Here is a 121,896-nt window from a genome sequence, read left to right on the forward strand (position 1 = left end):
AGACCTACAAAGAAAAATTCCATGCCAGATGCCATTGATTACATCTGTCAAGCGGACAGTCTTGGTTTGTTTGCTAAGGGAGAAGGAATATTGGGCATAATGTGAGATCATCTTCTAAGGCCCTCCTTCGTGTGCCTTCTCCTTGAGAGGTCCGGAGGGTGGCAACACGAGAACGGGCCTTCTCTGCAGTGACTCACTGTCTGTGGAATGCTCTCCCCAGGGAAGTTCACCTGGCACCTTCATTATACACCTTTAGGCACCAGGCAAAAACGTTCTTCTTTAACCAGGCCTTTCCTTTGTTTGATCTGATTGACATCCTATGCCCTTTAAAAACGTGGCTCCTTTTTTGGAGGGGTGTTATTGGGTTGTTTTTATTTTGATTATATATATTGTGATTTTTATATTGATCTTTTCTTTGAACCACCTTGAGACCTCCAGGTATAGGGCGGTATTTAAATTCAATTAATAATGACGATGATGATGATGCTTGAGGAGCTTTATTTCAATGAAATTTGCAGAGGATAACCTTGTGATCAGCTGCATACTTCCAGTGAGACTTCCACCACATGCAATCTTAATTTGCTCAGAGACTTACATTTGCATGTGTACATTTAAAACTGCATATGCAAATTGTTATTATTATTATTATTATTATTATTATTATTATTATTATTAAAATTGGTGTACCACCCTTCATCTGTAGTTCTTAGAGCAGTTCACAACATAAAATTACAAAATAATTGTGTCATGGCCTGTGTCCTGCATCTTTTATTTCCCTAGCAATGTTCCTGATGAAGTGTTTGGAGGAGAGAGGCTTAGAGAAAGAGCTGGGATACTTGTAGGTAGGGACTAGATATATATATTTTTACCATGAACCCCAGCAAATTTGCTAAGCATGTATGCAATTATTGATAGTTTCCCTAACAACTTAATCTTTTTGCCTTCCTAAATGAGCACAGTACACATTTTACACCTCGTTTTCCCATATTGAACCATATGGGTATTTGTACATGTGCATATGCACATACAAAAGTAATTATTTTTAACAGACATTTATAGCCACTTGGGCTGTAATCCAGAGAACAAGATGGAAACTATTTAGTTAATGACTTGGGTATTTTTGGTTTTGGTTTTCAAAATCATCCTCATAGTCTAAACTCTCATGATGGCTTCCCCAACATATTGAGAGTTAAGATGCACAGTTTATTGTTTCAAATTATATGAGAGATGTGATGAATCCCCAAATACAGCACTGGTCACTTTTGAGCCAAGAAATGGTTCCAGGATACATTTTGTGGATGCTCGTGGATTTTCAATGCCCGCAGTCCAGTAGGTTTTTAATTACCAGTTTAAAATTGTGGATGGCAAAGGATGCAGGAAATATATATATTTGTGCACATATGGGACTTTTATTTTTTTATGTGTGTAATTTTGCATTTGGTAAAGAATGAAAATAAAGGACGTAAAGCCTGTTTATAGTGGCTAGCATCCAATCCAAGGGTAGCTTTGAATAAACAATTTTGAACATCAGTTCTCCTTATCATATCACTCATTTTTAAAGCATCTTTCCATTTCCAAAATGGTTTTCATAAAGAATGAGGGCCTGCTTTTCCAAAAAAAGTAAGGGTTTTTTTAATGGCATTGAGCATTTGCAACTAAATCTACAGTTCTTTGGATCCTGAAGTTAATTTTCTTTTTAAATGAGCAACACCCAAAAGTTAATTTAGCAGTGAGAAGGCCTCTGACTATCGGATTCTTTTCTTTTTAAATAGAAAATAAAGTTCAAGTAGCGTCGGGCATGGGCCTACCCATATGTATTTGGAAGGAGGTGATAAATTATATAGTGTTGTGACTTGGGTTGTGTGCGGACTCTACTGGAAGATCACAATGTTGAATTAGCCTGTCACGGTCCAGTTTAATGGGCTATCAAAGTCCTGGCAGGGGACGTCAGGACCGGGGGTGGGAGCAGGAACGGGAGTCCAGAAGCCAGGAGTCAGGAAGCCAAGAATCCGAGGGTCAGAGAGCCGGGAGTCAAGAAGCCAAGGGTTTGAGAGTCAGGAAGCAAGGAGGCACGAAGTCAAGGGTCCGAGGATCAAGAAGCAAGGAGTCACAAGGGCAGGGGTCCAAGGATCAAGAAGCAAGGGGTCAAGAGTCAAAGGTCCGAGGAACAAGGGGTCAAGGAACAAAATGCAGCAAGGCAGGGAACGTGTTGCTTTGGCAAAGAGCTGAAGGGAAATGATGACCTTATATCCCTTCCCTGCTCTTGCCACCAGGTGCTGTGAGTTACCAATTGGCCTCACCTGTGAGGCTGTGCCTTGCCTCTTCAGAACAAACTTAGGAAGGCCCCAGTCCTGGTCACAGGGCTTGGCTCCTGCACGCAAACCTGACATAGCCAGGCAAGGACCATAATGGCCTTAAGTATGGGTCATCAGTATAAGAAAGGATGTGGCTCTATGCCAGAGGGCAAATGGGTGGGCTGGTAGTTAGTAGGACAAAAGCCAGAGTTGGGTGTGTGAGAGAGAGCTGGGCTAATAAGCAAGCAGAAGCCTGAGAATGAGAGCCATGCTTGATTTCTGCTTGATGCCAAGGCTGTGGCTATGGGAGAAGAAGGCCGTCCGGGGTGTCAATGCTGTGAAGCCCTTCATCATAGGCCCAGATTGTAAATATTGTGGGATATAATATCACTGAAGCAGTCAAATACAACATTTCCTGTTTGCCCAGAGTGGACACACAGGAGAATGTTGCTCCAGCCAGGAGAACTTCCTGTCACACCTGGTCTGGAACATCCTCCCCCTGCATGTGACCAGGTAGATAGGCATGACCCTAGCAGAGCCTATAAAGGGGCTAGTCATGCAGCCATCTTCCTCTTGACTCTCTTGATCCCATCTCTTCTTGATGCCTTTTGCTGTCTGCTCTCAGCCAGCATCACATGTGCTCATCCCTCACAGAGGTTGAATCCACACTTTTCTCTGTAACTACAAGCTAAAGCTGCATTCAGGACCATACTTCGAACTGAATGTAGGTAAACCTTATCATTACTTTTAAAAGAAGACTGTTGTGTCATTATTGTTTTTAAAAGGGGATTTACCAGGAACAATCCAATCTCGACAAGCCAAACTGGCTTGGTTAACTCGAATGGTTCTAATGAATCCAGCAACTAGCTTCCAGCAACGTGCAAGGGAATGTGCTCTGTTACTAGCTCACTAGCTTGAGTGAGGAAGGATAATATTTAATCAATATATCGTCTCCTACTATCCTCAACATTCCCACAAATATATGTAAATAAACCATATATCCTAAGGACACCACAGTCTCTGCTGTGCCTCATTCCAAGGATCCAAACCCTGGGTAAGTATTGAAACCTATGGAATCTTGCACTGCTCAGAGACTGGGATGGTGTGCAACAATATGTAGGCTCCATTCATATTTCATGCAGCCTGTATATATTTGGTACTTGGACATACTACTAAAAATAGAATGAGAACCAGACCTAAGCCTTTCTTAAAACAGCTGTTTTAATATTTGGAAAGAAGAAGAAGAAGAAGAGTTTGGATTTGATATCCCGCCTTTCACTCCCTTTAAGGAGTCTCAAAGCGGCTAACATTCTCCTTTCCCTTCCTCCCCCACAACAAACACTCTGTGAGGTGAGTGGGGCTGAGAGATTTCAAAGAAGTATGACTGGCCCAAGGTCACCCAGCAGCTGCATGTGGAGGAGCGGAGACGCGAACCCGGTTCCCCAGATTACGAGACTACCACTCTTAACCACTACACCACACTGAACTTGTTCAAATTCAGATCTCTGCACAATATGCATTCCTGACACTATCTTAGAGACATTCCCCATTTCTAATGCAGATAGTAAGAAAAAAGAAAAGGGTGTGTTAGGGATGTTTAGAAGATGAGTAGGAGATCCAGATGTTGGGTTCAAGCCAACTTTGTCTGCATTTAGCCTTACTTCCCTGCGTATATCGCTTTTCATTCTCCATTGCTGAACTGTAGCTGTCTTCCTAGCTGCTGATTTTATTGAGATCATTTTGAATCCTGGTTTGTCAAATTTATTAGCTATCCCCAGGCCATTCCACAGAATGAGGTCGTAATGTACATGATGGCTCCAGAATCTTCAGTTGCTAGCTTCTGCATTCTCTCTCTCTCTCCCCCCACCCCCCTTAAATCTCTTTGCAAGCTATAAAGGAGGTAAGAACAGGCAAAAGGAGTGGGGAAATGAAAAGGGAAGACTTTACAGCTACCACAGGCATCATGTGATATGTACCCTCCAGTTGTTGATGGACTCCATCTCACATCAGGCTCAGTCAACAAGGCCAATGGCCAGGGATGGTTGGAGTTGTAATCCAACAACATCTGGGAGGAACCAGCATCCCTGCTATCCCTGACCACCAAAAGGAGGGCATGGAAGGAAAGGTAAGGAGTATTTGATCCAGGAAAGAAGTAGCCTCCATACTGTGCAAATCTAATAGTGTCAAAGAACTTTCACAAAGAAAATGCTTGCAGTTTTTGGGTAGAGAATTCTACTCCTGCCAAGCCCCAGAATATAAACTAATCAATAATGCACAGTCATTCTAATACAGGAACTATACAAAGAGAACCTTTTTGGGAAATTACTTTATAAATGAGCAGGAGTATTGATTGCATGTCTGCACTGCATCATGGAGACAGCCCCGAAGTTGCAGACACAGTTAATATTTAATATCCACCTATCCAAGGGATCTCATTTTGACCCACAATGTTAAAAAGCAAAGCTGGAGAAGTATTCACTGGTGACCTTCTGCATTTGCAAACATGACAGGAAAGAGATCAGTGTATGGAATTTTGATTTTGAAACAGTCAGTTCAGACTTGGAAGGCCTCCTGTTTGTTATTACATCCCATGGGACCACAGTGCATCCATCATACTAGCCAGCTTGGAAGATTCATGGCTAACTCAAGCATGTCCAGAATGATTAGGAATCTGGAGTCTGCCCCAAAGCCAATATTCACCTTTAGAAAGTATTGCAATTATCAGTAATTTATTGATAGGAAGTATCTAATAAGAAATTTTCCTTCACAATCCCACAATAAATTCTGTTTTGAAGTGGAGGAGCTGATAATGGGAACAAATTCTCCAAGAATGCGTAGCATGTTAAATAGCTGAATTAGAGAACACTCTTGTGCAGTACCACTGAATTCAATGTGACTCACTCACAGTTAAGTGTGTACGGGGCGGTGGGGGTGGAATAGCCACAGCCCAAAAGTGGCTCATCAAACCACTTCAAGTGGCCGGCCAACCCTTTACAAAACTGAGCACTTCATCTTTCATGGTGCTACAGCTAAAAAGACTTAGCACTTAGAAAACTCCTTTGTGTTAAAACCTCCTAAAATGGCACTTCAGAAGAGGGGAAAGAGGCACGTTTACAAGGCAAGTATCATAGGTGCCTGCTCTAGGGGGCCCTTGGTGCCAGGGCACTCACAAAATTTAATATGGGAACCCCGAGGCGACCTCCCAGATGACGTCCAAGGCCCCTGTGAACCTTGGAACACAACTTCCGGTTTCTATTGGAAGTCGCGTCAGAGGTGTCACGAGGCCTCGGATGTGACCTCCGAGACCCCGCGAGGCCTCAGAAAGTGCTGCTGTGCCACCGCCTCAATGTGATGTCACAACATCATGATGTCACATTACGTCACGGGCGCCATTGGGCACCCAGAACCAGGGGCCCAAGTTAGCACCTCTGGCAAGTAGAGGGCTGCCCTCTCCATCTCAGGGCTGGGCTAGGAAGAAATATTCTCCTCCTCCTGGCCCAGTGCTGCAATGAAAACTATCCACGTGGCATGAGTGTGGATGTTGTCAGTCTGGTAGTTTCATCTAAGTTTATGTGAACTCACCTGAATTTCTCCTCCATCCCTAGTCATGATATGACTCTGGTGCAACAGTGCAAAGCTGAGCAGAGGCATTTTGCTGCCTTAAGCAAAGGACAAGGTGGTGGTGCCCCACTCCATTTACAGACAGAAGCTGACTGAACTAGCAGCTGAACATTGCTGCAACATTGGTGATAGGTCAGTATCCTCCACTGCACCTGAGGGCAGCAGGCTTAGCAGATTAGTTAAGGAGATGCAAGGGCGGGTGATGTCCTCCAGCATTTTGCCACCACTCTCTCAGCATCTGTTGCCTGAGGCAGCTGTCTCTCTTTATCTAATGGGAGGCTCAGACTTGCAACAGGGGTGCAATGCTGGCATAAGTCCTCTCTGCCAGCATACTAGCCCCTCATTATATGGTTCGACACTGAAGGTACTAGGCTTTCTCATAGCAGAAGAGAAATTCACATTGATTGTACATGATCTTTAGTTTAATTTGTCCCCTATCAGTTTTAGCTGATTATACATCGGAACTTAAATCATGCATCTTGCGATTGGAATTAAAGAAATCAATTGATAATTTATTTTTTAGTAGGTGTTAGATGCTTAAGGGCATTTTTTTCTCCCTTAATTGGGCTATTTAAACACTGCCCCAGATTTTCTGGCAGAGAAGTTTTATGCTATAAAAAATCAATCCTTTAATTACTGGGAGGGGGGTTGCTTGTGTGTGGGTTTTTTCTTTTTCTTTTTTTATTATTATTACTTTTCCAACACTCTGAATCTAAAGATGTATGTTGCAATTATATGCCAATTATTCCTTTCATCTCTACTGGCTGAAACACTGCCAGTTTTTAACCTTTTAAAGTGTTTTATCACACTGCAAGTCAAAAAGTGCAACTTAAACTACGGTATATGGAGAAACTCACACTTGGTGATTAGCAAGTTCTGCAGCTTGTACCTGCTAAAATGCATTAGGATCCAGCCTATATTTCCATTCAGGATTAGACCACAGCCAAGTAGACATAAGGCTCATCTACTTGGCATCAATCAGAATAAGGAAGGCCTCAGATAATGGCTTAGAACCTAATTTAGGTGGGAGTATCCTGTCAGTGGAATTCTGCTAATGAGGTTATCCCACCAGCAGAAACAGGGTGACACTTTTGTATGACTCTCTCTTTCCCTTTGTAGCCCCATCACCAGTTGGAGGGCATGAACTCTCTCACATACACATTCAATGAACAAAGAAAAGGGAGTAGGGGCCAGGAGACATGGTATGAGAGCCAGTAGTCAGAATCAAAGGACAAATCAGGAAGTGCAGGCAAGGAACAAACCAGAAGTCAGGTCTGTTGGCCAAGTCTAGGCCAAAAGACAAACAAGGATCAAGGATCAGGGCCAAAGTCTCATCAAAATGGGAGCACACAGGGTCAACGATACAGGAAATCAGGGCCAAAGGCTAATCCTGTCCTGAGCACAATGGGTCATATTTCTGAGGAGGATTGCATCCTTAGCACCTACAGGCTGCTTCTGGCAAGTAGCAACTAATATGCATGCAAAATCCACTAACAACACAAAGGAAAGCAATGGCCCTTCTGTTAAAACAGCAATAGTGAATATGTAAATAGCCAAGTGATTTGCCCTTATATTTACAAATAATGTGTGCATATTTTTTTAACTTTCATGGCACAGAACTAAGGTGAGAAGCATCCATAGCAAAAGCCCATTCCGTGATAGGGGTCAAATGGGAGGACAAAAAGAAATCTGCTTGAGAGTCCATTTTCAATGGAGTCCTCTGACATCCTGAGTGCAGATATGGTCCCCATGTAGATGTGATGCCATGGAAGCAAGCAGCATACTTGCTTGATTAAGCTGTATATGGCTCTGTAAGCTCTGGTTTCTTTTGCAGTTGCGTCCTTACTTGTTCCATACCTCATGCAGCATACAATGTCAGGTGTGGGGCAGGAGGTGTTGTCTGGGCAAAGTGGGATCCATGTTGAGCCTCCTCAGGTCCATAGGCCAGAGGTTTCCCACCTCTGTTGTAAAGTATCCTGTGGTGATAACTGAGGGTCAGAAAAGGGTACAAATCTGCAAGGCGCATTTCTTTGCTCATTGGGTGTGGTTGTGAGCAGCCATATGCAGTTCTTCTGCAGATTTATCAAATATGTAACATTAGGAGTTGTGCTGGATTCATAATAATGCGCAGCCCAGTATTACATGGCTCATGTGCATTTCAGGCATTTCTGAAGGGCAATTCTTAAAGCCCACACAAAGTTCTCTTTTTCCTTTCCCCTTGTTGCTCCGTCACCTTTCTGTATTTTTACAGGTGCATTGGGCTTTTGCATTGATATATTAAGCCCCCAAGTATCAATACACACAGACATTAGCAGCACCCAACCGCAGCCACACCTGCACCAATCTACAATGCTCTCCATTGAAGGCGTTTTACAACTCTTTTAAACAGCCAGCATTGAACATGGAGAATGCTATAAATGCGGATTATTAAAATGTTGCTGTTGGATGGTTGTTTTACAGCTACACTTGGCAGTGGCTTGGGAAAGGAGTCCTAACTAGTTTATTGCTGTGGTTTTCCACGTCTTAAAAGCCACATTATTAATGGGTTGTGAGAAAAAAACAACAACCCAACAACAACTACTAGAAGATGTGCATTGTGCTTTTCGTTTTAATTTTACTGTTTGCACGCAATTTTGGATGTAATTTGTGATGTCTCAGCGGCTTTTTGCATAGCCAAGTATGTTGTGAATTGCACTGCATGCTGTTTTCCTTTGCAGATTTTGCGATATGAAAACTACCCCACCCTCGCCTCAGTTCTTTGGCACTCGTCTTCGTAGTGAACATGTGCCAGCCCTTAGCGAGCCAGCTCCACAGATGAATCTTCTGCTGCTAACACCTCTAGCCATTCTTTTATGTCAATACATACCTAGAAGGCTGCACATTCTGGGCATGATCCAGAGAAATGTTGGCACAGTGAACACCCATTACATTTGGATCTGAAGGACACCTCAGTGATGCTCCCGCTTCATCTATTGTTGTTAATTTGCTGAAAAGTCCACAGAGAAGTTAATGCCACTAAAAAGAGCTCCACTGGATCAGAGCAAAGGCCTGTCTGGTCCAGCATCCTTTTTCTCACTGCGATCAAGCAGATGTCCCTGGAAAGCCCCCAAGCAAGACATGAGCACAACAGCCCTCTCCCAGTGACTGGTGTTCCAAGGCATGTGGCATGTTATCCTGGAGGTAGTATATAGTTGCCATAACTATGAGAGTCTTATCCTCCATGAATTTGCCTTTCACAGAACATCTATGTAATTCCACCTCTATTTTTTAAAAAAAACACCAAGCCTTTCAAAATCCACTTTGAGTTCGTGGTTTGTTGCTTACTGTGCAACATGTCTGGTCGAAAACAAGCCCTACTTAGTTCCAGGGGTGCCAACTTGAACAAAACAATTGGGGAGGGCAGGTAAACCCCACTCCACATAATCCATCATATGACATGGTGCAAGCATACAATCTGAATGGCAATGCCCATCAACTTTGTGGGGGCCTGGCCCCCTCAATTATTTTATGAGGGGCAAAGACCCTTCGGCCCCTAGGAGTTGACTCCTATGCTTAGTTTAATGTTCCCAGTTAAGTAGATGTAGGATAGGGTTGCCATATTTCAAAAAGTAAAAACCAGGACACCCCCAAAATTGTTGAGCTTTTCTGGTGAAACCAGACATATGGCAGTTGTAGTATAGGCTATCATAGGGTGAGAGGAGATTCAGTGGAGGTTGTTCCAACACATCCAAGACCTGGCAGCTCACAGTGGACAGGGAGGGAAGTAACACTGATTTCTCTTCTCTCTCTTTTTAGCCATTTCTGGTTCCTCCTTCCCAACACCAACACCCTCCCATGGCCCATAATGGGAGTGAAATTAACAGGGACATGCCCTGCTGTCAGTGAAATCCGTGAATCCTGGGATATGAATAAAATTTGTAGGATTATGCCTGGTTGTGACAGCCCTCTAACAGAACAGCTACTCTATTCTTAATGGTGGAAGCGTTTCACAGTGTTAACCTATTGCATGCCATTTTGCACTATTATGCTACTTTAGAATGCTAAAGTAGGGAGTCAAGAGATAAAAGGAACAACTGGCAAGTTTGGCCTTGGAGTTCAAAATGAAGCAGGGCAAAGGGTAATAGAGTTCTGTCAAGAGAACAAGCTGGTCATCACAAACACTCTTTTCCAACAAAACAAGAGATGACTCTACACATGGACATCACCAAATGGGCAGCATCAAAATCAGATTGATTATATTCTCTGCAGCGAAAGATGGAGAAGCTCTATACAGTCAGCAAAAACAAGACCTGGAGCTGACTGTGGCTCAGATCATCAGCTTCTTATAGCAAAATTCCAGGTTAAACTGAAGAAAGTAGGAAAAACCACTGGGCCGGTAAGACACAATCTAAATCCAATCCCTTATGAATACACAGTGGAAGTGAGGGACAGGTTTAAGGATTTAGATTTGGTGGACAGAGTGCCTGAAGAACTATGGATGGAGTCTTGTAACATTATACAGGAGGCAGCAAGGAAAACCGTCCCAATGAAAAGAAATGCAAGAAGGCAAAGTGGCTGTCCAATGAGGCCTTACAAATAGCGGGGGAGAGAAGGCAAGCAAAATGCGAAGGAGATAGTGAAAGATACAGGAAATTGAATGCAGATTTCCAAAAAATAGCAAGGAGAGACAAGAGGGCCTTCTTAAACAAGCAATGCAAAGAAATAGAAGAAAACAACAGAATGGGAAAACCTAGAGATCTATTCAAGAAATGGAGGCAGTGAGAAATTTTACTTTCTTGGGTTCCATGATCACTGCAGATGGTGACAGCAGTCACAAAATTAAAAGATGCCTGCTTCTTGGGAGAAAAGCAATGACAAACCTAGACAGCATCTTAAAAAGCCAAGACATCACCTTGCAGACAAAGGTCCATATAGTTAAAGCTATGGTTTTCACAGTAGTGATGTATGGAAGTGAGAGCTGGACCATAAAGAAGGCTGATTGCCGAAGAATTGATGCTTTTGAATTATGGTGCAATAGAAAATGGCTTACTCAAGAACTGTCCTTCCCTGAAGGAGTGTCTCCATCTCCATCAAACAGGCCAAAAACTTAGGTCCAGCTCCAAGGGTCTTTTGGTAGTTCCCCCACTGCAAGAAGTGAAGTTGCAGGGAACTAGGCAGAGGGCTTTCTAGGTAGTGAAGCAGATAAATAAGTATACAACATTCCAAAGATATCCGAAGGCAGCCCTGTATCAGGAAGTTTTTAATGTTTGATGTTTTGCTGTGTTTTTATTATGTTGGAAGCTGCCCAGAGTAGCTGCCTCATCAGTGGCAGAGCTTCATGCTCTGGCACCGGGGGGCGGAGAACGGGCGGCGATGGGGCTGGCGTGTGTCCCGGGGGCGTGGTGCCCGTCCTGGGGCAGCCCCGATGGCACCCTACCGGGATTGCGCTGCCAGGGGCGGTGCGCTCCCCTTGCACTCCTCTTCCTCCGCCAGTGTGCCTCATTAAGTTCCCTCCAGTCTTTTGTAATTTAGTTTGTAAACTCCTTGTGCTAGGGACCAGACATATTTTTGCTTTCGCTGATGTTACTTTGTGAAGCTCCATAATCAAAGAGAGAAAATGTTACGTTGTGATACTGAGACATGGCGGCATAATCACCAGGCAGGGTCAATGTTTTAAAATCAATTCAGTCTGATTTTAACATGCAAAGAGTGGTTGCAGAAACTGAGCCTTGCCTTAAGAGTGGCCTGGAACAGGCCTGAGGTTACAGCTTCCCTAAAACCTAATGTGAAACGTATAACACAGCAGTCTGATTAGAAGTTGTGCTTACAGGGTAGTCGTGGACTTTGGGGATATATGGCGTCTAAGGTCAGCTCCAAATAAGAACAAAAGCTGAAGGTGGCTTAAATCCCAACACCACACGCAAGGCATTCTGAAGCCATCTCTTATTGCAGCCTGGCCAGTGCCTGCAAGTCAGTTGCCCAGAAGAGGCCAGCCTTGATTCCTTGTCAAATATCGCCACCAGGTGGCTTAATAATAGAAGAGGTCTTACTGGTGAAAAGAAATAAGAAAGCCTTTTGGCACTTGTAAAAACCATTAAAAACAGTTCTCCACAAAGCTATTAAGCAAATATGTGGTTTGGAATAGAGGATTAGCCTACATCAAAGCCATTTTATCTAGCTCTTCAAAAGCTTAAATCAACACAATTAACTTTTCCTCCTTGATAGGTATATTCAATTATCCAGTCATGTGATGTATTATTTCTCTCTCTCTCTCTCTCTCTCTCTCTCTCTCTCTCAAATCAAGAGAACAAAAGAGGAAAATTACCTCCAAAAATAACAGATACTTCAGGTTATGATGTGGACACTAAATTATTTTTTTATTTGTTGCCTTTACATGCCAACTTTTTCTCCAAAGAGCAGAAGGTGACATACATGGTTCTCCCCCATCTCATTTAATCCCCACAACAACCCTCTGAGGTAGGCTAGGCTGAGAGACAGTGACTGGCTCAAGGTCACCCAGTGAGCTTCATGGGCAAGGAGTATTTGAACCCTGGTCTCCCAGGTCCTAGTCTGACACTCAAACCACTACACCACACTGAGGGTGTTATGCATTTTGATAATAAGTTAGCATCCCTATCGTGACCTGCTATGGGGAAGAATGGTATGAAACTAAACTTAAATTTAAACCACATTCACCTCTCATTTCTGAGATACAGTTCATTTTGGTCATTCTTTGCCAGAGAACGGAAATTGAGGCAGAAGACTTTAGCTCTCTGAAGGTGTTATGAACTCAGCGTTTCTGACAGAGTGAGGATGTGTTTAACCACATCCACCTCACATTTCTGAGACACATAACATCCTGGTTATTCTCTTCCTCTGCTTTCCTCAGAGAACAGAAACTGAGGCACGACAAGAATGCCACAGCCACCAGTGAGCCAGACAGTTTTTGAAACACCAACAGTGTGTGTGTATGTGTAAGTATGCATATAATACCAGAATATCTGGTGAAGCAGCAAACTAGTAGAAATAGAAATAGTGTTCCTGTGCTTACCAGAAACTGACAGGAAATGGCAACAGAGTCAAGGGGTGTCTCAGTCAGCACCATGCAAGCACATGGTTGCTGACTGGCATGACTCAAATTGGTTATCTTTGTTGTTGTATATATTTCAACAATCCCAAAGTTACAACTGATGTTGTGAAGGTGTGGTGATCTGTCATGGAACAACCCCTTTGAAGAAGAGTGCCCTCTCTGTGGAACACCCTCCCAGATGTCAAGGAGATAAAGGATTACACAACTTTTAGAAGACATCTGAAGGTGGCCCTGTACAGTGGTACCTCGGGTTACATATGCTTCAGGTTACATACGCTTCAGGTTACAGACTCTGCTAACACAGAAATTGTACCTCAGGTTAAGAACTTTGCTTCAGGATGAGAACAGTAATCATGCTCTGGTGGCACGGCAGCAGCAGGAGGCCCCATTAGCTAAAGTGGTGCTTCAGGTTAAGAACAGTTTCAGGTTAAGAACGGACCTCCGGAACGAATTAAGTACTTAACCTGAGGTACCACTGTATCAGGAAGCTTTTAATGTTTGACATTTTATTGTGTTTTTATATGTGTTGGAAGTGCCCAGAGTGGCTGGGGAAACCCAGCCAGATGGGCAGGGTCTAAATAATAAAATTGTTGTTGTTCTTACCCAGACTGTGTTGCTTATTGTGAAGGGGGGCCCATGACAGTTCAAGCTTCAGGGCCCAAAAAATGTAGGTCCACCACTGGTAAGGGGAAGCCTGGATAAAATAGATAAAAAGCATAGGCTGGCATTTTAATTATGACAATGTCACATAGACACTGGGGAATGGGGCTTAACTTTTGTGCATGAGAAGCCCTGAATCCAGGATAAACTCCCATCTGGAAATATCATACACACTTCATGGATGTATTTTCACACACACACACACACACACAGACATTTTCCTACTTTCCTACTGTCTCACCCAGCTGGAGACCACTGAAACTTGGCCCACAACACTGGCTCAGCAAATAAGTGCTTTAGCTAGGGAATTTAGAAATCCTTTGGGGTATTTCTATGTGAGCTAAATCTTCAGTTAGGGTAGGAAGTAAAAGCCTAGGATTCTTATTCATATTATTCTGATTGTTTTGTCAGTGCAGTCATCATGCTATTCTCATGTTCCACTCTTCATCTGTGTTATGTTCTAAGTTGCCATATTTCAAAATGGGAAAACTTTGCAGAGAGGTTTGGCATGTCTCCTAAAGTCTGGGCACTCGTAATGAATTCAGCATGTGGTTAATTTACAGTACAATGGTATACATGTCTACTTCGAAGTAAGTTTCTTTGCATTTAATGGGGCTTACTCCCAACTACAGGAGTAAGCCCCATGGGTAGAGAAAGGTTCCATGTTCACGCCAACCTGGGATTAAGCTTAGATGAACACCAGTGGAATGTATGCATCTGAATATACAACAGATTAAGACTGGTTGAAGTATTGACGCTGTACTGTAGGGACAGAAGAAGCATGTTCATTGCAATAGGAAGATGCATCACTCTGGCTAAAGGTAGCAAAAACTGATGTCCATCCTACAAGTGTTAAATTTCCTTTGGCAGCCATTTCATACCTCTTTCTGTATCTTCACAAGCTATGTGTGGCAGGTTGGACTGGTGGCTGGCTGCCCCAAGGCAGGAAGTGAGAAAAGTCAACAATGAGTTAAATCAGTTTAAAATGTGAAACTGCACCTTTTCAGAGCGTAGTTGCCAAACTGGTTTTTTGTTTTGTTCGCTGTAAAAAACAACAACCCAGATATGGTAGGCATCAATCAAAGCATGGGGGCGAAGATGCCTGGCATTGTATGTGTTTTGACTTCCAATGTCTCATCACCTCTCCCTATTTTAACCTGTCAATGGTATGACTATATTACAAATTATAGTAAGATAGCTGTTGAGGTAATCCAATATTATGTTGCTGTAGTTTTTACTCCGAGCATGCCAAGAATATAACAGGGGAATGGTGGGAAATGTTTGCTGTGTGCTTCACAGCTGAAGTGTTGTCATTCAATACCTTGCTGCATTTCAAGAGACTAGCTAAGTTAAATTGATTGTGCAGGGAAGATTGATTTCTCGTGAGGAGGGAGATATAGGGGTTCTTGGGGGGTGGGTTGTTGTTGCTGGTATAAACACTTAAATGGGTTGTTCCTGTTACATTCATTATTATATAATTATATTCCACCTCTCCTCCAAAGAGTTCAAGGTGAGGTGGGTGGTTTTCCCACTATTTGTTTTGTCCTCACAATAACCCCAAGAGGTAAGTTAAGCTAAGAGACAGTGACTGGCCTGAAGTCACCCAGTGAACTTCATGGCTAAGTTAGGATTTCAAATACTTTTTGCTCAAAAAGGAAAAGGAATTACAACATTTGTTGTTGCTGCTGCTGCAGCTGCGGCTGTCGCTGCTACTACTATCATTATGTAACTCCAACAAATGGATACACTGCTTGCTTTTTAAATCACCCAAGCATCAGCATCCAACGATTTTCTGTAAATCTATCAATCACTTTTAGTGGGATAGGAGAGCTGGGGGGGGGGGGGATCACATCTGGCAACCAATGGACCAGTTTGGTTTCAGATGGTACATGGGTAGCTGAGTCTAAAAAGCCCAGGACACAAATTTTCAGGGCCCTCTAGCAGCTATGGTAGCTCACTTGCCTGAAGTAATGTATTTAGAGTTAACTCTAGAAGTGTATACTTGATTCTGACAAAACTAAGCCTCTAGGAGAATTGAGTATACTGTACACTTCCATAGTTAACCCTAAATACATTACTTCCGGCAAATGAGCCAACATAGCTGCTTGAGGGCCATGAAAATTTATGTCCCAACTCCCGGGCTTTTTAGACTCATCTATGCATGTAATGCTACTAACATGAGTTTGACAAAACTCCAAGAGGCAGTGGAAGACAGGAGTGCCTGGCGTGCTCTGGTCCATGGGGTCACAAAGAGTCGGACATGACTAAATGACGAAACAACAACACCCATGTAATATCTGAAACCAAAGGGGTGCATTGGTTGCCAGACATGAAGTTTATTGGCATTATTTTCAGCTCTCCTACCCCATTATTTGGAGTCTCCACCCATCCATTCTCCATCTGAAATGCCATGGCTGGTCTTGCACTGAGTGTAGCATTCCCAACCTAAGATCAGCTGGTGGAGGACCTGCAGCAGCTTGACTTGTTTATAACTCACAATTTGCTGTGCATCTGATAAGATCTGATTCAGAGGTAAGATTGGATTTTCACAAAGCCCAGCTGCAGAACAACAAGAAAAGCTCTTGGGCCTGGGGGAGGGGGATTCATCAGCACACCATATAGTCAAGATATGGGTCAAGCAAAAGTGTGGATGAACCCTTAGACTACATTTTAATTCATTTTTATTTGAATTAGTTGTTATTAAACAATTTGAGGTAATAAATTAACAGAACAACTATGGTAGCAACTAATTAAAATATGTTTAAATTAATATGAGCTGTGCTTTAATGGAAATGTTTGTTTTTTTAAAAAAAACTGCTTTTGTTGTCAAAATCAATACTTACTAATTTAATGCAATGACATCAACTTAAGGACAATTCTCTGAATCACAGAAGGTAGGGAAGTGTTCTTGTTCTATTAGATCTGGGTCAGCTCTGCTTTCAGTCTTCAGCATGAATCTACATATGAGTAAGTCTCAATTTGATTGCTGTCGGAGTTGGCTGTCTATAAATAGTGCAAGTCATCAGCATTTAGCAGAGTCTCCTTTTTAACCTGCTGAAGCAGCTTTTCCTGTGGGACGGGGGAAGAATGCGTGTTTTAAGCTTCCTCTTTGCTCACATCTGTGAGTCTTGTAAATGGCAAAGAAAGAAGGCAGCCAGAGCGTTATTATTTCTGGTGGAAGGAACAGAATGCATATATCAGTGCAACTCTACTGTTAGACAGCATTAATACTGGTGCTTAGATAATGTCATCACTGTAGAGATTAAAATACATTCATTTATTTCTCTTTCTGCCTGTTTTTCTTCCTAAAAGTGAAGCATAGGGTCAACAAATTCATCTAGCCAGACTTCTATCCTACGCACAATAGCTTGACAGTAAAACCTCAGGAGCAGGTTACCTGAAAGACTACTTTTTCTTTCAGAGACCTTGAAATGCTTCTGACTGATGGGGTGGCCTAGGTGGGGCTGTGTTGCTTATCTGGCTTCCCAAGGGTACATGTAACTGCCAGTAACTCAGAGGAGGCAGGCAAGGCAGTGGTGAGCTTGCTGAAGCGCAGGCACAGTGGTGGAGCCAATCCATCAGTTCCGTGGCTGCATCCATACAGTGTCCATCTCCCTGCTGCCTGGCCCTGCCTCCTCTCAGTAACTATCATGCACTGTTGGGAAGCCAGGTTAGTAACGCAGCCCCATTCACACCACCCTGCCAACTTCTACTGACTATATGGTCACTTGGAGCATCTGGGGGAAATTGTGGTACTGCACCCTACAGAATTCATAGGGTGACGACCCAAAAATGGGCATTTCCCACTATTGCCGCTCTGTTGTGGAATGCCTTGCCCTCTGTCATATGTGAAGCAGCGACCAATGGTTGCTTCAGGCTTCTTCTAAGGACATATCTTCTTGCTTGGGTTTCCCTGAGCTATAAGATTGGACCCGGGTTTTGTCTGTAAGTATTCCCTAAATTTTTTAAAGTATGTTTTTATACTTCCGTTTTACGGGTTTCATGTTATATTATTGTATTATTATTAGTATTTGTTAAATTCCCTGAATTCCTTTTAAAAGTATGCTTTTATGCTTCCATTTTACTTATATTCTTATTATTATTATTATTGTTGTTGTTATTATTATTATTATTATTATTATTAAATTTTGTATACTGCCCTTCATCCGCAGATCTCAGGGTGGTTCACAGTGTAAAAATGCAACATAAAAACACTAAATACCTGATAAAAACATGAACAAAAAACAAATCAGTAACACACACACCCCAGTGCATTACTTTGATTAAAGACATTGAAGGGGGGGAAGCAGATAATAAATATTTTTAAATAAATGAATTAAGCAAATTTACTCAGCATTACTTATTTAAGATCAGGCTGCAACTTTGTTTTCACTTGTGCCAAATACTCACCCTTTCATGGGGTGATGCGGGTGTGAATTTTAATTTTTTTTATTTCCGTTAAATACAAGGTGTGACCCTCAACCATGTTTTACTTAGAGCAGACCTGCTGAAATCAGTGAATCTGACTTAGTCATGTTCATTCACTTCAGTTAGTCTGCTCTGAGTAAAACTTAGTTGAAGACCACCCAAGCTGGGGTTTTCTTTTTCCTCTTGACTTGTTTTTAAATCAAAACAAACCTTGCCACCCCTTTCAAGCAGCAGCTTGCTTGCTTGCTTGCTTTCAGCCTTCAGGCTTCACTCCTGGGCAGAATGCCCCATGAGCAGGGAAATTGATTTAATTTGCACCTGAACGCAAATGTCCCAAACTCAGTTTCAGTATCAATATACACACCTTGCCATTAAAATGTTCACTCCTAATTGTGCAATGCAGTTCTCCAGACAAAGAATGCTGGAGACAATTTTTGTGACAATTATATTAAAAAGTGCATACCAGCTGTATTTAAAAAATATTATAAATATATTAGGATAAATGTGCAGGGAAATGCATACAGAATTTCTTGTAGACTTTATTTTAATTGCAATGGACCAAGGCAAACTTGAGATTGGAAAACAAATAGAAATTAAGAGAGACGGGAATTTCCAGATATGTCCATCCCTATCCACAGGAATGACATTTGACCACCTTGCATTTAAAGGTAAGATGAAAATTTGTTTTTGTTACCTATTATCAAAACTCTAAATGTAAAAACAAAATTGTTTCATTAGCAGGTAATGCTATACTCATTAGTAATCTCCAGTTATCATTTTTGTTGTTCTATTCACATGTTTGGAAAAGATTGCCTGTGGAAGATCCGTTATCAGCTACATAACAGGAATGTTCTTTTTCCTACGTCTCAATTCCACAAGAAAGATTTCCTCCTCCTCCTCCTCTCTGCACCTGACACTCTCAGGCAGTTGACGCCTGTATCAGGTTAGTTATCAGCTGCCACTTAGGATTTTCCACCTCAGAGTTCCTGACATAATGCTTCCCTGGGGCTTTCGGGGAAATTAAAATGGCCCACTGTGTGGCTGGCACCACCTTAATATTCCTTAAATCAGTGCCCTGCAGTAGTTGCCACCAGGTAAAGAAGACTGATTGCCAAAAAATTGATGCTTTTGAATTATGGTGCTGGAGGAGACTCTTGAGAGTCCCATGGACTGCAAGAAGATCAAACCTCTCCATTCTTAAGGAAATCAGCCCTGAGTGCTCACTGGAAGGACAGATCCTGAAGCTGAGGCTCCAGTACTTTGGTCACCTCTTGAGAAGAGAAGACTCCCTGGAAAAGACCCTGATGTTGGGAAAGATGGAGGGCGCAAGGAGAAGGGGACGACAGAGGACGAGATGGTTGGACAGTGTTCTCGAAGCTACCAACATGAGTTGACCAAACTGCAGGAGGCAGTGGAAGACAGGAGTGCCTGGTGTGCTCTGGTCCATGGGGTCACGAAGAGTCGGACATGACTAAACGACTAAACAACAAGCTAATGGCTGGGGGTCCACCATCTTGGGAAGGAACCCACAGAGGGCATATATTCATGAGTGCCCTCTCAAACATGGAACCAGCCCTGCTTGTGCCCCACTTGGAACTCTCTAAAAGCAAGCTGGCAGTGTTAAGTGAATTATCAACCAAGCATGATGAAAACCTCACATGCTCTATTGCAGCGTTTCCCAACCTTGGGTCCCCAGCTGTTTTCGGACTACGATTCCCATTATCCCTGAACACTAGTTTTGCTAGCTAGGGATGATGGGAGTTGTAGTCCAAAAACAACTGTAGACCCAAGGTTGGGAAACACCTCTCTAGAGGACACAGACAAGGTAGCTATTCGACCCACCAGTGTTTTTCGTGAACCCATCCCTATCTATTCTGTAACAAGTTTACAGATCCCCACATCAGCCTCAGTTGAAAGCAGGCAGGAGGGGAAGACAGCAGGGTCATCTCCTGTACAAACCCTATTGAATGAACACAAGTCTACAGCTGTGAAGCTGCATAACTCCCTTTAATTTAAATATGGCTCATGTCAGACACATTCCGAGTGGATGGTACCAACTAACTCCTCAGTAAATGAGATCAGTGGATGTAACCCACATCCCATTGCAGTCAGCAGCAAAATGACCATTGATTGTAATAGATTTGGATTGCACACAGCTCCCTCCTACTGTTCTACCTGTAGAGAATAATCGAAAACTGCAAATAGAAATAAATTGCATGGAATCCAGTGTGGTTTCTAGGTACTCTCACAATAACTATAAAGGCAGCACCTGCCACATTCATTCAAAACTGACTTTCAGTTAGCAGGATGTGGGATTTGCTTAAAATTATATCTAAGTAATATTCTATTGAATGTGTCAGTTGTTGGCCTCCATTTCCATCTTTCAGACCACTTTATGGAATATATTGCTTTTTACCTAAGAACACAGGGGTTTTGTTCCTTTAAAAAGAAAGCCTTGATGCTTATAAATTCCTGCATGTGTATACTGTGTGTGTTCAATATATTTAAGGAAGCATTTATTTAATTAGATTTGCAGCCTTCCTTCAAATTAGAAGGAAGAACAAAATGAAGGCTTACGTACGTACAGCAGCATAAAACAAAAAGGGTTGAGAGGCATGCTAAACCTAAAAGGCTTTTTGCAAGATGCACCATGGGAGAAGGAATGATCTATGGACTGAACAGAAGGATAAAAGGAACCCAACTATTTCATGAAGGGTCAAAGTTGGTGACAGCAACAAAAACATGTTCAAGAAATAAGATCGTTATAATCCTTAACCTTTGTATTGCACTTCCAAGTGTTCAAAATGTGTCATCTGCATTATCTATGATCTGTGGTATAGTTACAGGTTACAGTGTCAGACTATGACGGGGGAGAACAGGGTTCAAATCCCTATTCGACTATGAAGCTCACTTGGTGACCTTGGACCAGTCACTTCCTCTCAGCCTAACCTTCCTCACAGCGACAAATACATCATAAAATGGACATGGCTTTAAAACCAAGAAAACCCCCTCAATATATCTTCACTTTGAAAAGATGCCATGAAAAAAATTGTACCTTTTTCTTTCTTTTTTTCATGTTCTTCCTCTTCTAATTTTCTCTAAGTGCAAGGATGGAATGATATCATTTCTTGTATCTCCTTCCAAGACTTGGCAACAAGACTGCTTTACTATTATTACTATAAGGGCACAGAAGGAAACTGTGAAGTGTGAGGCTTATTTTTTAGCCTAATACAATGAAAATCCAAAACAGGAAAAAGGAAGAGTATGAATTTATTGGCAGGAAAGTTACAAAGTACGCTCCAATGAAAGGCAAGGGAGGGTACCATGTGCTAACCTATATCTCCTGCCTGTGATTGATGCAGGAATTAGAGGAAACGTACTAGTTGTTCCATCATGCAAAAATAGCCAGTATTTTCTGAAGAAACAATTGTCTCTTAAGTGCTGATTCTACACATATTTGGGCATATGCTTCTCAAAACCCCAAGAAAGCAAAGGAAGAGGTAGAGCCTCCAAATATAAGGAATCAATCTTTATCAATATAGAATTTTTAAATGCCCAAAAGTGCAGTGTGCTTTGGTTGAAAACAACCTTCCTAAGATGCGCTAGAAAAAATACACATAAAAATAAATAAATGAGCCATAATACGGATAATTATAAACATAGAAGTGCATTTGGGCGTGGGGAAAAAGGTCAATTTCAGCCACAACAGGCGCTGTGATTCTCCAGTGGTTTGATTTCATCCTCAGAAGCGCACTTCATTCTCTCTCAAGACAGACAGGTGCCAACAACTTTCAAGTACCGTAATTTTGAACCCTTTGTGGTATTACCCTCTTGGAATTGAGGCTTGGACTGTTTTTTTCTGTCATCATACCCTCTAGACAAGAATAAGATAATTATACTTCTGTTTGCCTTATGTTTAGTAACTTATTTGGAGAGAGAAACATTCCCAAAGTCCTTCCAACTGAGAAAACTGCAATCAGGGCCTTGAAGCACTTTTGAAGTGATGACTTTTGGGTTGACATGTGGCTACCTCCTTCAGCAACTAATGCCATTGGCAGTATGAATGTTTGTCAATTCCTCATGGGGAACGTTTTTGGCAGTTATCATCTGAGGCAGGTCTTCGAAAATGGACCTTATCCTGGAAGGCTGTCATTGCCAATTGCTTAGAGCATTCTTCAATACAATGATTATTTTTGTGTATGGTTCTTTATAAGCCAGGATAAAATGTATGCTCTGAAACCACAATGGTGTTTTTTTCTACTTTATTGTAAACGTCTTATTAGCGATGCATTGCCGTTACAGTTGTTTGCCTTCCAGCACTTTTTGTAGTTGTTAAATAGAACTGTGTCTTTGTATGTGATTTAGGATTGCTCCCTTAGGCATGTCCATTAATTTCTGTGGATATACTCTGAGTAGGCGTAACATTGGATACAATCCATAGGCATTAAACACAATGGAGAAAACCTAATACCCCAAAAAGTACTTAGTCTTTTCCTTTACGCAATAACAGCAGCCGGAATAATTTATGCCCAAAGGTAGAAAGAAAAAAATAGTCCCGCAAGAGTAGACTTTCAGAAGAAGCTAATAGAATACGCAGAGCTAACAATGTTGACTGCAAAGATAAGAAACCAGGATGAGTCGGATATAAAAGAAGACTGGGAATACTTTGGCGAATATTTAAAGAAATATAACAATCAGATACAACTTCCAAGTGGGGTTAGATATATGAGCAGCAGTTAAAAATAAGCAGAAGAGGGATAGTAACTAAGGAGATGCAGCTTAACAAGACCCCCATGGAGGGATGTGTGTGGAAGTCAAAGAGTGTAAGATAAATGACGACAACTGTATAACTGATGTCATAAGATATGTAAAATGCATAATTATTATTTTTTAAACACACTATGGAGAAAACCTATGATGAGAACTGATTGTACCTTGGACACCCCCTACAATAATCATAGTGCAACCTAACATCACACAAAGCATACTTGGTTATACATGACAAAATATGATAAAATACCGTATGTTGAATAATTATATCACAATAAAACCTCTATTTAGCTCCTTGAAAAATATTATGCTATAAATCCTACATATGCATAGTTAAAATATATTGTGCTTGGTAACAAATACTTCTCTTGTGTGTTTCTGTTCCCCTAATATGTAATACCATGAAAGGGGCTATTATCATGTGACTTCTAAACTGAACCAGTAACTTTGTACCATCCATACAAATTGTCCTGAACCCCTGACCTCCCTGGCAGCGAGTCAGTATGTCAAGTGCATGGTCACTCCATGTGTCAAAAGTCCAAACCAATGCACAGTCCCACAGAGATCCTGGAGCACCCAAGCTAAGGCCCATCAATATGGATAGTTCAGCAGAATCTGGGCTTGATGAGGCAGGTGACCCTCACCTGTTCCAAGCCTACTCCAGCTGAGGGATCAAACCCCTCCTCCCAGAGTTAGTTAGCCCCACTTGGCCAGCTAGGGAGCTCGGCTGTGGGCCCTTGCCTGCCTCAACCTCCTGGAGTGTCCCACCTGCTGTTCCCTATGCCTCCAAGTCCACTGTGTTCATGGAGACAGGAGCCCCTCTGGCTCTGGTGGTGGGTCCTAGTGCTCTGGTTCCTGTGCACCGACCCCAATCCCCCATCATCATCCTCCATCACCTTGTGAGTACTTCCTAGACCAACCTTTCCTTCCCCATCCCTAGCTTGCCCCGGAGTGTCCCAGTCCTGGCTACACCCCTCGCCAGGATCCCCTTCCTCCTACCCATTGTACTGCCAGTTGATGGTACAAATGCTGGAGACGCATGTCACATCCACACCACATATTCAAAGCACAGTGCTTCCTCCAAAAGAATCATGGGAACTGTTGTTTACCCTCACACAGAGCTACACTCCCATTAACAAACTACAGTTTCCAATAATCTTAGGAGGGAGCCATGTGTATTGTGCAGATATGACCACAGTCAATCAGTTGGAGACTGGATCAGTAGCTTTGCTACATCAGGGATATCTATCCTGTAAAGGGACCCCTGACCATTAGGTCCAGTCATGGCTGACTCTGGGGTTGCGGCGCTCATCTTGCTTTATTGGCTGAGGGAGCCGGTGTTTGTCCACAGACAGCTTCCGGGTCATGTGGCCAGCATGACTAAGCCGCTTCTGGCGAACCAGAGCAGCGCACGGAAACACCGTTTACCTTCCCGCAGGAGCAGTACCTATTTATCTACTTGCGCTGGTGTGCGTTTGACCTGCTAGGTTGGCAGGAGCAGGGACTGAGCAATGGGAGCTCACCCTGTCGCGAGGATTCAAACCACCGACCTTCTGATCAGCAAGTCCTAGGCTCTATGGTTTAACCCACAGCGCCACCCGCTATAACCCCATGGGAGTTATAGCCCCACAACTTCTAGGAGGCCACAGGTTAGTTATGTGCCTTAAAAAAAAAAAGATAATGATTTCTCTCCCTGTTCCATGACAAAGAACACTAACACCACCATTTTATTTTATTTTAAACTGCAGAATCAGGTGCTTTATTTTTATTTAAACACCCAGCTCAGTACAAGCAAGTTTAATTTGGTTCTAAAATAAACTTCTACTTTCCCTTCTTCTACCCTTGTTCAGGCAATAATTTCTGGACTTTTAGTGGTGTGCTGTGAGTAATTAGAACTGACATGCAATTTCTTTCACTTCTGCAGTCCTTCTGTATCAATCTGCTCTGAAGAGAAAGAAGAGGAGCTGCTCAAAGTGAGGCTGCGAATGTCAGCTTGCAGAAGGCTCCCCCAAATGCATTTTCTCTCATCTTGGTCTCTGCCTTGACCTGTGCCGTCCAAATCATGGCTGCTGCTTTCTTTGTCACTGTGAAGCAGACTCGCCATAAAATTAGAAGTGTCATTTTATTTCAGTATTCTGTTCCTAAGATGGTTTCTCAGGGCCAGTCTTCAGTCTTAATTCACATTCATATCTATGACAGATTGGTGAGAGGTATGACTTCACTAGATTCTTGAAGCCATTTGCAAAATATCACCAGCAGTTCTTCGGTGTTTTCTGTGGGACATACTCTAAAATCAAAAGGGGATGAGCTACCCAAAAGCTGCTTTATGAGATTATGTTAAATTGATGTGCCTCTCTGGTTCCCCCAAAATTTACAGTACAATCCTATGCATGTCTGTTCAGATGCAAGCCCCACCGAGCTCATTAGGTAAAGGGGTATAAGACTGCAGCTGAGAAGTATATCTAATATTATTTCATTTATATCCCCCCTTCTAAGGAGCACACGGTGGTGTGCGTGGCTCTATTCCTTCCCATTTTATTCATGCAACAACCCTGTGAGGTGGGTTAGGCTGAAAGACAAGGCCACCCAGTCAGCTTCATGGCTAAGTGGAGATTTGAACCCTGGTCTCCCAGGTCCCAATCCAATACTCTAACCACTACACCATCAGCATCCACTTTGCAGGACAGCATATGTCTTTTAGGGCCCAGTGCAAGCGTAGTCAACATGATGTTCTGGGGATGTTGTGGACACCAACTCCCATTGTCCCTGACCATTGCTCATGCTGGCTGTGTTGTTGAGGGAGTGGGAGTCCACAATATCTGGAGGGCATGACATAGGCCACCCCTGGCCCACCAAAACATGGGATAGTTAGCACTAGTTTGGGTCCTCACCCTGCCGGGTATGTAGTGTGATGTACATTTGAAATGATTGGAACAGTTAAAAAACAAACAACCTGCTCATTAAACTGTATTAGATATACTTGTTCTGGTGCTTTTCGTTGTAATGCAACAACTCTTGCAATAAGGTACCTGAATTGATGGGGTGTGAGTGTGTGATATATCAGGAAATCCTTAGTGTTCCCCATGGGGAAATACTTGGTGTAATAAAAGCTTTCGTGTCCCTAAACAAAAATATAAGCAGTTGTTCCAAAAGAATGAATAAGACTGCAACTTTTCATACACTTGCCTGGGAGAAAGCCCAATTTAAATGAGTGGGGTTTTCTGCTCAATAGACATGTTTAACATTGTGCTGTAAGTCACACTATTTATTTTAAGTTTAGAGATTAAAGGGCTCAAATACCTTCCCACTTAGCTAGACATTGTTGTCCGCTTTTTCCTCAAATCATTCAAATGCAGTATTTGATTCCTGCCCCGTCTCCAAATCCTTGGAGATTTATTCATCAGGAAAGGTCATGAACAAGTACAATGCACACTTCCACAATTTTCTAAGGCAGAACCTTTCACCTAGAAACACACTTCAGCAGGAAGCATATGGATTTTCTCAGTCGATTTTCTACACACAATACCAAGTTGGTCAGATAACAGCAAAAACGGGTGGGGTGAGGAGCTTATGGAACACTTTGTTTCTGCCCATAACAAGATAAGTATATAATTTAAAACAAAATATCCTAGTTGGTGCCTATAAATGCTTATTTATCCGTCTGGTCGTATTTGTGAACAAAATTTCCTCTTGCAAGTTTGTGTGCACCCAGTGGAACTCCTATGGTAGGAGTCAATGGATTTGTTTGCATTTCTCTAAGATACAGTCTCACCAAGAGCTACTGCAGTAACCCAAAATGTTACTGAAAAACGGGGGGGGGGGGAGCCAGTTCATACCTATTCAATAAATAAGTATAATTGAACTCAATGGGGCTTACTTCTAGGTTAGTATGTATAGAATTATGGCCTAAGCAGCCAAACTCGGAGCAGCTGTTGCTCAACATGAAAAGTAATGTTAGCAAATGGTTCAGTACCTGGAAAATGACAACTTTCATGCTGAAAACGATGCACAAAGATTGGGCCTAGCTCTATTAGAAACCCACAGCAGCACCTATACAGCAGTCTGGAAATATAATATGAAGTATTTTCAGACGCGGTACACCACATCCCTTTTTTCTCTCCTTTACAGGTCTATTTTTCTCAGAAGATAAGAAAACAAGTGCTTTGTACTCAAGCGAAGGAAAAAGGCTTGGTCAGTCTGCCGCAGACCAAAGAACAGAAGCATTTCCTTGCTAGATCAATGATTGTTGTGACTCATTCAGTCCTGCACACGTTCACCTGGGACTTGCTACTGAACCTAGTGAGGGGTAGGGATCCAGAAGGTTGAGATGGAAGGAGTGAAGATCATGAGGAGCCTGGGGGTGGGTGATGTCACAGTCCTTTCTTCTTTTAACTTAGAGCAAAAGGTGCTTTGGATAATGAGAGGAAGGAAAACTATATACAGCTGGAAGAAGGTTTCCCTCACATTTTAAAAGAGTGTGTTTAGATTTTTTGGCAACCGATGAAATACATGAATTGAAAAACTCATGTTATGTGGTGTGGCTCAGTTTCTAAATAAGAGATATGGAGTCTGAAAATCAGATTTGGGTCCTCTTAAAGGGAAGCTCATTCCCTGTCCATAGATGTGCAGAGAATAATTGATTTTTATTTTTTTTTAGAGAAGACAATGGCACTCTGCAGATGTGTTATGGCACGCTTTCCTAAATAAGTGATGTACAAGTCCTACTGTGATGAAAACAGCAAGGTTAAAAATAGCAATCTGTAATGAGTATGGGTTGCTCGTGCGTAAGTTGCCACCTCTCCTGGCTATGTTGCCTTGTTAAACCTTTCTGTCTGGACAGCCCTTCACTTCGTGGCTGCCTCAGTCGCTAGCAGAATCCGTCAGTGGGCGTTTCTTAAACCTTTTCCAACATAAAAGTTGTTTGACGCCAAGTCTCCTCCTACTCTCCCTGCGCGGAAGCCTTCTGCGCAGGGAGGGCGTGGGTAGCGGAGGACCCGTGCTCTCCCCTCTGGTGTCCGGTGAAGAGTCCTGAAGCCCTCTCGCCGATTCCCCCATCTGCCCCCCTTTATCCCTGGTGTTGCGCTGATTTGCTTCCCCATCTGCTGAGCTGCCTCTCTCCCTGCTGGGCCCTTCTCCAGCAACATTTGAGAGCCTTCCCTCCGCCTCTAGCTCCGATGTCAGTTCCCTGACACAATCCTACCAAGTCAAAATGTTACCGGCCATCACTGCACATACGTATATTCTGAGATGTGCCCATCTTGGGCAAACATCTTTAAAACGGTTAAGAGTTACCCTTTCAGCATATCCTTAGATTGATGTCAAAGTCTGGTGCCTGCACTTCTTAGAAAATTCAAAATATTCTCACCTTCAAGCTGAATGTTATCACTCAATCTAGCAGCAGCAGCGATCACATTATTTCTGCTTCTTTAAGTGCAGGCATGAACCGAATAAAAAACTATTTTTCTCCCTCCTGCTGTGAAGGCTGAAGCTGCTAAAAGTTTCTGAACAGCCTCAGAGTTATCTAGCTCTGAAGTGCTCATCCGTCCTAAAGACAGTATTTTAACATGGTGATAGGATGAGCTCTTTCCGTGCAAAAATCCTTTAGAAACACATCTTTTGTATGATTGCCATTTGTTGCAAGTGGCAGAAGTGAGGCAATGAATATTTAAATTTGTGGGGAAATCTTCTGAAACTTGAAAATTGAATGTTTCAGCATCAATTTGATGGCTCACTTTGCTGCTTTAAAGCAAATAAATTGGAGATGCTCATTTTCCTGGCTACTGTCCTGTCTTGCAAACTTTCATCAGATCTAAGCATCCTAACTACCAGAACTGCAATCAGAGTCCTATTTTTCCCCTCAGGGGGGTGGAACTTCACTTTTTCTGACTGTTTTCATCAGCATCTTAAGAGTTCAATTCATTTACAGTAGTACCTCGGGTTACAGACACTTCAGGTTACAGACTCCGCTAACCCAGAAATAGTACCTTGGGTTAAGAACTTTGCTTCAGGATGAGAACAGAAATCGTGCTCTGGCAGCGCAGCCCCAGTGGGAGGCCCCCATTAGCTAAAGTGGTACCTCAGGTTAAGAACAGTTTCAGGTTAAGAACAGACTTCCAGAGCAAATTAAGTTCTTAACCCAAGGTACCACTGTATTATTGCAGAAGCCGTGGCCAAAATACATTAAAATAATATATATTTTTAAAATCCACCCACTCAAAGAGGCCACAGATGGTTAGTAAGAGGTCAAAGAGGTTAAAGAGGAAAGTTTTTGCCTAGTGCCTAAATATGTATAATGATATATAATGACTTGTGGGTGGGTGTAAAGCCAAAGTCACTGTCACCAAAACCCTATGTTCCCATGACATATTTATTTTACTTCTTAACAAGAATTAATTCTACATGCCCATTTAATATTTTCAATCTTTTACCTAGGTTGCAAGCTTCTTGGGACAGAGACATGCCCCCTTTTGTTGTTACACTAGAAAGCTTGAGGCACGTCGAGCGTGCTATACAAATAACAATAATAACTTGGCTTAGACTGCCTAAACATTGTAGCATCGCTACACGTCTGGAAACAAAGTTCCACCTGCAATAAATATAATATGTAAAAGGTGAGTGGCGGAGAAGGAGAATCAAACGAGAAGCCCACACTGGAAATGTCACCACAGATGAGGGATGAAGACCAGCAGAACAATTGAAAAGACAAAACAGCAACATATCATTCATATGACAAATATAATGACAATCATTTGTTATCTTTCAGCTGGAGAGGATAGTAACCTGGAGGAAATGCATTGTAGTCCTGTGACCTAGAATTCATCTTTCTTTCTTTCTTTCTTTCTTTCTTTCTTTCTTTCTTTCTTTCATTTAGCCTACATATATTTCTAAGCTACCTGGGGAAAAACTACTTTGCTTTACATTTAAAGTTGATTTTTATGTCATTGTTCATGCCGTAACCATTGATAATCAACTTGTTGGAAAAGTCCAGGAACTACAGTTCAGACATCTTATGAAAATAACTATTTCCTTTAGAAAAGAATGGCATGCAGCCATGTAGGATAAGGCTATCAGTGGCTGCTAGTCACATTGGCTGTGTTCTACTTCCACTGCCAGAGGCAGGAAGCCTCTGAATACCAGTTGCTGGTATGGTGATACCTTGGATGTTGAACGCAATCCATTCCGGAAGACCGCTTGACTTCTGAAACATTTGACAACAAGGCGCAATGGGCGGTTGGCAAATTCCATTGAGAAAATGGAGAAACGTACCTTGGAAGCTGTTCGACAATGGAAGCATTCACTTCCAGGTTTTGGCATTCAGCTTCTGAATCATTCAGCTTCTGAGACACTTGAAAACCAAGGTTCCGCTGTAATCACAAGTTGGGATAGGGCCATAGCTATCAACTTTCCCCTTTTCTTGCGAGGAATCCTATTCAGAATAAGGGAATGGCCCTTTAAAAAAGGGAAAAGTTAACAGCTATGGATAGGGCTCTTGCACTCAGGTCATGCTTGTTGGCGTCCCAAAGGCATCTAGTTGGCCTCTTCAAGATCAGCATGCTGGACCATGTGGGCCTTGGGCCTGATCTAGCGGGAGCTTTCTATTTGTAAACAGCACCAAAAGGTAGAGATTAGAGAGGTCCATTTTGCAGATGACACATTTCCTACACAGGGGAAAAAAAAGGAATGTGGTATCCAAGCAGCACATTCTCCCTCCTTCTGTCATAAACCCTGAGCAATCCCATACCCTCCATCATTTCTCTGATACAAATAGGGACGTCCCATTCCATAATGATAAGTTTATTATTTACAGTATATCCCACACATCTTATTGGGTTGCCTCAGCACTCTGGACAGCTTCCAACACATACAAAAACATAATAAAACATTAAACATTAAAAAGTATACCTTCCCTATACAGGATTGCCTTCAGACAGCTCAGGGGTTGGATAAATCCATACCCTCCAACATTTCTCCAATGAAAATAGAGACATCCTAAGTAAAAGCGGGACATTCCGGGATCAAATAAGAAACAGGGACGGCTTCTCTAAATCAGCGACGTCCCTGGAAAATAGGGACACTTGGAGAGACTGCAGTGTTCAAAGTGGGGCGGGGTGAGATGCCATCGTGGCTTCTTTTCAGGCAGACCTAAAACAATCCATCTTCTTTTCAGCAGTCACAGTCTAATTTGGCTTGATTTGAAGCATAACCAACCTATTTCCTTCCCCACAACTCCCATCTCAAATGCTGTGCCTAGGAGAGTTCACCAGGCAACACAGCATCATTGTGTTCTGAATCTTCCCGTTAACCATTGGCTAATTCTACTGGAAATAAAGCAATGTGACCAGGCTGTGTCACATGCTGAGTATTCCTAGATATTACAGCAAGGAGGGGGAGAACTCGCCATAGGGATGTCATTTCCAGAGGCATCTCCTTGGTTAATTTTAAATATGATGTGCCTCAAATCTCCGTACGGAGAGGAAAGTGGGAATCTATGAGCGTATATGAGAGTTTTACCTTTGAACATGTGATCAATGGGGTTTTTGTTTGTTTTGTCTTGTCAGCATTGGGGATCTAGAGAGAAGATGACTGAAATCAGATAACCTCTGCTCCAAATAATATTTTGACTATTTGATTAGAAAGGGTGCATAAGATTCCCTGCACCTGAACATCTTGGGAGGTTCAGGGCCTCATTTGGAAGAGGTTCTGCATGCAGGGTCTGCTGTGGTGAATGGATCACTCTTGTTGAATCAGAGCTAATCTCCTTAAAATCTTGTGTTTCCAAATATACACAAGCAGCAAGCGCATGATTGAACTTTGATGCACAAAATAGACTTCTGTGGCAAGAAGGTGCATGTAATAGAACACAGCTTTGTCTAGTGACAGACTTAAATTTACTGTCATGTTATTTGCTTGTACACATATTACTAAATAAGAATGTTTTGAATGAATATTAGTGAGGAACACTGACTAGCATATAGTAGATGTCATCTACCTGAAATGAAGAGAACAGTCTTTACGAATTAAAACTAATAGTCATTTAAGTGTATCATCAGGTCAAGAAAAGACTAGGATTTCTCTAGCTAATGCGGTTTTCTGGATGTCACTTCTCATAAGGCTTACTGAGAATGAGATAATTTCCCCCTGATTTCATCCTCTTTTAAAGCAGCGATCGTTGTCTTCAAACTCCCAGGTGAATAAACTTTAGTAGCAAGGTATCGTGCATCATGACTCCTGCTTTTAAGCCACTGTTTAATTCATGACATTGCTATTACTCTTTTAAATATACATTTCCTCAAAGCAACCTCTTTCATTAATAATAGAAAAATCCTTGCCCGTAATATACTTCATTTTTATGCAGCAAAGTTATCATGGTTGACATTCTCTGATGTCCTTTACCCAGATGTTTCTATTTACATATTCTGAGGTAGTGAAGCCTAACAGGCAAGATTTGCTGGACATTTTAAAAGGATACCATGAATTTAGAATGTGATCTCATAGAGGACATTTCGTTAAAAACAATCTTTGACCAATAGCGTGTCCTTTCCTAGTTGCCTTTTCATTTCCCCTATTTCTCAGTCTTCCATCGAAGGCTGTGTATACACTCCTGTTTATTCTGCATCCAGTGCCCTCCCATCACTGGTTTGAGAAGTGAAGTACACACAATATAGATACATCTAACTCCACTCTATAGCCACCCGGTAGAACCTTTTCTAAATCAAGCACTCTTTCGAAAGGTCCTAGATGGGGCTCCCCTAACATCATTACTGTATCATTATCATCACTACCATCATTATCATCATCATTATTTGCAAATTTCACCAAGAAAGGGCAAGGATGCTTGCTCCAAAATATAAATCTCAACGTGTATAGCAGTGGTAGGAAGCTGTAGCTCTCCACATGTTGTGGGACTCCAACTCCCATCGGTCAGGGATGATAAGAACTGTAGTCCTGCAACATCTCAAGGGTCACGCGTTCCTCACTCCTGCAGTTTTGCGTCATAAAATCCATCATTTAAGACAATTTTCAAGCAGCGTAAGTTTTACTCTTCTTTCCACTTCCCAGAAGACACTTGTTTGTACAAAATGTTATTGCCTCCCTCAGTAAGGATGTTCAAATCTGAAATGTCTCATTTCATTTCTTATGTATCATTTCCCCCCATCCAGTGAGTTACTGAGAATGAAATTTCAAACTGTGCAAGTGTCATGAGCGATAGACCCTTGGCTCAAAGTACACCTATTATGATATTACCAATTGTCACCTCATTGTCTTGCAGGGAGAGTGAGAAATGCAGGATGTGAATTTAATGCCTAAGGCTCCTTTTCTTCTTCATTTCCGTGAACAGGGAATTTGTATGACTCTTACACCATCTTCATGATTATTGCTCTTGGACACAGGAAGGGAGAAAAGACTGGTGTTTTACAAGATGGGACATAATCTGTCAACTATAAAAAGCTACCATTAACTATAAAGATATGCCTAAAAATGTTTCAATAATTGATATCTAGCTTCTTGAATTTATTAAAATGTCAGCACTTTTTTTTTTGTCAGGGCCAGTGAATTGTTGCAGATCAAAAACTATCTCCTCTAAATAAAAAAATCCTTCCAGTAGCACCTTTAAGACCAACTAAGTTAGTTCTTGGTATGAGCTTTCGTGTGCAAGCACACTTCTTCAGATACACGTGTATCTGAAGTATCTGAAGAAGTGTGCTTGCACACGAAAGCTCATACCAAGAACTAACTTAGTTGGTCTTAAAGGTGCTACTGGAAGGATTTTTTTATTTTGACTATGGCAGACCAACACGGCTACCTATCTGTAACTATCTCCTCTAAAACTGTCTAAATTTGCTACTTTTTGCTATTTGCTATTTCATTTATGTACTTGCCTTTGAAAGACCACGTCAGAGTGAAAGTTAGGAAACAATCTACAGTATACAACCAAATACAATTGGTATCGGTGGGATGTGGACTGCACCCTGATGTCACAATCCAGAGATCACTTCAGCAAAGTTGCTACTTCAGCCCACAGTCCTGAGAATCACCATCACCACTTTGGGCTAGCGTTCAAACAGTTTTCAGTTTGTGGGATACATGGCTGGAAAATGCTTATCTCCAGCTTTAGGGAGGGGGAACCAAAACCTGAAAGGCAACCGCCTGCAATTAGTTCCTTCGAAAATATCCCAATCTTTTTTGTAATTAGATGTATCATCTGCAATGTATAATGTTCTTTTCAAAAGCTTGTTTAAGTAGTGCTAGCAATTGTTTCTTAAATGCATGCAAGTGCTTGTGGCTTGAGAAACCAGGAATCCACTTTTATGATGAAATGAAGGTCATGCCCGCAACTTGAGTCTCTTTAAGATACATGATTCAACATTTCATTGTCTTAATCTCGTCTTAATCTATCCTGCACATTCTACTGCCATTTCCTCATTTTTTATCCTGAATGAATGCATGTGGGGTAGGGAGAGAACATGTGCAAAAATCTGTTTGGTACAAAGGCCAGAAGTCTGTATTTTTAGGACCAGAAATAGCAGAATGGTCACATGTGTATAGTGTAGTGTGATTAAACCAGTAGTCAAGGAATTGTGCTTACACCTTAGAGACTTCAGTAAGAATATTTTTCCACTTGAGCATTGAGAACACCAGGGACACAGCATATAACCAGGCTCTGTTTTCTTGGGATGAAGGTCATAGGAGAATTATGGTGAGATAAGGTTTATTTACATATGTGAAAAATAGGATGGGGGTTCACAGTGCTAATTCCAACAGATATTGCTCCCTAGCAGACTTCTTGGGGACCCCACCCCACCAAAAAAGGCCATAGCAGACATCAAGGCTCTACCTCTGTCAAATTTCATTCTAGGACTGTCAGACTATTGTTCTCTTTAACGCTGAGATACTTAAGTGATATCTCCCCAGCTAGGGGAGGAGGGAATGAAGGAAAGCATGTCCCTTTCCAGAAGGATTTCCAGTAGCTTCAATAGCAACAAATCACCTGCGTATGTCCATCTAGTTTGCAAAGCAGGGCTGTGGAGTCTCTCTCTCTCTCTCTCTCTCTCTCTCTCTCTCTCTCTCTCTCTCTCTCTCTCTTTTAACAACCAGAGACTGCAGGGATGGGGCAGGAAGCTGCTTGAGATATCTGTCAGGCCAATACCTCTAATATACAACAGTACCATTACCTTGGCCTCAACTTTCCATCTGTAAAGTGGGAATAGGGATGAGCCATCTTACAGGAATACTATAAGGATTAATAAGATGTGGAATTTTGTTCTTCAATAAGGAATAAGAATCAGGATAAAAGTATAAAAGTTTTACTACTATAATGAAGGGTGGGTGGAAGGAACAATATGAAGGCTCTTTCCATCTCTTTGGTTTCCTTTCCACTTTTCACCATGCGCCTCCAGCAGTGGGGTTTTGTTGGTTTGCTTTTTGTTTTTTTGATAACTACTCTACCACCCCTCCAAAGCAAAAGAATACGAATAGAGCTCAGCACCAGCTGCACTTGCCCCATGTAACAGTAACTGGAGACTCCAAATCTCTTCTAGGAAGTGGTCTGAAGTTCTCTACCTGATCCAGTTTTGGACCGTGCTTAACTTGCTCTTGCTGGCATTTCTTTCACAGCCATAAATGAAGAGTGAAGTGTTTTCGGAGTATCCCAATGCCACTTTTGTCATTTATACATAATGAACAGCAATACATAATGTGGTAATGTTTATATTTTCAAGGGATTTTATAACTTGCATAAGTATTTTGATAAAACACTGAATTCTGAATACGAATGGAAGGATGCAGTAGGCCCAAGCTGGCAAAGCCAGAAATCCAAGATGAAACATGAAGTATGTTTTTGGAATTGCAATTTAAATGTCAAGCGTAATTAATGTTATTTTTAAATGGTGAGACAGTTGCCTGCTATTAAAAGAATGTGCTGCCTCTGTGAGGTGCCAGTGAATTAGACACCATTTGAATCTCTCCTGTCTTTAATCAGTACAAAGGAATGTTGGGTCACAACACTTCGAAACAAAACACATTTGGCATCAGCTTTGTATCACAGCTCCCCATTTTGAGAAGACCTTCAGAAAGGGAGGAGGCGAGGGAGGGGAAAGCAAAAGGTTTGGGGCTTTTCAGCTGAGAGAAAAATTGAGCAAAAGGAAACATCATAGAGTTATATAAAACTATGCATGGCACGGAGAAAGTGGATAGATAAACAAGCTTCTCCCACTATCATAACATTAGAACTTGGGGACATTTATGAAGCTGGATGTTGGAAGATTCAGGACAGACAAATTACAGGACTTCTTCACACAGCACATAGACTATGGAATTCCCTCCCCAAAGAAGTGATGACCACCAATGAATGGCTTTAAAAAGGATTAGACAAATTCATGGAGGTTAAGGCTACCAATGGCTACTAAGGGCTAGCTGAACCATTGGCTGGATCCAGCAGGTTGTTCTTGCTTTTAAAGTTGAGAGAAGTGGTAGTTGCTGGAATTATCTGTGCAGAACTTCTCCGGGAGCAAAACATATCAAGCTGATACAAGTCCAAGATTGTTTAAGAAGCAGCATGTTTTGTTGTTTCCTCTCTAAAGAGCTCAGCTGCACTTCAGTAGAACAGAAAACAGTGATGAGTGAGACAAATACAGGGTGGCATGGGTAATGATGCCTTCTTACACCCATACTCTGGTCAATACAGTGGTACCTCGGGTTAATAACTTAATTCGTTCTGGAGGTCCGTTCTTAACCTGAAATTGTTCTTAACCTGAAGCACCACTTTAGCTAATGGGGCCTCCTGCTGCCGCTGAGCTGCCAGAGCACGATTTCTGTTCTCATCCTGAAGCAAAGTTCTTAACCTGAAGCACTATTTCTGGGTTAGCAGAGTCTGTAACCTGAAGCGTATGTAACCTAAGGTACCACTGTATGCCTCGTCTGGCTGCTTGCTCCTCTTTGGGGAACTTGTGTGTTCCTGGAAACACAGACGGGAACACTCTAACACAAATGGCTGTAGCCAGTCTGGCCTGTGAAAACACAACTTAATGTGGGAGATAGGAAGTGAGAGAGGTAGGATACAGCAAAACATGAAGGAATCTAAATGGAGGACCAAGCATTGTGTTGAACGAAAAAGCGGAACTGGGGAGTCGAGCTAGAGCTATGTTTAGATATTATGGAGAAAGAGGTCAAATGCTGCTGCTATTTGATGGATTTTTAAAGATGTGTACAATTTCAAACTTCATTCTTCGTTCACACTGCACTTTAGGAATTATTTTATACTGAAAAACACAAAATTGGGTATCAAATTAAAGAGAAAAATTGATGATGAAGAATGGCAAACGTAGCTGTTACATACCAAAAACAATCAACCAGTCTATCAGATACCATTATATATGCATGCATAGATGTGTGTAGGGTAGAAAGAGCTTTTTGCAAAAGTATAATAAATGTTCCCACATGTCTCTTTATTTTCTGTTAATTGCTGTAATTTGAATCGTTCACAGATTTTCTTCCCCCTCTAGGAAACATGCACCATCTGCCCCTTTAGTCTGTTTTCTTGATATCATGCCCATTTAAGCCTTCCCAGTTTCTGTCTATTTTAAGTAAAACACTCATTAAGGACAGTCACAGCTGCAACAGAGTGGCATTTGAAAGGAAGTATTCTCCTTTAACTTGTATGCCAAGAAAATAAGAATATCACCTTTGTCTGATAATTAAACTTCTCTTCTCTCCTGAATCTTATCTACCTTTATTTGTACTGCCCTGCATCCTACATAAGGTAAGCAACCACAAGTCCTTTAAAGCTTTTTTTTTTTAAAAAAAATGGCAATAACAAGAAGCACATAAGGTATAGCGGAGTATTTAAATGTTGTATATTAGCTTTAGAAGGCTGCAGATTTAAAAGCCCCTTTTCATTTCCAGAATCCTGATATGGGAATACGTATAGGTATTTCTGATTTATTTTTCCTTGCCAGTGCAAGCAAAGCTCTATATCATGGGTAGGCAAACTAAGGCCCGGGGGCCGGATCCAGCCCAATCGCCTTCTAAATCCGGCCTGCAGACCGTCCAGGGAATCAGCGTGTTTTTACATGAGTAGAATGTGTCTTTTTATTTAAAATGCATCTCTGGGTTATTTGTGGGGCATGGGAATTTGTTCATTCCCCCCCCCATCAAAAAATATAGTCTGGCCCTCCACAAAGTCTGAGGGACAGTGGACCGGCCCCTTGCTGGAAAAGTTTGCTGACCCCTGCTCTATACAGTACTATATCCCAAACTGCTTTTGACCCCCCCCCCCCCACTTTCAAAAGCAGTGTGTTATTTGACATGGGGGAAGACTTTTAAGAGAACTCTAAGGCAGATGGACCAAGCTACAGTTATTTGGATCCTAGCCAATGGACTTGTGCATACTTGTTGAAGTTAATACATGTATTTGTCATAATGCTAAGGAAATCATTTTATATTGTTTCAGTTTTCAAACAGCAGTATTCCAGCATAACCTACTTACCTGCATTTATTTTGCAAATTGCTGTGTTCATTGTATTTTTAGTGGTACATTCTCTTACTTTTCCAAAGTTCTCCCTGTAAAGTTTGTATTTAAAAGCTCATGGTATATTGTACCTTAAAATAGCATCTCATGAAGAATTCATTTCTTGCTATACAGTATTTTTACACTACCTGAATTGAGTCAAGCACTCTACATTATATATTGGAAGTCATGTGACAACAGCCATTTTGGATCTCTAGAGAACGGTAAATGGACCACAACTTAACTGTAACATAATTAATAACATCTCACAAGTGTTTAGTGCTTTGAAAGTTTAATGGCACCGTAGGGGTATGATTAAATATAATGGTATGTGCATTAATATTTTACACGCAACCAAAGGAAGAATCAAGAAAAACAAGCCTACAGGCAAATAATGCATCTTTGTAAATCAGAGTGGTTATATTGCTAACAATCAATGTATGGCTTAATAGGCAATATATTTTACTCATTCTAACGGCAGTTCTCAGAGCAGAATGTTTTTTTTTTATATATAAATTTTTATTGGTTTTACAAAATTTTTAAAACAATACAAACATATAAAAAGACATACAAACACGTATAGTTTCATGACCTTTTTTTCATAAACCTTCTTTCTCGGACTCCCCCATACCTCCCCTTTCTGCATCCCAATGTCCAAAATTTTCCAGCAACTTCTAAATAGTTCTGTCAAACATATGTCTTCTTAATCTTTCCTTCAGTCTAATCTTATATCGCTGTAACCCTTTCTTTCTCAAAACCTCGACATTCTAACATTCATCAAGTTTATAATAGTCCTTAAGATAGATTTTAAATTTCTTCCATTCTTCTTCCGCCGTCTCCTTCCCCTGGTCGCGGATTCTGCCAGTCATCTCAGCCAGTGTCATATAGTCCATCACTTTCATCTGCCATTCTTCCAGAGTGGGTAAGTCTTGTGTCTTCCAATACTTTGTGATGAGTATTCTTGCTGCTGTCGTAGCATACATAAAAAAGATTCTATCTTTCTTTGACACCAATTGGCCGACAATGCCCAAGAGAAAGGCTTCTGGTTTCTTCGGGAAAGTACATTTAAGTATCTTTTTCATTTCATTATATATCATTTCCCAGAAAGCCTTAATCTTCGGGCACGTCCACCAAAGGTGATAGAAAGTACCTTCAGTTTCTTTACACTTCCAACACTTATTATCAGGCAAATGATAGATTTTTGCTAGCTTGACTGGGGTCATGTACCACCTATAGATCATTTTCATAATATTTTCCTTTAAGGCATTACATGCCGTAAATTTTATACCGGTGTTCCACAACCATTCCCAGTCAGCAAACATAATGTTATGACCAATGTCCTGTGCCCACTTAATCATAGCCGATTTAACTGTTTCATCTTGTGTATTCCATTTCAGCAGCAAATTATACATTCTTGATAAATTCTTGGTATTGGGTTCTAACAATTCAGTTTCTAATTTTGATTTCTCCACCTGGAAGCCAATTTTCCTATCTTGTTTGTAGACCTCCATTATTTGATAATAATGGAGCCAGTCTCGTACTTTAGGTTTCAATTTCTCATGACTCTGTAATTTCAATTTGTCTCCATCTTGTTCCAAGATTTCCCAATACTTTGGCCATTCGGCCTCCATATTGAGTTTCTTCAATGCCTTAGCCTCCAAGGGTGACAACCATCTAGGGGTTTTGTTTTCTAACAAGTCTTTATATCTTATCCAAACATTAAATAACGCTTTTCTGACAATGTGATTTTTAAAGGCCCTATGCACTTTGATTTTATCATACCATAGATATGCATGCCAACCACATGTATTATTGAAACCTTCTAAATCCAAGATATCTGTGTTCTCGAGGAGCATCCACTCTTTCAGCCAGCAAAACGCTGCTGCTTCATAATACAGTTTTAAGTCCGGCAGGGCAAATCCCCCTCTTTCTTTTGCATCTGTAAGTACTTTAAATTTTATTCTGGGCTTTTTGCCCTGCCAGACAAATTTCGCAATATCTTTCTGCCACCTCTTGAAACAGTCCATCTTGTCAAGAATCTGCAAAGTTTGAAACAAAAATAACATTCTAGGCAATACATTCATCTTAATAACTGCAATTCGGCCTAACATTGACAATTTCAAATTTGACCATATTTCTAGATCTTTTTTAATTTCTGACCAACACTTTTCATAATTGTCTTTATACAAGTTCAAATTTTTAGATGTCAAGTGAACCCCTAGGTATTTCACCTTCTTAACCACTGTCAAACCTGTCTCTTCTTGAAATTTCTCCTTCTCCATGACTGTTAAATTTTTTTCTAAGACTTTAGTCTTCTGTTTGTTCAGTTTAAATCCGGCTACCTGGCCAAATTGTTGAATTATCTCCAACACCCTTTTCGTACTAGTGTCTGGCTCTTGTAAGGTCAATACTAAGTCATCTGCAAAGGCCCTTAACTTGTAATGTTTGGCTCCGACCTGTACACCTTTAACCTGCTGGTCATTTCTAATCATATTTAGCAACACCTCCAGAACAGAAATGAAAAGCAATGGGGAAATTGGGCACCCGTTCTCAGAGCAGAATGGGCAAACAAGCTTAGTGTTAGTGACCACTGCCCTCACTAAAAAAAACCCCAAAAATGAAAAATGAAAAGTAGGGAACACACACACATAGTGTGCATATATTATATTTTATATCTTATATATGTAGTGTGTGTGTTTGTGTGTGTGTGTGTAGTCTCATGTGGAAAGCCAATGTAGCATTACACATGGAGCATAAGTCTGCAACTTTTTAATTCATGCTCTGAGAAGAGATTTTATGTCACCGATAGATGTGTGTGTGTGTGTGTGTGTGTGTGTGTGCTTGTGATATGGGCATGGACACATACCAAGCCTGTATCAGCATTTAACAGTAGTTCCCCCAACACACCCATCTACCATATCCCCAAGTTATCTTTTACACTCTGCTGAATTTCAATGGTGTGGAGAAGAGCTGCTACAGGAAAAAGTATTGATGGGTGACAATGTCAGGTACCATTCTCATGGTCTTTTTGGTGCCAGGTGAAGAAGACATGTTTCTACGACCAAGCCTTTAAACTTCTGCTTTTCATCTTGGCCTCTCAATCTTATGTAAACATCAAAGTTTATGCCACTTCGTTTTGTATTGCATTTTAAATTTGTGCTTTTGGGGTATTCTACGTGACACCCATGGGTAACATGCTACCTTCAGATACCCTTTAGTGTTTGTTTGTTTGTTTTAACCTTGAGTGAAGGCATCAAGCAACCCCATTCCCCCCCTCACTTCTCCCAGAATGCCCCGGGGCTCTATGTAGGCTCAGTATTCTTCACTGGAAACAAAGAAGGCAGAAAAACTGGTGCATGGTCCTTGACATTCAGTTCCCTGCTGAAACCCTTCACAAAGGAAAATGGTTCCTGTTGCTGAATGGCAAGTTTGGAGGAGAGGAAGAGGGGGTACTTTGACTATTGGGAGAAGGAATTATTTTCCTGGATGTTTCTTTTTAGGATGTGCATTACCTGCTTTTTTGACTTTGCTGGTTTGGGTTGAGGGTAGCTTACCTTTTGTTTGTTTCGGGGCTGTTACGGACGTGTGTGTTTTGTGTTGCATGCTTTGGGGGGGGGGAGTGAGCATCACCAGTTTTCTTCTGTAAAACACACATTTTGTGGTATCCACAGTGGTTCCCAAACGTGCCCCTGGGCCCAGAAAAGCTTGGAGACCCCTGTTGCTATGTATTTTTTTTTACTTTTTGTGAACTACATTATTTTGTGTATATTATTGGGCTACCTTATATGTTATAGAGTGAACATTTTTGTTTAAAATTAGGTGGTGCTGGGTTTTTTGGAAAGAAAACTGCGGCTAGCCATTTAATATTTTACTTATTTAAAAATATTTGTTAAACTGTCTTTCATCATAACAGGCTCTGCTGTGTGAATCAATAAATCATATTCTACAACCAGGCTAAAGTTGGGAAGAAAGAGAGAAATGAGTTGTGTTGGTGCAAATTGGCTGATTGGAGAGGGGCAGGTGGCACTGGCAGTTCGCAGTTTGGACACATCGGTGGTCCTGCACCATGCTGACCTCCACATTACCTGGCTCCTCTCTTTTGCAGTAAGTGGCAGCAACATGACTGCCAGAAAGTTGCAGCTCCATCCTAGTGGGTGAGCCACTTCTGAACAACTCTATTAAGCCAAAGCAGATAATAACCAAAACAGTTTTAACAATGTTATGTACTGAAGTTCTCGCCCTGGGCCAGCAGGGGGATACTGTAGATAGTTCAGGTCCACATATGCAAATAAGGGATCGAAAGTGACGTTCAGTGATTGGATAGTTACAGAAAATGGTTACTATTGCATTCTAGTGGAGCTCTATATAAGCAGGCTGGCTGAACCCTTCAGTTCAGTTCTGTTCTGGCCTGTGAATAAACAAGAGCTGTTTGAAGAATCGCTGTGTCGTCTGATATGTTCACCCACAACTTAACAAACAAAGTGAAATGTTAAGGACCAGGGAAGACCTGGGGAAAATGGTGTACTTTAGGCATGTGCCGCAATGACATCACTGTGGCACCAATCTTGTCATTTGGGAGGTGATTCCATAAATGAGGTGCAAGAGCGGAAAAAATGACTTACTTGGTGCCACAAGATGTACCCTTTAGTAGACTGTGGCAGAACCAAGGGGGCCGGTGAATCAGTAAATAAATGTATCCACACTGTTGCCTGCCTGCCAATACCATACCTTTGCAGTTTACATCGAGTTTCTAAAATACATATTTTTTTATTCCTTTAAATTGCCTTAGGGGAAATGACTGAAAATGAAGGCAGACACAATAGCATCACCACTGTACTCAGAAAAAACACAGTATTCATTCAAATGCTGTATATGTAACGATACCCTCTTCTTTTTAATGTGTGAACTCTGTTGACACTGAAGAAACATAGTAAATGCCAACTTGTGTTGCATAATTTTTGCAGTGTAACCAGAATACTAGATGAATTTGAAATTTGCCAACCTACAAATTTTATTTGACTGATCCTCCTTCCTGCAAAATCCGCTACTGCTCTTATAAATTGACAGTTATTTTGTTTACTAAGCTGGGCAACAGTTAATCTATTGCGACATCTGTCATAAAATCTAACACTATCTAGGTCAGATAGCATCTAACACATCAAAAGGAGACAGGAAAGAAAGAAGCATGTTGCTGTATTGTGTCTGTCCAGCTTCTTCAGTTGCCCTTTCTTTTAGCACTACAGTTTGCATGTGTGAACACTGGCCCATGCTTTTCTTTATACAACTGTACTAGTTATGTACTTAGGAGGCGGAGTAGAAAAAAATAAACGTGTTTGAAGTCACAATATTTCCCTTGCAATGTTGAACATTACATGTAATGTTTCAAGGTGCTGTATATCAACAAAGCTAAAAGTACTCAGATTATGAGTCTACTGCGCCACTGGTGCAGAATAAACTGCATTTTTATCCATCTGCAAACACATACAGATAGAATTTTCAGAGTACAAATTTCATCCCCATGCTTGTACCAAAACAGTAATATGCCAGGCGTTTTCAACTCAGTACTTTTCCTCCATTCATGTAAAATTACAAATAAGCATCAACTTAACCCAAGTGGAGAAAAAAATTCATCTTCTAGGTACAGGAACAGGTTCTAGAGTGCTTCAGATTTGTGTCTCCCTCCACTATTTCTCAATTTTCTTTGTTCATGCCCAATTAACTTTTTGTTATACGAAGTCATAATTTAATCCTGAGTATAATGCAGATTTGTTATTCTTGTTAAGCTTTAACGTTTCCTATAAAATATTCTTTTCTTGTGCAATTATTCCAATAGACCAGAAGTCTAATCTCCCAACCCTGCCCTATTTTGAAGAGTTGCATGTTTGGCAGTTCTGTTTGCGGTTTTGGAATCATATTCCTCTTTCTTTATTTATCTGTACACAAAATATATTGAGGAAATGCCATTGCTTAGCAATGACAGGGTGCATCTGGAATGAAATACCACTTTCCACCCCAATTTGCTGATCATAAATATGCATTAAAAATACAAGGTGTGGCATTTGGAGTAGTTTCAGGCTATTCAGGCAAGAGTAGAGATAAAAGAAAAGAAAGCCTTTAAATACTTTCAGTCTGAAGATACATGAATGAAATAAGCATAATAAAACAGCTCCCAGTGCAAATCAACCTCAAGAATACTATTTGAGAGCACTAATTAAATCTAGTAAACAATAATGCTAGATAATAGCACAATGGCCATCTAAACTCCAATAAAGTTATTTATTCATGGATGTTGATGTATAACGATAGACTCGGAGGCACTTCAGACGATATCGGTTCGAATACTTGGAGTTGCTGTTGACTTTCCTAGCAGCAAAAAAACAGAAAACAAAACACAGTAAAAAAAGAATCTTGTGATATCTTTAAAAAAAAAAAAAAATTTGAAATCAACAACTGTGGGACGCAGTTTTGTGTATTGTAGTCTGCTTCATGCATCAATGTGCTGGCGGGCTCGACTCCATGCAAGCTGATGCCTACAAAGTATTTTCAGGCTGCATCTACTGCGGCCAGCAAGTTTAAAAGGGAGCAAACCCCTCTGAGCGCAATAGGAGTGAACTTCGGAATAGACGCGCGCAGAGGGTCGCGCAGCCGAGTCCCTCCGCCTCTTTCGCAAACGTGTGCTGAGTTCCGGGGCCGTCAAGGAGCCCTGGCAGCACTGCAATGTGTGTGTGTGTGTCATAAGGACAGGCACCACCCTCGGTCGCCCTCCTGGCACACAAGGCAGAGCGCGAGGGAAGAAGAGAGCGCTACCTTGCCGAGCCGCCTCTTTCCAAAGAGCCTTCGCTTGCGGAAAGCGGCCAGCACATTCACTGGAGGGACAGACGCGCATGCGCTTTCCGAAGAGGCGGCGGCGGCGGCCGTGAGGAGGGGGGAGTTAGCAGGTGGGGGGTAAAACGAGACGGCGACTACAGTGGCAGCTGAGGAACAAGGGAGGCGCTGCCGCCCCCCCCCCCGCCCACCGGGCGAGCGCGTGCGAAGCCGTTGAGGAAGGGACAAAACGCCGCGCCGGGTGTTTACCTCAGCGCACCAGGACTGACTGAGCGGGCGGCGAGGTCTTTGGGCGGGCGCTCCCATTGTTCCCATTCAGCGCCTCAAGAGGCGGCGGCGGCGGCTTTTCCTGAAGCTCCTCCCCGCCGAGGTAGAAGGAGGCCGTTGGTCCGTCGTCCGCCCCCCCCTCCCGCCGCCTCTCTCCCCCTCTGTCCCTTTGTCGCCTCCTCCCGGCCGCGCGCTGCCTCAGCAGCAGGGGCGGGGAAGGGGTGGGGCGAGCCGGAGCAGCATGATGGCGGCGGCCGAAGCGGGTGGCGAAGAGGGCGGCTCGGGAGCGGCCGGAGAGCCCAGCGGGCATTGCCCTCCCGCCGCTGCTGCTGCCGCCGCCGCCGCCTCTCGGAGCAACAAGAGCGCCGCCGCCGCCGCCGCCGCTTTCCTGGGCAGCTCGGGCCCAAGCGGCGCCTGCCCCGCGGCGTCGCTCCCCTCGGTGGGCTCCAGGCCTGCCCCTCCTGCGGAGATGTCCAAGGGCCTGTCTCCGCCAGCGGCGATCCCGCTCCTGGAGGGCGGCGGCGGAGGGGGTACCGCTGCCGGCGGGTTCCCTCCGCTGCCGCCGCCCCCGCAGCCGCCGCTTCCGGCCGGAGGGCTGAGCACAGTGGACGAAGGCGACTCGCTGGACGGGCCTGAGTACGAGGAGGAGGAGGTGGCCATCCCGCTGAACGCGCCCCCCACGAACCAGTGAGTAGCGCCTTCTTCTCCTTCTCCGCCTCTCTCTCTTTACCCCAACCCGATCCCCTCTCTCCTCCCCCCCCCCCAAATCCCAGGAATGGGGATCCGGCTGATTCAGCCCCGGCACCGCACCCAGTTGTGAAGTCGGCGTTGGTGCGTGTGTGTCAAACTCCGGGCAACTCCTGAAAGTTTCCCTGTTGCGCCCGCCTCTTTGCCTCCTCCCGCATCCCCTTCGAAGCAGCCTCCTCGGTTGGCTTAGTCAGCTGCCTGCTTTCTGATTGGAAAAACTGGGAACTTGGGACTAAAAAAACCCCTTTCCCTTCTCCCTAAAATAAATACTAATAATCGACTCGCCACCAAATATGGAGGCTGTCCTTCAGAGCGCTCGAAAGCAGTGCTTTTCTTCTTGAAAAAATGAAAAGGTGCCAGTACTCGCCATGAAGTTGTTACAGTAAGTGCCAGACTTCTAACCAGTGCTTTTTTTCTAGGAAAAAAAGGTGACTGTACTGTGTACCCATGAGTACTCCTAGAAAAAAGGCACTGCTCAAAAGTGCTCCTAAGTGCACATTTCCCAAAAGCGTAGCCATATTTTTCACAACCATTTTCTCTTGGTCTATTATCTTCATCCCCGCTCCCCATGCCGGACACATCTTTAATCTTGACCCTATTCTGTTTCTTTTTACCTTGCCAGGTACAGTGGTACCTTGGTACCTTGGTTCCGAAACGGCTTAGTTGTCAAACAAATCAGCTCCCGAACACCGCAAACCCGGAAGTGAGTGTTCCGGTTTGTGAACGTTTTTCGGTAGCCGAACCTACAGCCAATCGGAAGCCGTGCCTTGGTTTTCGAATGGTTTCGGGAGTCGAACCAAGGTACCACTGTGCTCCTTTATTTGCAGCTATAGAAAATATTTATACCCTGCTATCCTTTAGTACATAGGAAGGTGCTTCTGCTTAGGAGCAAGTTACCATGGCTTCCTGGCTTTCTAAGCCCTATGTGGAGATGCTAGCAATTGAATCCAGGACCTCCTGCACACAAAGCATTGTCATTGAGCTTCCTAGTTATGGCAGAGAGAGACTCTTTGCAGGTGCTAATATATGTTAGAAGAAGAAGTTGTAGCTATCAAAATTCCTAATTTGACATAACTGTCAGGGGTAAAGGAATGCTGTCATATTTTGTATCTCTGTGGTCACCCTTTTTGCTTTCTCTGAATGTCGTCCTTTTAAAAGGCATTACAAATAGTGCTGATGCCATTGGCACAGACTATCATGACACAGCCTGTCTTTTCAGACACTTTTTTACTCACATAAAAGCTGAAGTCCACAATATATACATGGGGGGGGGGGGTGTTTGAAAATAAATGAAAGGAAATATCAACATACAGTGGTACCTCGGGTTACAGATGCCTCAGGTTACAGACGCTTCAGGTTACAGACTCCGCTAACCCAGAAATAGTACCTCGGGTTAAGAACTTTGCTTCAGGATGAGAACAGAAATCGTGCAGTGGCAGGGCAGCGGGAGGCCCCATTAGCTAAAGTGGTGCTTCAGGTTAAGAACAGTTTCAGCTTAAGAATGGACCTCCAGAATGAATTCCGTTCTTAACCCGAGGTACCACTGTACTTCAAGAAATTCTAAATATGCACACTCAAGATAAATTTTGTATGGGTTAGTTTTAACACCCTACAATAGGTCTTTGACCAGTGCTTCGGAATCCACAGGTGGGTTGCAGCAAAGCTATTACTGCCATTTAACCCTCAGCCAAGCCTCCTCACATTGGCCTGGTCTGGTCCAGCATTGCTCCCACCTTCCCACTCCCTGCTGGGAACATGCTGTTTAGCTTGGAAGGCGGCTATTCATCTTATTTCTGTAATTTCACTGAATCGCAGAGATTTGTGAGAGCAGTGGCAGACTTTGAGCTTTAAAATTTCAGCAGTGCCCCATGTGATATGAAAATTTGGCACCACTCTCACGCACAGACACACACTCCAACACACAAACACTCCAGTGTGGAAAGGAATTCCTGTTTCTACAGTTTTATTGCTGGATTTCTTGAGGAATTTACTCTAGTAGTGAGGCTTCTTGGGTTCAACCATGGCAGGGCTTTTCTTTTTACTCCCATGTTAAAGTGCATGAATAGGGATTGTACTTTTGCCACTTGCAACCCAATTCTTCCAGTGCTCTTCTTTGGGAGTAGTTTTCCCTGGGTTCAGCCATGGACGGAGCTTTACTCTCAAATAAGTGTGCACAAGACTGCAGTTTAATATTCAGTGCTGATTTGGAATGCAATTTGTTTTTATTTAATTGCTTTTTTAAAGGAATTGTAAAATGCCAAGATTTTGCAAACTAAAAGGAATAAACTTTCTTTTTTTGGAAGTACAACTATATGTTACTTTAGTGTGGGAGAATCTGAAGAGTAGTTTCTTCAAACATCGTCATCCTACAAAGGGGCAACAGAAAACAGCTGCTGCCTCTATTGGGCTCTGGGGATAATGAATTTTTCCAAGAATTTTTGTTCATTTTTATTTCAGCAGGTTGACATTAGAAGGGGGCAAGAGCACAGAGGGGTGAATTAAAGTGTAGAGAAGGTGACACAAGCTGGAAGAAAGGGAGCAGAATGAAAAGGAATGTGAGATGAAGACAGAAAGGTATTACTAGCAAGTTAAAGTAGAATAAGGTGAGAAAAAGAATGGGTAGAAATGCAAGAAGGAAGGGAGAGAAAAGGGCAGCAGCGAGTCACAGAAACGGAAAGGAGGTGGTGAAAGTTATAGGAAGTGATAGAAAGGCATAGATGGTGATGATGACCTGCCCTCTTGCTCAGTTTCAACCACAAGCTTCACTGAAGAGAAAACCACTGGAAATCAAAGAGGACACAACTACTAAAAGAGTTCAAAAGTTTTACCAATAATACATGAAATAATGGTTCGCTTGTATTGAAAAAATAGCATTCCAATACTTTTTTTGTTGTATCTAATATATGGTGAGGCTCTAAAACTGTTAAGTTTAAATCAACAATGGGTCCCATGCTCCTGGTTGGGAATCGGACATAGGTCTCAGGCCTGGACTGGTTGGAGACCACTGCCTTACATTACTCAGAAGGATGTTTAAAATATGTAACAGTCATAGTAATACAGACTTACCGTAGAATTGAGATTTCAGTATGTTTTAGGCTGCAATCCTACTTATGTGGAAGGATGTCTCATTAAATTTGTTGGGATATGTTTCCGAGAAAAGATGCATAAGATCAGTCTGTACATGAATTATTTTAATGCCATCAGACAAGCATTTGATTTTATGAGTCTTCTTGCTCTTTCCAAGATTCACATGGTAAATTGATCTTCATATGTTTTTCTTCATAGAGTTGTAGCTATAGAAAAGGTTAGTGCTGGTATGCAAAATCTGACTTTTTTTTAAGGGGGAAAAATGGTTTGGAGCAAGTAGGAACCTTATCTACTCATGACCCTTGCCAAAAATTGTAGCTGCCAATTCATCCCTGTCTTCTTTCTCTTCTGGGATGATGGAGATTGCTCAACTGCAACCGTGGAAGCTCTGCCTTGCTATTGTAGAGGGTGGGGAAGAGAAGCAGTGAGCATTCTGGTTTCAGTAACTGCTTGCCGAAGTGCCTAAAGGCTCCACCATGGAGCAGTGACTGAAGATGCCTCACTACCTTTCTTTCAGCTGAAGAATGTATGCTTTAGCCCATGGATAGGCAAACTAAGGCCTGGGGGCCGGATTCGGCCCAATCGCCTTCTAAATGCAGCCCGCGGACGGTCTGGGAATCAGCGTGTTTTTACATGAGTAGAATGTGTCCTTTTATTTAAAATGCATCTCTGGGTTATTTGTGGGGAATAGGAATTCATTCCCCCCCCCAAAAAAAAATATAGTTCAGCCTCCCACAAGGTTTGAGGGACAGTGGACCGGCCCCCTGCTGAAAAAGTTTGCTAACCCCTGCTTTAGCCAGTGGTATGCTGCTGCATTTAGAGTGCTGACAAGCAGTAACTGAAGAACCTTCTGTTTCACTTTCCATGTGTCTGATGTCAGCACACCCTCCATGGCCCTGAACGCATTTTTGAGAGGGTGTGCGACCAGGCAGCCTCCCCACAGTCTACTTCATTGGAGCCTGGCTCGAGCCGAGCCACAGCTCTGCTCTCAGGCCAGTCTGACCCAGGGGCGGAGTGGAGGCAGCATAAGCTGTGTTGCCTCTCTCCTGTAAAGGGCTGTGCGTGTCCAGCCACAGCTCTGCTCCTGGGTCAGGTCTGACCTGAGAGAAGGAGGAGAGTCGCGGCAGCATTGCAGCCCCTTTCCTCGGCTGGGCAGTGCTGCACGAGGATGCTGCTGTGGTGCAAAAAATTGTCGGCCCCCGACCCCTTCATAGGGAATGTTGTGGGGGCTGGAGCACCCAGGGCCCGCCCACATCCAATGCCTATGGTAGTAGGTGATCCTGTGGCAATCAGGAGGGCAGTCTGGCTTGAGTAGGCTCTGGTGACATTTTTGCCTGTCCTTTTTGCTCTGTTTTACCAGTATATCCCATGGGGTGCTTAGTGGTAGTGGTAGATTGCCCTTTGTGGTGTGGGGGAAAACAATCTGCATTTTTCCGCAAAGAGAGAGGAGTGCAGTTCTATATACTGTACTGTCGTTTACTGCATAGAGGAAGTCTGCTAACTCCAATATTGTTCAGTTTTCTGTGTTCTTTTCCTGCTGTCACTTCTGGTAGCATTTTGCTACAATCTGTATATGTTATTTGCACCATGATGCATGCTAGATCAATGGATTGAAAGTGCTGGTATATAAAATTTATTTAATAAATTTCTAACCTTGTTAGGCAAAACTCTCAAAGCAGTTTACGAGGTTCTTGCAGAAGGGCCTTAGATGCTGACTTTAATGTCTGGGCACGTTCATGTGCGGGGAGGTGATCCTTTAGGTACTTGGTACCAAGATGTTTTAAAGAGATGCTTCATATGTTTTTTCTTTTCTTTTCCACAGTTTTGTAATGGTTTTAGAGTAATCCATACAAACTAGAATAAATATTTATGGAACTGTGTGATTTTGATTTAGAGTTGGTCCTTCAACCAGATATTTACCGTACTGGAATCTAATAAAACATATGAAGCAGGTATTTGAGATCTGTTAGGATTATGTTTTGAAGTTTTCTCTGTGCTAGAATTTTAGGACAGTGGGTGTTTGTAACATATTGTCTACTTTGGCCCCAGCAAAGTAAAACCCAACATGGTTTTACATGGGTAAACTCTAGTCTTTGAGTGCTCTGAACTAAACCGATTATACAGCTGCTTTTGTTGCTTCTTGACAGTGTCAGTTACCAGTAAGATATCATAGTTCGTACCCTTGAGTGGAATGAGATATTCAATCACAACAGCCCTAGAAAGAAAGAAAAAGAAATTATGGGAGGCAGATTAGCAATAGTCCTGTTGCCTTTGGGGATCATGCATGAAATAAAACTTTATACAAAACATGCATGGTGTTGTACTGCTTCTGAGTAGTCATTGCTTGGGGAATTAATATTATACCATATCCTTGGTTCATCTATGTAAATATTTGAACTGAGCCATAGAGATACTTCATCCAAACCATAGTTTGACCATCAAATCTGATCCTTGGACTTGCATGCTGATTCCTTCCCTCGCAAACTGCAGCTTGCCCACTTCGGATGTGGTAATAAACTGGCTGCCAAAGATCAGAAAGTTGGGAAGGGAATTAGCTTGTGAGTCTCTGCCCCCCTCCCTTGCACACTTTAGTTCCCTTTCCAGTACACTGAGCACAAGGACAAGAATATATCTGTTTGCAAAACAAATGGGAAGTAATTGGACAAACAAATATTTGAAAATAATATTTAAAGTGGTGTTTCAACTTCTTTGTTTAAATGCCCTTCCTCACCTGCCTAGGGCATGCCACTGCTTGCTAACATCCTTCAGAAGTAATTTAGTGAGGAAGAAATGAAGGCTGCTCAGCAAGAACTGAAGATTTTCAAATACTGTATGCACTGTTTACTTTTGTGAATACATTTTAACTTGATGGCTATTAATCTTTTTCTTTTCTTTTTTGAGATATTTAAATCTTTTGGTACCTTCTGAAAACTTACTTATTCTCCCAAGCCTTTGCTGTCAGTTAATACCAGTCTTTACTTAATTTGTTTGCTTTGGATTTTACTGTTTGTTTTTTTATTGCATAGGTGTTGATTTTACTGTAATTTTGGTGTACAGCACTTCAATTTTTAAGTGAAAAGTGGTATAAAAACATTTAAAAATAAACCTTTGATGTAAATTGACTATGCCCTTCCTCAGTAGTTGCTGTGTTTAAAATTATGGTGTTAAATGTAGAATGTTTTATTGCAGTACCAGGAGAAGGCAGCTGTAGGTTACTATATCAAACCTGCAGAACTCCTTCTGGCCCTTCCTGCATATTTCTTTCTCTCTTGTATATCCTGTTCTTGATGACCATTGGTTATGTTACTATATTATGAATTGGGAATCGTTACTGCTGACTCGGTAGTTCTTTCCCAGCCCTGCTTTCCAGAGCAACATGAGAAAAGAACAGTAGGCAAGCACATGTATGCTAATGAAACAGGAAATCTGCTGTAATTTCTGGACATTGGAAATACTGTAGGAAACCCTAAAAAATAGGAGTTTGTGTTTGGCTAACTAGTACTCAGAATAGAGCTTGAAACCAGTCAACTAGTTAGTCATGACTAACTCAAATCTATTGATTTCAGTGAGTCTACTCAGAGTATGACTTAATTGCATATAACTCAGAGCCTCTTTGTGTAAACAGTTTCCATAATTCCTAACCATTGGCTATGATGGCTGGGGCTTATTGGAATTATAGTTCAGAACAGCTGAAGGGCACCAGGTTTGTGAAAGCTGGTTAAGATTCTGTCTCTTCCCTCTCCCCCCCCCCCCCATTAGTTGTTGGATTCTTCTTCTGCAGAGGATTTGATTAATCATTACTACAAACCAAACAACATCTATTCAGTTATTGAACTTGCATATTCCTCATGTGCGTCCCCATCACATCTTTTTCTTCAAGCAGTGGAACTGCTAATAACTCTTGTGTCTGTCTGGTGTGTACTAGACTTGTCGCATAACAGGTCTAGCTAATTCAGATAGTGGGTGTGTTAGAATACCAACTATGTTGTAAATATTTAAAGGTAGTTGGAATATGATATAATCAAGACACTAATGATAGGCTTTTTAAAACAATCTACATAAAGGGATAATGGACATTTTCCCAATGGCTCTCATGTCATCCAAACTAATGACGCTGTGGGGCAGAGATTTCTTGATTCCAGGCAAAATGCCATGCTGCTGGGGACCTCTGGCCGACAACAGGAGACGCTGTACTGGCTTCCCATCTTCTACTGAACCCAGGATCAAGGTTCTTGTATTGATTTACAAAGCCTGGAACAGCATAGGTCCTGAACCCCTACGTTCCAGCTCAGTCACTGAGATAGTCTCCCAGGGTGTTGCTTGTCATCCCCTGAGTTGGCGAGGCTCATTTGACAACAATAAGGAACCTAGCCTTTAGTTTCATCAACCCATTAATGTGAAACACTCTGCTAACGGAGATTCAGCAGGTGCCTCCTGTTTCAATTTTTTAAACACCTGCTGAATACTTACCTATTCCATCAGGCTTATGCAGGCAATGAACAGTACATATTTACAGAATAGTTATCTGATTTCTAATTTTAACATTTTCATTGTATGGTTTTATGTACAGTTGTGAACCATGATATTTTCTTTATGAATTAGTGATATATAAGTATTTTTATAAATTAAAAAAGTTACAATATAGGAGTATTCTGGTTGATACATGTGCATACATGGGTACAGGCAATATACAAAACAAAAGTTAACTTTTTAGAAGGTGAGGTTGAAATACTGTTTCAATATAAAACCCAAAGCATTCATTAGAAGAATAAATGAAAAGTGTTTATACTTGGAACATGATGTAAATGTTTATCTTGGGAGCCAAAGCTAAGCATCTCAGAGAAAACTTTCAGGGCTTGTTGATCACATCACCAGAGTGATGCTTAGGGCACACATACAGAGTGTGTGTGTGTGTGTGTGTGTGTGCTTTTTTTTCTCCTCCAGAAGGAGAAGGTAAAGGTAGCAGAAAGTTATCCAGAAACCAGCAGGCGTATAACTACTTAAAGCAAGCTAACATGCTAGTGCAAGTCTGGGTTTATTGTGTAATGCCAGAGTCAGGAAAATTTATCTTAACTATTAACTTGATCAAAGCATATTAAGATGATTTTTATGTGCTATTTAAAGGTACATAAACGTTAGAGTGAAAATGTGCTGAGAAGGTTGAAGAAATATGCTACATATAGAATAAAACAGGTGTTATTTCTAAATACTGAAATAAATGTTGAAACTTTTTTAAAAAAAAAACACAGTAGTTTTATTGATACATTATTGATATTTTTACTCTTAATACTGCCATGTTGTTGTTATTTATTACATTTGTATACCGCCCTTCATCTGAAGAGCACAGGGCAATTAACAACATAAAAAATAAAAATAAAAACACAAAATATATAATAAAAGAAAAAGAAAGCAAAAACCCCACTACCACAAGCACATTAAAAAGGCAATAGAGTGGTTGAAGAGAAATATTTTCCCCAGGTGCCTAAAGATATGTAATGAAGGCTCCAAGCAAGCCTCCCTGGGGAGAGCATTGCATAAACAGGGAGCCACCATAGAAACGGCCCATTCTCGTGTTGCCATCCTCCAGACCTCTTGTGGAAGAGGCACACAAAGAAGGGCCTCAGATGATGATTGCAGGGTCCAGATTCTTGGGAGTTGTGGTCCTCGGCCTTTTAAAGCAGAGTTCAAAATTAGCCAGGCGCATTTTGCACTTGACTATTGTCCACTTGTGACCAAGTGAAGATGCCTGGGTGCCACGATGCGTTTGACATCCCCGCTCTCTGGAGGTGCATGCCTGGGGATCGTTGGATCTTGACTGTTTTCATACGCTAATACCACATCCTATAGAATTCTGTCAGTTGTATTTTATATTCACAATCAGAATGAATTTTAGGAACCAAAATGCTTTTTCTGTGCAGCCTGAGTAGGAGCAGTGAACAACGTTATAGTTAATTGTTGTTGCTTGTCTTCACCTACCCCCCCCCCCCACTGCCCTGCTCACAGCTGTGAAAAATTTTCTTCCATTATGAATGCTCTGTGTCACCATTAAGAAAAAGACGTAGGGATAGGCCAATATATATGTGGATTGTCCTTAGATAGTGACTTTTCTTATTTAAGGTCTCGGGGTTCTTAATTCTTAACCAAGCTCAAGGTTGTCTGAACTAGAATCATAGAGTTGGAAGAGACCACAAGGGCCATCGAGTCCAACCCCCTGCCAAGCAGGAAACACCATCAGAGCACTCCTGACATATGGTTGTCAAGCCTCTGCTTAAAGACCTCCAAAGAAGGAGACTCCACCACACTCCTTGGCAGCAAATTCCACTGTCGAACAGCTCTTGCTGTCAGGAAGTTCTTCCTAATGTTTAGGTGGAATCTTCTTTCTTGTAGTTTGGATCCATTGCTCCGTGTCCGCTTCTCTGGAGCAGCAGAAAACAACCTTTCTCCCTCCTCTATGTGACATCCTTTTATATATTTGAACATGGCTATCATATCACCCCTTAACCTCCTCTTCTCCAGGCTAAACATGCCCAGCTCCCTTAGCCGTTCCTCATAAGGCATCGTTTCCAGGCCTTTGACCATTTTGGTTGCCCTCCTCTGGACACCTTCCAGTTTGTCAGTGTCCTTCTTGAACTGTGGTGCCCAGAACTGGACACAATACTCCAGGTGAGGTCTGACCAGAGCAGAATACAGTGGCACTATTACTTCCCTTGATCTAGATGCTATACTCCTATTGATGCAGCCCAGAATTGCTTTGGCTTTTTTAGCTGCCGCATCACACTGTTGGCTCATGTCAAGTTTGTGGTCAACCAAGACTCCTAGATCCTTTTCACATGTACTGCTCTCAAGCCAGGTGTCACCCATCTTGTATTTGTGCCCCTCATTTTTTTTGCCCAAGTGCAATACTTTACATTTCTCCCTGTTAAAATTCATCTTGTTTGTTTTTGCCCAGTTCTCTAATCTGTCAAGGTCGCTTTGAAGTGTGATCCTGTCCTCTGGGGTGTTAGCCACCCCTCCCAGTTTGGTGTCATCTGCAAATTTGATCAGGATGCCCTTGAGTCCATCATCCAAGTCGTTGATAAAGATGTTGAATAAGACCGGGCCCAAGACAGAACCCTGTGGCACCCCACTAGTCACTCTTCTCCAGGATGAAGAGGAACCATTGATGAGCACCCTTTGGGTTCGGTCAGTCAGCCAGTTACAAATCCACTGAGTGGTAGCATAGTCAAGACCGCATTTTACCAGCTTCTTTACAAGAATATCATGGGGCACCTTGTCAAATGCCTTGCTGAAATCAAGGTAGGCTACATCCACTGCATTCCCTTCATCTACCAGGCTTGTAATTCTGTCAAAAAACGAGATCAGGTTAGTCTGACATGGCTTCTTTTTCAGAAATCCATGCTGACTATTGGTGCATTCCTTTCTAGGTGCTCACAGACTGTTTGCTTAATGATCTGCTCCAGAATCTTCCCTGGTATTGATGTCAGACTGACTGGGCGATAATTATTTGGGTCCTCTCTTTTCCCCTTTTTGAAAATAGGGACAACATTTGCCCTCCTCCAGTCTGCCGGGACTTCGCCTGTTCTCCAGGAATTCTCAAAGATGACTGCCAGTGGTTCTGAGATCACATCTGCCAGTTCTTTTAATACTCTTGGATGCAGTTCATCTGGCCCTGGAGACTTGAATACATCTAAACTAGCCAAGTATTCTTGTACTATCTCCTTAGTTATTCTGGGCTGTGTTTCCTCTGCTCAATCATTTGCTCCAAATTCTTCAGGTCGGGCATTGTTTTCTTTATCGGAGAAGACTGAGGCAAAGAAGGCATTGAGGAGTTCAGCCCTTTCTGTGTCCCCTGTTTGCATTTCACCATCTTCTCCTCTGAGTGACCCCACTGTTTCTTTGTTCTTCCTTTTGCTACGAACATACCCATAAAAGCCTTTTTTGTTGCTTTTAACCTCTCTAGCAAGCCTGAGTTCATTCTGTGCTTTAGCTTTTCTGACTTTGTGTCTACACGTGCTGGCTATTTGTTTGAATTCCTCTTCGGTGGTTTCCCCCCTTTTCCATTTTTTGTACACATCCTTTTTTAATCTTAACTCAGTTAAAAGTTCTTTAGATAGCCACCCTGGCTTCTTTAGGCACCTTCCATGTTTCCGTCTCATTGGTATTGCCTGAAGTTGTGCTTTTACTATCTCCTTCTTAACAAACTCCCAGCCATCATGAACTCCCTTTCCTTTTAGTATTACTGTCCATGGGATCTCACCCCGCACTTCCCTAAGTTTTATGAAGTCGGCTTTCTTAAAGTCAAGAAATTGAGTCCTAGTATGCTTGGCTGCTCCTTTCCGCTGTATAGTAAACTTCAGAAGAGCATGATCACTCGCGCCTAATGATCCTTCCACTTCTACCCCACTAACCAGGTCATCAACATTGGTTAGGACCAGATCTAAAATGGCTGTTTCTCTTGTTGCTTCTCCCACTTTCTGGACAGTGAAGTTGTCTGCAAGGCCAGTGAGGAATCTGTTTGACTAGCCAGGCGTTTAACTGATAATCAACCACAGTCAGTCTATCATTTGAAAAATATGACTTTAGAGCCGACTTGCCCCAAAATGGCAGCTAGACGTTCTGTTTTGTTGACTGTAACCTTGGTTTAAGAAGCCATTTGGCCCCTGGATTATATATTTGACTTTCTAACACTGTTTTTAAGACTTTATAGGTCAAAACCAGCACTTTGAATTGGGCCCCAAAACTAATTGGCAGCCAGGCCAGGGTTGGCCTTATATGCTCAAAGGGAGCATCTTTTCACCTCACTTTGTACCAGATTTTCTGTGAAAGAAAAAAGGGGTGCAAGTCTTCTCTGCTTCTTCAAAGCTCAGCATAAAATATGAGGTTGTAGCTTCCATCCCTCAAGTTATTTACATGGAGCTGAGACTGTGGGAAGGAGAATAGTTCTTAGCTACATGACGTAGTAAGAGAACTTCCAGAAAACTAATAGTGTCAGTCCAGAGTTGGGTTTTTCTATGCTAGGTTTCCATTGCGAACATCTACTGTATGTGGATTTCCCAGAAAAAATTTCTACAAAGTTGTTCTCTGCCCTTAAATTAAGATCTGTTGTAGCATGTTTATTTGACATATTTAATAATAAAAAGTATTCTATATTTTATGTGCCGTATATATTAAATAATTATTCTAACAGCCGGAAATAATTAAAATTGAAGTAGTGTGGTTTTTAATGATTTCAAAGTTTTATTTATAAATTACTTTTAACTTGTAACAAAATATTTATATCCAAATGACACATATTCAGATTCATAATCAAGCATCATGATGCCCCATGGTAAAAACTGGATTTCCTAAGAGGAAGAGTATTTCCTAAAATAAAAAGGTAAAGGTATGGTAGTACTAGTGGGATTTTTATTATTACCTACTATGAATTATGGATACAAAGATATGTGAATTTTTCTGTATATTCCCTAAACTCAAATGTTCGTTATATATTTACTAGTGGTACCAGTGCTTCCTGGAAAATTGCGGTGGGGGATACAGCAGTGAACATTTCCCATGCCATGTAGCGCTCTCTCTCTCTCTCTGTCTGTGTATGTGTGTATATTAATCAGATATATCTTTCTATCTTAATACTTTTATTGGATTCATATCTGGCTAGGATTGGGCTGATAGCTTGTGATCTAGTGTATATTTGCTTGGAAGGAAGTGCCATTGAAGGCAGGGGGACTTGTTTCTGAATAAAAGCATGTTTAGGATTATGTTTTAAGTTTTAGAAAAACTGTCACAAGTCCAGTCTTATTTTGTAGCTTTTCAGCACTGTTGTATTATTTTGATGTCTCAGAAATGAAGCTGCCCCTCACTTCCCTCACCCCCCCCAAAGAACTTTGCTTACCACAGAAAGTTTCAAAGGCTGGCATTTCAGTGTATATCCTGTTTTCTAGAGAAGTGTGTTATCTACAGGAGTTTCCTCAGGATATTTGCTAGAACAGTGTGCTGCCATGTTTGCAAAGTATAACCTACTTCCATGGTCTATTCTACTTTTCCAATGAATTTTTAGCCGAAATTATCCCAAGGCATGCTTGCATGAGTAATGTAAGAAAATAAAAATACAACAGGATTCTATTTTATTATATAGAGAATGTCTCAGGACCACAATATCTCAAGGACTGCCTCTCCCCATGTATACTGAGCTGGACCTTGCAGTCATCACCTGAGGCCCTTCCTCCATGAGAAGTCTGGAGGGTGGCAAAATGGGCCTTTTCTGCGGTGGCTCCTTGCTTGTGGAATGCTCTCCCCATCATTACATATCTTTACGCACCAGGCAAAAACATTCTTCTCCTCCCAGACCTTTTGCTAATTAAACAATCTATGGCTTTTTAAACTGTGTTGGTGGGGGTTATTGTTTTTCTTTGTCACTATGGTATGTACTTTTGTGTTTTTATATTGTAAACCACCCTGTGATTCTCGGATGAAGCGCAGTATAGGAAATAGAATAGAATAGAATAGAGAAATATAACACCTGGTGTTATTTTTCCAAACACATTGGTTAGTTTTCGTAACAACCCAATCATTAATAAATAAATTAAAAACTAGTGTGTAACATTTCTTGCCACATCATTTATAGCTTCTTCCATAGAGCATTAACAGCTTTATCAAGCAAAGGTGAATTGCTCGCAGAAACCATTTTTTTTACAACAGGGTTTGTTTCTAGAAGGGGGCTGCCTTGCACTAAATTAAATTATGCATGTTGTTTCCCCAGCTTGATCCTTGCCTATGTGACTGTGTCAGTTTTCCAGTTCAGTAATGTGAGTGTAATTCCCAAGATTCATAGATAGTATCACACTACCCTCCTACAGGTGATTAATGCTGGAAACTGGATGAAAGCATGAGTCTTCCCTTGGTATTACATTGCCCTATTTTATGAGGAAAATGCATTTCTAAAAAATCTGTACAAAGTGCCTGCAAAATGCATACAATTTAAAAGTGGGGTTTTTTCATTCTTTTTCAAAACAATTGGACAGAGCAGGTTTACGATTGGAATCAAAATTAGGTGGCTCATTCTGTCCCTGGGTTAAACTGTCAGACCCAATACAGTGGTACCTCCGGCTGTGGATGGGTTCCATTCCGGAGCTCCAGTCGGATCCCGGGGTTTCCGCAACCGGAGGGACTGCTTCTGCGCATGCACATGCACATGCACATGCAGCAAAATCCGGAAAAATACTTCCGGATTTGCTGCGTTCGCATCCTGAAGGATACACAACCGGAGGTGTGTGTATCCAGAGGTACCACTGTAGAGGTTTAACTTTAGCCATTAAACAGAAACAACTTTCCAGCATAGTAGCTCATTGGGTGATTCCTTCCTCGTCAAATGTTCTGAATTTATTTATTATTTATTTATATCTGACTAAACTTTAATTTATTGATAAATAAACCATTTATTATTTCTGTCTTTCTGTTGCCTCTACCAGGCTGCCTTGGGGCAACTGTGATTGCAGGAGGTACAGGCAAGAGATAATGCTAGACAGTGCAACAAGTGACAATATTTTCCTATTTAGTGCCACATTTCTACCCAAGTCGCTGTATGTTCCAGAAAGTGGGGTGGCTAGATGTGTGCAGCAGGTCAACCTTCATTCTTCCTGTGGCAGCACCATACCACATTTGATGACCTGTAATTTCTCCCCCTCCCTTTTTTATTGAGGATGGCTTCATGTTTGTTCCCTTAATTGACACCACCTTACATTTGCATTACTCTGTACTGATGTCTTCGGAGGGGAAAAATACTGTGTGGCCTTTCCTAGGGAAATCTGTTACACCGTTGGTCGATTACCTTGAGTAATCTCTAGAGTTAGAAGGTCATTCTCCTGTGCAGCATGGACTCGAGCATGGGAGGTTGCCTTTTGGTGTTTGAGGACATTTTCAAACTTTATCTTAGGTTTCTTGAGAAGATTCACCTTATGCTAGTGACCTCTCATCATATGAGATGATGGATGGAATCTAGTTGGTGGACTTGCATTTACAGAAGGTATTTCGTTTCAACAGAAGAAGAAGGGAGACAATCTCAGACCTCCATACCTGCAGCACCTCCTGAAAATCACTCGAGGGTTGGGGGACTTTCCAGAACAAGGTCGAAGGTGGTCTTGATGGGGTTTGTAGGGAAAAGTGACAAAACTCCCCCTCTCTTCCTCTTCCATTAGCAGAGGTGTCTGCTCGATCAAAAACCCTTTGGTGAGCACAAGAACACCAATTGGATTCCACCCAATGGAGGAAGTCTGTTCCATAGCCTCTGGGTCATTTCTTCATTGAACGCTCTGTTCTTTAAGTTGAACTCCATTTTGGACAATCTTTTCGTAGGTTTTGTGTACTCCTTACATCCTGTGGAGAAATGAGGCATGGAGTACATTTTATTAACAAAGCACAAAAACATTGCATGGAACTGTGTGTGTGACAACACACAGTCAATGCCTGTGTTAAATTGTATTAACTTACTTGGTATCAATCTGTTTAAGATTCTAGCTCCCTTTGTTTATTATTCCATGTGAAGAGGCTCCATGCTATGAAAAGGTCATGGGGCTTTGCTGCTTGCTCCTGCCCCAGCCCGCTTAAGTAAAGTCAACTTCCACAGCACACATTTAGGTATTCTCTGGAATGTCTCCAAACTTAATGCCCACTCTCTGTGGATTCTGCTCTGCTTATGCTTGCAGTGCTTCCTTTAGAGTCTTTCCCCCCAGACTTTGACTGCCTTGGGCATACTATCCACATGCAGAAGCCAAGTAACAAAAACTTTGCCTAGAACAAGGCTTTAATGAATGCAGAGGACTTCAGTAAAAGTCATACATGGAAGTTTTGTTAACTTTTGTAGAATTGTGTCTTTTTTGCAACTGTTTTGCAACTGACCATGGGAGTATAGAAATTCATTGGAAGATTGACTTACTGTGGGAGCAGTCACCACAGGCCTTCTGTAGAGCTTGTAACTGAGCCCCTTCATTTTTATAAATGTTTATCTTTGCTCCAGACTATGCTGTGATAGTTCATGGCTGATAGTTGTGGGGGTTTTTTAACCCAGATGTCTATATCCACATGCTTTTCACTTTATTCAGTTGGTTGAAGCTTACATGCAGCATTTTTGTGCTTTGTGTTCCAGATGGTATCATGGGAAGCTTGACAGAACAATTGCAGAAGAACGCCTTCGGCAAGCAGGGAAACCTGGAAGTTATCTTATCCGAGAGAGTGATCGAAGGCCCGGATCATTTGTGCTTTCATTCCTTAGTAAAACCAATGTTGTTAATCACTTTAGGTGAGTGTTGATTTAATATTGTTGAAAAAGCTGTTTAAAGATGTATGCCTAAAGTGTGGGTTTTGAAGCTTAGCAGGTGTCTTGTGAATGAGTTGGAGTGAGAGACTCTTTTTCCTCCCCCGAAAAGTTCAAAGTGGCATCATCATCGACTGAATTGGCATTTTCTTCTTTCAGAAGACACTTTACTTATTGATTATCCAGGAAGCCCTATATGTGACAGAATTCTGGGCACATGTTCTATTCATTCAGGGTACGGGCCAGGTCCATTGGGCCCAGTTGTGTTCCTGCTGCAAAAACTGAAGATATGGCCTGGAACATTCCCCTGCAATTCAGATGAGATTGCATTAGCTTGTAATTCATCCTCTGTTATATTTCCTATTACTCTGCTCCAACACCGTTCCTTGCTTTAAATCACCCCATTTTCCATTCCTTCCCTCGCCATTCATCTTTCACAATACTTAAGAGAACAGGACTAAAAGGTAGAGTTGTGGAGAGCTACTTCCTTGGTGAAATGCTGTAGTAGCCTGACTTATTTCCATTTGGCTGGTGGCTTGCTCTGTGGCATTCAGTTACCTTTTCCTCTGCAGAGGGGGAATGTATGTCTGGAGTATGCAAGGTAGATACTTAAGTGGCTGTTAGCTTCTAAGCAATGGTGGCTTTCTAAACTGTATACTCTTAACTTGAAAGCACAGAGAGAGCCAGGCAGGGTTGCTCTTGCTGCTTGGAAACTGGCAGCTGCCAAGGCATTGACCATGTGCTCCACAGCTGTCATTTCTCTCTCTGCCTTGAATGTAGCTTTGTTTTGTAAGCCTGAGTTTTGGAGATAGTGCTCACAGCTTTTCATTCCCCACCTTCCAGAGAAGCAGAGGGCAAAGTTGATCTGCAGCTTGATAGCTTTCTTATAGCTCTTAAAGGCTGGAAAAGAGGATAAACACTCATCTGGCTGCTTGCAGCTGTTCTTACCACTCTAGGTAGCCAGCATTGAATGATTTGTTCAGTATTATATACCTGCCATCCCCCTGCATGTGCAGATCAATAGGGATTGGCATGGATTCTTCAAAAACTACAGCCGCTTGGCTGCTTGATGAGTACAGTTGATTCACACCACATACAGGCAAATTGGAAACTGCTCTAGATATATTGTTTAAATTAGATTTTTAGGCTTAATTTTATCAAATTGTGCATGGAGCTTTCTAAAATAGTAGTCAAAATTTATCTGAGCCCCCCCCCCCCCGGCATTTATTTCAAGCACATTTGTGGCTTGAATGAAACATATTCTTTATTACATGAAAAGTGAATCTTTGGCCCGCTAGATGTTGCTGTACTATAACTCCCATTGTCTCTAACCATTGACCATTCTAGCAGGGGCTGATGGGAGCTGGAGAGCAACATTTGGAGAGCCACAGATTTCAATCCCTACTTTATACGATGGATGTTTGTTCAAATAAGGCTTGGGAATGTTAGGAAGTGGGGTTTCTCTTTTGTTCTATTAAGTAGAGATAGCACACCGAATTGCTGTCAGTGTGAATATGTATACATCCCTTAATATCCTAAAAACATAGTCAGTTTAATATTTATTCTTTCAAGTTTTAAAAAACTAACATTCCAGAAAGACTGAAATACCAAAGTATATATTTTTGAATTTATTCATGCTATAATTCTTAATATTTTCTACTAATGTAGGTCATAATCTTTCTTAACAGGATTATTGCAATGTGTGGTGACTATTATATTGGCGGGAGACGGTTTTCTTCACTTTCTGACCTAATAGGTTATTACAGCCATGTATCTTGTTTGCTTAAGGGGGAAAAATTGTTGTTTCCTGTAGCACCTCCAGAGGTATGTACTATTTTTTTAAAGCAAATGTTTCTATGCTCCTATTAAAATCACCTTTACAGAAATACCCATTTTAATTTGGAAATGTGAAATGAGTTACATATTTGTGGATGGATAACTGGATACTATATAGCTCCATCCAAATCTATATATTAGTATTCAATCATAGAAGAGATTATTTATTTAGAAACTCAGACTTTGCTGTATTAGAGAAATAATTTGGTACTGTGACATACACTGTATGCTTGAAAAATACGATTGGATACTTGGTTCAGAAACCTCTGAAACAAATCTGCTTGCCTCTCTTCCTCCGTGCATGAAAGCAGGAAGCAGAGGAGGAAAGTTTTCATCCTGCTGGGTTCCAAATAGCCTGGGGGGATCAGCTCCCATCCCTTCCTTTCTCTCTTTCTGGGAGAGAAGGTAAGCGCTATCGAGCAAAGAACAACATTTATCTAAGTTCTCAGCATGATTGAAGCTCAGGGCCTTCATCTTTTCTTCCCACCCTGGTGGGAAATGATGAGACAAAAGGGTGGAAAAGCCCATCCTGCCTGATCTTAAAAGAATAGAAGAGAAAGCCTTGTGTTGGTAAAAGACCTCTCTGATCTTACTGTTTGCTTATGAGTGCTTTGGGCACATTGACCACAAGTAGAAAATTGGAAATGGAAGTGATGGTAGATCTCATTTAATGGGTTGAATCTAGATTTTCCATAGGTGAAATTCTACCCTTGGGTAGAATGCTGGAGGAGGGGGGAACAACAACATTTCTGCCAATTTCTCCACCCATCCCTTGTGCCCCCTTGAACAACCTCTGTGGAGGGTCAGGGATGCTTCAGAACAGTGTGGGAGGTAGCACCAGGGGGAATTGGTAAAAATAATACCATCTCCTAAACTGAAGAAGCCTTTCAATTTGTGGAAATGAGCCTGAATCCAACCCATACCACTGATATGGGAGCTCAAGTTTGAATAAAAATAAGTAATGATAAAAAATATGGTAGTAGCAATATAGTACGTTCTGCTTACTTTCTAAGGGCAGAACAGTTTTGCCATAAAGCTAGTGCTTATGCCACACTCACACAAAACTAATTCATGTTAGTATCTTAACACAAATAGTGACAATATTTCATCTGTTCAAGTTATGCCATAATCTAGAAAGCTACTTAGTGTACTCAAACTGAAAACTAAATCCATTTTTAATTAACTTGAAATAAAGAGACTTCTGTTCCGCTCTGATCCATATTTTGAACTTATTATTGCTCAATAAGCAGTTAGTCTAAATATTTGACTAAATATTGTGACTTTAAAAAGCATCCAGGCATTGGCCTACTGGATCTAATTGTGTTATTAGAGGTAATCAGTCTAGGGAGATCCTATTTTGCTGCAAAATATGATCTAGTTAGTATAGTGGATATTTTGTCTTGAAATCATATTGCTCACATTGCAGTCCAGATTTTAAGTCCTGCATCACAGCAGAACATCTTTGTTTTTTATAGCCAGTGGAGGACCGCAGGAGAGTCCGAGCCATTCTGCCATACACTAAAGTGCCAGAAACAGATGAAATAAGGTATATTTCATAAGAATTACAAATCCTACGTGGGGTGAAATTATTTATTTGTTCAAAATATTGATATACCACTATAGAAAGGAAAAGGAGTGAGAAGGGTGAAGGAAAAAGCAAAATCAGGCACTAGCTCTTAGTTACATCATTCTTGTAATGACCAGCTGGAATAGAAAAAGGTGGAGAGAAGGCAAAAGTTGCAGGTTTTTCAGTAGGGCCAGTGGAGAGATACTGCAGTTCTCTCTCCCCCTCACCTGTAGTGGAAAGAAAGACTGCTGATAGTATGGTCAGGAAGACAGATTAAAAACAAATACTTCAATAGTACATACCACACAATATGGTGATACTTGCCACATTATATGATTTTTAGGATTGGACAAGTTCATGGAGGATTAGGTGTATAAAAGTCTTACTAGTCAGGATAATTAAATGGGGTCTTGAATCTGAAGCATGCCCTATTGATTGCTACCATGCCTTGCATGTTAGTGTCTAGACCTTTATAGTTTAGAGCGTTAGTCTGTAGTAGTAAAACATACATCCTCTGGTTAAAAACACAGAACCTGTGGTACTGTAGAGACTAGACAAACCTACCGTAACAGAAGCTTTTGTAGGGTTTGTAAAATGCATGAAATGCTTTCCTTCTTGGTGTGTGTGTATGTATACATTTATCTATCTATATAGATGCATACATGATTTCAGAATAAAGGTACTAATAAATAATGGGCTCAAAAGGCTGTTAAATTAAATGGGTAGCTCTAGATGTGCCACACTTTGTATAGCTACAGATATATAGAAGATAAATTTGGCTTTGCATACAAATGTGCCACACTTGCTGCTTCCTGGTTTTTGTTTTTTTGTTTTGCCTCTCTACATGTGCATTGATAAACCTGCCAATTAAGAGTAACATTTCATGCATTTGGCAAAATGGCTGTAGTCGACAAAAGCTGAAGCGGCAACTAATTTGCTTCTGTTTAAGATTCCGTAGTACTTTTTAAAGTCTGTAGATGACTACTCCTGGGAGAAAATGCTGAACTATATTATCCAACAAGTATGTTCCTTTCATTTTTACTGATATCAGGTTCACAGATAAAACAGTCCATGTAGGGACCAATACAGTTGTGGCTCTTGCTTTGTGTGTGTGTTTATTATAAAAAAGCAGTCATAATCAATTGACCATTTGAAGTAAAAGTTTCCAGCCTGGTTTAGTCAGTTGGGATTTCTCCCTTCATCTGAAACAAGCAGTTCTTTGAAGATAAATAGAGAAAGAAGAAATGTCAATAACAGAAAACCTCTTCCTTCCCCACTCCCTCATTTTCTCCAGTAGTTTCCAGAAAATTTAGCAGTTTCCTTGCCTCAGTAGGAAGAGAGAGAACTTAAAAGTTCTCCTGAGTTGTTGAAGGAGTTATATTTAGGTATTCACTTCCATTTTGTGTTCAAGGCAATTAAATGATTTGTAAGTTCAAGTTAAGTCATGACTCAAAGAAAACTTCTCTGAACTGGTTTCAGTGTTTGGTTTCACATTGAGTTTGATTCTCTGCCTAAGAATCTGGTATAAATCTGGTATGTTCTGGTATAATTCTAAAATTCATTTTGAAGAGCTCATTTAATTTCCAGAGACGTAGGAGAAAATCAGGGAACAATTGTAAGTGTATAACTTAATGTGCCAGACTTGGTATAATGGGAATCTGTTTCATAATTTTATCTTAATTACATATAGCTTCCTTAAAGGAGACATGTTTATTGTCCACAATGAATTAGATGATGGATGGATGTGGGTTACAAACCTACGTACGGATGAGCAAGGACTTATAGTAGAAGACCTAGTGGAGGAAGTGGTAAGTTACTTTATACAAGGAGTATCTTAGCATTAAGATAAAAGCACAATAATAAAAGTATGTAAGAGGTAGCTTACACAGCAAAGTATTGAACAAATGCAACTGATTCTCCAGTTTGTTATTTCTGTGTCTTGAAAAGGAGATCATATATATTGTTTTATTTCCAACTATGGGTCAGTTTATAATCAAGACTTTGGTATGCTTCCATCTTCTTTGGCACATGCTCCTTAATTGGGTATTACTAGTATACATCTGGACTGGCAAACTATAGTTTGTGTTTGCTCTGCAACCTAGGGTTTGATCCTGGTTTTCAGGGTGAGTTAAAACCGTAGTTTGCTAGTTCAGATGCAGTAGTAAATTATGGTTTGCTACAAATCAGGAAGTAATGAACTAAGCAGAGTGCATTATGGGATTGGGTATGTAAGCTCAGCATTCATGTTCATATTACCAGACCATGATTTCACATTGTGTGTGAACTGACTCAGTAGATTTAATATTTGTGGCCAGATTCATGACTACAGCCTGGATCATTTTTAATGTAATTTTTGAGGGAGAAGAATCCTGAAAATTTGATATTGTTTTGTATGCTATGGGTGAGTGAGCTTAGAAACCATTCAGTAAGGGTACTCATCAGTGGCATTTGGGGTACAGAAAAAGAGAGAGAGAGTCTGTGTGTATGTCAAAACTTCCAAAAGAAAGTAGTTTTCTAAACTGCTACGGCTGGGTGTAGATTTGGAGGTCCAGTTCTCTCTCTCTCTCTCTCTCTGTGTGTGTGTGTGTAGGGTGGTGGTGAGGGTTGCAGGTGTGTTCCAGTATTATTATTATTTTAACTTTTCTACAGAAAAAGGTGTTGATATTTGACACAATATGCTACACTCTATAAGGCTTGGCAGGCTCTTATTGGGTGTATGGCACTCAGCTGTCTATCATTCTACCTATAGTTTCTGGAAGTTGAGAGCAAGCCCTTTTCAGTTGCATGGTTTGTTTTCTGAGGCAGACATCAAATAGTTCAGTGTTGTAGGTTGCAATTCTATGCACAGTTTCTTGTGAGCAAATCCCACTGAGCGTGATGAAATTTAATAGGTTGCATGTTAATTTCAGAAATCCAAAATGGTTCAGATTTCAAAATTATTTTTATATTGCTTACAACATTCTGTAAACTTTAGGAAATGCGTTATTTGTATCACTCTGTTGTGTTGGTAACAGTTGTATGTTTTCATTAGGGTCGAGAAGAAGATCCGCATGAAGGAAAAATGTAAGTGTGTCTTCTGGAATAAATTATAACTTATCACAAGGGTCTGAATACTGTAAGTGTTATTCTAGAATTGAACTCCTTGATTTCTTAATATGCAAAATGCATTATTTCAGTTGAACTTAATATTCAGGAGTTATGTGATGCACATAATAAGATTCTTTGATGCTGTGTCCCAAAAGTCCAGTACTATATTAAAGTGAGGAGAGTAGCATTGTTTTCAAGACCCTTGACAAAATGTACTACTTTAATCTAGACTTGTAAGAATTTCTTGGATTTCTCTGTTCAGTTCTGAACACAATAACTGAAAATGCATGTGCACAATTTTGAAAGGATTTATAACAACTGCAAGGATGTTAAAATGTCTAGGAATATGAATATGTTAATGTAGATAAAAGAAGAGCAAGGGATATTTTCCCATAGTTTTTGAAATATTTCCTGAACAGTTTGGTGATATAGTGAGTTATTGAAAGCAATTTCAGTTTCATTTGACTGAGGGCAAATTGGAGCATTTGAGTTGTTGCTTACCAGATCGTGCTGATATTAAAAACACTTGGTTTTACAGCAAATGTTTATTAATGGTATGAATAATCATTGTGGGGGGGGGGGGTGCACGCACGCATGCACACGTAAATGCACACACACATACCACCTGTATCATCTGAATTTAAACATTGTTACATATTAGCAAAAATAGAAATCCATAGGGTGATGGGTTCAAGCCCCACATTGGGCAAATGTTCCTGTGTTGCAGGGTGTTGGGCTAGATCAGGCTTCTTCAACCTCGGCCCTCCAGATGTTTTTGGCCTACAACTCCCATGATCCCTAGCTAGCAGGACCAGTGGTCAGGGATGATGGGAATTTTAGTCTCAAAACATCTAGAGGGCGGAGGTTGAGGAAGCCTGGGCAAGATGACCCTTGTGGTCCCTTCCAGTGCTACAGTTCTATGATTCTATACAGGTCATTCCTAAGTGCACTTGTGTACTATCATGTAAGTCAGGATTGGTGAACCTCCAGTCCGCAGGCCTCTTTGTACAGCCCTCAGGACTCTTACCACACCATGCCCCCTATCTCTCAGCTGTACCCTTCACCAGCTTTGTTCCATGTGCTTGAACCGTGATGGTGCCTATTGCATGCCTGGATGGGTGTGTATGTGTAAAAAACTATGGCTTTTGTGTGGCTGGAATGCAGCCTTACTCTACAAAGGTAAGAGTTGCATCTATTGTTGTGCTTTGACCCTGCCCGCCATTGGCATTCTATCCCCAGAAGCTTACCCATGAAGTAATGAAGCTTTCAAGCTGAAAAAGGTTCCTCTTCACTAATCTAAGTAGACGAGATCACCAATCTAACCATGGTGTTTCTAATATTTTCTCATTTATCCTATTATCTAAGATGGTTCCATGGGAAGATCTCTAAACAAGAGGCTTACGGCTTGCTGATGACAGGTATGTCATGTGTAAATGTACTTAATAGAATATGTATTACACCACTTCTGCATTAACTTCACTACTTAACTGCATAATATTTTAAGAAGAAAGGCTGTTACAGGGCTTAAAATGATTTAAAAAACTATTCCTAGGGCAAATGAAGGCAATTTTATTTTTAGTATTTGCTTAGATGGTCTAGTATAAAAGTTCATCGTAGTAATAATGATAATAATAGTAGTAACTTTTTTATTTATGCCCCACCCGTCTGGCTGGCTTTCCCCAGCCACTCTGGGTGGCTTACAGCATATATAAAACATAGTAAAATCTCAAACATTAAAAACTTCCCGAACAGGCTGTCTTCAGGTGTCTTCTAAGTGTTATGTAGTTCTTTTATCTCCTTGACATTTGAAGGGAGAGCTTTCCACAGGGAGGGCGCAACTACCAAGAAGGCCCTCTGCCTGGTTCCTTGCAATTTCACTTCTCACAGTGATGGAACCACCAAGGAGGACCTCAGTGTCTGGGTTGAACAATGGGAATGGAGACACTCCTTCAGGTATACCAGGCCACGGCTGTTTAGGGCTTTAAAGGTCAGCACCAACACTTTGAAATGTGCTCGGAAACATACTGGGAGCCAGTGAAGATCTTTTAGAACTGGTGTTATGTGGTCCCGGCGGCCACTCCCAGTCACTAGTCTAACTGCCACATTCTGGATTAGTTGTAGTTTCCGAGTCACCTTCAGAGGTAGCCCCACGTAGAGCACATTGCAGTAGTCCAAGCAGCAGATAACCAGAGCATGCACCACCTTGGCGAGACAGTCTGCAGGCAGATAGAGTCTCAGCTGGTGTACCAGATGGAGGTAGTAGACAGCTGCCCTGGACACAGAATTCACCTGCTCTTCCATGGACCGCTGTGAGTCCAAAATGACTCCCATGCTGCACACCTGGTCCTTCAGGGGCACAGTTATACTGTTCAGGACCAGGGAGTATTCCCAACCCCCGTCCCCACAAAACTACTTCTGTCTTGTTAGGATTCAACCTAAATCCATTATCCACCATCCATCCTCCAACTGCCTCCGCACACACACAAAGGACATTCACTTTACTTATATTAGTAAAGGTTTTGTTTCTGAGTGCCAGTACACTTCAGGATATGGAAGGGATCATTTGCAGTAAGACTTGTTTTATCTTTCAGGAAGGATTCTTGTAACTTGGCATTGATTAACAGACCATACACTGTGCGAACTGTTAAAGCTGGCTTTCTGCAACTGGCCACGTGTAGTTTGCATACCGAATTCCAGATAACTTGAATAAAGCTGCTATATTAACACTGAGAAAGTAAAATATTGGTAAGGAGCTAAGTGTTCTTTCCTTTCCTTTCTGTAATTAGTTGGCCAGGTGTCAAGTTTTCTTGTGAGACCTTCTGATAACACGCCTGGGGATTACTCTCTCTACTTTCGAACCAGTGAAAACATACAGCGTTTTAAAATATGCCCAACACCAAACAACCAGTTTATGATGGGGGGCAGGTACTATAACAGGTAAGTTGTGAACAGGCCTTGATAGTCTACAAGTTGGGTGCTGTCATGTGTGCTGCTACTTTTTTTGCTTGGTTTATCGATGTTTAACTCTGTCTTTTCTTTGTAGTACAATCAACACCGGATTGTGTATAGTTTTCATTATGAATTTAGGAGATTCAAAGTTCAACACGTGGAACAAGTGAAATAGAAACTCTGTGTGCATATTTTAAAAATGAACAAGAATTTATGTTCTTTCTGAAACCTTTCATGATAAGTTATAAAGAAAGCCTGGTCTGTTGATACAATAGCAGAGATTTTAGTGGGGGAAACAGTCTCATGTTTCTGGAAAAAATAACCATTGAATTTTCTTGTTGGATAACATAGAACCTATCTTTTAATGTGAACATAAATTTAGGATGGACAGTATTTTGTGCCAATATATGCTTGCCTTTATATTAAAAATTTAAGTTCTAAAGGACATGACAACCTACGGCTTAATGTGCTGAAGAGCTGTTCGTAGTAGTGATGAGTTTAGCTCCCTCTTCCAAAAGAGAGGGCTGTTGCCTAACCCACAGATGATGGAAATTGCCAAACCTGAACCAGGGAATTTATATCAATCCCAACCGAGAATTTCTCTCGCTTCCAGCTTGGCTTCTGAAATGGTTAGAGATCCTGCAGCTGGTGTGACTGAGAAAGTAACAAGTTCTCCTAGCTGAGAAGTTCATTGGACTGTCATAAGACTTCAAGTGGAAGATGCTGTGAGGCTAAAAATTGGATCCTTTTGCATAGCCCACATACAAGCTACTTGAGTACCTTCTTCATTAAATCTGTCTGGCCTCCAGACATCCTCATTGAAAATCCAGCTAGCAGCCTTTGTAAAGGTAAACTATCTTTTGCCCATTACCTAGTTTGTTAGGGTTATGGCGGTATAAGCCTTCCATTAGAAGACCGTGACATGTATGGAACAGGATTCCAAAGTTCTCCTACATTACTTAGTAAAATAAATCCTATTTTCTTAGGATTGGAATTGCGTAATATTCATTAGTCTGCTTTGCAAGAGAGCCCCCCCGAATTACGTCAATTCTCCCCTCCTGCTGCTGTCCCCTATGTCTCATCCTTCCCTGATCTTCAGGAGCTGTTGTCAAAGGCATAGGAGGTGGGAGGAGGAGAGTCTTATTGTGTGAGAGAACTTCCATTCTCTGGATCCATTATTTCCTCCTCTCCATCTTTCCAGTAAGATAAAAAGCATAAAACTAGAGTGGGGTGATTGAATAGGTCAGGGATATGGTAAACACTACTTTACATGATATAATGTTGCCCACAGCCCTTACAGAGGCAGTAGTATGTCCACTTCTTAAAAAGCCCACTCTGGACCCAATGGCATGTAACAACTATAGTCCAGTTACCAACACCCCATTTGTGGCAAAAAGTGGTGGTGAGGGTGATTGCGGAGCAACTGCAGGTATTTCTGGATGAAACTGATTATCTATATGCACTTCAAACCGATTTCAGTTTCCAAAGGAGTTAGTGATACAGTATGCGAATCTTACTTAAAGCAACAACAGCAACACTGTGCACCAACAAGCTTGGGTCCATCTTAGTAGCTCTTTGGATCCCCACCAAAATATATTTTTCTAAAGTACTTATTTCTATAGATCAGTTGCTCTATATGAACGTAGATGAATTCCTGTTTACTCCTTGAATCAACTTCCACTTGATTCAGTTCAACTTCCTAGCCCTTACTTACTGATTTAATACACAGTTGATCCACACAAGCACATCATAATTTTGTTAATGGTTTGAGTTAATGATTTTCTGGTGACATCATTTCTTCCTTATTAGTCTGTCACTTTATCATTGAGATGTCTCCCTTGTTTGCCAAGGGGAAGCGTTTATGATCACCAGTTGCTGTGAAAGTATAGAAATACCTTTCTGATCTACATTTTTAAAGAACTACTGCTGGCCAAGTAGCTCTTGGAATCACTTTGTTAGTTAAAAGCTGTATTCCTGCCTCCTTTTGCATGTGCTGTTATGTAATTCAGAACTTCCACCATAGAAAGCAGAGAGAAAATATATTCTAGTACCTGGAAGGCTATTCAGATCTATAAAAGTTTTGTTACAAAGTATATTATCATATGATACATTAAGAGTGTGCTAAAGTAGAGGTTATATAGTGTATAATCTATATTTGATATAACTGTCAAATAAGGGTGGAACATGCATTTCTATTTTGACTAGTGTCTTATGGATTGGTGAGAAGTAATGTTGCTTTCTTTATTTTTCTATGTGCCTCAAAATTCCTGTTGTACAAATGTCTCTTGAGATGTTTCATTGTATCTTTATCATATTTATGATTGATAATCCTTGAGGTTACAGTTGCTTTAGCAAGAAAAGTAACCAGAAGTGTGGACAAAAGGAAACTTTTAAAACTATGATACAAACATTTAGTATGTCATGGAATCCATGATTTTTTAAAACCTAGTAAATTTAGGAACTCTTGGACTTTTAAAAAGAAACAGTCCTATTAATTACTAAGCTCAAATTTGAAAAGGAGCAGTATCGAGTAATATTTTTTCATTCTTGTAAATTATTGATTATTTGAAAAAGGCAACTGGGAAATGTTTTAGTGAACAAGAAAGCTCTTCTCAGATGAGTCTTCAAATAGTTTATTGTACTGTATTTACTCTAGTCTAATATGCCATCGACTAATGCACACCTTAATTTTCACAGTGTAATTTGGCCAAAAAAGGTGTGCATTAGATTTGAGTAAATATGTTATAACTATTGCAATATTAAGCAAGCTTACAATATGTAAAATTCTTATTGTAAAATAAGCATTACATAAGTATGGTAGATACCAGCCTTGAAAACCAAGTGAGATAAGGAATTTATTGGACCATATCTGTTAGAAGTATTGGAAGCATGTTTTTTATTTTATCTCTGATTTGCTAAAATAACGTGTCCATTATTATATTTAAGTACATGGGTAACAAATTTGTGGAAGAGTAATTTGAGCTATGTCTGGTCAGAAATACTGTGTTGACTGAACTTCACATTTCTATTCATTATATACATTTCATATTGAAAATGTGTTCTTTCACTATGATTTTGTTACATGTGGAGGTTTACTTTGAGAATGCAATGAACAGAATGTCTAAATAGACTGTGCTCACTTACTCAATATGTTCATTCATTTAATAAGAGTGATATATAAAACAGTAAAATATGTGGAATGTCAGGCTTCCCCCAGACCTCTTTCAATCTGTGTCCTTCAAAATGTAATTTTATCCTGACTCTATGTGGTATCTGGAATACAGTGGTACCTCGGGTTACATACGCTTCAGGTTATAGACTCCGCTAACCCAGAAATAGTACCTCTGGTTAAGAACTTTGCTTCAGGATGAGAACAGAAATCGTGCTCCGGCGGCGCAGCAGCAGCAGGAGGTCCCATTAGCTAAAGTGGTGCTTCAGGTTAAGAACAGTTTCAGGTTAAGAACAGACCTCCGGAATGAATTAAGTACTTAACCCAAGTTACCACTGTACAGGATTTTGTTTAAAATCTCATCACTACTTAAGACTACTTAATATAACATGATTACTTGTAATTTCAAAATGCAGTCTTCATGATACCTGTTAAGGTCTTTCTCTATTTCACATTCCTATTCTCTTAGAAATAAATAGTTTCATAGAAATGTAGGGAGTTACTGCTAAGAAACTTAGAACTTTTAGCCCCGTGAGAACTCTTTTGCCCTTTCTTGAATATGGAGAAAGTTTGTTGATCTCTGATGCTTTGGAATATTTGTTATAAAATCTGATTATTTTAAAATTGTTGAGTTATTTACTAGTAATTTACTAGTTCTTTACTAGTTCTTTACTAGTAATGGTTTACTGAATACTTATGTCTTCTGATGTGGTATTTTTGGATGAGAAAATATGTGTTTTAAAGTTTGATTTTTACATTTGGGGCAAAAATATTTTTACTTTACATAGTTCTGAGCACAGTCTTAGAAGCAAATTGCATATTTTATTAAATATATTCTTAAGTAAATAAGCTTAGGGTTACAACTGTCATTTCATGTTCAGTTTTATAAACTAGCATTTACTTTATTCAGAGCTACCTGTTTGTTTTTGTTTTTAACAGTATTGCTGACATCATTGAGCATTATAGAAAAGAGCAAATTGTTGAAGGCTACTATCTTAAAGATCCTGTTCCAATGCAGGTGAGACATTGCATTTTATCTAATATTAACATTAGCATTTCAAATGCAGAGCACTACCAGACTATCTCAGCACTGCCCTACGCACCTCAGATGGCAGAGGGATCTATAGGCAGACCTCTGAGGAAGACAACAACATCTCGGAAAGGGTCATGTGGAACCAAGCAGCCCTTGGTTCAACCCCATTTTGTTATTTAACTTGTTTTCATTCTGCTTTTAATCTGGTGGTTCTGCGGGGGGTGGGCGTGAACAGGGCAACAAAAAGAGTTGTTCTTTTAGGCTGAGCAAAATGTATAGAAATACTGCTGTAGTAATCACAGATCTGTTAGCTTAATCCAACTTGGGCTCACATCTGCCTTTCTTTTAATTTTCAAAAGCAGCATTGCTTTTCAAAAGTAGTCCCAGGAGTTCTAAGGTGTAAGAACTCACAACAATTGTTTTGAAGCACCAAGGACTGCCATAAGCTGTGGGAAAATGTTGTGTACAATTATGTATTTATTTAAAATCATGCCTATACTGCTTTTCACATAAAAATAAACCCCGAGGCAGTTGGTTTACAGCAATAAAATAGTAACAATAACAATAAAACTGTAAACAACAAAACAATAAAACATCACAATTATAGTACCAGAGTTGTTAAAAATTGGCATCATCCATTGGGAAATGCTTGTGCAAAAAATAGCTTTTTAGAAAATAATGGAAACATAGGCGCCTACCAAACATTGGTGCCTGCCACATTGCAGAGGGGAAATCATTCCACCACACAGGACCGCTTCCATATCACCCCAAGATGAAATTCTGAAGGTCACAGTGCTTAGTGCTTAGGTAGATCTGTTTGGGAGAAGGTGCCCCCCCCCACATAATTGGTCCCAATTTCTTTTAACACAATAATTATGTATGCAGTAAGATGCTCCACATAGATGCCTAGCCAGTCTGTTCTGCACCAGATGCAGCTTCTGAACCAGTCTTAAGGGAGCCCCACATATGGCATGCTACAATAGCTTGTAGTGTTGTTAAACTGTAGAGTTATTTTTGTTTCATGTTGGAAAATGTATGCCTACTTGTTTCCTCTCCAGCATCAAGGACAAGTGCTTAACGACACAGTGGATGGGAAAGAAATTTATAATACAATCCGTCGTAAAACAAAGGATGCTTTCTATAAAAATATTGTTAAAAAAGGATACCTTCTGAAGAAAAGTAAGTGGGGTAAACCACTGTGTGTTCTCGGAATAGCTGTGGATCCATACCACCTGACTCTCCTGTCCTTTAAGGCCTTACATGGAAAGGTGCTCTACTGGCAGTATTAAGTCTAGTAATCTCTCTCGTGCTTACAAGTCTCATAATGAGTCTCTTTTGTTGTCCCCACATTCCAGCAGTCTTATACAGACCATCTATGTTTTTGTGCTTACTGAAATTGTCTAAAGTGTCATTTCTTTTTTGCAACATTTCTAAATAGTTTGAATCCGTTGTGATTTTTTTTTCTTTTTGTGTTGCACTTATAGAAGTGGGCACATTTTTTTTTTTTTGGAAATAGGGGTGGACAGACCACAATGTTTGAATCAGGCCCTGATTTGATGGTTTGAAAACCAGCCCGATTCGTTTCAAACTGATTTGTAGACATCTCAGTTTGACTCATATCCAGACTCCACTCAGTATTATTGGTCGGTCTTTCTTCCTTCCTTCCTTTCTTTCTTTCTTTCTTTCTTTCTTTCTTTCTTTCTTTCCAGCTATTGCTCCTTCTGAGTGGATGAAGCCTGCCAAATTTATGACAAATATCTCTGGTGTGGGGGTGGATTGTATGTTAGATTTTATTATTATTATTATTTTAATGAGCCTTTACAGCAATAGTATTCCCTTCTGAAGGGAAGAATATCTCCAATTTTCAGAAGGATAGCTGCAGGACAGACTTGACAGTTTTGTGCTTTTTATACAAATATTCACTCTCCTCTATTGTTTTCTGGTAGCATATATCAGAAAGGTGCCCCTAGGTATGAAAACTGCCAAATATCAGAAAGGTAGTTACATGGGTTTAAAGTTGCTTTTTTTCCAATTGGGGACAACTAAATAGGATTTGCTTTCATCCATATGGTTTTGTGGGCAATGGTGGTTTTGTTTTTTGTTAATGAAAATGGCCTACATTGTAGAGGTGGACCTAGGAAAGTAACTTACAAAATTTCATAAGGATAGGTGCCAGAGATAAGGAGTTGTGGTGAATGAAAAACAGTATCAAGCTTGTTTTTTGTTTGGTTGACATTAAAAGTCAGAGAAAGAAAGTTCAGAACTGATGTTTATTTGACAGGAGTGATTGTAACAGCATATGAAACAGAGACAGAAGGACTTGCATGTCCAGTATTTTCCAAGTAAATCCTACCAACAGAACTAGTAAAAAGCACAGAAAAAAATAAATACAAGGTGCTACATTACATTAACATTACAGTCCTAAAGCACTGTAATTTCAGAGCTGTAGTGAAATCATTCCCTCAGTTTAGAATGTAGACCTATTAGTCACAGAAGAGCTCTCCCCTCTTCCTCTTTTCAACCTAGTGTTTAACTTACATGGCACACTTGGTGAGAAATGTTTCAGGATTGACAGATATACCACCTGCAGAGTTTTCAATCCAATCCACTTTGAAGGTCTCTGTTTTGGAGAGCTTAGAAGAGATCCTTAGAAGAGATTCAGAAAAGTCCCAAATGTTTATGAACTCATCCTAATTTGATGCATACTTCTAATTGACAATATGAACACACATTATTGTGTAATATGATAAAAAGTTATTTTACTTGTATTCATTTCTATTTGGGTTCATAAAGCATAACATTAAAAGTGTGGGGTAGAGAATCTTGCTACTTAGTTGCCTGACTCCTGGAAAGTTAACTGACAGTCAGGGATTTGACATGTGTTTTCTCCATCCATCTCTAAATTACTTTGGTTGTTTTACAGGTAAAGGAAAACGGTGGAAGAACTTGTATTTTATTTTAGAGGGGAATGATGCTCAACTTATTTATTTTGAAAGTGAAAAGCGAGCCACTAAACCCAAAGGACTAATCGATCTTAGTGTGTGTTCTGTCTATGGTGTTCATGATAGTCTGTTTGGCAGGTAAGACAGAAGCTACTAGTTTTAATCATGAAGCTGTAAAAGTCAGGTACTTTTTAATAGAGTAGTTAATGAATAACCCTCTTAACACACATGCATGTAAGAATTTTTTGCTTTTCATTTAAAAGGGCTAATTTTAACAACATTCCTTCCTTTGTTCTCAGTAACCTTGTTCAAATGATTATGCGTAAAATGTATTAGGTGATGTCCAATATTAGTCTGAATAGACCCATTGAAATGAAATTTCTTAAAATCAATTAATTTCATTGGCCCTACTATGCCTAATATTGTATATCACCCTCTGTCTTCAATTTGATGTCCTGAACATGCTACTAATTTGTATGGGTCCTATTTGTTATATTTAGGTTTTTGCATTGTTAAGGAAAGTTTTTTGCCTAAAAGTCAAAATACTTTATCCAGCTTTTTTGTGTGTGAAAACCTATTGAAAAGTTTAGCTTTTCCAAAGAGTGTATGTGTGGAGGGGGATTGCCTTCAAAGATTTTTTATTTAAAAAGTGTACTGCCTATACATAAACTATAAATATGCCAAGATTAGGCCTGGTACTAGGTGCTGATGTGTCAACATCTCAGTCATGGTTTCTTAAAGCACTTTGTCCCCCTCCCTCCACATCTTGTTTAAGAAACAAATGAACTAGTAGCAATAAATTTACCAAATGTGCTGTGAAAATGCTTTATTCAAAACAGCCCAGTTCTGTGCTTCATTAGTTAAAAGTCACATTGGTAATGTATGCTCACGAGTAACCATTCACATTGAACACTGCCCATGTTTTATATTCTCCTAAATATTGAAGAATATACATCATTCATTGTCATGTGCACATTGGTTTCTCTCTGCATTTGTAGCAATGATATACTAATATTGCTTATGAATACTGTACTCATTAACCTATGAGTAGGAAGCCTATGTGAGATCTTGCAGGCCCATCCTGAGTTCCCACAAAAGCATCCCAGATCCCAGTAAGCTGTTTGTGCACTGGGAAAACCCAGAACAAAATGAACTTTAAAACTCCTCACCTTGCGTGCAGTTCATTTGCAGCTTTTCAGCTGGCCAGCTTTCAACTGTGTAAGGTTGAAATCACGCAAGTTAATTGTGTGCAGGATGTGATCGTATTGTACTTACTCCCAAGTAACTGTGCCTAGATTTGTGGTCAGAGACTATTAAATTAAATGAATACCAAACCTTTGTGAATTTGGAAGAATTGTGTGTGATAAGGCTGAGTAGCAATGTTGCCATTCTGGTAATAGTATTCTGTTGTATTTTGTTTTTCTTCTCTTTAAATAGGCCAAACTGTTTTCAGATAGTAGTTCAGCACTTTAGTGAAGAGCATTACATCTTTTACTTTGCAGGAGAAACTCCAGAACAAGCACAGGTAAGCAATTTTTCCTTGAGTTAACATTGTCCTAACGAGTGCTATGATGGATGTTTCTTTTTATTAAAAAAAAAAGTGCTGTTGTAAATTGTCCACTCTTATGTTCTTATGTTGGACATGCACTATAAATTGTTTGGATCCAAACTTGTGTGAGCTCATTGAACAGGTTTCTCATTTCAGCTGTGCCACTGTAGCACCCTATACCCACTACAAGCTGTTCTAGGTTGGGAGATTCTTGGAATTATGTAGGATATGGCAAAGGCGGCTGCAGCAGAAAGGTGTCAGTAATAAAAATTGGGGATCCTCCGTTGTGTGAGTCACTGTGCTTTCTAGTTGGCCGGGTGTGCCATATGGATTCTCTATGCGTGATCAGGGCATTACAAAAGAAATTAAACTCAGGTTTATATTTACCAGCTGGAATGAACTTGTTCAGGTAGTTGTTGGAACTGCTGCCAGGAATAGCCAAATGCAGCTAGTGTCTCAACAGAGCCAGCTGAATGGCTCTGCTTCCCTTCTGTCCCTCTGCCCTAAGCCAGATGGAATGATGACTGCTATGTATTTTCTAGCCAAAGACAGTTGGTTTCTCAGCAAATGACACTACTGCAGCATGTTTGGAATTGCTGTGTTCACTGTGTTAGGACTGCAGCTTACGCAGTGGCTAACTTTGTGAGGGTTGCACATGCAAAGTCAGAGCAACCCCCAGAACCGCCCCCACCTTCCAAGATCGGGACTGTATGAAATCTCACAAAATCTTCTGGAAGCCTTCCAAAGCCTCATAAATAAGCAAGGTGGAGGAAGAGCTTTTATGCCTTTCACCTTGCTTACCAGTCTCTAGGAGGCTCCCTCAAGATATTGTGAAGGCCTCCAGACCCCATGTATGGCCATCACAGACCCCGGTAAGCAAGGCAGAGGGATTAAAAACTTCCCACACCGGGAAAATTAAAGTGGAAAGAACTTTCAAGCTCTCTGCCTTGCTTACCGGGCTCTGGGAGGTTCCCACAAGATCTCACAAGAGCCTCCAGAACAAGGCTTTCCTGCCCCCTTTCCAATTATTTATCTATTGACAATCTGCATAAAGCTGCAATTGCATAAGTAAAATTCTTTGAAGTTGTGGTCCCATTGATTAAACTGATTTGCTACTACTTTCCCCCTGGGAATCCTGAACCTTTGTAGTGTGCTAGGGTGCTCTCACCGAAAAGTACAATTCCAAGATTTCAATGGAAAGCCATGAAATGCAACTGAAAGCTGCACCATGATAGTTTCCTGTCTCCATACTTACTGGTCAGCTACCGCCCACCTTAAGTTTGACAGCCCCTGGTCAATAAAGTGCTGATCCGCCACAGTCTGTCTGCTTCAATGGGTGCTTGGAACTTAGAGTATCACTCGGACCAAACTACTGCACCAAGCAAAAAGGAAAAGAAACAAACCCTCTAGTGCCTAGAAACCTAGAATATCAGGACCATTTGTCCTGGCTTGTTCAGTGACCTGCTGTGGGTCAACAACTCACAGAAGACAGCCATCATTGACCATGAGCTGAAAATGCTCAACAGAGCTGCTGCTGTATAGGATACCAGACTCGCTTTGAGTGGCAAGATCCAAGAGAAGAGTTACACGTCTCTCAGCCCCACTCACCTCACAGAGTGTTTGTTGTGGGGGAGGAAGGGAAAGGAGAATGTTAGCCGCTTTGAGACTCCTGAAGGGGAGTGAAAGGCGGGATATCAAATCCAAATTCTTCTTCTTCTTCTTACAAAGATGGCATCCAGAAGAACCATGTGTTCATGGATCAAAGGCTCAGAATGCTTGCTTTCCCTCCTCCTCTCAACCATCTGTGGTCCAGTTAACATCTTGAGCATCCACTATGGGCTCTGACATACAGACCAAGGACCAGTTCTGCGAGGAACTAGACCAGGTTGTCGGGAGGGTCTCAGCCTGCAAACACCTATTCCTGCTGGGAGATTTCAATGCCAAGAGTTGGGGGCAATCATCACACATAGGACAACTTGCATAGGCCACTTTGGTATTGGCAGCATAAATGAGAACAAAGGCTGCTTGAACTGTGCTCGAATCACTGACTCAGGAACAGAATCACTCTATGATTCATCTGTTAATAAGCCCAAATTACTCTTTTGTGCTTTTAGTCAGGATATTCAATGAAATAGCTTTTAACTATTAACTCAGATTGTGTTTATTGGTAGATCATGATTCTAATGACTGATGACTGGGGGAGCGAGGAGAGGAGATACATAGAGAAGAATGAAAATGAATGTGGGTGGGTTTTTTTTAAGTAAACTGGGTCAAACTTGTTTAATAATTGTTTAATAACTGCTATTTCATTAGCCGAAACAGTATTGATAAGTTAATTTATTATTTATTAGGACTGGATGAAAGCTTTGCAAACATTTTGCAATTTACGAAAAACTAGTCCAGGAACATCGAATAAACGTCTACGTCAGGTAGAGTAATTCATTTTGGCTATTGTGGGATTTGTTTTCTATGTTGGCTGAGATGATACGTACTAGTAATCAAACATTCTTTGATAAAAATATCTCTTTGTTAAATATGCTATAAAATAATGTTACTTTATTTTTATTTTTTGCCCAAAATGAGCTTATAGTTTTACCACTTTTAACATTAAGTGTACCATACAGCTTCAGTTAGTAGTTCTGTAGGGCCCAAAGCAATAGAGCTATTCACTGAATCTAATACCAGCCACTCAGAAAACACTGTGAAAGTTTGTCCCTTCACAGCAAGCTTAGTAGTTACTTTCCTTTTCCCTTATAGGGCCGCCTCCTTTCGGTTCAGCATAGTTTGGCATTTTGCAGGGATGGTGCATTTCATTTTGCTGCAGGAGGTGAAACAGGAAATGGCTTGCCGCTGTCACACCACCCACGTCCACTGGCACTGCTTCCTGCTGGCGCTGCCCACTGCACTACTGGCAGAGAAGTGGAGCCAGTATCAGTGCTGATTGCTGGCGAGATTTCATCAAAATCTCATGAGACCTCTCATGCTTCATGAGATCTCACCAGAAATCAGCACCGGGGGCAGGGGGGAGGGGGAGCTCCTGTAGAGGCACTTTCTTGGGGGCTTCCGCTATCTGAGGTGGCTGCTTCACCCTGCTTCATGGGTGGGCCAAGCTTGCCTTCCCACCATGTACCATGTACCTTCAATAAGTTATCCAAAAAACTGTATGTAGGTGCAGAACCATTATGTGTAACTGCACAGGTGACTTTGGTCACAGGTTCATGGACTGTTTTTGTATTGGTGGTATTAAAATAGTGGATGCTATTCTGCCTTCCTTATATAGAAGCAAGGAATTTGATAGTAAAGAGAATTTAAATTCAAAGCCCTCCTATACTAATTAGTTCTTTAATCACTTTTTATTTAACTTCATCCAGTGGTTTGCGTTTCTCACTTAAATAAGTACCCACACCTATTTACTTCTGGGCATGGTCTCACTACGTAAAACAAAGTTTTTAATTCCATTTTGTATCTTTCTCTAGGTCAGCAGTCTTATACTACATGTTGAAGAAGCCCATACACTTCCAGCAAAACATTTTACTAATCCTTACTGTAATATCTACCTGAATAGTGTACAGGTAGCAAAAACGCATGTACGAGAAGGACAGAACCCTGTGTGGTCAGAAGAATTTGTGTTTGAGTAAGTCTTCTGCTACTTAAATTTGTTGCATTTAAAACGAAAAATTCTAAAGTCCTTCTTGGTGACGGTGTAATATAATTTTATTTTCTTTGCTTTTGGCAACAGTAAATGAATATTTTGAATGACTTACCGTATTTTTCGCACCATAGGACACACTTTTCCCCTCCTAAAAAGCAAGGGGAAATGTGTGTGCGTCCTTTAGAGCGAATGCAGGGGGGAGGCAGGCGGGAAAAGCCCCCAAGAGCCGCACACAAGCTCCGTGCGCTCTTGCGGGCTTTTCCCCAGGGGGGAGAAGGGACTGACTGGCTGCATCAGTCCCTTCTCCCACCTCCCAGAAAAGCCAGGAGAAGCCGCGCAGCCCCTTTAAAGAGCTTGCGGCTTCTGCCGGTTTAGCGGGAGGTGGGGGAAGCTGCAGCGGATTCCCTCCTCCCCGGCTCCCTTTGAAGCAGCAAAGTGGGAGGGGAGCAGCTTACACTCGTGTAAGCAGCTCCTCTCCCACTTTCCTGCTTCAAAGCAACCACGGAGGAGGGAAGGAAGGGGACATGGATCCTCTGCTAGCGAAGGCAGCGGATTCCCTCCTCCCAGGCTCCCTTTGAAGCAGCAAAGTGGGAGGGGAGCAGCTTACACTCGTGTAAGCAGCTCCTCTCCCACTTTCCTGCTTCAAAGTGGAGGGAATCCACTGCAGTTGCGAGCAGAGGATCCATGGCTCCGCTTCCTTCCCTCAAAGCAGGGTGCGGGGGTGCAGGGGGGAAGGAGGGCAGGAAATAGATGCCGGGCAGGAAGACACAACCACACTTTGACCACTGGAAAGTCCACCTCAGCCTCCCCAGATTTCCACTGAGACGGCCAGGCTAATCTCGATGGCCATAAGTCAGGCTCAGCATTATTGACTGGACTTAGATAAGCCATGGTTCCCCTTCCTACCCTCCTCTGAGGCTCGATTTAAAGCAGCAAAGCGGACAGGAGCCGCCCGCTTTGCTGCTTTAAATAGTTTAGTGCAACATTTGATTCAGAATATTTTTTGGTGTGTTTTCCTCCTCTAAAAACTAGGTGCGCCCTATGGTCAGGTGCGCCCTATGGTGCGAAAAATACGGTGTTTTGTCACAAATGTGTAATCGTACAGTAGAAAACCAAATGGCTGGCCTTTGGTTGTAGCTTTATATAATGAAATTAAATCTACATAAAATATCATTATTTTAATTTAGAATGTCAAAGCAGGAGTACAAATGTGAATTGTATTTTTCTGTATTTTTTCCTAGCGATCTTTCATCTGACATCAATAGATTTGAAATAACTCTTAGTAACAAAACAAAGAAGAGTAAAGATCCAGATATATGTAAGTTCTGTTATTTTTGACAAAAGTTTTTACAGTTGTAGTGCAAGCGTATTTCTCTTTTACATATTTATACCACTTGTTGAAACAGTCATTGTTTGTATCTCTTTCCTATCCAAATTGTTGGAACATGACAGCTTTTCACTGCTGTAAACTTATGTGTGTTTTTAAGGGCACTTCCCTTAACCTTCTAAGCATGTACTGAATTCTTTCATTTGAGGGTGGCTCACTATCTGCAGTTTACTTGCACTGCCCTTCTATCCAGCATGGTCAAAGAAGGCCCAAGTATGCAATAAAATATTGGATGGGGTGCTCAAGAACCCTTAAGGTTTCTCATTAGTATAAATAACTGACAGAATTACCCATTTAGCTATTTCTGTATTTTCTGTATCATTGATTTGCCTGATGTACTATCATTTGTTATCTTTTTCTTCTTACTTTAATTAATGTAATGTAGTTTAGAAACTCTTTTTAAAATTCTAATGGCTTTTGTTTGAGAATTCTGTGTTCTAAGAAACAGGAGAAAGTGAATACTATCTTCCTGGTGCTCCTTTTTATATATGAAAATTATAATTGCAATTCATTTCTTCTTCTTATTCTGAGAGAACTTACAGCATGAGAGTTGTTGTTTTTTTAAAAAAAAATATCTTTAGATCCAGTGGATTTTATAAGCTCATTTTGGCTTATACTCTCATATATGCCATTCTCCCCAAAGACTAACTTCTCTCTGAATATTTCTTTCAAGTGTTCATGCGATGCCAGCTGAGCCGACTACAGAAAGGGCAGGCAACAGATGAATGGTTTCAGCTCAGTTCACACATACCTCTGAAAGGTATTGAACCAGGCTCTCTGCGTGTCCGTGCACGATATTCTATGGAGAAAATAATGCCAGAAGAAGAGTACAGTGAATTTAAGGAGGTATTGAGACCCTGCATTTTAATTTGAAAGTGGCTTGAAATAAATATTAAAACACTTTAAAAGTTGCCTGTCAGCGCCTGAAGGCAAGGGTGGTTCTTCCAAAGAATATATGCTCTTTTATAGCTTGCCCAGACGGTGTTCGAGGTAGATTTGGGCCCCTCATAAATTACATAGCCTTTGAAAGGAGAATTTATTTATTTCAGGAAATAATTACACTCTTTATTTTGTGGTACACTCTTGGAGTAAGTTCATAGTTACTGTTTACTTAGTACTTCGTCATCTCTGTTTTTCAGTTGGTCCTGCAAAAAGAGCTGCATGTGGTCTACGCTTTATCAATCGTATGTGGACAGGATCGAACACTGCTTGCTAGCATTTTACTGAAGATTTTTCTTCATGAAAAACTGGAGGCATTATTGTTGCGAACACTAAATGACAGGGAAATATGTGTGGAAGGTACAGTATAAGTATGCTACTGAAAATAATTTTTCAGGCCATTCCCCTCCTTCATTTCCACTATCCACAGGCATTTGCTTCTCAATAATCTCATTTCCTCATTTAAATTCAACAGAGCTGAAAATTTAATATTTATATCTGGTGGGTTTTTGTTTGTTTGTTCAGATGAAGCCACTACCTTATTCCGTGCCACCACACTGGCAAGTACACTTATGGAGCAGTATATGAAAGCTACAGCCACGCGTTTTGTTCACCATGCACTAAAGGACTCTATTTTAAAGATAATGGAGAGCAAGCAGTCTTGTGAGGTAAGAAGTTATGACTAATGACTAATGAACTAAACCACAAACAGTTTAGAAATGTTTGAAATGTTTGAAAAATAGGTATAACTTGGGTCCCTCCAGAATGCTTAGAGCAACATTTTAGCCACAGAGAAACCTTGTGATGTAGGTCAGGCATTTGCAGGTCACACCAAACCACTGTTTAATATGATAAACATGGAGAAGGATGAGTTGCAACAAGTCTCAGGTTGCATACTACCCTTTTTCCTCCCACACAGCTGGAATGAGGTTTTGCTAACTGCAGTTTGTCATGTCATCCTGACCTAATGATGGCAATTTTAAAACAGATCTTCAGAAACCATGCTTTGAAGCTGGCGTATTTAAACTGGCTGGATCTAGTATCAGCTACATTTCGAGGTCCTGAGAACGTGGCACGCTATGGTTAACTAAAAGTGGAAGCAGAAGCTTCTGCACTCCTCTGCCTTGCCATGGGAACGGCATGTGAGCCCTGCATTCACTGCAACTTGTTCCTGCTCTTGCATATCAGACTAAAATGTTGTTTAGCATCATGTGCAGCGTGGACTGCTGAATCACCCAAGGCTGTGCAGTAAGCTTTGTGGCTGAGAGTGGTTTTAAACCTGACTTCCCATTGCACATCTAGCAATTTCTATATTTTGCCTTTGAACCGTGTAGTCAATGATGGTTTTATCTTTTGTCAGCATTTCAAGTATCTTGCAAATAACAGGCCTCCTACTTGAGGCTTTGAGGTGATATCAAAGATATTCCTTGCGATCTACCATATTTTTCGCCCTATAGGACACACTTTTTCCCCTCCAAAAATGAAGGGGAAATCTGGGTGCGTCCTATGGGGTGAATGCAGGCTTTCGCTGAAGCTTGGAGAGCGAGAGGGGTCGACCCCTCTCGCTCTCCAAGCTTCAGGAACACATCCGCAGCCTACGCAGCCCTGGTCCCGCAGGGCTGTCTAGGCTGCGGATAGCAGCCTGCTTCCCGGAGCGTCGGGCGCCCTGAAAGCAGAGCGCTCGGCGCTTCGGGAACACATCCGCAGCCTAGGCAGCCCTGCGGGAGTTCCCACAGGGCTCCCTACGCTGCGGATAGCAGCCTGGCGCAAGGGGCACCCTGAAGCAGAGCGCCCCTCGTGCCGGGCAGACACCCGCAGCGTGTTGGAGCCCTGCGGGAGTTCCGCGCAGGGCTCCCCACGCTGCGGATAGCAGCCTGCCGCCCGGTGCGAGGGACGCCCTGAAGCAGAGCGCCCCGCCTGCCAGACAGACATCGGCCAGCCCCACAAGCTCGGGGGACAGCAAGGAGGCGCAGCGCCGCCATCCCTCTGTTCCTCGACTTGGTTTGGTTTCCCCGACCTGGTTTTGGGGGGGAAATAAAGGAAAAAAAATTTCCTTTATTTCCCCCCCAAAAAAACTAGGTGCGTCCTGTGGGACGGAGCGTCCTATGGGACGAAAAATACGGTACAACCTGTGTGGTGGCTGCTGAAGCTAGGAGTCCTAGATGCCACCAATCAGTCTAACTTTTTAAAGAAGTTTGTTTTTACGTTGAGTAAACTTTGCTGGTTATCTTTGGAAGATATATTTCATTTATGTCTTACGGCTCTACATTTCAGTTAAATCCTTCAAAGTTAGAAAAAAATGAAGATGTAAATACTAATTTAGCACATCTGCTGAGTATCCTTTCGGAGCTGGTGGAGAAAATATTCATGGCTGCAGAAATATTGCCTCCGTAAGTTCACCAACATTTTTTTTAAAGCCTCTTTAGAACTTCCCATTTCAGTCCTATACCATCCTTTGTTGTGATAAAACTGCTTTTAAAAAGTTTTATTGTTTGGCCAAAATCTTCATAGTATCGTATTGGCCTGAATATAAGCCTCACTTTTTTTCCAAATTCTGACTGAAAAGTTAAAAGTGTGGCTTAAATTTGCAACCTTACAAGAATTGGCTTTTGCAATATCACTGCTGAAACAGACATACGGTAAAACAGAACAACAACAAATGTTTTGTTGCTAATTTACGAGCTTGAGACTGCTCATTTGCCATTTACAGGTGTGAGTGCCTGCAGAATTGTAGAAATTGAATAGCGATTTGCTATTTTAGCAATTGTATGGCAACTTTTGCAGGCTTGCAAGATCAAAGGCTTAAATTGACTGAGAGTCACAATTCTACCAACCACAGCGATTTTCGGTGTAACCCAATTTTAAGGCATTCCACAAATGGGGAACCATAACTGTAAATGCACAGTTTAGTATTGTAATCTAAAGTAATTTGATATGCTAAGGTTCTTAATTGCATTATTTTGACAGGACATTGAGGTATATTTATGGCTGTTTACAGAAGTCTGTTCAAAACAAGTGGCCAGCCAATACAACCATGAGAACAAGAGTGGTTAGGTAAGGTGTTCTCTTCTTTACTGTTGTTTTTCTTTTTTCTTTTTTTTTTAAAAAATATTTATTAAAGCTTCAAAAAATACAAAAACAGAAAATAAAAATAGAAGAAAATACAAAATACAAAAAAAGGATAAAGTTTTTAAGATACAGCAAAAAAGAGGGGGAAAAAGGAAACATACAAAATAAAAACAATTAAAAACACATCATTAGTTTTCCATAACATATCCTCCTTTCACTTATTTCCCCAGACCTCCTCATACCTCCCTTTTTTGTATTCCAGTTCAGTTTGTTAGTTCAGCAAGTCCTTGCCATTAAGCTTTTACCCATTTATAAAACCTTTTTTCGTATCTCTTAAAGCATTACAGCTGGAAACCACTTAGTTTCTATCCAACATCCTTCTAAAATTCCTTAATTTTATAATATTTCTGTAAATAGTCTTTAAATTTCTTCCAGTCTTCTTTCACCGACTCTTCTCCCTGGTCTCGGATTCTGCCAGTCATTTCCGCCAATTCCATGTAGTCAATCACCTTCATCTGCCATTCTTCCAGAGTGGGTAGATCTTGTGTCTTCCAATACTTTGCAATGAGTATTCTTGCTGCTGTTGTGGCATACATAAAAAAATTTCTATCCTTCTTTGGCACCAATTGGCTGACGATGCCCAGAAGAAAGGCCTCTGGTTTCTTCAGAAAGGTATATTTAAATACCTTTTTTATTTTATTATAAATCATCTCTCAGAAAGCCTTAATCCTTGGGCACGTCCACCAAAGGTGAAATAATGTGCCTTTAGTTTCTTTACATTTCCAACATTTATTATCGGGCAAATGATAGATTTTTGCAAGCTTGACTGGGGTCATGTACCGCCTGTATATCATTTTCATAATATTTTCTCTTAAAGCATTACATGCCGTAAACTTCATACCTGTGGTCCATAACTGTTCCCAGTCAGCAAACATAATATTGTATCCAACATATTGTGCCCATTTAATCATAACAGATTTCACCGTTTCATCCTGAGTATTCCATTTCAACAGCAAGTTATACATTCTTGACAAATTTTTAGTTTGGGGTTCTAACAGTTCTGTTTCTAATTTTGATTTTTCCACCTGGAAGCCAATTTTCTTATCCAGATTGTATGCCTCCATTATCTGGTAATAATGAAGCCAATCTCTCACTTTATTTTTTAATTTCTCGAAACTCTGCAATTTCAATTTGTCTCCTTCTTGTTCCAAGATTTCCCAATATTTCGGCCATTTGGCCTCCATATTGAGCCTTTTCAGGGCTTTCGCTTCCATTGGTGACAACCACCTTGGGGTTTTATTTTCCAATAGATCCTTGTATCTTGTCCAAACATTAAGCAGTGCTTTCCTGACAATATGATTTTTAAATGCTTTATGTGCTTTGACCTTATCATACCATAAATATGCATGCCATCCGAATACGTTGTTAAAACCTTCTAAGTCCAGAATGTCTGTATTTACTGTTGTTTTTCTTCAGATGGTGCAGCTCAGAACGTTATGCTGCAGAGTGGTGACATATTTTCAAAGCTGATTTCAGCATCTCACAACTATGTTTAGAACATTGTTGTTTAGTAGTTACTGCTAGAGACATACTGTTGCTCATAAATACCACACCAAACCTAAAAAGAAACACAGCAGCAATAAGCAGTATGTAATACTACAAGCCAGCAAGACAAGCAGTGCTTGCAAACCAGTGTAAATAAAAGAATTCAGCAGTTGGTTCTCAGACATCATTAAAAAAAAATAATTAAATGCCCTTGCCTTCAAAATACCAACAAGGAGAAAGTGGTACAAACTTCCCTTGTAAAGGAGTTACATTGCATCTGGGAGCAGCAGAAACAAAAAAGACTCTACCCTGATGGAATCTAAAGTCCTTAAGACCATGAAGATTCATATTGGAGGTTATTAAATTGGGCAGGTTCTATCTACTTACTCCACAAGACTCTGGAAAGTGGTAAATTACCATGAGTGCTTGTAGCTATTTAGTAAACTGGTTGTCTAAGTGGATACAAATTACAATTTTACTATCCATGCACACTTGATAATTTGTTACCTTGGCAAGGCGATAGTGTGAAAGATCTTCCCTATTGAACATCTTTTTGGACTTTTGTATTATCCTGCCAAGTAGTAGAGAATTTTACTGCATACCAAGTACAGGGCTGTGGTGAAAAAAGTCCTCTATTTCTCTTAATATTTTGGATTGGAATTGCCATGAGCCACCATATGAGAAAAGACAACCATGAGTTTCGAATAGAGTTCTTATTAATCATTGGTATCCTTAGCAGTATTTTCAAAAACATTTTAGTGATGTTTGTGATCAAGTATCAACTCAAGACATGCTCTTGCTTCCCTCTTTCAGTGGTTTTGTTTTCCTTCGGCTGATCTGCCCTGCCATTCTGAATCCAAGGATGTTTAATATCATCTCAGGTAAGTTCTTTAGATACTGATAAAATCATCTATAATGTTAAGACAGCAAGTTGTCTGCATTTAGTTCTTTATACACTGCAGAGAGAATAAATTCTGGCTGCTTAGTATAGAACTGGGATGAGTAGCCTTTTTGAGGTTGAGGGCTGCAGAGGAAAGGGGTTTAGGGCTGCATAATGGTGGTGGGCCATCAAAGCTCAAAGTGGGCAAGGGTGCACATTCACACAGGCAGAAACTGCTTCCCCCAGCCAGCCTGCTTGCTAAATTTCCTTTGGGGGCCCTACTAACTCCCTTCATTCAACCATCATCCACTCATTACCTTTCCTGCACATGCACACACACATTTCCCTTGCCAGCCCCCTCCACTGCTGCCATCCTCTCTTCACTGAACGCATCCCTTCCTTCTGCAGCTGCCACGGTTGGTCCTGCTGCCACTGAAGGAAAAAATGGCAGACAGGCATTATTTCACATGTGAGGGTACAGAACTATTGAGGAGTTCCAGAGGTCCACCCTGTGCCTGACAACCATTCTTTCCCCCAATAGCAGCAAGACGATAAACAGGGCCACACTGACAGAGTTGCATCCAAGCCACAGGTTGCCCACTTCTGGTATAGAAAGAAGCACTGCTAATGTGGCATGACTCTAACCATTGGAAGGGTGGGGAAAGATAATGGGCTTGTATTAAATATTTTGTGGTGGGTTGGTCTGCATATGAACTATCAGCTATCAACTTTAAACCACGACTTTGAACCTTCCTGAGTCCCTTGTTTACAGCAACTGGAACTTTTAATTCCCTGCTGCTCCCCCACTGGTGGAGACCAACAGATCTGGGCAGGGTTGGGCAGACTGATACCCCTCCCTCTTCATCTAAACCCCCTCGAGCATGGGGAATAATGCTCCCTATTATCTTTGTCTCTTTTAGAAGAGGAAGTGCTCCGGTTTGGGGACTGTGCTTAATCAGCTATGAGTGCATCACTTGAGGTTGTGGTGAGGAGCTTGAATTGGCCTTAGGAGGGAGAGAGGAAGTGCTTTAGCTGCTTACATCTGTATTTTGCACTTCATTGTCCTGCCAGTGAGTCTGGTTATCAACTGCTGTACTAGACTATAATCTCAGTTGACATCAATTGTGATTTTCAAATTGTTTATCTCAGATTCTCCTTCTCCCACTGCTGCAAGAACACTGACGCTGGTCGCCAAGTCTGTGCAGAATTTGGCAAATTTAGTTGAGTTTGGAGCTAAGGTAAATATAAATCTTAGAAGTTAATTCCCCCCCACACACACGTGTTCTTTGCTCTCAGTGAAAGAACGTGTGTAATCATGCCCCCCTCTGCCTGTACAAGTCAGTATGAGTCTGGAATGACAGGAGGGGTCATAGCTCTGTAGCAGAGTGCACACAAGAGATCCTAAATTCACTCCTTGGCATTACCACTGAAAAGGATCTTTGGTAGCTAGGCAGGAAAGAGACTGCTTGAGACCCTGTAGAGTCACTGTTAGTTGGAGTTAACAGGACTGGACTAAGTAAACCATTGACTGACTTAGTATGGGAGTATTTGTTCTTAGTATTTGTTCACATAGAATAGGCTCCCTTTCAATACAAACGGACAGTAGAGTCAGCACTGTATATAGTACATAATATTGTCGGTACAGAGAGCAGCATTTGGAAAGAGCATTTAAAACTCTCACGTTATCTCCATTCTTAGCAAGGTGTTTGAGAGAGGCTACCACAGCTCGTTTAAATATCAGTTTTTGTTCTTTCTGTATGTGGTTGCTCTTCTTCATCCTGACTGGTCAGAGAAAAGCCACAGCCATCGAGATTATGGAAATAATGTGTTAGGGTGACAATTGTGCAATAGTTTAGCAGTAACATCCAGGCTTGACTGTTGGAATATACTCTTCAATGGGCTTTACTTGAAGATGACATGGAAGTAGGTGCAGAATGTCACACCTTGCCTTGGTCAGCAGTAACATAGTGCAGCTAGTGCAAATACAGTTACAAATACAAATAAACTAATTGCCAGTTTGCTTCCATGCCCAATTTCAAATCCTGATTTTTAACCTTGAAGGCCTTGCACAGCCTGAAGTCTTTCTACCTTAAGGCCCATATCTCCTCAATTGAAACGACTCACCAGTAGGGGCAGACTGGCTTTTCTTGTCTGCTTTTCCTCCATGACAGATTTTTAAGGTGATGCCATGGTTAGGGTCCTTTCTGCTATCATCTCAAAACTTTGGAACCTCCTCCTAAAAAAGGTTAGGACTGGGGTAGCCAGTGTGGTTTTCTCCATATACTGGACTGTAACTTCCACCAGCCTCAGTCAACATGGTCAATGATCTGTAGGGCACTCCATGCTGGCTACCCCAGGGTTAGGAAGATAGCAACATTGTTATCAGTTTGTAAAAGCTTTTAAAACATCCTGCTTTGTCAGATCTTTAAAAGGATTTAAATTTTCTGTAGCAGCTTTATCTTATGTGATGCTTTTTATTGTGGTTTTCCATGGTGTCTAAATTATATTTGTGTTTTAGCATACACCAACTTGAGCATTGTGGAAAGTGGTGTAAAATACATTAAGAATAATTCAGAAGCCATCACATGTAGGATGAAAGTGATACAAATTTTGTGGTTTTATTTTAGGAGCCATATATGGAAGGTGTAAATCCTTTTATCAAGAGTAACAAGCACCAGATGATCATGTTTTTAGATGAACTTGGGGTAAGAACACTTCTTCTTTCTTAATTTTGTAAATATAGAGACTGTAAGTATCTGCTTCAGAAAATACAGGGGGAGGACCCTGTTAAAAAGAGGGCTTTGGGAACCATATCTCAACCATTTCTGGATCAGGATTTAAGGTGGCTTCCACAAATACTGTAAAGCAAGACAGATAATCAGTATAAAAAATAATTATACTCTAATAAAATTGAAACAATATAAAAAACAAATCTATTAAAATACAGATAATTAGCACAGCACTATTAAAAAGCCCTTTCTTTGAGAAACAGATAAAACAGTCTTTACCTGCTGGTGGAAGGTATCTCTCTAGGAAGGGAGTTCCAAAGTCTAGGAGCAGCCACTGAGAAGGGCTTCCCATGTGTGCCTATGATGGTGGCAGGACTGAGAGAATGGCCTGCACAAAGATCTCAGAGCAGAGACTGGAAGTATGGCTCCACTCCTTTCTCCAATGTTTGTCAAGGAGAAACATCTGGAGTACCTGTAACCTGCCAGATGTTGCTTGGCTGCAGCTCCCTTCAACCCTGCTCATTAGCCATGCTGGCTGGGGTTGATAGAAACTGTAGTCCAACCAAGCCTGGGTGTTGCTCATCCTTGCCACTGAGCTATAATAGCTAACCAAAAACTAGTTCATTTCTTTACGTAAGCATAGCTGGGCCTCACTTCTCTCTATGCTTAAGAAGCTATACCCCTGCTTTACTGGAAATTGCATACATACTCCCCTATCCCTTGCAAGCCAAAGCTGACAGGTGGGTGGGGCCATGGAGATGTCAGGTGGTAATTGTCAACGCATCATGCAGGGCTTGCAAAGTTCAGTTTAATTTTCACCTATGGACTACTTGTGTATTCGAAACAAGCATTCCCATTGCTCTTTAGGTGTTATATTCCCTGCAAGCAGAGTAGTGGCTGCACTCCTTCTCTGAATGGTAAACAGTGTAAGTTTTTTTCAGCTACCATGGTACTGTTTTATGAAAGGTGGTTCTAAACATTGTTATCATTCATGCTCTAGAATGTACCTGAACTTCCAGACACTACAGAGCCCTCTAGAACTGACTTGTCACGTGATCTAGCAGCCCTCCATGAAATTTGTGTGGCACATTCAGATGAGCTTCGAACACTCAGTAATGAGCGAGGGGCAATGCAGGTAAGAGCTGTTATAGAAAGAGGGTGTTTCCTGATAGTTACAGCAGCGTTGGTTTAACCTGTAGCCTTCCCTATGCTGCTGGATTATAGCTCCCATCATCTCTTGACTATTGGCCATGCAGACTGGGGCTCATGGAGTCCAACATTATCTAGAGCAGGCATCCCCAACCTTCGGCCCTCCAGATGTTTTGGACTACAATTCCCATCATCCCTGACTATTGGTCCTGTTAGCTAGGGATCATGGGAGTTGTAGGCCAAAACATCTGGAGGGCCGCAGGTTGGGGATGCCTGATCTAAGAGGGCCCTGAGGACTTATAAACACTAAAATATAGGGTTGCAGTTCACAAAGTGTGAATGCATGTTAAGGATGCAATCAAAGTGGTAGACATGAAGGAGCTACTTTGAAACAGTTTAGTAGAAAAGTATTTGCAGTGGTGGTGCATTTTGAGTGCAATTATTCCAATTATTATTTATGCATAAGTTATGCTGCCTGACCTACTTATTTAAATGTTTACATAATAGCAAACAGTAATTTGTTTTCCTTGGATTCATTAAAAGCTGTAGAGTCAATTCCAGCATGGTAAAATTAACATATTTACTATTCAGTAACTATAACTATTAACGTATTTAGCTATTCAGCTGGGCTACAGGACTTATGAATTGCATCTATGGAAAGGAAATCCTAAGGACAAAGGGGGGAAATAAAATAAGTTTACATTTCAAGAAAAGCTATGAACCAATCGGGAACAAGTATAGTTATTTTAAATCATACAGAAAAACTTTGCTGCTGAGCTAATTATCTCCTTTTTTAAAACAGCATGTGCTAAAGAAGCTGCTGGCAATTACAGAACTTCTTCAACAAAAGCAAAATCAGTATTCAGTGTCTAACAGCATCAGGTAGCAGCTTTCTGCATGTTCCAGCATGTCCAACATGACAACTTTCACCAATATCACTTCCTTTTTTGCTCTTGCCAAAAACAGCACACACATTTCACATTTCCAGTGATGTGTGAACTATGCAAAAAACAAAACAAAGAACCTGTTGGTGACTGACCATAACAACAGCTTTAAGCTATGTGTGCAGGACACTTGCACTTTCTTCCACTTGGAACCAATTTTCACAACCTCTGAGCCTTGGTGTACAGATCACCTTCCACAAAGAAAATACTGTGACTGTCTCTTTGAACTTTAAAGTTATTTCAACACCTCCAATTGCCAAAGTCTTGCTGTGTTTTGGATAAAATTAGAGTCAACTGCCAAGGAAATGTTTTGACAGCAAAGTATAACTGGATAGAACACACGTCTTACTGTAATTTGATTGGTTACAACTATATTAGGACTGTTCAAACACTTTAATTTGTATTTACAGCTTCCAGAGTTTGATAGGAAATCTTTGCTGTACACTTTTTATACCATTCTATTTCTCTCGTTTAGAGTTGTGCTGAAAGAATATGCAGACTGGATTTTGTCAGCTTTTTTTTTTAAATGTGCCACATTGTTTTGAATAATTTTCCATCAAGGACTGTATATCCAGATAAATCATGATGCTTTTTAAAAAATGTTTACAACAGTAAATAATTTGAACTCAGTAAATTTATTGATCATTGTATTAGGCATGCATGCATTATTAAACAGTTTTATAGCATACATCTGGCTGCTTTTTCTGCCTAGTGATTCAATATTTGGATATTTCCAAAGAAGAAAAATACAGTGCCTCTAGGTGATTAGAAAATGATTTGTCTTGCCTGTATTTTCCAATTTTTTGTTTGGTCAGTGATCAGTTCTGATCCAGTCTCAGTGCTTGTAAGTATGAACAATAAAGATGTTTTTTGGTGTGTGTGGAAAGGAAGAGGCTAGAATAAGATCCCCCAACCTAACCCAAGCCTCTTCAGGGGTTAAGCCTGTTGCATACAATGCGAAAACAACACTAGCAGGAGGAACCCATGAAGCAAGTACTCTACTGTCCTCTGATTTCTTTTCTGCCAAAGGCTGAGCCCCAAGGATTAAGTCAGTAGTACCTTCAACAGACCCAAGGATAAACTATTGCCACCTGAAAGTTTGTTTTCCTCATCACCACAAATATCAGAAACTAGTGCATTTCAAAAAAATTCCAATGTATCTCAAGTAATACCTATGAAAATATTTTAGATATTTTGACATTGCTTTTAAGCTTTTGGCTGGTATCCAAAACACGCTACCAGAAAACATGTTACAGCCAATTAAAATCCAAAAGAACAGTGACAGTTTTTAGCAATACCATTTAAGTAATTTCAAATATTCCACTCACACTGTAAAATAACTGCTTTATTTACATTAGTCATATCTTTTTCACTGCAGTAGTGGAATGTACAACATGTTCTCAAGCATTAAAGTTCCATTTAAGTATTCAGGATTTCATCAGTGGAGACATCCAGTCAGTCTATGAAATCATCATCTGTCCATTCATCCTAAACGAAAGAAAAAGGAAATCCAATCTTTCAACTTGTTGGGGTGGGTTTTTTTTTTTTGTTTTTTTTTTTTTTTTGCACATCTTCTATGAATCAAGTATGGCTGATGGGAAAATTTACAACTGCAAAATTACAAATATACAATCTCAGCTTCTATGCTTGCCCTTATTGAGGATTAAGGTCCTGTTTGATGTAAGGCAGAAAACAAATATAAACAATGTTTAGAAGAAAGTAGCAACCTAGTTTAGAGTTATCTGGTGACTCCTGAAACATTCAGCTGCCTGTTGTATGAATAGCAGATGATGTAAGATTATGTACTTTTTAAAAAAACAAACCCAGCCCAATCCTATGAAAATCTACTGTTTGCTGTAGTATAAGCAGTGACTTCCACAAATTACCACAAACCTTGATCACTGCATTTGACAGGTTAGAGGTTAGTGAAACATTTCTGCATCACCCTTTATTGTGCCCATGAACCAAATAAGTCTTATAAGATCCTAAGTCTTAAACAGCACTATCAGTACAGTAGTACTGACGAACCACCAAGGCTACTTATCAACTCTGTCAGTGATACAATCTTTACTACGATTCCTATGAACTTCTGCAACCAGCAAAGCAGGTAACTGGATTTGGCCAACTGTGGATAAGGGGACTAAAAGTACATCTAGAAGATTCTGCCAGTTAATTGGTTAGATTATCATAATAATTTTAAAATAGATTAAAGTGTGCTCCCTGTTAATTGGCATTATCTTAAGGCAGCAGATTTCCAAGAAGATGCATGTTGTGACAATTGCACATAAATTTGCATATAGAACTATGTTTTCTGTTCTCAAATATATACAGATTTATCCAGTTACTCAAAAGTACACAAATCCACTAACCTCCTCCATTTTAGGTTTCTTTGTTACGTAGTCTTCATCTTCATAACCTTTTCTCTTCTTTCTAAAACCAACCCCATAATACTAATATTAGACAGTATGTTCCAGTTCCAATAAGATCTTTTCTTCAACTTCATATTTTATATTGGAGAAATTGGTATGACATCAAATAAACGATTGAAACCTTTTATTGGTATTTGAAGTGAACTGACTATTCAGCACTAGAGGCTCCTTAGAGCTATTGATACAACACTCTTTTACAAGAACCAAGTGTGGCAGCTTCTTAAACAGATTATCTTCAGTTGTTTCATATATATCCATATGCTGTAGAATAAAATTCTCAACAGTGAGGTCAGATGAAAAATGTTCAGTATGCCACATTCGTGACAGTTACGTTAAAGCTTACGTTATGGAAAACAAACACAGTGAATACAACTGAACTTTAGCATAATCATTGCAGGCTCTTCCCCCCTTTCATTTCCCACTGACCTCGTGGGTTCACATTTGTTTTCCACACCCATGGATATATGTTGTAACTTATGATGAAGTGAACTTCAGGTATGGGCAATAGCTATAGCTATTATCCAAACAGGTGCTCTTCCACTCACAGATGTGCTAACCTAGATTCAGTGGAAGAGTGCTGCATGAATAACGCCAAATCCAGTGAAGTTCTATTTATGTAAGACTTTGCACAAACGCTTTCAATACTTCGTTCAACTGAAATTTATATGCTATTTGCAGTCTACTATACTGCAATCCAGCCCCCAATACATTGCAAGAAGTTGTCTGATAGCTTCCTAAAGAGCTTGTGGAACAGCTTTATATATATTTTTATATTGCTACTCCCCCCCCCTTTTCACCCACATTTCTTTGAATCCAAGTGAATACTTGTCTGAGAAGAAATTATTGACCAATGACTGGAACAGACCCTGGCTTCAAATCGCTGGTAAAGTAAGATTATATCATAACATTTGCACAGCATTTCCTGGTAATCAAACTTTTCAAAATTAGCTTATTGGTCCTCATAGAATATATGCTGTCATAATCATTTTTAGGAAAGCTAGCACTGAGGTACGATGTAGCTTTAAATTGTTACTTACACATTCATATTAAGAGCAAGTTCTGGGCTGTGACATTTCTCTAACTTCTGTTTTAGAAGAGCAACTCCTTCTGGATGTGGTAGCTCATATTTCTTTACCAGATTTTTCATGCCTACGAAGGAGCAATAAAACACTTTCAAAATGCTTTAATTAAGTGTACTATATACCAATTCATCTGAACCCCAATAAGATATGTACATTATCAAAAGTAGATCCAAAAGAATTCTAGTAATAGAGGTAGCCTTATCACACTCTCATCTTCCCACTCAAACCCAACCAATTAGATATGGCACATTCCAACTAGTTTTGATTCTACAGACCTGGCTATAAAGCTTTGTGTGTGTATGTAATGGAATGTTGTGTGCCTGTCTAAATATGATCTAATTGCTGTGAGTTGTACATGAAGCTGAGGAACACTTTAGCCAAGCTATACTATATTTTGACCAGTTGTGGCCATGAACATACAGGATTAATTGTGCGAAGGTGTGTCTGGGGAGGGGGCATTCTAACAAAAAGTACACCCGGCTCTCAAGAAGCTAGACTACAGCGCAAAATACTTTGCAGATTTTCTATGAAAACCAAGGCCTCTTGTAGAACAAGTGTTAAAGACAATTGAGATGTGCTCCAGATTTCCACAGACAAAGTCTTAGCTTAAGTTCCACAGACAAAGTCTTAGCTTAAATTTGCCACATAACACTATTTTCCCCTTTACAGAAGCTCAGATTACATTTGTAAGACTCTTAGCTGTCATCTTATATCAGAGGATTTATGCTAAGGAATGTCAAGACACAGCAAAAGTGTGAAGTAAAGAACTCTACTAAACTAGTTGTTCACATTATGGGGTTTTTTTTTATTTCCTGGAGGCTAATGGATAATGCAGTGTTAGCACTACTGTCCCAGGGAAACCTTCAGACGCAGGCACATTTTGAATATCAAGTCTTCAAAATACAGATCAACTGAAGGCTGTGTTGTGTTTGATGCAAGCATAAAAGCAGTATCAAGGACAGTCTTGCAAGCACCAGTCTACTGAAAGACTGAATACACATTTTTATGTGCCCTGGACTACAGGTTAGAGGCTATGAACACTGTCAAAAGCAGAAGAAGTTATCAAATATCCCCTTTTACTTGCTTATGCTAAAGACAGCTACGAAGTTTTGTTCTTCATTTGAAACATTCCCCTTGCTTTGCTGAAAATTCTGGTCTCATTTGACCCAGAAGACATTGAATTGCATCCATCACTATCTCCATTCAAGACAGGCTCTTTGATCCAGAGGGGCTTCCATAAATGGAATGTGGATGGAGATAATTTTTGCACATTCTCCCATCCCTGTGCCAGCACTCAAGTTGTTCTAGGGAATCCCCAAACCCCCTAGAGCAGATTTTAGAGGCTCAAGGGAGAAGGATGAAACAGTGAAGATTGCTGATTGGCAATGGGAATGAGTCTTCAAAGGATGTTGCTGTAACCCAACAGTCAGCTGACTGGTGGTTACAGCAACCTCCTCTGAAGTTAAGAGTCTGTTTTACAAGCAAAGGGGATACAATTGTGCTAAGAAAATAATAGACAATGGCTCTCCGTATTTTTTTGGACTCCAACTCACATTTAGCCCCAACCAGCATGGTCACTGTTCAGGGATAATGAGTCTAATATTCCAGCAACATGGAGAGTCACTAGTTCACATCCCTGAACTAAGCCATATTTCTTTTCTCCTATCACTTTATACAATTTCTAGGGGAGTAGAAGGGACAAGAATGTCCACTTAAGTTCCTTTTAATTAACAGTTGGATACAAGTTTAAATATGTGTCCCAATTATTCAGAAAAGTAAATAAAATAAAATATATCTTTCAAACGGATAAAGGCTTTTGCAAGCCTCTTCCATCCTTTTAAAGAATACTTTAAAATAAATATGTGTATGGTACCTCATTCTCAGAATCTTTACTTACATTTCATCCCATCCAGTAACTGGGAGAGGGAAGCTTTGTTCTCTTTCAGCATTAAGCATTCTGACAAGTAACTGTCAAAAGATTGTGGAAATTAGATCTCAGTACCACTGTTTGGATGCAGAGAAAAGTGAACATCTATGAAGAACACTTACATTAACATACACCCCATAAAGAGAATGACATTTAGCTAAATGTTAGGTGATGGGAAGGAATTTTTCAAAGTATATTAAAAAAACAAAAACTTGGCACACATTATAAAGAGTAACAATACAAAGCCAATGTCAAAATGCTAAAGTTAAATTAATGATTAGAATTATCTACAGCAATTTCTTTCATTCTCAAAAAAACCCACACCCCTCCAGGAATCAAAGATAACCTTCCGAAAGCAAAACAGTAGTATTCTAACATGAAGTAGCAGTCTGAAACATGAGCTTCTTTTGATAGTGTAAGATAGATGTTTTAAAAAGCTGTAAAAGTAACCATTTTATAGGCAGCTGACATATGACAAGTTGAAGGAACAAAAGATTTAGGGTTGTATGCAACTAAATCATTGTGTGCAGATAATGGCTTCCACAATTGACAGGGAAGGTTCCCCTCTACCCCCACCCTGCACCACCCTCTGTGTGACAGAGTTGGGGGAACCCCCAGAGCAGGTTTGTGGGTGCACCGGGGGGCGGGGAGAGACAAGAAACGTTTCACTATACTCACATACATAGAATCATAGAGTTGGAAGGGACCCCAAGGACCATCTAGTCCAAACCCCTGCAATGCATCATTCCACAGAGTGATTTAGTTGATACAACTTTTATTGCTGGGGGGGGGACCCAACATAGTAATTTAAATAGTGAAATGGTAGGATTTAATAAGCTATTTTTCTTCTCTCTGCCACACATTTATAGGTTAAGCAGCTGATCAAGTTGGCCACCAGTGTTTGAATCTGTGTGGACGATTCTTGAACAATAAACTCTTAATCCATGTTGGCGCAAAATCTTAACACCACCACAGATACAGCTTTGGAAGGATGTGCAGCGTTAGCACAAAAACCTACTAACTTAATTTGTATGTCCAATGCTTGGAATATTCTCTACCTTTCCATATTAATTCCTGCCCTCGATGCGCTGGACAAGATGGCAGTGAGAGCAATCTGAGACGGTGTATAAAGAAGGCAGGCATCTGTTAAAGCAACCCGATTGAGAAAGTCATCAGCAGTCTTCCTCAGTGTCTCAGGATTCTCAAGCAACGGGTAACGAGTCTAGAAAATATGCAGAATTGCTGAGTTCATTTTTCTAGCTCAAGTATTTTAGCATCAAACAGGCATGCTGTGATACTTAAGAACTAATCTGCTCTAGTACAGTGCTTGGTACTATTAATGATTCAACATTTTACAATAGTTACTGCCATCTAAGGTACATTTGTTAAGCAACAAAATGATTACCTTTAGATCGATCAAGAAGCCTTCAAATGGTCTGTAAGGGTTGTGCACTATGAGGTGGAAGTTCAGCTGCTGTATAAGTAGCAGCTCATATTCCAAGATCTGTTCCAGGGCCTTTTCCTGTCCTACTGCACTTTCACGAAGGTTGCCCACGAACTGTGTACTGGACACGTTAAATTCGTCTACTTTACATGCCAAGAACGCACATGTTAACCTTAAAAACAAACAGCAAACACATTTGGTTCTAAGTAAGACCATTATATATGAAGACAGGGAGTATTTTGAACAGCCTAGCCTAAATACTAGGACACAAGAGAAAGCTCCCTCTAATATAAAATCCAGCCCCAAATCCTTAGAAAACTTTTAGAACTTGCAAACTATCAGCAAATATCCAATGAAAAAAAGTGGACAGAGACAGTTTTATGGGGCAGTTGTTTTACCTCGAGCTGACCTGCATTGTATACTGGGGTAATAGAATGTCTCAAACAAAACCATGTGGGTTCTGTCAGAAGAGAACTTTAGTCTGCTTCCCCGTATTACTTATTGCTGGAAAAGCCTGTAGTTTTTTCCCCCAACCCAATACATTATTTTTTAATAAAAGAATCTGGCATAGAAAGCTTTGGGGAAAATGTGTGGTCAAATGTCCCCAAATAAAGCTATGTGTGATGTGTCAGAAGAAAGGCATTTAACTGCTTCTCAGTCCAAGTTTTAGCATGAAAAAAGTGAGACTGTTTTTGCCCTGATTCATTTACCTAAACTAAACTAAAAATATATATAAATAAAAATAAAAATTCATCCCATTTGATAAATTCAGTTTGGGGACATTGTTTACTATCATTTAGATGATAATAAACTAGGAGAAAAACATTGCTGCTCTACTTTTGTGTAAATTCTGCAAGTGCACACCCGAGTGGATTTCAGTCCTGCTTTTTCATGTGATGCAGTAACTAAATTTTTGGGATTGAAAAATACTTTGTAGGATTCAGCTTGTTTTCATGGGATTTTTTCTGTCCATGACAACTGTAAATGTTAAGTGGCTGAAATGTTGAAACATAGTTTACAACGGTGAAGGCAACAATATCCTTAGACAAAATAATAGAATTCCTGCTTGGGGAAAATAATTAAACCACAAGGGTATCCATTACTTACATAATAATCCGAGGATGATACTCCATCACTGAGTTATTGAGGTAAAAACGCTTGAAGTACATGCAAGCTGATCCCTAAAAGGAAACTATAATCAGAAAGTTCATTCACGCAAATAGCATGGCTGTGGTTCTGTGCTGCCACAAAGAACACATCATGATCAAATAAATACAAGATATGCTGGGCAAGTCAACTGAAAAACAAAGTAGTGCACAGGTTGACCCAATGTGTATTTAAGCAGCAGAAAATTCAAGTTCAGAAGAGCCAGAAGCAGGGGATAAGCAGCAGAAGACACAAAGGCCACTGGGTGCTGACTAATCTACCTGATGTCTATAAAAACTCAAGATGCTATTAGGAGCAGTTTGAACAGAGTCACTAGAATTCCCTTCCAAAAAACTCGTTTGCATTAGTGTTCCTGCCCCTCTTCTACTCAAAAGAAGAGTACTCCTGAGAAAGTCTCCACAAGTGTCATAACGCCCACAACTTTTATAGTGCCCTCACATGTGCTACATTCTTCAAATATTCAGGGTTGGTACTTTGTTTGCTTGTGCACATCACTGGATTCTGGCAGCAATGAAACATGGCCTTCGGTTGAGATCAAGTGAATGACAAGACAGCTTTTCTGATCCCTATCCCCCTCTCCAATGCTGCCTCCCTGGGCTTTTGCTGCAGGAAGCGTAGTAGCATTTCCTTTTGTTGCAATGGGAACAAAGTTGGAATGGAAAGTTGAATTGTTGCTGTGGCAAGCAGAGTTGCTGCATTCTTCTCCCAGCTATTTGCAATAATATTCTGAATATTATTACAGAAACGTTGGGTGTTTGAGCATCTATCAGCAGTGGAAGGGCTAATCCAACCGGCTCCCCTTATCAGTTCTGGCACTTGCTTCTCCTACTCTTAGGAATCCAAGAACAAGACTCCAAGGGAGGTGTCACTGTCCCTTGCAGGCTGGGTCCCACTACCTGATGTTTTTGAAAGTGCCTCCCTTGCAGGCATTCTATCTAACACACAAGTCTGGCCAGGAATAGCAAGTATATATGGCAACCCCAGTAACATGACTGAAATCTTGAGGGAAGTTTTTCCCTGTTCGCACCATCTCAGTGGCGATCCAGGTGAAAAAATTCATTACAATGCTCATATTTGCCCCTTAATATGTGTGTCTAGAGGCAGACAGGCATTGCTCAGTTATGAAGGCATGGGCATCGTGGGCATTATAAATGAAGGGTGGGAAATATGCAGTCCTTCAGATGTTACTGGACTACAACTCCAATCATACCTGACCAGCGGCAATGCTGACTGGGGCTGATGGGAACTACAATACAAGAATATCTGGAGGGAGTGTTTCCCTGTGTCTAGTGTAAATAAACAATGTTAAACATTACTTGGTGACAAATAACAGTTCAGGGACTTTAGATGCAGGAAGAATGGCCCCACAGTAGGTGGGGAAAGTTTAGGGGGGAAATGGGGAGTGGGTGGAGAAGAATGAAGTATGTGTGTGTGTGTAAAAATAATTTATATACCGCCCTATACCCGGAGGTCTCAGGGTGGTTTACAGAACAAAATTAAAATATAAAACCACTATACATATATATATATATATAATAATAATGATTTTTAAAAAACAAATGCCCCCCCAAAGAACCACATTTTAAAAAGGCATAGGATGTCAATCAAATCAACCAAACGCCTGGTTAAAAAGTGTTGTTCATAAATATTTTTACAAAATTAGAGAGAGCTTAAAAAACAAAACAAATACTGCTTTCTCCAAGAGAATGTTAGAAACTCACCACCACAGATCTAGGCATCGCTGGCTTGAAAACAGAACAGAAATCCAGTAGCCTTTTTTCATAGTATTTACAAATGGTCAACTCTTCATGCGGCTCAAGAAGAAACGGGTCAGTCTGTTGAACCTTGCGGGGGAACAAAAATTATCTTAACGCTAATCCAGTGGTTCCCAACCTTTTTTGGGCCATGCCCCACCTAAGCATCTTTCAAATCCTGATTGCCGCCCCGCCCCCGTGACATATAATTCTTATTATTCAAAAAGTGAACTCCTATTCAGGGGAGGAAGCCTAAAAGGCCATTAACTGTTCATACCTCATTATCAAGTTGTCCCCCATAAAAATCAAATTGCCCCCCTGTGGGTCGTGTGCCCCACGTTGGGAACCACGGCTCTAATCAGAGCCACCGCCGCCACCAACATACAAAGGTTACGAGTTGTACTCAGAATTAAAGAACCTTTGAATGAGGGTGAAAGAGGAGAGCGCAAAATATGGTCTGAAGCTCAACACCAAAAAAACGAAGATCATGGCCACTGGGCCCATCACCTCCTGGCAAACAGAAGGGGAAGAAATGGAGGCAGTGAGAAATTTTACTTTCTTGGGCTCCATGATCACTGCAGATGGTGACAGCAGCCACGAAATTAAAAGATGCCTGCTTCTTGGGAGAAAAGCAATGACAAACCTAGACAGCATCTTAAAAAGTAAACACATCACCTTGCCAACAAAGGTCCGTATAGATAAAGCTATGGTTTTCCCAGTAGTGATGTATGGAAGTGAGAGGTGGACCATAAAGAAGGCTGATCGGCGAAGGATTGATGCTTTTGAATTATGGTGCTGCAGGAGACTCTTGAGAGCCCCATGGACTGCAAGAAGATCAAACCTCTCCATTCTGAAGGAAATCAGCCCTGAGTGCTCCCTGGAAGGACAGATCGTGAAGCTGAGGCTCCAATACTTTGGCCACCTCATGAGAAGAGAGACCCTGATGTTGGGAAAGATGGAGGGCACAAGGAGAAGGGGACGACAGAGGACGAGATGGTTGGACAGTGTTCTCGAAGCTACAAACATGAGTCTGACCAAACTGTGGGAGGCAGTGGGAGACAGAAGTGCCTGGAGTGCTCTAGTCCATGGGGTCACGAAGAGTCGGACACGACTAAACAACAACAAAATAACAAATACAAATGACACGCAGGACTCGGCGTTTGGGAGGCCCGCGCCCTACCTTCCTATTGGCCACCGCTTTGCACCGGAACTTGCGGTTGGCGTCGGCCCGGCGCCGGACCAGCTCCTCTTCGCTGCGGAAGGTCCAGCGCCGCCGCTGCGTGCTGCTATGGTACATGGCCGCGGCAAGGACACCGCACCCGAGTGAGCCCAGGCGCCCGCGCCCGGCGCCCGACTAAGCGCCGCTAAGGCAACGACAGACGGCCGCTTCCCGCTTCCTCCGTCGGCGCCGCCGCCGCGAACCTCCCTTCCGTGATACTCCCGGCGTGCCCCGCGCCAAGGCCGCCGCCGCCGCCGCCGCGGCTTTTTCCCGGCATGCGCCTCTCCCTCAGAAGCGTCGGAAAGCGTTTTTCGTCCAAAGGGGTACGAGAAAGTCTTGGCTCCACACTTCCGGAACCGCCATATGCGGGGCAGGAGCGCACAAAAGAAACCCGACTTGATTTTAAACTGGGTGGCCGGGTAAATCGGGCCGTGTCCCGAAGGTTTGAAACAAGTGGATTCGAATTTCAAGTCCTCTCGATTTCTGCACGTTGAGTGAACAGGCTCCTACTGTTTCTCCCATTGAAATAAATAGCTACAACAGGCAGTGTATTCGTTGGAAGCCAAATCTGCTGTCCGAGGCGGTTGCCTCACCTTGGCTTGTGTCCAAGGGCGGGCCAGCCCTGATGGCTACATTCAGTTGAGTCCCATTACTGAGTGGCTAGTTTTTCTTAATTCTCGGGTGCAGAGCGGAGCAACGCCCCAATCGCGATAGTAAGCTGCCATTTGCGCGCAGCCACCCCCCCTCCATGGTGGCCCTTCCATTTCAGCTCTGCCATCGGCGAGGCAAGAACAAAGAGCAGCCGCTCTAAACACCTCGCCTCCGTTCCGCGCATCCTCTGTTTATTTACATCGACTTCCCAGCACATTCAGTTCGCAACCAGAGTATTTTGACAATTGCACCGAGTCTCTTGAGCCTCGCACTCTCCCGGTGTGGGGGCGGGGCCGGGGCGTGCGCTTTACCAAATGGGGGGGAGCATTCTGGGAATTGTAGTTAATAAGAATGGCGAGTAGGCATTTGCTGCTGCGTCAACGACAAACAATACCACAGAGATAGAAATGTAGAGTAACGCGCGCGGAGAACTTCCGGTTACACTCGAGAGCCGCTCATCATTTGGCCATGATTATGTGTGGGCGCAAAGCGGCGTTGCATCCCGTCTTTCGACAGTGGGGGGAAAGAAGGAGTGCTAGTAGTGGGAGCCAGTGGGAATTTAGACAGTGTGAAAGAGGCGTGACTCTGGGGATGCTTAGTGGGGAGAGTAAGCCCCACGTAGATCTCTGCCGGGGTTACTTTTGAGTAAAGCTGCAGAGGATTGGGCTGTAATCTCTCTCTCTGGAAAGCGAGGAAAAGAACCTTCCTCCTCCTCTTTTCTCTTAGCAATTCGATCCTTGTTCGCACATCAAAGTAAGGCAGAAAAAGAGTTGCCAGTCCTGCCCACTCTCTTTTCCAAAGCCAATAAATGCTAACGCTGATTTATCTCTCCCTCTCTCTCTTCTCTCTCTCTCTCTCTCTCTCTCTCACACACACACACACACACGTGCACGTTTTAACTTCGTGGCGCTGCACAGCTCATCTCTATGTGTTTAATCCGAAGCAAGCTCCATTAGGTTCAATGAGGTTTGTTGTTGTTTAGTCGTGTCCGACTCTTCATGACCCCATGGACCAGAGCACGCCAGGCACTCATGTCAGATTTGTCAGCCTTCGTCCGCACATGAGCACTTTCAGTTTCATGCCTCTGAAATCTATCTCAATGGACTGCGCTTCTTGGGATGCATTTGGGCTGTGCTGTTGTCTCCTCTTCTCAGTTCTAACCTCCCTGCCCACTATAAGTTCCAAAAACCTGAGATCTGTTGTTGGCATCTTCACCAGTGCACAACGCTCTCTCGCTCTCTGTTTGAAAAATACAAGTTTTTTGACCTACGACAGAAACAGTAAAAGAAAGAAAAGTGTTGCTTGAAACTAGGCAAGGATTTTGAGTAGGTCGCATGAAAGACTGCCACTTCCTTTGCTCCTCTTCTCCTTCTTGCCTTCTGTACCTGCAAGGGACAAAAGATGTTTAAGGGGTGAGCAGGCAAGGGGTTATAATGGATTTTTATTACTTGAGAACTAATACTTTCTGAGGTTGTAGTGCCACTGCCAGCTTTTGGAGTACCCATTTTAGCTCTGGGATTAGATCAAAATCATCCTTCTGGAGCCCAGTTTTGTGTATAATCTGCTTGTAAAAATGACCATTGGATATGGATAAATTTTGGACAAAAAAAAATAGGATCCCTGTGGCACAATTGGCTTTGTGTGTCCACCGACCCAAGTCACTTCCTTGCTCCGTGGTTAGAGATCATAAAAACACCCATGCAAAAATATGCTTTGCATCTCAGATTATAAACCATTTGGTGTTAATTAAATGATGAAGAAAAGATTTTGAATGGTCCTCTCCGTCAAATACTGAAACTAATATATATGTGACAGAAAACGCTAAAAAATGATGCAGCTTTTAGATGTGAGCAAACTGAGTATATAGGTTTCATCTGTTACAATCCGTAGATAATACTGAAATGTCCCTCAGCACACATGCAGAAACTATTATATTCAGTGCTTTTTTCTTTAAAAAAATGTTTAGGGGTACTCTTATTTTGACTCAAGAAAATCACCATTTTATAGTTCAAATTGGGGGAAATAAATACAGTAAATGGACAAAAGTACAAAGATTCACAAAACGTTTAGGGGTATGCGTACCACTGTGTCCCCTCAGAAAAAAAGCACTGATTATATTTATAGACTACAGAATAGTTTCAGCTATAGGCAACCACCATTGACTCCTCAATTGGTACCAATGAATTCAATTTCAGTGAGCTCAGTGGGGCTTGTTTCTGAGAAGGCACATATAAAAATGTGGGCTGAATACTAATGGAACAAAGGCGTGAAGTGGGTGGGGATTTGTTTTTGGGTTTTTTTTACCCTGATCTCTAGCCAAAAAGGCTTCCAGAGCAGCTTACCAAAATCAGTAATAAGCCAGCCTTACAACTTAAGAGACACAACACATAAGGAAAAAAGGCCATGAGAGAGGAGGGGGCGGGAAGCAAGCTCAGAAACCACTTCCTAAAGCTAAAAGTAGTTATAACTGTCAGCTGGAAAAAAACAGTGCAGGTAGCTGGATGGAATGGCGGCTGCTAATACTGAGAGTGCCAAAGGCAGCCATAGGAAATGGAACAGCCCTGCTCTGAAACCTGATGGAATGGTTGATGACAGCTGGGGAGAGCCAAAAGCAACTGGTCTAATGGCTGTAGGTTACATATACCAAATATCTGAACCAGCCTTATAAGAGAATCTGAAGTTGTAGATTCATAACATTGAATCATAAAATATCATATGATCTGTGCCTCTAAAAGTACAATTTCAACACATTAGGATGAAAGTGCTGTAAAAAGCAATGGTTATCCTGTTCTTAGTTTTATAAGTAGCAGAAGCAAAAAAATGTTTTTAAAAAGTGTGCCAGTCCATTAAAAGGGGGGAGGGGGAATAATACAAATAAATAAAACTTCAGTGCTTGGTTTAATAGCACAGTTTTAATGTATGAATCAGAAAGATGCACCACTGAAAATTAAACTGGAAACTGAAATGTGCTAGTTAATTATGAACGGCTGAATTGCTTGTTGTGCAAATTGTCCACAGGCAGGAGAATTAGAAATGCAGTGTTAATTTTACAAGTACTGTAATCTCATTTTCATAACTAGCTGTAAAAGTTATTAATCAATTGCTCTGACCAATCATGTGTAAAAGTTTGTAGTCTATGAAGATGTTTTATTTTGCCATTAAGCATTACATGTGCTGGAATATTTGGCTGGAATTATAGAATACTGGAACTGGAAAGCAAACTTGGGAGATAATGAAAATGATCCAATTACTTATGCCTTTAAAATGTGCTACCTGAGTTATTTCAATAACTGACAGCCAATGAGGGTTTTGCTTAGCTATTTCCTAAAAAGTGTACAGAAACTTCTAGACTTCTAGTTTAGTGCCTCTCCCACCCCACCCCCACACATCTAGAAAGAAAAGGGAGAGCAGGCTCAGCAGTACTTGGAAACACTGAAGGAGCAAATTCAGCCGCCCGCGCCTTTTAAAATACAAGTTCTATAGAAACATGGCCATAAATAATCCTGCACACTTTACCCATGTGAGCAAATGTAGTTGGGTTAAAATAATCCAGAATCAAAACACAGTGTACTTACCTTGAATTACCAGGGCCAGCACAACAAGGGGGCAGACGGGGGCAACCACCTCAGGTGGCACTGCTACCTTGGCTGTTCCCCTCTGTTGGAGGGCAGAAGTAGGTGTGTCAGATGGCCTGCCTTACACCCCGTAAACTAGCCAGCAGCCCTCATGGGTGCTGGGGGGTGGTATTATCCTGTTGCTAGCAATGACGTTTCAGTAATCTCTGAGGCCAGTCACTTCCTGAACAATGGAAGGGAGGTACCATATTGTCTTTTTTCTCAGGCAGCAAAATATCTTGGGCCATCTCTGCTAATTAAAAGGTAGGGGGTGCAACTGGAGTCTATGTTGAGGGTCAGGAAGAAAGCCCCCTTGGCACTTCCAGGCTCCCTGTTCCCTCTCTGTACATTTGTGCTTGTTCCCTCCTCGCTCCTTTTTGTCTCTTAGCTCTGTACAGAAGAACCACTTTGAGATCACTTGGAAATGATAACTGTATATAAATACTACTAAATAAAATAAGGTGTTGGTGTCGCAGCAAACAGCAGCACATCTTTTCCCTTCCAAATTAAACTTCTCACTTTAACATTCTGGGGCTAGCTTGTAAGTATTCCCCTGGTATGTATTAGGAGTGAACAAATTGACATGTAAGCAATGCAGAAGAACTAGGCTGTCTTATCCGGAATGGCTTCCCCTCTCTTGCCTCTGAAGAGCCATGCTCTCCGGAAAGCGGTTCTTGTTTATTTTCCCTGTAGCCTTCATTACAATGGGATTCACGTGTACCTGTGTCCTCTCTGGTGCTGTAGTTGTTGCCATGGTTATGTCCTCAACTTGCTTTCTCAACAGGGATCTCCCCTTGCCCGCTCACCTGCGTAATGTATTAAGCACATATAAGATGGAAGGGTGTGTGTGTGTGTTGAAGAGACTTTAGAGGAAGAAGAGGAAATGCACCAAGGAAGCTGGACTTAAGTGTTCCCCACTTCTTCGAGTGGTAAGAAGTCCACGTGCAGGGCTATGTATTCAGACTCCATAGGATAAGACACAGAAAACTGGAGACTTAAGGTGATTTTTTGTAACCTATCTGCAAATATAACCTATTGGAATCAAGGAGATGCCTAAAAACAGGCAGCAAAACCACTGATCCTCCATCAGGATCCCAGACTATAGAAAGGCTGCTTCCCATCCAGATAACCTCAACTGAAACCTCTTAGCTCTTCCTGCCTCAGTCTGCAGCCAAATTTAAGCTGCCACCACTTCTAGCTTTATCTCTGACCTTCTCTCAGTTCTGATGGGTTCAACAGGATGGAGTGAGATTTGTGATCACCAGGGTTCACTAAAGTGATTTTGCTGTATCTTTCATCGCTCATCAGATTTCTCAGTCAAAACCATCAGAAAGGTCCATTCATGCTAAATGACAACCCAATTCTCATTACGTAGCTCCAGCCATGTATCCACAGAGTGTATGTGGAATGAAAGGATTGACAGGTCGTTTAGTTGGCAGCTTTCTCAGTTTACATATTCATTTCTATCACTTAAATTACCACCAAATTTTACTGTAAGACTGGAGGCATGCGGCTGGATCAAGATTCTTTCCACCACCAGAAGGCTTTTGATCCATTTGAGGAATCCCACTGATGGAGGTGGGGAGACGATTTTTGCCAATTCTGCCTGCCCCTCCCACATTGCTCTGGAGGGCCAGCATTGGGGGCTGCAGTGGGAAGGGGAATTGACAAAAGCAGTCTTCCATCCCTTAGCTGGTGTTGAACTCGTCCAGGGGATTCTAACACATGATTATTTGGTTTATGTAATTTCCTAAAATTATATTGTGATAATTGTTCTATATTTAGCAGACTCATGACTTCAGGTTTCTGTTATGCATCTGTTACCTGAACTTTGCTTTTTCCTCTCTCTTCAGATTCATCTTCTGTTAATTGCATTAGGCTGGATTGAATATAACCTTGAATATTTAAAACTGAAGTGAACAATTCAGATTCTACCCAAGGAATTTAAAAATGGGTTCAGTAGCTTGAGGATTTATAGGCAAACTTTGGAAAGCACAGTTTTATAAAACTTCAGAGTCTCATCTCATTGCGACTCAGATATGTGTAACTGACTTGTTATATTGAACTCGTTTAGTTCATGAGTCACATATGTTGACAATATGAGGGTTTATCTGATAACTACACATGGATTTCAAAATACAAAATTTGTCAAAGTCTGAACTAAACTAGAAAAAGATGGAGATCCATGATCAGATCCCTCTTCCCTTTACATTTCTTTAAAAACCAGCCACATGTGGGAAGCAAAATTGTATTGGGATCATTAAACGAGGGGAGAGAGTTATCCTTTCCCCCCAATATTTGATGTAAATTCACCCCATTCAAGCTGCCATTTGCTGCTTTGGAGCAGTTATAGGTACAGTCATATGTTTTCCATACAAGGACAAATAGAAAGTTGAGAGAAGGAACAATTGGATCATCAAAATGGTATGATGTGAAAGGTTAATCCTCCCTCTACAGCACTACAATCCTGGTGCGCTTTGGTCTTGCTGTTGGTGGTTTTTGAAGAAATGCAAAGAGACCAAAGATCTGATCATTTCTACCATCTCATCTAGTTAGGCCCTCAGATTGACTGATGATTGGGAAGGTAGCCCACAATGTTCTGATCTAATTATTTGTCTGCTACTAGTGCTGGGTGTGAAGGCATCTTGCTTGGATATATTGCTTTAACAAGCCATCCATACCTGCATATTTTGAACTTAAATAGTAAGTTGCGATTCATAAAGGTTCTCTCCCAACTTATTTCAAAGACAGAGGAAAGGGTGTAATAGATCAGAATACAGCGGTACCTCCGGTTGCAGACAGGATCTGTTCCGGAGCTCTGGTCGGATCCCGAGGTTTTCGCTACTGGAGGTGCCTGTTCTGCGTGTGCGCACGGCACAATAGAGTGCTTCTGTGCATGCGTGCAGAGAAACCTGGAAAAATGCTTCCGGGTTTGCTGCATTTGCATCCTGAAGTTTACGTAACCAGAGGGTTATTTAATATGAGGTACTACTGTATCTGTTTTTCCTCACCTGTAAGAGATAGGTTAGGTTGGATATGTCTACTCAAGTCCCACTGAATTCAGTGGGGCTCACTCCCAGGTAAGAGGGGTTAGGATTCCAACCTGTATAGTTAGGGAAGGAAACATTTTGATCTTCTAAACCCAAGCCATCAGTTTTCTTAGATCTAATGATTTATCAAGTGAAACAATGAAAAGCAGAATACACAGAAATTTTACCTTTTTCCAGAAGAAGAGATCTGCAACCTGTTGAGAACTGGCAAAAATGTTTGGACCAATGCACTTTTTCTATTGCAGGAATAGACTCACAGCTGCCTCTTTCAAGGGACCATCCATATTTCCCATAAGAAATACATTATAACCAAACCATTTATAGTGCCCTTGAAAGAGGCAGCTGCCAGTCTATTCCTGCAAAAGAAAAAGTGCATTGGCAGGCAAGCACTGAAAGATGTGAAATGATACCAAACCTTTTCCTCGGGCTTGTGTGAGAACATTTGCATGAAACTGTTTTGGTTTTTTAAGCATCTCTCTGTGTTGTCTTCTAAATTAATTTGAATCTCAGGACTACAAGAAAACATTTTTTTGTAAATATAAATATAGGGGAGGAAGGAGAAATATTTGGTGTCTTGGGGTGTTTCCAGACAATCTATTTTCAGGTGGGATTCAGTCATACGCCGGCAAATTCAGGTAGCACATTCAAAGCTGATTTGGAATTATTGTGCAACAAATGTGTTTCCCCCAAAGATCAGTCTTTTTGCAATAAGGAAAGTGGGGAAGCATTTGCTTGGGTGCAGTGTCATCTAGGCACCCCAGAATCAATCACAGTGAGTGTCCATTAAGTAGCCATTGTTGTCTTACCTCCCTGAAAACAAATCAGGATACATGCTCAATAAACAGGTTGTCTGGGAGCACCCTTTGTGAAAGACTGGACTATCCTTCATTGGTGGAATTGATGAAAAGATCTACATTTTGGAAACAGTAAGTTACATGTACTAATGTTCTTATTCCAACTGCGGTGGGATCTGGGGCCGCCAAGTATATCACCAAGTATATCACCAATTATCATTGTCTGGGGGGGAAATGCATGCCATCTAAAAACCACTGACCTATGCAGTTTGTTTAGTTAGCAAGACAGAAAGCATTACAATTTCTGTAATTGGTTCTGATGAGTTTCTGAATATTTTGCTGACTAATATGTTTGTCTTTAGTTTTTGCATGAATTACTTTCAATGGTATTTCCTTTCTGGGCAAGAATTAAATGAGGCTTTGCATCTCATGGAGGCAGCTTAAACAATACACTACAATTAATATCAATAAATTTGGAAAAATGTATGCAGGGCAACTAACTTTATTCTTCCTAAATTTTGTTGCTTACCTAAGATATTTCAGTTCTCACACTGAAATGGTTGGAGTTAATTTAATCCAGATTGCTGAACCATGATATCATATCTTGCAGGTTCTCAAAGTGTGATATACATATTCTTTTCACTCCAAGAATTATTGCTGTATTAAGAACATAAGAAGAACTGGCTGCAGTCAGGACTTCTGGATCATAACGAGAGGTTTGGGTTATTGGTTTGTTTTGCTTTTGTTTTATTATGTATTTTGCATTTTCATTTCATGTTGTAATAGTAATAATAAGCCAGAGGGAAGCAAGGAAAGTGTTCCAACAAGTTTTCCCTCCCCACCTATCGACTTTTTAAAGATGAGGTGTGGTGTGCTCACTCACAAGACTCTATTCTCTTATGGGGATATCAGCATTGGTAGCACATTCTCCATCAGTGCTGTGATCTGGCCAGGTCGGGCCCAATATATTTTGGCACCTGAGGCGAACTGCAAAATGACGCCCCACCACCAGGTTTTGCCAAGAGGCCACTGCAGAGGCATCATTGGGGGGATGTTGAGGAGGCAGCAGATTCGACTTTCAAGCGCACCATTGCTGTCGCTGGCACTGTGGCAGCAGCAGCAGTGGGCAAAACATTCATTGGAGTCCAGATTTGCTGCTCCTCTAGATCCTGCCGCCCGAGGCAGTTGCCTCACCTTGCTTTACAGATGGGCTGGCTCTGGTGTGCTAGGTGTCAGTGCTGCATCCTCTTGTCCCAGCATTGATTCAGTTGTCTCTGTCCCCTGCTTGGCTGAACAAAGCCATCCCCAGCACCCACTGAAGCTTTCTCCCCCACAGGAAGGTCAGAGGGGGAAAGCCAGCATCTTTGGTTCCCCTTTCCAAAGTGTCTGAATTCATGGTAGAAAGGGGAGCTCCTTCCTCTTCCAACCCAGGTTCCCCCAGTCCAGTCAGCCCATTTTCCTAGAGCAGCCGATCAATATTGCCAGAATTGAGGGACTCATTGGGGGATCTGTCTGGAACAGTAGGAGATACTGCATAAGGAGCTGCAGTTGGAAAGGGGAAGGGGTGGAAATGGGGTGTCTCACCATTTGTTCTAGCAGAAGTGTTTCTGGTAGTGCTAAACTACCATTGGGTACAACCTGTGCAAAACACTCCTTCTGTGATTGAAAGATGAATTCCACATGTGGAAGGACATCTTTGGGGTTAACCCACTGTGTGGTTTTACAAAATTATAATTTCTCTGCTATGGATATGCTACACACATACACACAAAACTACATGCATATATACATACACACACACACAACCCCAATGCATTTTTAAAAATCAAAATACAGCTTCAAAGCACTACAGTAAATAGTTAGCAGTTGCAACACTGTCTTTGATCTATATGTGGCAGTATTTATTTGTTGTATCTGTTGGCGTTTTTCCTCCTTTGCTTGATATTTCTGAAATCCTGTGTGTCGGAGCTTCGTTTTCAATCACACTGTATGCAAATACGCCATAGTACCATGCAAGGGAGAACCACAGCTTGCAAAATAATTGCCAGCATTTTCCAGCAATTCCATCCTTACACATGGAGCAGCCTTTTGAGAAATTACATCTATAAATAAATCCTTGCAATTGCAAGAGAGAGATTCTACAACGGCACTTTCCCCCCACCCCCTGGTTCTTGTGTGGAGATACGTTAGCAACAAATTAAAATGGGAAAAGTGTTGTTTCATACAGTGTGCTCCTTCAAGACATTTAAGATGGCTAGATAAAAATTTGCAACCTGACTTCTTTTATCAAGCAGTGGTAGTTTTGAACACGTGAACTGCGGCTGTCTTATGGAATAATAGGGCATTTGGTCCATCTGGGTGTATCTCATCTTCTCAGATTGGCGGTGGCTTTTCTGGGTCTCAGGCAAAGGTCTTCTGAGTCCTGCTATGTGAGATATTTTAACTAGTGAGGGTGCGGACTGGATCTAGAAACTGTATCCGATAAGTGTGTGTTCTACCACTGAGCTGTGAGTCTTCCCCCGAGCAACATATGTTGCAATAAAGCGAGATGAGTGCCGCAACCCCAGAGTCGGCCACGACTGGACCTAATGGTCAGGAGTCCCTTTACCTTTACATATATTTACTCTTATCGGTCTTTTCCAGATATGAACCAATCCCAGCCAGAGAATATCTTGTGCAACATATGCATGTACTGCTCCATGAAACAACCTTTCTTCACCAGGGGGTGGGATCCAGTCTATCATTTCCCCCAAACAGCCAATCAGCATCACCAGAGTTGACACACCTAGTCAGCAGAACCATCAAGCAAATATCTACGCCAGGGAGTCAGCAATCTTTTTCAGCCGTGGGCCGGTCCACCGCCCCTCAGACCTTGTGGTGGGGTGGGCCAGACTATATTTTTTTTTGGGGGGGGATGAACGAATTCCTATTCCCCACAAATAACCCAGAGATGCATTTTAAATAAAAGGACACATTCTACTCACGTAAAAACACCCTGATTCCTAGACCATCCGTGGGCCAGATTGAGAAGGCGATTGGGCCGCATCCGGCCCCTGGGCCTTAGGTTGGTGACCCCTGATCTATGCCCTTTGACACACGTGTGACTAAGCCTAAGACCTGGGATTCATATGATTGATTGCTAGATAGATAGACAGATAAAAAAATGGGAAAGGTCTGTCTATTCATCCTTCCTATTTCTTAACAATATTTTTTAATAATATATTAGGTGCAAATCAGTAAAGATTCCTATCACTCTCAAATGAGTATATAAGTTATGGGATACCAAGAGGTTCCTCAGTATTTCCCAATTTGACTGTGATACTAGTGCCAGTCAAATGGGGCATTGTTCTAGAGAGATACAGAACAGAGAGAATCATCCTAGATCTGTCATGGTTCTGCAAACCAATATGGCAGGTTTCAAATGGGAACAGGAAGTGAGGACTGCATGTTACTTGTCTCTCTTCACCTTCCCATCACCACCGTTATGTGAAATACAGCCAGCATGGCAAAATTAATAAGCTATGTTTGACTAAATGAAGAAGATGGAAAATAAATTATTTTCAAGAAAAATGGCATTTATTTATCACTTTTTGGAGCAGCAAATAGGGAATGACTGTTGAATTGGATAATAGCTTTCATTAACTCATACTGAATATAATGCAAAAAAAAAGAAGAAGATAGCATCAGTCTTTATTTCGCAATGTGAAATACTTTAGTTGTGGAAATGCTTTATTTACTATTATTACTATTATTATTACTATTTTTTCACTACCACCAGTACTATTGTTTACCTTCCACATATGTCCCAAGGTTATATGCAAGATATTATGAAAACAGATTTAAAAAAGAGTTACAAAAATAATAGAAGGTGCTTTGAAAAATGATATAAAATAAACACCCATGACATCATCATCATTGTTGTTATTGTTATTATTATTATTATTATTATCATAATTTATTAATACAATTTCAGTTATAAGAAATAAAGTGAAGAAAGAGAAAAGAAAGAAAGAGGGGGAAACTAAAAAGTACAATAAAAATTACATTAAGAGAAGAAAGATCTATAATGTAATACATTATAGTCCATTATACTTCTATACATTATTATATAAGTAATATTGCTGTCCTAATACACATAGGATTATTAATAACCTACTATATTCTGTATAAACTCATTCCAATGTCAATATATCCAATCAAAGTCCGTGTTTATAAGCAATCCGTTCATATGTTGCGAATTTTGTCATGTTGTCTATCCATTGATTAAAGGGGATCATATCTTTATTCTTCCAGATCATCAATACCAGTCTGTTGGTCACAGTTAGGATGCATAGAATCCACTTTCGTTGTCCAGTTGTCACTTCCCTGCAATAGGTATATAATTCAAAATACTATTTTCCTCTGAAATTGTTAACTTTTTTCTGCACAGTCACATTTATACAGTCCGGCGCTTTCTCCCATATGTTTCGAAGGTGCGTTGTGAACTTGTCATATTATACTATGTCATACTATTTTATATGTTAAATTAGTGTACTGATTTTTACATTTTTTTTTAAAAAAGCAAAGCTTTTGTTTGTACAGTTTTGAAATATTTATAAATTATGCAAATTCTTTAGTAAATTTGAGAACACTGGGTTGTAGTCAACTATCCTTTGCTCAGAGTAAAGCCATTGACATTAATGGACATAAGTTAGTCATGGTGATTGATTTCAAAGGGGCCCACTCTAAGTAAACATTTGTTGACTACAACCAGGTGTGCCAATTCTAGGGGGCTGAGGTGTCTTTGGCCCCCTCAATATTTGTTGGAAGGAGGCCAGGACCCTTCAATGTTGACAGGGTCAAGAAAGCTTGATCTCCTTCAAACGTTGCAATATTGTGTGCCAGGCCACCTTAAATCTGGGGGCAACTTGGCACCTCTGACTACAACCCTGTTGTCCACTATTATCTCATCAACACAGAGAAACTACTTTGGCTCCTGTGGAGGACAGAGAAATCTGTGACATGCCATTGAACACCCAATCCAGCCCTGATCATCTTCAGAAGCATGGTCATCCTGGTTTGTTTTACTTTGACTGGCTTCATTCAGTACTACAGAGTGTTGGCTTTCATGCTATATATTAAATGCTATTCAGATTTTTTTTTTTAAGAAGTCTAACCTTAGAAGGAGAGCAGGTTAAAAATAAATGTTTTAAAAATACGAACCTATAAATAAATAAATAACTGCAAATAGCTGCATTCAGTAATATACTGAAGTATTTAATTAAGGGTCTGTGCAGAATCCAGAAATTGCAAGATTTCTAGTGCTTGACTTAACAAGAAATTGCTGGGGTGGGGGGAGGATATAGCTAAAGGACACTTCTTGTTTCCTTGTGTCTAATCACAATGCAGCATACATGGAAGCCTTTTGCAAAATAATAATGCTGTGTGTGTCTGTGAGCTTCACAGGGCCGCCCAGTCGACTCCAAGGTACAGAGCTCATGCAAATGAATGTTGCACTCTCAAGTCTTTCTTTTCCTCCCCTTTCTCCTCCTCCTATCACTCTCTGAAAAGAGAAGGGGGGAGCACACACACAGAGAGAGAAAACAGCCCTTCTTTGTGTCTGTGCGGAAGGGTTTACCTTTACCCAAATCACTCCAGCTAAAAGAGGGTTGTGTGTGTATTGAATGACACCTTGCGCAGTGTTTCTGCCAAAAAATAAAATTACCTCTTCTTTAACACCCCCAACCTCTGGCATCAAATGGCATCAAAGCCATTTTTGTT

At 41.1% G+C, this 121,896-nt stretch overlaps 2 protein-coding genes and 3 long non-coding RNA genes across 6 annotated transcripts in view; 3 read left to right on the forward strand and 2 right to left on the reverse strand.

Annotated features, from left to right (window-relative positions):
• The window catches only part of LOC308458572, a 10,423-nt gene extending 641 nt beyond the window's left edge, over positions 1-9,782 (forward strand). Inside the window, exons 2-3 of the long non-coding RNA XR_013977569.1 lie at positions 781-842; positions 9,711-9,782. This is a non-coding gene — a long non-coding RNA (uncharacterized lncRNA). The remainder of the gene's footprint in view (positions 1-780; positions 843-9,710) is intronic.
• A 34,822-nt stretch (positions 9,783-44,604) lies between these two features.
• Positions 44,605-45,561, reverse strand: LOC308458343. The gene is made up of 2 exons (XR_013977239.1): positions 45,422-45,561; positions 44,605-44,710 (listed from the first exon to the last, which is right to left on the reverse strand). It is a non-coding gene; the product is annotated as an uncharacterized lncRNA (long non-coding RNA).
• A 117-nt stretch (positions 45,562-45,678) lies between these two features.
• On the forward strand, positions 45,679-97,693 carry RASA1 (RAS p21 protein activator 1). Its single transcript, XM_080972404.1, has 25 exons — positions 45,679-46,126; positions 62,412-62,564; positions 64,268-64,403; positions 65,891-65,961; positions 67,673-67,790; positions 69,014-69,045; positions 70,435-70,487; positions 71,856-72,006; positions 76,127-76,205; positions 77,279-77,399; positions 79,144-79,300; positions 80,600-80,687; positions 83,063-83,140; positions 84,188-84,345; positions 85,605-85,681; positions 86,424-86,596; positions 86,890-87,049; positions 87,215-87,357; positions 88,964-89,079; positions 89,657-89,743; positions 92,117-92,184; positions 93,333-93,421; positions 94,811-94,888; positions 95,913-96,047; positions 96,864-97,693. Exons 1-25 carry the CDS (start codon positions 45,681-45,683, stop codon positions 96,945-96,947), a joined length of 3,051 nt encoding a protein of 1,016 aa, XP_080828530.1. The 5' UTR covers positions 45,679-45,680; the 3' UTR covers positions 96,948-97,693.
• A 639-nt stretch (positions 97,694-98,332) lies between these two features.
• On the reverse strand, positions 98,333-108,267 carry CCNH (cyclin H). Its single transcript, XM_080973073.1, has 9 exons — positions 107,989-108,267; positions 106,776-106,898; positions 104,995-105,068; positions 103,849-104,059; positions 103,502-103,665; positions 102,414-102,484; positions 100,472-100,583; positions 99,375-99,435; positions 98,333-98,493 (listed from the first exon to the last, which is right to left on the reverse strand). The coding sequence occupies exons 1-9, from the start codon at positions 108,103-108,105 to the stop codon at positions 98,461-98,463; spliced, it is 966 nt and encodes a 321-aa protein (XP_080829199.1). The 5' UTR covers positions 108,106-108,267; the 3' UTR covers positions 98,333-98,460.
• Positions 108,268-109,565: 1,298 nt separating this feature from the next.
• LOC308458915 lies at positions 109,566-120,530 on the forward strand. 2 transcript variants are annotated; one of them, XR_013977775.1, is made up of 3 exons: positions 109,566-110,090; positions 116,747-116,865; positions 120,430-120,530. It is a non-coding gene; the product is annotated as an uncharacterized lncRNA (long non-coding RNA). The 2 variants fall into 2 exon arrangements; XR_013977776.1 differs by lacking the exon at positions 109,566-110,090 and adding an exon at positions 115,533-116,268.
• The last annotated feature ends 1,366 nt before the right edge of the window (positions 120,531-121,896 follow it).

This window comes from Podarcis pityusensis (genome assembly GCF_964106645.2).
Source record: "Podarcis pityusensis genome assembly, chromosome: 11".
NCBI classification, from domain to species: Eukaryota; Metazoa; Chordata; class Lepidosauria; order Squamata; family Lacertidae; genus Podarcis; species Podarcis pityusensis.

Coding starts and splice junctions, on each gene's coding strand:
- RASA1 (XM_080972404.1), top strand. CDS start 45,681: ATGATGGCGGCGGCCGAAGCGGGTGGCGAAGAGGGCGGCTCGGGAGCG. Junction 85,682..86,423: donor GAGTAAAGATCCAGATATAT/GTAAGTTCTGTT, acceptor ATTTCTTTCAAG/TGTTCATGCGATGCCAGCTG. Junction 89,744..92,116: donor ATGAGAACAAGAGTGGTTAG/GTAAGGTGTTCT, acceptor TCCCTCTTTCAG/TGGTTTTGTTTTCCTTCGGC.
- CCNH (XM_080973073.1), bottom strand. CDS start 108,105: ATGTACCATAGCAGCACGCAGCGGCGGCGCTGGACCTTCCGCAGCGAA. Junction 102,485..103,501: donor GCAGGAATTAATATGGAAAG/GTAGAGAATATT, acceptor ATCTTTTGACAG/TTACTTGTCAGAATGCTTAA. Junction 100,584..102,413: donor GTTACTGGATGGGATGAAAT/GTAAGTAAAGAT, acceptor GCTCCTTCGTAG/GCATGAAAAATCTGGTAAAG.